The sequence below is a fragment of the Mangifera indica genome, chromosome 2 (genome assembly GCF_011075055.1).
Source record: "Mangifera indica cultivar Alphonso chromosome 2, CATAS_Mindica_2.1, whole genome shotgun sequence".
Lineage (NCBI taxonomy): Eukaryota > Viridiplantae > Streptophyta > Magnoliopsida > Sapindales > Anacardiaceae > Mangifera > Mangifera indica.
Genome location: NC_058138.1, coordinates 19,629,875 through 19,767,457, shown reverse-complemented (window position 1 = coordinate 19,767,457; position 137,583 = coordinate 19,629,875). Strand labels below are relative to the sequence as shown.

Sequence of the window (137,583 nt, the reverse complement as noted above, 5' to 3'; positions counted from 1 at the left end):
GTCAAAATACGTTTATGTATTCAAGGTTGTGAACTTTTTAAAGTCACACCGATGTTGGGTGCATATTCTAAATTTCGTTGTACAAGAGGGATTACTAGAGATTAAAGACTCTACTGCCAGAGAATGAAATGTGCCAGGTTAAATACATAAAAGCCTCTGCAAAACAAAAATTAGAATTTGCCAACATGCCGACAAAGAACATATTCTTAGAGCAAAAATGCTTGTTTTTGACGTTTGCAGGTGTTGGAATTCAACTTATAAGATGTTGAGTTTGGCCTTGCTTATATGAAAGCATATAACCGCTTGTAATTTTCACTAAGTCTTTTTATTTTTCTTCTTTTCTTTCATATATAGCGTTGATTGACAAAACTTCCACATGATAACCAGACTTCTTCGGTAACAAATAAGGTGATTAACATCATGTCTTTTTTAATAACTTAACCCTTACAGTGATCTTTTCTCTAAATATTAACATGATGAGTGTATTCTTTTAATTGAAAGAACCTTTATATTAGAAATTCAAGCTATCTGTGTAAACTTGATGAAGCTTCCACATGGTAATCATAATTTTTCTTTGCTTATTAGGTGATTCTGTGGACTTTGATCAATTCGAAGATTTTAAGAAAGGGTTTTGAAGCACGTCGTACGAAACCTTTATGCAAGCTTATCTTCTTTTTGCTGCCTCATTAATGGTTCATTTAACAAATATCTCACTTAATGTGTTTTCATGCTGTTGCCTTCGAAGCTCTTTTCTGTAATTAACTACGAACATGTTGTTACCTTTCAAAGCATATTATCTAGGAATGTCAAATATTGTGAGGTTTCTATTTATCTAAGAATGCCAAAATAGCGTGATGTTGATCTTCAAGGCAAACTTAAACATTGTGGTAGCAAATGTAGGTGACTCTTGCAGTGAGTTATAAATTCCTTCTCATGAACCATGTGATTCTAGAATAGGGAATGCGGTCCACTTTTATGAAGTTGATTTTATATTACTTTTTGATGATGATTTTCTGCATATTTAAACCCTGGTAATGTAATGTTTAACATACAACCATATCAAAAGGAGAGTTGTCTTCAGACTGTATTAATTACATAGTTCTTTGTAATTTGTGATTATCTCATATAAAACTCAGTTGATGATTACATAGAGATTTCATAAATCTTTGAAGTCAATAAAACTACAATTTCTTTTGTTAATATTTCGCCCGAGACTCTCCTCTCAAGGGGAAAGAAAGGGAAATAATTAACAATGGCTTATTATAAAGACACATAGTTAGAAAAAGCTAATTAAATTTGAGGGTACAAAACTGCCTAGGTATTGTAAATTGTTCTTCAACTCGAGCTTGATGGCCGACAAGAGTGAAACATGGCCTGCTTCATAAAGGGCATATGTTGAAATATATGCATTTATTGGATGAAAATCATGAGTTATGCATGTGGCTGTCAATATCTATATCAATTTATGTGTGCTTATAATAAAATTATAACAACATAAGTGAAATAAACATGTTTGTTCTTCTCGTTGGGTGCGATCCCATTCATTCTCTTTCTCTCAAGAAAGTGCAAGTTTCTTCTTCCAATTTATTAGCTTAATTAATACATAGAAAAGGGCAAGAAGTTGATAATTTGATTGAGAATGACTCTTTCCTGCCTGAACTTTGCCGAAACATCATTTAAATTTGAAAAGTTCAATTTTTGGCAAAAATGTTGTTTTACCTCAAAACTCTAAAAAGACATTCCTCTCAATTTTCTCACCGCAAACTCTATTTTCCCTCTGCCCACCATAAATTTTCCTCCCTTTCTCGTCCAAGAAACCTCCATTTTCTCTCATTTTCTTTCAAAACAATTACCCCAATTATACTCCCAAAATTACACAAACTCATAACATAATAGAGTGGGCAGCAACCAGTGCTCCAAACATCATCCCATCAGCAATAAACAAGAGTACTGATAATACAAACTCTGTCAACTTTCACATTTTAAGTTTTAGATATCAATCTTGGTGTTGTAGTGATGTATAGCAATTAATGAATGGTTAGCCAATCAATTTGAGAGAGTGTCGGAGAGATGATGGAAGAAGAAACAGAGACATCGCCTGAAGAGCAGAAGAGCTATCGGGGCAGTTGACTGGGCTGGAGAGAGAGTGTTGAATAAGAAATGGTTGTGCGTTTGGGGTTGTGTGTACATGCTTGGGGTTGGAGAGAATGCTGGAGAAGGATGGCAGCATGCTTGGGGCTGGAGAGAGTTCTAGAGAAGAGACGGCAACGTTGGTGTGGTGTACTGAATGTGTTTAGCGATGTCTGTGTGGTTGACTAAACGTGCTTGGGGATGGAGAGACAGTGTTAGTAAAGAGATGGCGGTGCTTACGTGGTTGACAGAATGTGTTCGGGCCTGGTGAGCGTCGGAAAGTTGTGCACATGAGCAAAAAAAAAGTAAAAAATTTTAGGGGCAAACTTTTATTTGGCTTAGTATATTTTTGATTTTTTCGCCCATTTTAGAAAAAAAAATTAATAAATTTAATGTACGGGTGAACAAAAATAGAGTTTTCATGTTTAAAAATAAATTATTATATTTTGAGTTTAGTTCAAATAAAAAATAATGATTTGACCTTCTCTAAATTATTACATATATTGAGAGAATGTTAGAAAATAAAAAATCGCATTTTTAATAAAAGCAATATAAGCTCAAGTGAGAAATCAAAAAAGTTATCATCTATCTTAAAAGAATCTGAGTTTTCCTTCTTTTTCGTGAATCTATGCACATAATAAAGAAGGTTGAAGATTAAAGATGGGCACATGAAATAAAAATAATATAAATTCCAATGAAAAATAGTGATTTGGCCTTCTCTAAGTCATTACATATTTTGAAAGATTCATGAATCTTCTTTTTTTTTCGCAAACCTACACATATGATAGAGAATATTGAAAACAAAAAAGTCTCATATCAAATAAAAACAATATAAACTCAAGTGAAAAATAGTGATTTGGCATTTTCTAAGTCATTACATATCTTGAAAGAATCATAAGTTTTCTTTTTTTCTTGTGAACCTACACATATAATCGAGAAAGTTGGAGATAAAAGAGTTATATATCAAATAAAAGTAATATAACCGAGTTGGATATAAAGGTGGTAAATTAGACTTTAATATAAATTAATTAATTTTATGTAATATAAATTTTAATCTTCATACTTATAGATCTAATATTTTTTTTTTTGACGAGAGATAATGGTTGGGTAATAGTCATTTTAAGTGCATTTCTCATTCATTCCCCATCCACCTTCAGCACTTACAACACGTGATCAACTCAATTCACCACAACTATGTACGATCGAGGTAGGACCATGGCCACTTGAAAACACTCGTTCAAATTATGCATTAATTAGTGAATTTTAATTCCTGCAACGGTGTGTATGCGGCAGCAAGCACTGAGTTTTAGAGAGATGAAAATGGTCCATATTATTAAAAATTATAGCCATGAACGCGAATCAACCACATCTCTTCTTACTGAATATGTGGACTCGAAAGAGTTAAGTTTCCACATGAGAAACATATGCACACCTCTCATTTGTATATATCCATAGTTATCTTCACAGCCTTTGCATCCAAAGCTTTCTTAAGCTTTCCAAGCGTAATATTGCTTACCATGAATTGATTTAATGCACAACATAGAATATATATGTTTCCATCAGTCTTTTGTTAGATTAAATTACACATATTCATACCAAATAATCCATGCCGTCCATCAATCAATCTTTGGACATTACTAAATTTGATCCCAATAAACTCATAAAAAAATTACTAAATTATATATTAATTTGGGTTTTATTAAATTAAAATATGATTAATGTATGCCCATATCCAAGAAATTTCTAAACATTTCCTACTTTATATAAACATTAATTATTTTTATTTATTTTAAGAGAAGAAAACAAGTTTTGTTTTTAAGAAAACCAACATTTTATCATGATCACTATTTAAAGAAAACAATATAGCTCAAATATAATCCAATAGTTTGATTAATGACTAACAATGATAAACCAAAACGATCCATATATTTATAAGTTACAAAGGATGTTCATAATCAAAATTATCGATACCCATATCACATGAATCACTAATTTAGAAGTGTAACAGAAATAACATTCTTAGGTGATCATAAAAAATAGTATATTTTACGATAATTTCTAATTTCTTTCTCCAAAGTTTGCATTAATAGGATTTTTATTAGTGTTTGTATTAATGGATTATTTTGTTATTTTCATCCAATTATCCCACCATCCTGATATTTCATTTGTGCATATTTCCTTTTAATTTTCTTACGGAGTAGTTATGTTGAACGAATGAAAGCTATATAGTCCTTGTTAGTTATTTGTTATTGTCCCATTCACATGATCTAAAGCTTTTATCTATGTGCTGAAGAGTTGTTTCTCTTTTCTCTTACACAATGCATTATTTTCCATAATTTGTCAATTGTACATTTATATACAATTAAAATTTTCTTTAAAATAAAAATTTTTTCCTTCGTTTTTCTTTATGAAAGAGAAAGAACATTCTTCCATTGCATTTTCTTCTTTTACATATGCACTTACGTAATGCTATTCATGAAAAGTATATAATAAATTTTCCTGTGACAAATGACAAGTCATATGAGGGTTGGGTTTGAATTAAGCTGGCTGGGGTTCGAAAGTTGACTCAACTTAATTTAGTTTGGTTTGAATTTATTTACTTTGAATATAAACCGAATTCAAGTTAAGAGGTTTGTTTCATTTTAAAATCGAACCGAACTCAAGCTATAAAGAGTTCAACTCGGTTTGGCTTGAGAGCTGGATAGACGACTTGATTCGATTTAAACTTAGCTCATAGTTCGACTTGAATTATATTAAATAATTGTTAAACGCCATATTTTTGTCAAAAATTCACGAATTCAAACAACAAATTTAAACAACATATTTGAACCATAAATTCAAGTTAAACTTAAACTGAATATGAACTGAACTATTTTCATTTGAACCACCCTTAATATTGACTCGACGAATTCGAACTGAACTCGAAATAAACTGTTTTTCATTCACCCCAAACTCGTGCCAAGAGGTGTTCTGGATCAATTTAATTTGTATCCACCTTTAATGACACTAGCTCAGCTATTTAAAAAGATCATAGATTATAGTATAGTTCTACCTACTCTATATATAACTATATTGCAAAATTATATAATTTAAAGTGTGCTGCGAGGCAGCAGCTCAACAAATTCAATTTTCAATTGATTTTTTAATTATTGGTTCGTGAATCAAATTTAATATTTTGATTGATCATGTGAACTTGTACATACGAAAGAAAAATTTAATTGTAGAGTTAGAAAAAGAGAAAGAACTCAACAAAATTATTTAAAAGGCGAATATCAGTCAAATTTCAAACTATCTGCGCAGGACATATGTACAATGCATGTGATAAACGCCATTGTTACTCTCTCAGTCTAAGTCTCAGTCTCTTTGTTTAACTATTACAGGTAACCCACCTTTAACGGTGGCAGTCAAACCAGGGGCGAATCGCAGAGCCTGATTTGGCTCCAGAACCCGGATTTTGAACCGCCTCACCATAGCTAGAGCTACACTTTTCATCTCCACTAAGGCCATTTCCTTGCCCAAGCAAACCCTAGGCCCAGCCTGAAAAACGGGGTATTTGAACGGGTTTTCTGGCACAAATTTTCCATTTTCCAAGAATCTTTCTGGCTTAAATTCAAGACAATCGGGACCCCAAATCCGCTCCATACGACCCATTGCATAGGGATGATACGTAACCCTACTGCCTTTTCTAACAAATGTACCGTCAGGAAGTATGTCATCGTCTTTAGCGAATTTTGAATCATACTGCACCGGTGGAAACAATCGCATGCTTTCATGTATGGCGGCGTTTAAGTAATGCATATTTCGCATCTGCTCATAGCTGACCGAATCTTGTTTGGGTTCAATGAATCGGTCTGACTCTTCCCTGATCGCTGACTCGACTTCTGGATGTTGAGATAACAAAAGAAAGAAGCTGGTCAAGCCTGAGGCCACCGTGTCACGTCCAGCCAAAAGGAAGCTGACGACAATATCCCGGAGATATCTGTCATCGTTGATGGAACCCATGAATCTTGATAAAAGGTCGTTCTTGCCGGAGAACCCCAATTTGCGGCGTTCATTTATCATTTTCTCGGCAAGTTCATTCACCAATCCTACTGCTTGTTTAAGCTTCCTCTCGGTGCCTAAATTCAACAGCCGCCTCATCTTCCATATAATGGGTGACGAAGACAATCCCCTTTCGGCAGATATCTTCGACGCAAGATCGAAGGCTACTGCAAATTCTGGAAAAGGCATACTAAGCTGGAGACAACCGGGATCTAAACCGAAAGAGAATCGGCAAATACTATCGAAAGAAAATCGACGAAACACGTCTTGCAGATCTAACACCGTTTGTTTATCAGCAACAGAAGATAAGAGAGGAATCAGCCTGGATTGAATCTCAGAAGTCACAAGATCAAAAGCATAGTGTCTTATAGAGACACTACCAAGCTCTAAACTTGCCATTTTTCTTTGAAACCTCCAGGAATCACCATCAACGTTGAAGATGCCACGACCCAGAAGATCACCCAGGATAACAGAGAAAGGTTTCCCTTTAGGATAGTTATCGAACTTGGTTTTGAGGATGTGCTCAACGTTTTCAGGGTTGGCCGTGATGATATTTTCAAGAACATGAATATGTATAGTGCCAGTTAGTGATTTCTCAAGAAGATGGGTGTACCAATCACACAGATTAGCAAAGTCTTTCGACCAGCCGGCGGAGAGAAAACTCCGGCAAGCCTCACACTGACACCAGGGCTTCAGCTTCAGGAATAGAAAGATCAAGAAAGAAAACAAGGAGAATGAGGCAGTGAAAGTGAAGAACATGAAGCAGAAAGTTGCGCAGAAAGACTGCAACCATGAAGACGGATCAAAATCAGAACCCATTTGCTAAAATAAACAAAGAGAAAGAGAGCAAGATGAAGGTAGATAGTAGGTGAGGATTTATGTGGAGGAAATGGAGACTTTTATAGAATGATAATTGTTTGTAACAAACAAATGTAACGGCAGGGTCCAAAAGCCGATGGAGTTGAATTTACCGCTTGCGTCTTCCTTTTGTTTTTCTATTTTTTAATTTCTAAACAGTTGACATCCACCAATTTTAATGCTGCATAAATAACCCGTGCGCAAAATAACTATGGTGGCCCGTTTCTTCCCCGCTTGTAGACGTCATCGTCTTGCCTTCTTTAGTCCTTTCAAATTTTCCGTAACATGTGCTCTTCTCTCTCTTCTCTCTTTCTACCTGTAATGCTTATTGTTATCCGTGTTGTTGACAACTTGATGTCGGCTTTCCAGTCAGATGGCCGAACCACTGCCGTTTCGGCTTTCAACAATATTTGTCCACATATATCTAATTTCTTTTACAGTATAAACTGAAGTTGAGACTTGGACTTATTTATTAAAATGCCTTATATATGTTAATTAATCGGCCAAATTAATCTTTCCCACCCATGATAATTTTTATCATATAAAATGACAAATTTTTATTATTTAAATTTTAAAAAGTTAATTTTTTACCTTCTTATTAATATTAATAATTAGTTTTAACAGTAAAAAAATATTTGTATAATTTTTTTTAAATTATGGGTATTATAAAAGATGTATACCAGAAATTTTTTGCTGTCATCATCAATCTTGTGTTTTTTTTATCACTACAATCCCATATTATCTGTCACCCACCACGAGAACAGAACAGGGGGATGGGATCAATATTTATGACACCGGTAGGGCTGTACAATTTAAGGGAACAAGACCTATAGGAATCATAGCATCTTAAGCTAATTTGCATCCCATCACCATGTGGATCTTCAAGCGCATGAAATCTAATTGCCTTCTTCCTTGACAACCATACTAGTTTCCTCGCTCTGAAACTTTGATAATTAAAAAAGTCCTTAACTTGCAAAGAAATAACAATTATCGAGTCTGGGTAGCGGCTAAAGAAGTTGTCTGAGACGGTGGTCGAAAATGAAAGTTGCAGTGGAAAGAGTGAAGAAGTTAATTTGCTGGCGTCAAAAGTCAAAAAAATGCCCTGATAATCATAGTTTTTTGGTTCTTTATGTATATAGTGAAATGCCACTAGGTGATTGGCCTTCACTTGGATTAGTATGATTTCTTCAAATCATCGGCATGGATGCAAATTGGGCAAATGCAAGTGCTACAATTTGAATTTAGTTCAAATTTAATAAGTTAAAATTAAGAATAGTATAAATTTAGATTAAAATAAAAAATATTTAATTTAAATTTAGTTTGAATTTAAAATTTGACTATATGAGTCAAATTCATAACTCAATGACAAACTAATATAGTTTTATTTGATAATAGATAAAACGATATTATTTTAATAATTACTTGATATAATCTAAAATAAACCGCAAGATAAATTTGAAACTAAATCAAATAATCCCTCCATTCACGGGTTAGACTAAACCAAATTCTCTTTAACTTATATTTGACTTGATTTTAGAAATGAATTGACTTTCTCGATTTGAACTCAGTTCAAATTTAAAATAAACATATTTTAGCCAATTAAACAACACCTAGTCCACTTTCAGAACCGGGTAAGATTGATCAAATCCAAGCCTATAATCATTGCTAGCATGTCAACGGTTGTAACCACTTCACCCTGATGATGATGATAATGATGAGGATGTAAACTATTGTTTTTTAATCACTTTTTACATTATTGTTAGAGTGATTACAAACTAGTTAGGGGGTTTATATTGCAAGATTTCTTAACTGAACTATCGTGTGTTCTGAAAGAGGGTGGATTATGTCATCATCTTGTGCTCATGTTCGTCATTGGCAATGGATAGTGGTCAGCCATACAGTGTTTGATCATCGATAAGATAAGGCCTTGCACAAGTGATCTTCGTTTATCTCATGTCACTTCGAAGTAAAATATCCTATTTAAGAAAATCTAGAGTTAATGGAAGTTTCCCTGCTCAAGAATAGCTTTAGAAAGCTAATTTTAAATGAGGTACACTTAACATACTAATCATTTACGGTAAAACCAAACCATTTTTAATAACTAGATCAGATGAGGGGTGACAAATCAACTTTTTAAACTTTAAAGATGGAAGAGATCATTTCATGAAAGTTTACGTGGGGACTAGTTTGTAAGCCTAAATTATATCTCAAAATTTACTTCCTCAGTAATATGTTATCTCTTGGACACTACCATGGCAATTACCAAATTACCACTTCATCCTCAAAAACACGTAAAATTACACATTATTTAGGATAATTTTTGGGTAAACGTATTATTTGTTGTGACCTGAAGTCCCACATCACTCCCGTGCAGTCTACTGAGCTTGTATATAAACAGGGGCCAGAAGCCCTTAACTCATGAGACGCGTTTTCCCTAGTGGAGAAACAAAACCGTGCGGGCCTGAAGCCCAAAGTGGACAATATCGATTGGGCTGTTTATAACACGTTATCAGCACGATTCGCGATGGGGGGGTGTGTTGTGACCTGAAGTCCCACATCGCTCCCGTGCAGTCTACTGAGCTTGTATATAAACAGGGGCCAGAAGCCCTTAACTCATGAGACGCGTTTTCCCTAGTGGAGAAACAAAACCGTGCAGGCCTGAAGCCCAAAGCGGACAATATCGATTGGGCTGTTTATAACATTATTATAATTATTATTTTAATTTGTATTTCCTCATTTTTCAATAAAATAGTACGTACATTTAAGCAATTGAAAGACTAAAAAACACAAGTACCTAAGAATTATTCGTATAAAGAGCTAGGTGGGCAGGAATTGTTTTTCATGCCGCCATTGACCAACCTGAAACAGTCAGATTCACTGCTCGAGGTCATTCAGGGGAATCTGAATTAAAATTTTATCCTGTAATTTAAAACACATTATTTTTAATTAACTTGCATGCACCGCTTAGAAAAGTAGGATCATTTTGAAAACGACTATCATCCAATAGAACTTTCTTCATTGACTTGTCGGAAAGTTCAGCAAGCCAGCCGTATAAGACACTGATAAAATTAATCAATCAATTTAGCGGCTGCCCCGAATTCAAACGCTCTGATGTTGTAAAGTAAACTTCTTGTTTAAGTTATTACTGCTCTTTAGTGCGAAGTCAGCAAATATCGGCGTATGGCGGACGCATGGTTGTGAAAAGAGCAAGCAACGCAAAAATTTCAACCAAGATCTGGATTTATATGCTAATCCATTCACGCTTGCCATTTGTCATTCAAATGGAAAATCTTTTTCAGCACGTGTATAAATATAGCTAAAAAGAAACTGGAATTGTTTGATAAATTCCAAGAAAGAGAAAGTCTTGAGAGTAGAAAAATATAATTGATTTTAATATTAAACCAGTCAGGCCACTAAAAAAACCTATAATAAAGGGGAAAGGAATAATGAGTCAATAATATCTTAGTGTAAATAACATTTTCATGGTTTTATCAACTAAATTATTTATATTTTTATTAAAATTAAATAAATTTATGATTTTAATAAAAAAAATTTTATTTTTTATCATTAAAAAAATTTAATAATAAAAAAAATTTCATTATCGTTGTTATTATAATTTTCTTAAAAATATTAACGATGTGAATAAAATTATTTTTTCTTTTGTTATAATTTTTCTTTTAAATGGATAGGATACAAAAATTGGCAAATAAAAGTGAATAAATGACCAAATCTATCTAGTGGAAAACAAAAATCGGCCATTTTTAAATGAAAAAAAAAAAACCCAGATAAATGATTAATTAATTGGTATAAACTGAAGAAAGTGTCGAGGCAAGGAACACAAAGGGTCACATTCGGCTAATGGAGAGAGCAAAACGTGGGGCTTTAAGAAAGTGAACAGTGAAAGGGTATAAATCTAAAAGGGAGAGTTGTGGAATTGTTCATGGGAGGTGCCGACGTACGGCGATAGCGACAGCCACAGCAATAGAAGTATATTTTAAAATATGTGACGCACGTTTTAAATAAGAGAAAGAGTAGAACTTGCGGAAGGGTTTAAGCCCACTTTCTCCATGTTTAAATTACGAAATTAGGCATGTGCTATATTTGAATGCATGTTGGGTTGACAGACGTGGTCTACTTGATTTGGTTTAGTAGGAGTTGGATGATGTGCTTGTTTTGACCCCCTCGTCATTTTCAAAGGTTTGAGATAGAGTGAAAATTATGAAGAAATATTCTTATGCATAATCATTTTAATTTTCAAAATATTAAGAATTTATTTAAAGGATAATTTTAACAATAAAATCACATGATTTTTAATCAAGTTACCCCTAATAACGACCAAAAAAAAAAGGCTAAAACAAAATACAAATAAGGCCAAACGACTATTTCCCATCCAAGGTTTGATGTTTTCTCAAAAGTCCTCCTTTAACTATGGAAACATCAAATACCCACCCATGACTGGTTAGATTTAATAAAATCCTAATGTCTGAAAATTTTATCTCTTATTGCCCCCCTAAACTTTAAAAACTAAAAATTTTCTCTCAGCCTAAGTTTTAAAAAATGGCAGTTTCACCCTAGGGTTTGGTTTTGAAATCTCTGATGATCGTTCCGGCTCCATTGCCGAGGACCTCTCCCTCCCGAAGCAGCCTCTCCTTCCGGCAAATGCTTTTCTCTCATTTGGAGGCTCGATCAACATCAGAGACGCCTTGGGAGACGAAGACGAAGACGAAGTCGTCGTCTTCGTCTGGGAAGACGATAATCTTCCCAAAAGAAGACCTCTGGGAAGACGACCGTCTTCCCAGACGAAGACGACGGCTTCGTCTTCGTCTCCCAAGGCGAAGACAAAGCCGATCGAGCCTCCAAATGGGAGGAAAACATTCGTCGGAAGGAGAGGCTGCTTCGGGAGGGAGAGGTCGTCGGCAATGGAGCCGGAACGGTCGTCGGAGATTTCAAAATCAAACTCTAGGGTGAAACTGCCATTTTTTAAAACTTAGGCTGGGGGAAAATTTTAGTTTTTAAAGTTTAGGGGGGCAAAATTAGATTCTATTTTAGTTTATTTTTAATATTATAGCAAAAATGACAATTTTACCCTTACCACCGTTAGGGTTTTATTAAATCTAACCAGTCATAGGTGGGTGTTTGGTGTTTTCATAGTTAAAGGGTGAAAATTGAGAAAACATCAAACCTTGGGTGGGAAATAGTCGTTTCGCCTACAAATAAACACGTGTTTTACATGTGTATCGTATGCATTCGTTTTATTGGTTTAAGATTAGGTCTTTTAAGTAGATTTATTTTTAGACAAATTTGTAATGCAAAAGTGGGGCTGTTCTTAGTTTATAAATTCGAGCTAGAAAGTAGCTTGCATTTACTTTGATCCAGTTTCAGTCTTAATAAAAATCGTAATGCTACTCATTCTCCATTGGGAAGAGCCTTACTTCAATTGAAATAATTGGCCAAATTTATTCAATTACTTAGAATCTGACCTTATTGTATATTGATAACTGTAGTGGCTGATCAGAACGTATAAAGAGAAGAAAAAATTATCTATCTCTTGCAGACAACTCCACCGCCGTCGATTGGACTAGCGCAGTTCAAGTTCGCGTACTCAATATAAGTTTGGGAAGAATTGCTCAAGGCAAACTTAGCAGCAACAAATCGAGCAGCGCCGCAATCAGTACTAAAGAGACTTGACGATGCAAACTCCTTTTCACCGCCCAAGACAGGCATATCCACGCCCATTTTAGCTCTGCTCAAGTAATTACTCGCGTAAGTTTGCCCTAAAATGCCATTAACATCGCCACTCAAGGCGTAAAACTTGAAGCTTAAGTCAAGATGGGCGAAGCAATTCTCCTGAGTTATGCCGTAATTATGCACTCGTGAATCTTTCTGTGTTATTGGAACCACTGTTGCTTTGATCTTGAACAGGTTTTCCACTTCGATGTCTACATTATTAGTGTTGCGAGACCTCGTGATGGTTACGCTTGGAGATTCAGAGGACTGCCACTGGTTGCCTTCGCCGTCTGGGAGGAAAATGGGTTCTCCATTGAAGGCGAGTGATAGGCGGTCATTTGAATTGTCCCAAAAGGATGCTTCCTTGGCGCCAATGAAGAGCGTGTGAGTATCAAAGAGAATTCCTAGAGATTGGACCCAAGTGAAGTCCCTCTTCATGTTCTCATTGCGGCGACCAATGAAGTGTGCATTGATGTGTAGGTTAGAATCGGAGACCAGGCAAAAGTCTCGGTCTTTTTTGCCGTGGAAGTAGAACGTGATTCCATCTCCGCCGACGAATCGAGGGTCTTGGCAAACAGCTCCTGGTCGGTTGCAATCTGCTTATACATTTGAAAATTGAATTGATCAATGAAAATGAGAGTTCGCAGCTAGCTTAAAAGACATGAATATAATTTTCAATAGAATAGCTCTACACTTTCCGAATAATATTTCAAATGGTCCATCTCAATGTGTAGTTGAGACGGTCAATAATATATCTATACAGCATAAGACATCATAAAGGTTTAACTTAAGTGGCCAAGGGAAAAGACCCTCGTGAAAGGCCAGGGTTATTTCGCATATGTCTTTTAGGAATGGGAAGAAGGAGAACTTACTGCAAACAGGGCTACATGTGACACAATCAACGTCACATTGTTCAGGGCAGGAACTAGGACAGATAAGCTCCTGGAAGTAGCAATGAGGATAGTATTTGTTCTTGCACCTAACTCTTTTTGGTGCTGAATCTGATGAAGGCCCACTGGAGGCGGGTGGCGGAGGAGAGTGCCAAGTAGGAGGAGTGGGAATGCCTGGAGGAGAAGGGGTTCGAGGACGTGGGGGTGGGGGTGGCGTTGTGCAAACGGGCTGACATGAGACACAGTCCACAACGCAAGTTCTGAGGCAAGAATCTGGGCAGTAAAGGTTTTGATGATAACAGGCAGGGTAGTTCTTATCTTGGCACTTCACTTTCTTTGGCTTTTTGGCAGTTGCCTCCGCCACCGCCACCACCACCACAAACGCCATAAGTAGGATGAGAAAAAACACACGTAATCGCGCCATATTTCTACCACTTAATCTCAGATAGCAACCAGAGATATTCAAAGTAATTGTGTAGATCTTATTTGACAAGTCCTTACTCGTTATATAGTGGTTTGATTTTTCATTGTTAAGCAATTTAGCCTGAAATCCAGCGGTTAATCCTTTGTTTCTGAATTGAGTAATTATTAAGTGTGATCTTTGCTTAACTCTGCTGCTTTAATTTTCAAGAGGACATAGAAAAGTTTTGAGTCAACTTTCAAATAAGATTAAAATAAGAGTTCGTTGTTACATAAAAATGAAGCCACAGCTTTAGTTTTGTCGCGAGCGAGGCAAAACAGGCTTTATATCGTAGGTAACCGAGTCTATTCGTGATATTATTTTATTTTTAATTTTTAATTATTAATTATATAATAATATATTATTATTTATATATTCATTAAATTAACCAGTAGCACTGAAATATAGGGTAGCTCTCCCAACCTTCTCAGTTAGTACCTGCCCATTCGCCACCCTAATCAGCCAAAAAAAAGAGCCAAAATTATATACTCCACCCATACTTCGACGAAATATTTTCCTCCCCTTAAGTTTAAAAGATTCATTTTTCCACCCATCCAAAAACTTTTTTTTTAATATACAATAGACTTAATAAATATCATATTTATCTCTTATAATATAAACAAATTATATTTTTAATCTAATTACATTATATTTCTTTTTCTCCGCATCTTTCTTTTTATTTTTTTCTTCTCTTTTCTTAAATCATTACCCACTAGAAAGCACTTAGGAGACTTGAGATTTAACTCATGAAAATTATAATATTTTCACTACCATCAATTTCCCAAATGACAATATTCATGAAGAGATTCCAAAATGTGGCTTGGAGAAAAAATGTTGTAACTAGAATACTCCATAAAGGCTATTATCATGGCTGGAGTGAGGTAAATAAGCTTTTCAAATTTAAACAGTAAAAATTAGTATTCCATTAAAGTTTGGCTGGACAATTGTTATTTGGCTAAAAAAAAACGAAAATCGACTTCAAGAAATCAGCCAATTGACCTTCTCATCCTGCTATGAAAGTCTTTCCCTTCTAGCAGGCGCCACCATGGTCCTTTCGGTAACAGCTGTGATTGCCTACTGCAGTCACCAATCGGCTATAATAGTCAATCACCTAAATGCCATTTACTTTAAGTAGTCTCCAAGCCAACCGAAAGAAATGTTCATCTTCAAGTAACATACCTCAGATCGTTAAACTCTCGACTTCTCTAATGTACCTGTGCTTCAATCGTTTATTAAATGGGCTATGATTATTTTATAATTATTATTCATTTCTTATTTTCTTTTCATTTTGGAAAGAATATATACACATATTTTTTCATATATAAAATCATTTTATTTTCCCATCTACAAACTCCAAAATTTCCTCTTAATCCCCTATAGAAAATCACATTCAAGTGACTTCCTATACAAAATCACACAATTATGTTATTGTATGAAGCCTTTTTCTTTTGTAGCAAAACCTATGAATGGTGGTCAGGATGGAGATCTACTGTCATATTTACCAACTCTTTCCTAATACGGCGAAACATCAATAGGGAGCTAAATAAAGTTTGACAACTATTTAATGAGTGATATAAGTGATATTCATTGAGGATATCTTTGGGGATATTTTATCTACAATATATGAAGGATTATCGACCAAAATCACAATAATTCTTCCTAAATCAAGTTCTCATCAACATTGAGGATATCTTTGGTGATATTTTGTCAGATTCGTGGACTAAGTATAGTTATGTTTACTATAAAAACACTCTTAGGAGACGTTTGATTTGGATAATATTTTATTACCAAAACAAAGAGATTATTATTTAAAAAATTATTAAGTATAAATGATTACTATATTTGATAAATTTTGGTAGGTATAAATAATTATTTTGTTTGATTAAAGGTAATAAAAAAAACTAGTAAATTATTTTACTTAAATACCGTTAAATATAATTATTTTTAAATATTTTTATATTATTTATTATATTAATTAAAAATAAATTTATTTTTATCTCAAAAAAATAAAAAATAATAATATAATTATAATAAAATCAAATTTACCTTGGTAATCTTTTAATAACTAAGATGAAGGTGACAATCAGATTACCAATTTATAATTATAATAAAAGATTATGATAATCTTCTATTACTGACAAACCAAACAAAATAATAAAAGATAGATTACCAAGGTAATCTTTAAATTTTGGAATCAAACGACCCTTTATATATAGAGATAAAATCGTATAACATAACCCTATTATAACGATTCTATTCATATAATATTTAGAGTATTGAAGCATTGTCTTAAGAGGTCGTTTGGTTTATGTGTAATAAGAATTACTTTGGTAATCTATTTTTATTATTTGCATTACTTTGTTTATTTTATCAATAATAAAATATTATGGTAATCTTCTATTATTGATGGTGATCTAATAGGTAATATAAGTAGTAATCAGATTACAATTTTTGTCTTAGGTATTAAAAAAATTACCAAAGTAATCTTGATTTTATTGTAATTATATTTTTATTTATTAATTTTTTTGACAAAAATAGTCTTATTTTCAATTAATATAACAAGTAATATAAAAAATATTTTAAAATAATTATACCTTCAAGTAAAATAATTTACTAGTATTTTTTTATTCTCTTTAACTAAACACAATAATTACTTATACTTACCAAATTTTATTAAATATAATAATTATTTATATCCAGTAATCTTCTAAGTAATCTATCTTTAAGATAATCTTTTAATTTTAATAATAAAACATTTCCTAAACCAAATGCCCCTAAATATATAACCCACTAAAATGGTTAATTTATAATTATCCATATAATAATATAAAAATTTCCAAAAATCCCAATATTGTAGAGGTGGGCAAGCAGGCATCAAGCTGAGGCTCTCAAGGCTTGGTCCTATGAAGGGCTCAGGCCCTGACCCTATCTCCATATGCAAGGCCTAAGTCAACCTTGGTCTAGGCCCTATGCTGGGAATTGACAGGTTGATCCCAAGGCGGAGTTGGGTCGATTTATTATTTTAATATTATTTTTAAATGAATAAAAATAAATATTTTATAAAAAATTTATTGTTGGCGTAAGATTTTAACTTTTTATTATATTTTACTGTTGGGATTGATCTCAGGACCTGTTATCCATGGGTTTGGGCCAGGACCTGAGCCCTCTCCCTTGGACTAACCGGTCCAGGATTGGCCCTACTCTGGCCCGGCCTTTTTTGCCAAGCTCACAATATCGTATCAATAATATTTATTTTTAGAAATTTTTCTCCAAAGAAAATTGACAATGAGAGAGAAAAAAAAAAGCACAAAACTTATTCCAATGTGTGTGTATATATATATGTATATAAAATTTATGTATATAAATAATATATTATTTTATTTTTAATTTAAAATTTTTTATTATATAATAATATATTATTTATATATATAAATTTTGTATTAAAAATACATACATATAATTGGATTGATATAATTATAATTTGGAAACTAGTCAGTGTCAGTGCACTGACAGATCACAATCCACGTATGTCTGCTTTTTCTCCTTTAGCCGTTACTAAATCCACAACAGTAAAACCCCGCAATTTTCAATTTCATTTATTCAAATAATTCAAATTCACGCACGCTTCTCCTCTCCTCCACATGGCTTTGGCTTTACAGCGAAGTCTGTTTTACAACTTCGTTCAGTCAATGTTCGACGAGGTAAAACGTTCCTCTGGCTTCGTTTTCTTTATTCTATTTTATTTTATTTTTCATTTATTTTTTTATGGCCTGATTCTGAAAAATCGTCTCGATTTTGCTTACATTTGCTCATTTCCTTTTCATTTTAACTACTACACGTTTTTCTTCTTTCTCTGATATTGTTTATTCATCTTTCCAGAAATTGCTTGTTGGAATCGTTTCATATTTAATTTCTTTTTCTTGTTTCTCAAATTTCTTTACTTTGATTTTTGTTCTTGTTTCTCAGTTTTATTTTTGTTCCTGAAATTGGTTTTGAAAATTTTGGAGTTTCTTTCCGTTTGATTTTATTATTATTTTAGTTCATGACTTCATGTTTTATAATCTGCAAGATATACTATATTGCAAATTCTAAGTTAACAATCTAGAATGGAAATTTTTATATAATGATTGGTGATGCATTCGGGTGTGAGGAAATTTTCAGGGAATTGTTAATGACGAATTCTTTCAATTGCTAGCCATGAAGGATGCCATTAGACAAGATTATGTTGTGCGCGCAATTACTAGTTACTGCATATATGCCCAAAATTTATTCTCTTATTTGACTTATCACATGTAAATCTACAACCTTCAACTTTTCAATACGTGTATGGATTTTATTATTTGGTCTTACACATTTTTTTGTATCTGCAGCAGCCAACCTGAGGTTGATTATCATCAGGTTGACGCCTCTGCTTGTGATTTCTTTCTAAGAACCAGCAGGTAATTTTGCCGTTTATTCTTTTATAAGGAAATTGATAAGAAGTCTTGAATTATATACGCTTTTGGCATATTTGATGAGTATTATAGTACTATTATATGGTTAACAAAACCATTTTAGTCTTTTCCAAATATCTGTAGTTAGCAGAATGCCAGCTGTAGTTTTTAGTCTATTGTTGTCGTACAGGTGACCTCAGTTTGAATCCTCTCATACCACTGGGTGAATCCTGGTCATACCATTATAGATGTTATCAATAATTTCTGTGGAAACAATGGATAGTGGTAGAAATTTCTGAGAGTTGTGTGTTACCAATATCTTGTCATAGTTAACATCAATGATGATTTTTCATTTTATAACTGGTCAGTTGTGAATTTTCCAGTTGCACTACCATCACTTTTAGTTCTTGTCAATGATTTCTGTGGAAAGAATGATTAGTGGTAGAAATTTGGAGAGTCAGGTGTTACCAATATCTTGTATGTAATGTTGAAGTACTGAATATGGATCTAAAGAAACAAAGCACTAAGCATTGCCTTTAGTTTGATGGGTTAGGTGAAGTGAGGCCTTCAGTTCAAGTGTGTAGTGTATTGATGTTCTATGTTCTGGTCACACTATTTTTATGCTGCATTGTAACATCTTTTGTAAATAACTTATTTTCCTTACTTTTTTGTTCACATTACTAATTGTGAAGGTGATAGCATGCAATTAAAAATGCTTATATCTTAAACTAAGTTGATTATTTGTCTTTCCTTTCTATTGTCGTATCATTTTCTTTTTGTTTAGCTCATACCTTAGTTATGTTTAAACATGTCCTTTTGGAACAGCATTGGTGCAGAGCACGTTAAGCTTTCATGTGCAGAACTTATTCAGGCTTGTCAGGAGAATGACAAAGAATAGTAAGAATAAGTTTCTCTTATGCTTATAGCCTTAAATTATTTATATATCTGCTTACATATTGAAGTTCTGTTGCTATATCCATGATTATCAGTTTTGTAAGACTTGAGTAACTGTTATTTTTTCCTTTTTTTTTTGTGCTAAGGAAGTAAAGAAGCCATTATCATATATAGAAATACCATAATATAAGCACAAAAAATGTAATGTTAAAGGTTTATGAAAATCAATTATTTGTGACTTGTTGATAAATAATGTGATATATTAGTGCTTGGATTGATTTTTTTTTTTTTCACGTTATGTTGGATAATATGATGTGGATCAACATATCACAAACTTCAATAGTTGTAGTGAACTAAATATATATTTTCTATTTGACATAATGCCTTTATATTAAATTTTCTTAATTAAATTTATGTGCAGTTACATTTTCAAACTTTGCATGTTTCTTTTAAATGTATTTTTTCAGTTGCTCCTGTGCATTGTACTGGACTAAGAATGAATATTCCAAGCTGAGAAGAAAATTTGAGACCCTTTTGCAGGTATTATATGGTGTGTTTATGAATGAAAGACCTTGAATTAATGAATGAATATTAATCTTTCAGCATATATAATGAATTGTATATATTGTGGAGAAAATTCAGTGGATGCTTGATGAAAATATAGTTTGTGCCATTAAAGAATAGTGGTGATACAGAATATATATTGGGTATTCATGGAACTCTACATGGGATTAGCTTTTAAGAATTGGTAACAGGTTAATCAATTGGATTTAAGAGTAGAACCATCTGGTTTGATGAACATGTCAAATGTAACTGGGGATCTAAAATGTATCAGCAAAGGGGAGCTTGGTATTATAGCTGTGGATAGGATTTCAGTGCAGCACATTGCTTGTCTCTGCTGAGTTATTGCCTTAAATTCTCATGTGTTTATGGTTTAACTTCATAGTTTGCAAAAGAACAGTATGGTTGAGCGGATAATTATTTTAGCAATGTGAACAATAGCTTTGTGTTGTTAATGTACTGGCGCATGTTAGTAAGATGGTTCTCAAGGCATGATGTAGATGGCATATGGCTTAAAATGCTGTATATTTGTTATAATCTTTACAATGAATCCTGAAGCAGTTTTATTATGGAAAATTTAAACTAATGTACTACCAACAATGAGACCTAGCTTAATCATTATTAATGGTAGATATTTTTTCTATGATGCCATATTTGTTTGAAGCTGAAATCTATACACTTGACTGAAACACATTTTTTTGAAATTTAACTTGTGGTGAGATGAATCCAAAGTTAATTGTGAGGCCTCATGCTGAAGCCATCAAAGCTTATAAAATTTGGCGGTTTTAAGGGATTCACGAAAACACTTTCTAATTTTTCTCAATTGACTCCTTTTTTTTATTGCCTCCAAAAATGTAACTATTTTCTTATCTGGTAACTCTGAAGTGCAGATGGAAAGAAAGATTATTGACCTTGAAAATGGTCATTGAAAGGAAGCTGGAAGCAGTGATTTTCTTTTCAGATTAACACACTCAGCTGAAGTTGATCTGATTATATATCTCATACAATTTACAGATGTCCATTTCTAGCTTAGCTGCTGTAGTGTCAGGTTTGAGAAGAGGATGACGTGATATCTAGCTTTGATTATATTTGTGTATTCTGTATTTTGCATATGTTTGGAACACCAGTTATTGTCTGTGTTTGATGTTTGTCAAGCAGCTGACATGTGCAGATGTTGTTTTCTTTTGCTAGATAAACTTATTTCCAATCATAAAAAAAAAATAAGAAAAAGATTTTTTGTGATACTTATAATTAAGCTATTGAATTTGTTTAACTCTAGAATTTTCTTGAAGATACCAAGAATAGTAATGAATGCTTGTATTGACATTACAACTAATTACTAAATTGTATCTCTTGTTGTATTATGGTCACTGTTTGTTAATAAGAGCAAGGAAGATATGCTATTAAATTTTTAGAAGTTCTGTCAGTGGATTCAAAGAATATGACAGCACTTTAAATAACTGTATTAACCTAAATAAGGCATTCACCAATTTTTGTCAAATTTCAGGGAGTCAGTGTTCATCCATTGTTGAGATAATGAAAAACAGTTTTGAAATAGGTTTACATTTCTGTAGTGATAGATACAAATATAATCTAGGTTTCCTTAATTATTATGTTTACTCACCAGACATATCAAGATAACTTTCAGTGTCAATATTTTATTTTTCTTTTAATTTGTGTTCTGGTTCTATCAAAAGTAAAATTTTTGAGGTTGCCAAAATGTGCTTTTTTAAAGTTCTAATCTTCATTCTTTTTATGCTATTTTCTTCCCTTGGGACAGTGGATGTAAGTTCTTACCATTTCAATTTTAACGGTAGCCTTTGTTCTGCAAACATTGTCCTGCAGAGAAATGGGATGTATAGTGTTTTTTTTTTTTTATAAAGTTTTGACTATCTGCCAACAAAGATTATAGAGATATTAATATTTTCTTTGTGTTACTGAAAAATAAAAAATTATTATGTTGGAATCACACTAACATATCCAGTTAATTTTCACTCTTGTTACTCTATTTTTCTTTGTACCGAGTGTTGTTGTTCTATATTGCTTTCTTGTTTTCAAAATTAATTATTTCAATCTTACTTTAAAAATGCGCCTTTTTGAAATCTTGATCTTTGCTCTTGTTTTTTTTTTTTTTTTCCAGTTTTAAGTTTTGTCAGAGTGGAGGAAGCACTTCCTATTCAAGCTGTTTTGGTTATGTTGACTTTAGCCTTGCCACCCTCCCTTTCCTTCTTTTGGACCATGAGTAAAATTTAATTCAATCTGGGGTGCCATTGTAGGAAAGTCTTAACATTTTTGTTAGCATGTAAGTTATTAAATTAACACAGTAGCTTTTTTAACAATATATGAGAAGGATATGTAATTCTTCTTCCAAATGGAAAGTTTTATATCTAAAGCTTGTGATTTAACATCTTGTAACATTCATTTGGTTGTTAGGCTAGTTACAGAAGATGAAAACAACTGTAATTAAAATTTTCCTATTTTTCAGATATTGTGACTTTGTGACAGGTTTTTCTGTGGAATTAAGTCTAGTTCTTGACTCTTATGGCATAGGACTGTTTTGCAGTTCTGTCTTTCATTAATCTCAATTATTCTTTCTCTTATTTATTTGGAACCATTTTATAACTAGACTTTGGGCTTTGTTGTTAAATTGGTAAGTTAATAGAGCATGCAATGACACATCTTGTATTGAAGTAATGTTTATCAAGGTTTTGGTTTCTGTCGCTAAATTTGTAATTCTTTATACCACGTGACAACTCATCTTGTATTCAAGTTAATGTTTGTCATTAAACTCCTATATATCTAAATTTGATTTGTGCTCAAATTGGTTATCATATGTGAGGACTCATCTTGTATTCAATTTTTTGTTCATCATGGAAAAACATCACTGCAACTTACACCATTAATTAGGCTTTGCTAATGAAATCAAAGACAAACTCCTACCTTAACTTGTTTAAACTTAACTTCACCCTCATGCCTTATCCCAATGAAATTTGCTTAAAAGTTTTCTTTACTTCTGAATGCTCAAAGAGCTGAATAATAAAATTCCAAATGAGAAGCGAAGTGATGAGTGATAACGGTCGACTGAGAGTGAATTATTGGTCCAAGAGTAATGTTATAGGACTGATTATGCAAAAGTAAAAGCAAGGATCGATGGGTTATTGATTCCAATTCTTAAACTTTTCCAAACAAAGAAAAAAAGGCAAAAAGTAAAAGTATGGGGAAACAACACATTTAGTTATTATATTCTATTTGATTGGAGACATTGCTGATCCCACACTGGTTCTTTAAGATTATTTGTCTTCTCAGATTTTGCAAGCTAGAGCTTAAGGATAGGTGATGCTAGCACTTTTTCCTATTTTAGCCTTTACTTCTGCAGCAATTGGTTCTGTACATATTTTCTGATGAAGTTCTTTTTCCTTTTCAGGTAATTTGAAATCAACTCATTCGTTTCTCAATCTTTGGAGATGTAATGTCATTTTAATGGTACTTCCTACTAGTTATTTTAGCATTTGAGTCTGTTGTAGTTACTTTGTAATTTATTTTTAGTTGTAAAAGTTCATTCATTCGATATGTTAGTTCTTATTTTTGGTGATTCAGGCCATAGAAAATTTGTGAAAATAACATTTTACATAATTTTGGATATTAATTTGCACATTTTTAATGTGGAAGAGATGAGACTAATTTGCAAGCTTATCCTTGGAATACTAGAAGAAAATTTTGGAAGCATTTACAATTGAATTAGTATTATAATTTCAAAGAGTTGAATTTTATAGCTGAGATTATAGTAGAACTCTAATAAGGCAACAAACAATGCCAGAAGAGGTGGTAATTATGACATGGCAAAATAGGTTACTTTAAGACACTGTTGCCATTTATAGGAAAATATTATTCAAGCAGTTATGTGAATCTGAACAACTCCTCTTTCATACAACCCCAAGTCATTTAGTCATATTTTTAATTATTTCTAGATAAATCTCAATGAGATGTATCTGTCTTATTTAATGTCAACCCTAACAAAGCAAGTAGATAAATGGCCATAAAATAAAAAAGCAAATAAACCCTATATTGATGATAAAACAGGAAATAATTGTCCGTGTCAGAAGAAATTTCTTGATTAAAAAATTCATCAAAATTCATGTTAAAGTAGAGAATCTGTTAAAATGTTGGATCTTTTTCTGTTATCATAATAAATAAAAAGATTAATTCTTGCAAGCTGAATGCAGATATCATGTCTATGTTTGTTTCCTTGTACGATGAGATAGATAGAATTGAGATCTTTTATATCCTTATTAAAGAAATAAATATATTGTCCAATGTAATTCAATTTATTTTGCATGGTTCGCATCCATTGTTTGTCATAAAGGTTGTATAGGTACTATAAAAATTTTGATTTGTTTGTTCAAATGCATTGCTCTTTTCTATGATGTGTACACCACGTCTTTGCCCACTCATTTTTCTTCTTTATTTGTTTTCTTTTTGGACCACCGTTAAGAATCAAACTCTTAGTCTTTTAGCCATGCCAATGATGTGGCGTTATTACCATGGTCACTACATGTTTAGTGACATCTTCATCAATCATGGTAATACACTCAGTAATATTTGAATCCTCTGAGTCTTGTAGTATCACGTCACTAAAAGCTGAAACTTTAATTTCAATCACTGGAGTTGTTAGATAGTGTGAATAATCTGGAAACGGTTTCAGTACCACTATTTGATGTCTGTCTAGTAATATGGTTTGTTTGTTGCTTATATTATTGGTGGCTAAATTGAAAATTTAATGATGATTGATTGGAGTTGTATAAAGAAGTCAATACATGAATATGTGGAATGAAAAAAGCAGATAATGTGCAAATGGTATAAATTTTACTATTAGATGTCATGATTAGTTTTGTATGGACATCAATTTTTGAATAAATTGTCTTAGATAAATATAGAATAGAATATTAAATACGCAATAATTTCCTTATGTGCTATCAATGTTTAAATATTCAAAAGTTTTGTTGGTGAGGAAGCAATTGAATTAGGATGATTAATTTTGTGACTAATGAAGTGTAGAAAATTTAAAGTAGGTGCATTGATGTTCTCATATTATCTATAATTTTATTTGTTTAATTGGCATAATACTACTTCAACTTCACTGTATCATTTCCCGATTTGTGTTTAAGAAATGACAACTTGTAGTAATGGAATGGGGATTTACAAAAAAAAAAAATGATTAGATGTCCCTGTAAACTAGAATGACATGGGGCACAATGTGTGGTTCTAGAAAAAATAATGTATATACAATATTAAATGTCATAATTTATATATGTGACTTAATATTGTTAAAAACCAAACAACTGTTTTCTTACTTCTTGGTAGCTAATGCAATAAATATGAACATAGTTAAGTTAGTTGAGACAATATGTTAAAAGGATGAACAATATTTATGGAGTTGTTGGTCTATTTAGCTTGAGTCAGGAATTGGCATTGTGTGTTTTCCAAGTACCCAGTCATTCTTTTTTTTCATCATCACTTTTATCATCAGACGTCACAGTTTATTTTTCTATATCCTTTATGCATAATATAGATGCATTCATTACAAAAAATCAGGACATCTTCATTCGACAATATAAAATCGATCTTCTATTACTAACTTGGTTTACTCCCTTTGGGTTGGGAGTTGATCTATTTTTTATTACTCTTAAATCCACACATCTGTGGCTTAACGATCATGGTATAACCTTCTGAATATATCTTATTTGTTGGACTTGCATTTCTTTTCCTTGTGCCACTTCTCGTATGAGTTTCATTAGTCATTATTGTTTTTCTTTCTTTCCCACTAAGATGCTGATTTTTTACCATGGTATACTCTGAAGTCACCAAGCATAAAAGCTCTTCTGGAGGAAAGAGGCTCCAATCTGATCTGATCATGAGAAGGATGGAATTTGCTTTAAGTGTACTTGGAACACGCTAAAACTTGTGTCTTTACTTGTTTTGTGGTGATCGAACATGGAGTTCCAGTTGCAATTACATGCTCTGTCATTATCATTATTTATCTATTTTGTTTTAGTGATTAGTACCAAATAATGTGTTTCGATAAAAACTTAGTGTACTTATCTCAATCTCGTCTTTAATATAGTTTCTAATAAAAAAAACCTTTGACAAAACTTAAAACAGCATAGGTTTCAGTGTCAAAATTATAAACGGTAATGGTTTTATTTTAGGTTACTGAGATGTTTAACACAGCTACCATATATACTGCTTATATAATGATTAAACACAACTGTAATTACTGGGCAACTTTAATTGACAGCTGTGTTGCTAGATTAGCAAATAGGTTCTTCTTGACAGATCATCTAGTTTTGGAGTTAACCAACAAAGGAGATTGATGGGACCCACAGTGTGTGTTATGGTGTCGGGTAGGACCCACTTGAAAGAGCGTGTAGAATTAACAAAGCCATTACCTACCAAAAATGTTACCACTTCCATTAAATTATAAATCAGGTGATATAAATTTAGACATATCTTCAGTTTTTACTTCATGAACTGATAGCAATAGATTTTTTAAAATTGTTGTCTTCTAGTTTATTAGTTTACAATCTCTAAACTCTGAACACGGTACATTTGGTTGCAGCTGGCGGGGAATTGGCTTGATTCCTGCTAATTTTTTTCGCTTTTATTTTTGAATCCAGCCAAATAGTCTTCCATCAGCAAAGCTATTGTGTAAAGCTAAATATATTTTTGGTGGTTTCTTTTAAAACACACTGAGTAAACCATTTCACATTACATATGAGAGTGGTTTATTATCATGTGTATAATGTGTCAGTCTTTTGCTGTCCGTTAAAGATAAGGAATCTTAGTAGTCCAGCAGTGTAAATAAGCTATTTAATGACATTTGTGGAGCACTGTTTTTATCAATCATATGATCAATCATTTATACGATTAAATTTGTGGTTAGAAGGGGAAATTGTTTTATCATTTTTAATTGATAATGGCATTGATGTTATTTTGCAAATGATAGGTGTTCAAACTATAAGGTGTCATGCTGAACTTGTGGTGCCTCGGCCACGTAGTTTGTCTTCAACATATGTTGCCTACGAAAGTTGCACTGAAGTGGATGCATCACATGCAAAGTCATTTCTCCTCAAAGTAGCTTTAAGCTTGCTCCTAATCTAGTAGTTCAGATTTCTCTTTTCCATTTTTTTTTTAATTTCAGAAATGGCTTTGTCAATTGTAAAAGAACTTCTTCAACACTATGTTGATTCATTGGTTGATGAGGTGAAAGATTATGAGTTTGGATTTAATTTTGCTTAGTTATTTGTTCACCTAAGCCTGCATTTGACCCTTTTTTTTTTGGGGGGGGGGGGGGGGGGGGGGGGGGGTGTTGCGTTGCCACTTTTGCTAGAGTTTATGCCATTGGTTCTTTTCAGAGCTGTATGAAACTTGTTAGATTTATGTTCATGTATTGTATTTTACCTTTTAATTTTATGTCATGTATTATAATCGGTTTTGGATGGTAGTTTTCATAATGCAGAATTTTTCATGCTCAAGCATGTTTTGTATCTTGAGTTATAATTAAATGTTGAATGATATGGAACACTATTTCTTGTTACAAAGGGAATGCTAATATGATGATTTACATTTCATTCCTTACAGGGTGTCTTAAATGAACAGTTTTCTCACATTCAGACTTTAAGAACTGAGGAACCTGATTTTATCGAGGGGCTGATTAATACCTACTGTATGAGTGTGGAAGCAATCTTATCAGAACTTACAAGCTGCATGTACCTTCACTGTCTAAATTTATCTAATTTATTGTTTATTTTATTTTGTATTAACTTTAATTGCATTTGTGCAGCAATGTTTCTCATGTTGATTACTCTCGGTTGGCTGTACTGGCCCGGCAAGTAGAGAATAGAAGCCAAGGGTAAAGCGTGCTCTAAATTATTTTATTGGATATTAATTAGAAAACTAATGTTTACTAATGTCTAATAATGAAAAAATGAGGGAAGGTTTGGTGGGTTTTGCATGTTTCTGTGACTTGTACAAGTACATACGTAGTCAGGCTGCTGTTGATTGTATGGACTTTAGATCTGATTTAAGATGGGCATACTATGAAAAGTTGTTTAATTTCTTGTTTCAAGCCAGTTATTACAATGCTTATTGCCATGAGACAATGTGCCCTCGATCTTGGCGAAGGGACAATTCATATTTTCCTTAAGGAATAAGTGCACCGTGTAAACACGTGGCTTTAATAAATTTAGTTTTCCTTTTGTGCCTTGTCCTTTTATGCTTAGCTATTTAAATTTGTTTCAATATTATTTTTATTCCCGCTTTATATACACCTTTTTGATGGGAAAGATAATAAATTATCTGTATAACATAGATTTATTGTTGTTTTCTCCTTCAAATATGTCTTACTGCTGTCTTGATTATTTCTTCTTGGGTCTGTTTGTCTGCCATTTAACTGTAGATTATTATGAGCATGGAGAGTGTTGATATTGGAAGTGTTTACATCAAAGTAACATATAAATAACATTAGAGCTCAGCTTGCAACGTCTGTCAGGCTTGCCCAACTCTTTGAGTGGGCCCTTAGATGCCTTTGTATTCATTACCTCCTCAATTGGGCATTGGGACTCAATACCTCTGTACATTGTCTTTAGGTTGTTCTTTTGAACTAGCTTAATGTATGTTTTTCCTTTGTAATGACGCTTTTTATACTTTTAACTTTTTCCTTTAGTTTTTATTTTTCGGTCGCTTTGTTATTAGTGTATCCTCAGACAAGAGTGCTCCCTATCTTCTCTACATTGATTTGATGAGAAAGATCTTCTCACAGGTTCCAGAACATATTAAATCTTTATGCTGGACACTATTTTGAACACACTTATTGCCCATTCATCTTCCCTTGCTTCAGTTATCTGCTGTTGTTTTCTTTCTTTCATGAAGCTTGTTCTGTATACTATACTCATACACTAGTGTCTCTTTTTTAATGGAATCCGAAGTAATTTCTGGCAAGCATGCATCTGCCTTTATGGCAGGTACTTACCCACACATTTCTCAAGCTACGGAATTTATTTTTGTTCCTGTATTCTTAATGTTTTTTTAATTTTATTTATTGCCTATTTTCAATTTTATATTGTAATTGATGCAGTATCTTCTCTTTAGTCTTTGGTTGTTTCATTGTACATACATACTATATTCTTTTTTGGCTAGTTTGTCTTTATGAATTTAACATCTCTATATGAGAGTCAATGATATAGAATGAAAGATTTATGTTTGATATGACAGATGATGCAAACTTATGAATTATATGTATATTGCATCTGCTCTTCTTTTGTGTATATACCCACTGATTGTTTTTTGTACTGCTTTTATATTCTTGGAACTTTTGTGTTCTGTGAAGTTCCGTTTGAGATATAGCATCCTCATTTTTACCTTTTGAGAGTGAAGAATTAAATTGAACACATGAAGAACTTAGATTTTTCCTTGCATTTCATACGCTTTAGGGCTTAGATTCTTCCATGTGATGATTTATCAACAAAAAGTTTGAAATTATGGATATAAGATAATTTTTGTGCTACAGTCTGCATTGTTTGCATATCACACATATGGAAGTAGATAATTCAGCATGTTATATGTTCTTCGTACATGTTGATAATAGATGCTGAACTCTTTTAACTTTTTATTTAAAATAATAATGGACTAAATCAGTTAACTGTATGACTGAACATCTTTCTTGTTATGGAATTGTTTTCAAAATTTTAAGATGTTCCACATTATATGTGCACAGAAATTTAGAAATAGTGCCATGTGCTTCCATTGTAATTGCTGTTGTTTAATGCTTATGCCAGTCTGTTATCTGTTTCATTTTTCTCATAATTCTAGTGGAAATATTTTTCTCTAGGCATTTGACAATACAGTTCAGACCTTTTGTATTTGGCAGTATTGGTGCTGAGCATGTGAGACTTGCATGTGCTGATCTTATTCGGGCTTGTGATCAAAAGCACACAAAAAAGTAAGAAGTCCTAATCTGATGATCAGCTTTTGGATTGAAACTCATATATTTTGACAAATAAAAGAAATCAGGTTCTGTTTTGTCTGTCTTTATTTTTTAATGCATTATTAGTGATTGGATGATGAGAGATTAAGGTATTAGCTCTTAGAATTCTAGGATATGTGACCTCTTTGTTATTCATTGACCCTCATCCACATTTACTTTCGCCACATTTATTATCTTAAAAATTTTGTACATGGGGAACTGAACCTACTATCCATACTTTTCTTAACCATAATGACAAGAGATATTTCAAGGATATAGTGGAGAGTAAAGTAGGAAAAAGTTGCAATGAGAGGTTTTTCTTAGAAGACCATCAAATCTAGGTCATTTTTATTTTGACACCTGAAAAGGGGTATATAAGTAATTATTTCTAATTTTTTTTCTTCTTTCTATTTCAAACATAAACTTGTATAACTGATATTTGAATTATTGACCTTCATTTTTCCTCGATATTTGATTTATTGACCCTCTTGTTTCCTCTGTTATGCTGTATATATCTGCATTTCAGTTTCTCTCAAGCCTTGAATTGGATAAACTATGAATTTGCTGTTACTCGGAACAAATTGCAGGCTATTGCTCAGGTATTTCTTTGTTTACTTGAATCTTCGGAAAGTGCTCTTTGGTGAGAATATGGTGTAAGCTTGATTTGTTTGTAAGACTAGGTGTAAGCTTGATTTGTTTGTCAGACTAGGTGAATACATGATGTGTGAATTGTTTTGCTTAGATTTCTTTTGGCCTACATAGGGAAAATTGGAATTAAGAGAATCACAGAAAGATATGACTAAACTAGGGTTTATCATTGCATCTTTACTGGGGCATCTAAAAAAAATGTAGAGGGATTAAGGGAATTTTAGACTAGATACCATTTTTTGTTGTAGAAATAGGATTGGTAGGTGTGACCGGAAGCATTTTTTTGTATCCCCGTAACAAACAGTATTGACAATTATTTGTCTATTTCATAACGAAATATATTATAAAAGAAGTTATTAATTGTTGAAGTGAACTCCATTCCGCTCAAAAGAATATCAAGGGAAAAGAAAATGGAAAAATAGAAAAAAAATCCTATTATTTCCAATCCTTCTTTTAAGACAAAGTATCTTGTGATATTGTTTTTTAATGCAGCCCACGAAGTAAAAATATGAGATTGAGAATACTAGTTTATCCCATGTATTATAGATACCTCTTCCATTAAATCTTCAAAAATCCTATTATTTCCTTCATGCAAAATAAGCCTTTCAACATTTGAAATGCAATATCTCCATTAAACCAAACCTATCTCCTCCTTCGAATGTATCATGATGTTTAAAAATAGTGCAATACAGATTCTGGAATCCTCAAAGCTTTTTTAACACTGTTAAAGATCTTAAACATAGATAAAGCATTTGAGCTATGAGGAACCAGCAACATTTCTATGCAGAACACAATTTTGGTAAGCTTCCAGCCACCTTTTCTAAATAACAAGCAGCTATATCAGCCTTTCCTCATCCTTTCTACATATAATCACAAAACATCAAACTCCTACCTTCTAAAACTTATTTAAATAGGCTGAGCATTTTATAAATTTTAATGATATAATAAAGTGCCTGTGTGTTTTGTTACTGTAGATCTCATCCATTTGTTCTAATTCATTCCTGTTTTGGGTTACATTGACATGTAGATGCAGCGCAGGATAGTGAGACTAGTGAACAAACAGCAGCAACAATAAAAGTTTGGCTGCTTTGCTATCAACTTTTGCTTGCATTTCTGTGAAGAATCCCTCAGGAGTCTCGCAATCTCCTGGTGTGGAAGCTGTGAATTGAATGCATAAAGGGTTTCTATCTTAGACTTGTACTGCTTGGTGCACCTTGATGTCCTGTTTGCAATTGAAACATCGTATATGTATGGGAGTAAATTAAGTAAATCTCTAATGCTTTTGCAGCTACATAATTTTATATAGAAAATGGAGAAATTAGATGACTATGATTATATATAATGATTTAAAACTGAAAACAGGCATCTATAGATAGTAATACAGTTTGGAGTTCTGTAAGAAATATAAAATTATATATATATTTTTCAAAAATGAAAACATTACCTTTTCATATTGATGTCTAAAAATGTAAATTTAAAAATTGCAAGTCATGACACGTAATACGAAAAATGTGACGGACAGAAACATTTGAAGGGTGGGGGCATAAATGTCTTTCGGATCACTTTACAGGACGCCAACAAAAACCTTATCCATCCTATTGTGCCCTCTTCCCAGACAATTCGATAACAATGGCGATGACAGTACACAATGTTCTCCCCCATTTCACCGCTGCCTTTAAATCCAAGTCTAAAACGACGCCTCGCCAAGACTCAAAAAGACTCAATGTCAACTCGGTCAGGTGCTGCCAGCTGGCAACCTTCGACAAGCGCCTAATTACAGTGAGCAACGGCAACGATTCGCTCGACATATGCAGAGTACTGAATGGCATGTGGCAGACTAGCGGCGGATGGGGTCGCATTGACCGAGACGACGCTGTTGATGCCATGCTCCGTTACGCCGATGCCGGCCTCACCACCTTCGACATGGCCGATCACTGTGTGTTACAAAACCCTAAATCTTTTTATGGTGACGACGTGGTGGTTATCTACTGGACAGTGATAAATGCTTTTCTGAAGACAAAGTTGTTTTTATCTATGCGTGTCGCGTTCTTAGTTTATCCACGTATTATGTTTGAATAACCACATAAAAACTTTTATTTTTGTTTGGAGACCCTTTGTTTTTGCTTATTTGTAACTTTGGAAGTTTTAGGAATTAACGGTGGATAGCGAATATGACAAAGCTACTTGGTGAAGAATTATCGTTTCATATATTCTTTTTCTTTTATAACTGCAGGCTTTGTGAAGTAGAGGAATACCCTCTACATGTTTTCATTGGCTTTGCATATTTGACTTGACCAATTTGAAAATGGCACATTTAGTACAATCCTCATTTTGCAATCTCACCTTTAATATAGGAAAGTTGAGAGCGAAAGGAGGTGCCAAAATCCAAAAAGTCAGATTGAGATCATTTTGCTGTGAGCTAACTGAGGATAAACGGATAAGTGTGGTTAAGAAAGGGAAGGATGTGCTAGATATATGTAAGGTTGTGAATGGGATGTGGCAGGTAAGTGGGGGATGGGGTAGAATTGATGTGGAAAATGCAGTTGATGCTATGCTTTTTTATGCAAATGCTGGACTCACCACTTTTGACATGGCCGATATATGTAAAGTCCTTGCATCACATAAATTTTAAGTTTTCTATGATGCATGTGTTTGTGCCATTGTATGACTGCACCATGAGTTCCGTTTTAATCTGTTTTCAAGCTTATTGGAAAAGCATGGGATGTAGGATGGATGGTAGTGACATCAGCATCATTAATTTTATATTATTTTATTTTTGATGAGGAAGGGCATTGATTTAAAAGTTTGTCTCGAAGAGCCATTAGATAGTTTAATGGTGATCATTCCTCATTCTAGTTGGATTCTCCTTCATTTAACATGGATTATATCAGCTACTTATTCCTCTCAGATAAAAGTTTATTGTCATTATTTGCTCCTTTGGTTTTGTAGATGGGCCTGCTGAAGATCTTTATGGAATCTTTATCAATCGAATTCGTCGAGAGGGTCCACCAGAATTACTGGATAAGGTCAGAGGGTGAGTTGTAGCAACTTCTAGATGTTGGATTTTTATTTCTTAACCTGTTATTAATAGGCTTTGATTACTCTGTACTTCATGGGTTGCTACTTCTGTGTACATTTTTGTCTATGATGTTTAGTTACTGAACAACCTTTAAGAACTATAATATAGTATTTACTGAACAATTAATAGTCTTATAGTTTTGCTTACCTGTATATGATGCAGTCTCACTAAATGGGTGCCTCCACCAGTTAAGATGACAAGTAGTTATGTCAGAGAGAGCATCAATGTATCAAGAAGGAGAATGGATGTGCCTAGCTTGGACATGCTTCAGTTTCACTGGTACTAATTTTTGGCTCACCATATTTTACACTCTGGCTATTGTATTAGTTTCTGGGCATTTAATGCGTAACCATGATCAAATTTCTAGTGCTATACAATTTTATCTTGCTCATTGTATTTCTCTACACCTTTGCTTGAAATAGGTGGGATTACTCTAATCCAGGTTATCTTGATGCTCTAAAGCACCTTACAGATCTGAAAGAAGAAGGTTATTATTATCTCTTTACTTTCCCGCTTTGCCATGGGCATCTGAACCTACTTTTCTTGAATTGATTGGATTATTTTAGCGAGGGGTGTACAGGTAAGATAAAGACTGTTGCTTTGACAAATTTTGATACGGAAAGACTACGTATAATTCTGGAGAATGGAATTCCTGTTGTTAGTAATCAGGTATTTTTAATTAAGTTTATTCTTAATAACAATTTAGTTTTTTTCCCCCTTGTTTTATGTTCTATTGATGGTGAAAATCTGTATTATGTTGACATTAGGTGCAACATTCAATTGTTGATATGCGTCCTCAACAGAGAATGGCGGAGCTCTGTGAGCTTACAGGAGTCAAACTTATAACGTCACTCTCTCTCTCTCTCTCTCTCTCTCTCTCTTTCTCATGCAGACAATCACATGCATGCATGCATACATTTAGACACAAACTCATGGACAGCACATGCTTGTGCACTTTTTCTGAGTGGTTTTATGATTTTATCTGATGCTTTGGCTATAGCATAGGTAGAATGACAATTTTCTAACAGTGATATAATCAACATAATTCTGTCTTTTATCTGTATTATGTTTAGGTTCATAATGCTAAGTAATTGAAAACGAGATTTTGAGTTCTCTTGGTTCTTGAATTTCCTACTATAATAAAAAATATAATAATAGAATGAGGCTGGAAAAGCTATTATTGCATTTGAATGAGCAAATTCATAGTTCATAGTCTTTGCACATTCTAACCTTGGTAGGGATCAAATAATTCTTACTTTTTTGGGTTCTATATGCAGGTATGGCACAGTAATGGGTGGTTTGTTATCTGAGAAGTTCCTTGATACCAACTTAGTCATTCCTTTTGCTGGTCCCCCATTAAACACTCCCTCCCTTCAAAAGTACAAAAGGGTACAAAGTCCTTGGACCTTTTTACTAATAAATTAGTTTAAAATGGGCATGTTAGTGAGAAAGTACATTCTTGAGAACAATTCACTATGTTAGTGAGAAAAAAATTGCACATAAGCAATAGATTTTAAAATCCTTTCATGTAATAAATGAAAAAATAATGACAGATGGTTGATGCCTGGGGAGGATGGAGTCAGTTCCAAGTTTTGCTTCAGACACTAAAAAGAATAGCTACAAAACATGGGGTGTCTATCCCAGTTGTTGCTGTGAGATATGTACTAGACCAGGTGAAGTCACTTCATTTCATCCTCCCAATACTTAAGTTTTTCTTCTGAATCCCTATTTTTCCTTATGGCAAAAAATGTATTTATGGTTTTGGTTTTATTTGTGGAAGCTCAGCCTGCAGTAGCAGGGTCAATGGTAGGAGTTAGACTTGGGTTGTCAGAACATATACAAGACACAAATGCCATATTTTCACTTGCCCTCGATGAAGACGATGTGAATAGTATACAGGAAATTTCCAAAAAGGGAAAGGATTTGCTCAAAGTGATAGGTGACTGTGGAGATGAGTACAGGCGATGATCGTCAACTCATCCTATTCCTCTCATCTTGTATCCATTAATGAATATTGTGTATCTGTCGTACATGAGATTTTAATCAAATCTTGTTCTCTTCATACAGAATTTGTTTCGTGCTCATATTTTAGCTTAACCATAATTTATTTGTTTGCTGCCCTGAAAAAATAATAATAATAAAATGAGAACCATTTAAATAAATTTGTAGTTGTATATTTTGTTGTATTTTATCTTGGTATTTGCACAAAAAATAGCTGCAAATATACAGTTGAAATGGGTTACCAAATATCTCTGCAGCTGCACTTGCCATAGATGAAGTGGTGAAAATTGCTGGGATCCTTGACAACTAACTCTGTCAATAAAAGTTGACATTAACTTGCAAGCATGGTGACAATGCCCACACATTCTAACACTCTTCATTACCCTTATGGGCATTCCATGGGGTAATAATATAAGCCCCAAAGCCACTGCCTTCATTTCACTGTGATGAAAACCTTCACCACCATATTCTTCCTCCTCTATTATGGGCATTAAACGATTCCTCTTCACTACATATCCCAATTCCTTCATCTTCTCTTCCATTTCTGCTAATTTATCAGAAACTTCATCACTTGGTTTCTGGTCTGACACAAATTCATAGACTTTATTCCTTATTTCTATCCAACCAGAATTTTTTCTCTCGATTCTGTTTTCGACTTTGATTTTAGATGCATTGTCCCATCGACCTAACATCAAGAAGACCTGCTTAAGTAGTGTCTGTGTTGAGCAGTCACTTGGATTTAATTCTACTAGTTTCTCTAGAGCATATTTTGCCACTTTCATATTACCATGTATATGGCAGGACCAAAGAAGAGTTCTCCAAATCAAGGCACCTAATTTGACTGGGATGATCCCACTGATAAAGTTCTGCACTTCTTCAAACATTCCAGCTCGACTAAGAGCCTCAACCATGCAGGAATAATGCTCTTCTGATGGTTCAATTGCATAAACCTCCTTCATTGATGCAAACAAACGATATGCTTCATCTACCATTCCCATTTGGGCACATGCCTTCAAGGCTGACTTAAATGTGCTTGGGTCCATGGAATTATTCTTCCGTTGCATATCTTTAATCATATACAGAGCTTCGGATGGTTGTTCATGACTCACTTTAGCAGAGATGATAGATCTGTACAAGAGAAATTTTTTCTCAGGCATGGATTTGAATGCCAAATCTGCATCATCAATTTTACCGCATTCTGAATACATGTTAAAGAGACAATTGCAGGTTGTAGGGTGTGAGATGACACCCCTCTTGGTCATATAGGCCTGAGCTTGTTTTCCCACATTCAGAAGCACTGGATTTGCACAGGAGTTTAAAATGTCACAAGCAGAGTAAGGATCAACAAACCCATAACACATCTGAATCCTCCTGAGAATTTGATGAACCATTTCATCGTCCTTGGCCTTTATGCAGGCTTTAAGAAGTAAATTCCATGAGACGTCAAACATCCGAAATCAGGTTACAGAGTTTAAAAGCTTGTTTATGATGCCATAGTTCTGCATAAAGGTTAATAAGCATGTTTACAACTGAAGTATTTGACCCATAACCAGCTCTCAGTATCTTACAGTGTAATTCTCTTCCCTTTCTGAGATCTTGCAAACTTAGACAAGCTAGAAGAACAGAAGTGAAAGTAAACTCATTAGCTTCAATATAATCAAACTGCATTTTCTGGAAAAGTTCCAGGGCCTCAACATAATACTCGTTCAAACAAAATCCAGAAATGAGAGCTGACCATGTTGCTATCCATGGATCTTTCACTCTGATAAAAACCCTTCGAGCAGCTTCCGAAATACCACATTTGCAATACATATCAATTAGAGAGCTTATGACATATGGATCAGAATTCAGATCAAGTTTTATAATCAAGGAGTGGAACATTGTCCCTGTTTCAAGATTGGACAGTAAAGAGCACCACTTTATCATGCTTGCAATAAAATGTCCATTAATTTTCTCTCCATTAAAATAGCTGTATAACCTCAGAGGAAGGTCTACCCCTGTATCAAAGATCTCATGGTTAACACATTCAATATACATATCTAAAAGAGAACCAACCACATACTGATTTGATTCTAAACCAACTCTTATAATATGCCCGTGAACCTCTCTGCCAAGATCCAATTTGCCTAAACTTGTAATTGCCTTAAGGCTGCTAGCTATAGTGAAGTCATCACATTCAGAAACTTCTTCCATTAAAATTCTAAAAACGTTAAGACCTTCAAGGTGAAGCGAGTTATGAACATAACCCATGATTAATGTGTTCCAAGAAACCAAATCTTTTTCCAAAATTCCATCAAAAGCCCGTCTCATCCCCTCTGAATCGCCACATCTTGCATAAAAATCCATTAAACTGTTCTCTAAAAACAAGGTCCCAAAACCCTTCTTAATCATTCAGCAATGAACCTGTTTTCCAAACTCCAACTCCTCCAAATTGGCACACCCCTTGATCACCATTGACAAAACAAAACAATCCAACTCAACACCACGACAAATCATCTCAAGAAAAATCCTCAACCCCTCTTCTTCAAGCTCCTTTTTCATATACCCACTTAAAATGGAACTCCAAGCAACCAAATCCGGCCTCTCAAGTCCTTCAAAAACTACAATAGCATCATCAAGACGCCCACAACCGGCATACATATTCACCAATGCATTATCCACAAAAGCATCAACCACACCCCGTCTTTTTAAAACATGTGCCACACCCGAATCTCAAGTCCTCAACTTTAGAACACGCGTGCAAAACAATAGGGTAAATAAAAGCATCAGGCGACACCGACCCATGAGTCAACATACAAATAAACATTAAGATTGTTTCAAAGACGGGGCCTTGTTTAGTGTACCCGGACATGAGGATTGTCCAAGAAATGAGAGTTCTCTGAGAGCAAGGCACTTGATCAAATAGGTTCCTTGCTTGTTGCATTGAGCCAGCATTTACATAAAGCTGAAGATAAAGGTTGAAGTAAAAAAGCGTAGCCTTGGAAGCTGGTGAATAAGTTTGAAGAGTGAGATGTATTGTGTTAATACTGAGATGAGTACTGGTTTTAAGATGGGTTTTGAGAGAGTAACAATTTAGGAGGGACAGTGGAGGAGGCAAATAGGAGATGGTGGCAAGTGGTAGCAGAGATTTCATGAATACTAAATTGTTCTATATTTATTTATTTAAGTTTAAACTTTAGAAGTGAAAACATAAGCAAGTTATATGAGGAAAACGAAGGCAAAAATAGAAGAGGAGCTTCAGAATGAGATGGTGGGATGACAGATAAATGAGGCTGTGTGAACCATGTAGCGAGGACGACGACAAGGCTTTAAAATCATCTTCTTCTTTACAGATTTTTTCAAAAAAATAAAAAAGGAGAAATGAAGTATTTCCCACCCATTTTTTAGCCTATCTCAAAAGCATATCTACGTCACATAAAAAACTCAAACACTTATTTATCTCTAAATTACTGTTAAATTCTCCGTTAAATAGAAAGGTAAAACCATCATTTTATTATTTACATTCCAGTAATATAATTTTATCACATTTTTCCCTCCGATTTTAAAAGTGAAACTTTCCCCCCATTCCTAAACTTTGAAAAGTGACTTTCACCCCCTCAAATCCTTAATTTTTTTTTCATTTTTACTTCGGCCACTGACGACGACGTGGCTGGAGAGAGAGTGACAAGTGCTCGTCCCTTCTCTGGACGACAGAGCGTCGTCCATTCTTTGGACGACGCTCGTCATCCAGATCTGGACAACGATCGTCGTCCAGAGGTGGTCGATCGCTGGATGAAAACTTTTCCACCATCATCAGAAAAAGTGGTTGCATTTCAAGGAAAAAAAGTGAATTTTTTAAAACTTAATTTATGGGACAAATGTTAGTTTTTCAAATTAACAAGGAAAAAATGAGATAAAATTTTAATTATTTAATATTATTAATAAAATAACGAATTTACCCATTCATCTAACAGAAAATATATAAGTGAATATAAACAGATTAAATTTTGGATAAATATTTAAATTTTTTACCTGATATAAGTATGCTTTTGAGATGTGGTAAAAAAGTGGGTGGGACATAGTCTTTTTCCCAATAAAAAAATACACGGACATCTTATCACATGGGGATAATATGGTTATCCTTTGCGGGATAACGTATTCAATAAAACCATGTGCAACTTTGCTTGTTATACTTACAAAATTCAAACACCAAATAAATTAAATGACTTAAAATAATTTCTTTTAGAAATTTTATTTAGTATAGATTAATTTTTATTACTTTAAAGTTTAAACTTAATAAAGTTTTATTGTCAAAGATCTTAGAAATTAATTTAAGTAGTTGCAAGAAAGAGTTTTCTTGTGAAAACCTAGAGTTTAAGTAACTGGTTTACTTATATTATAAAACAAAACTTTGATTTATATGATTATTGTGTCTTAGACTTTACCTATCTAGTAAAGTTACACAAAATTTCTAGTTACCTTGATATACTCGATACCATAGGTATTGATTCAATTATTGTATCTTAAATTTTATTTATTTAATAAAATTAGGCATAATTCTTCAATTATTAAAAGAAAAAATTTTGTCATCAATTATTATACTATACTATTTATTATTATATAATTTACATATTATTATATAATATTATATACATAATTTTATATATAAATTATAATATATTATCATATGATTAATATTATTTTATTTATAATTTTAAATTATTTAATTATATAATAATATGTTATTATAGTATTACTTTATCCACTGATCGCTCATCAATTTGAGCCATTGTAATAGATTTTTATGTCAAAATAAAATTTTAGTAAATTAAATGAAAAATTTTTCACACTTTTAGGCAAGATTATTGGTAATTTTTACAATTAGTTGTTTCGTTTAAATTAAGGCCAAATGACTATTTCCCACCTAAGGTTTGATGTTTTCTTAAGTTTCCACTCTTTAACTATGGAAACACCAAATACCCACCCATGACCGGTTAGATTTAACAAAACTCTAACAGTGACAAAGGTAAAATCGTTATTTTCTCTATAATATTAAAAATAAACTAAAATAGAATCTATTTTGCCCCCCTAAACTTTAAAAACTAAAATTTTCCCCCAACCTAAGTTTTAAAAAATCGCAGTTTTACCTTAGGGTTTCTTTTTGAAATCTCCGGCGACATCTCCGGCTCCATTGCCGACGGTCTCTCCCTCCCGAAGCATCATCTCCTTCCGACGATCTCTTTCCTCCCATTTGGACGCTCCATCAGAGTCAGAGAAGTCGTGGAAGACGAAGATCGTCCCCCCGTCGTCGTCATCTTCATCTTTCAACTGCGACCGGGCTTAATCTTCGTCTTCATCTTCCAACTACGATGAAGACAACTGCGATCGTCATCGTCTTCATCTTCATCTGGGAAGACGATCGTCTTCCCAGACGACTTCTCTCTGTGTCGGATGAGTAGTGCAAGAGTTTAGGGCGACCGTCGGTGGAAGAGAAATCGTCGGGAGGGGAAGACGGCCAGTGATGGCGTCGGAGAAAGTGAAAGGGTTTGGAAATAAACCCTAGGGGGGGAAATGTGATATTTTCAAACTTAGCTTAGGGAAAAAATGTTAGTTTTTAAACTTTTAGGGGAGAAAATGAGATTAAATTTACCACCGTTAGAGTTTTGTTAAATCTAACCGGTCATAGGTGGGTGTTTGGTGTTTCCATAGTTAAAGGGTGGAAACTTGAGAAATCATCAAACCTTGGGTGGGGAATAGTCGTTTGGCCTTAAATTAATTATATTTTCGTCAAAATTTGAAATGGCGTAGTGGAGCAAAAGAGGAACGACCTTAACCGTGTCCGGGATTTAGATATCGGTGTAACCAAACATTAGAAAAGAGGACAATGCGGAAACATAAATGAACGGCCACGATTTCATCAAACTCGACCATCGCTGACAAATCAAAAACCCTAGCTCTATATATAATAGTTGCTTCGTGCGAGAACTTTACCTAGACTAGAGCAAACTCAGGCACTAGCCGTCGACGCCAATCTACTCAACTAGCTTCTCCAATCATAAGTAATGTCGTCACTCTTTAACTCATACTTCTGTATATTTGCGCGATTTATTAACATTTAATTCTGATTTTATCTCGTTTTGCGTCGTTTTGCAGAAATGAAGGTCGTCGCCGCATATTTGCTTGCTGTTTTGGGAGGCAACACGAGCCCATCAACTAGTGATTTGAAGAATATTCTCGGATCAGGTACTCTCTATAATACTCCGTACAATTATCCATGTGGAAATGAAACGTCTTTATTATGTGACTGATTCTTTTTAGCTAATAGTTTATGATTCAATTAATTTGATTTATAAGTTCTAGTAATATGGTTGAACTGTATTCGATTATTTGTGTAAACGAAGTAGAGTGCGCCAGTTTATAGTTTCTGAAATTTTCACTTTTGAATGAATTTTTTTATAATTGGATATAGTGTTGATTGGATTGAAAATGCGGTTGGTAGTTTTTCTGAAGAGTATTTGACCATGGAAGAAGCTTGAAAGGATGATTTTTTTTCCATTACGCTTGTGATAACACTAGAAACTCAGATGTCACATCTTATTTACTAAATTTTTGCAAATCTTAATACTAAACAGTTTACCAACATTAAAAGACTGAAGCAACCTAGATTTTTTGACTTGGTAATTTAAAAGTTGAAAATCTATTCTGCCTTTGGACAAAGTTTCCATGGACATGTCAGGTCAACATGAATTGCGGTGCTTATCATCTTAGGAACTAAATTGGTATCCAATTTCTTTTCCTTGTGATGGTTATGTGGATGTTATATTAATCTATTGGGTTTTTCTGTTTGGCAGTTGGAGCTGATGCTGATGACGACAGGATAGAGTTGCTATTGTCTGAAGTCAAGGGCAAGGATATCACTGAGCTAATTGCCAGCGGAAGGGAGAAGTTGGCATCAGTGCCTTCTGGTGGTGGTGTTGCCGTTGCTGCCTCAACAGGTGCTGTGGGAGGTGGTGCTGCTGCAGCTCCTGCTGCTGAGGCAAAGAAAGAAGAGAAGGTGGAAGAGAAAGAAGAGTCCGATGATGTAAGTTGTACTTGAATAAATTTCAGTTTTAGTTTGACTTTAATCAAATAATTAGCTTATGATTTATAACTCAATTAGCTTTTAGGGGCACTTGTATATTTTGCCTGAACTTTACTTTTCACCTTGTGCAGGATATGGGTTTCAGCCTCTTTGACTAAGATCAGAATATTACTATTTTCTGTATGAAGGCTTTTTATCTTTGGTCATTGGTGCTTTTATTTAAATATTTTAAGTTTTTGGTTTGTAGTTGGATATGGTTTTGCTATTTTAGAGTTTGTTGGAACTCTTGGAAATTTTGTTTAGCTAATGAATTGAGGTCAAACATTCCATTTATGATTGTTAGTTTTTAGCTTATTCAAATGATGATGGAATTATCTTAAAACCAGCCAATTTGATAAATTATAGTGTTCTTGAATTGCTTGTTCAACTTATTTTTCAGTCCAGTTGATATGGTGGTCTCCATGGTTTGTTTTGAGATGGACCATTTATCTGATGCCTTGTTTGGATAAAAATATTTTTATTGTCCTGCATTGCACTGTGCTTAGGTTGTGTTGGTACTGAACTTAGATAGACGTAATTGTGATCATTCTTGGATGTTTACATTTACATTCATTCAGCATATACTGGTGATGTGATGTCTTAAGTTTCTTAAAATTCCCAGTATTTCAGGCTGAAATTTGGCAATATATCGAACTTTTTAAGTTGTTTTAGTTTATTAACATATTTAAGTAGAATTTTCACCAATGCAAAATTGTATTAATGTGGAGTATGAGATGTATCTTGTTATCATTGGTGGAAACCGAATAAATGATCTATATCTTATAAATAATGTGTATATATGTTGTAGTGAGCTCACCTATGTTCCCATCAAATAAATCTAAATTGCTTGATTATTAAGGTATAACATCAGCCTTCGGTCATGAACAATTGGGAAAATATTAGGCTTCGGAAAGATGAATGGATGGATGATGCTACCATGACTGATAAGTTCCCTCACCTTTTATTGGCAAACTCATCTATCGACTCTTGTATGGTTTCTCTTCAATTTAAAAGGACTTGAAGCAAAAGATGAAGAGGGGATTTCTGAGTTTGTGATGTTGGTGGAAAATCTCGACATCAGGAGACAAAAAAGTAGGTAGGAAACTAGAAATTTGGAGTCTCGGGCTATTACTCTAGTAAATAAATCCTTCTATGACGATTTACCAAGTGAGTCCCTCTATGGAAGACTTGAAACCTTTCAAGATAATATTGAAGACTAAAGTCCCTCCCAAAGTTGGTGTCTTTTTGTGGGCTTTATCCCTAGGCAAAGTCATCACCGGAGATATCCATCAATGCGTATGGCCTCATCTTGGTATTTAATGTGTTAAAAAAGTGCAGACACTACAAACCACCTCCTCCTTCATTGTTCTATGACTTCAAAATTATGGGCTAGTGTTTGAAAAGAATCTAGGATATTATGGACTATCCCAAGGCTCTAGTGAGGCTTTATTCAGAGAGAAGGCAGAAAGAAGGCCATATAACTCGGGAAATTTATATTTTCAACTCTTCATTGGGTTATTGATAAGAAAGAAATAATGTCATTTTGGAGAGAAATGTGATGATATTATGATAATAGGAGGTCTTGTCCTGTGAGATAGAATTAGAGATTTTGCTTTTATTTGGGCCTCAGTTTCAAAAGAATGGCAAAGTTTGTATAGTCTGCCTGTTTTCACATCGGAAAGGGAATATTAGTCACTATCTTGTATAATTTCATCACCCTCATTCTCTTTTGGTTTATAGTTTCCTGACTGCATTAAGAGGTTAAAAAAAGATAAAATAGTACTTAAAATTCCTTCAAGTGAAACATTGCCTGCTTCAAATAACATGCTTTAATAGGTTCAAACACATTGCCTAACAAAAGCAGTATTGATGTTCAGAGTTCACACACAAATATGAATGATGAAACAAACACACCAAATGAAACATCCTCAAATCTACCAAACAAGTTGTCCTCAAACAAGTTCCATGTTTACTTCTATTTAACTTAATTTATTCATATAAACATAACCTAATTAAGCAGGCATTTAGGTCCCCTTTCATGGGCAGCTCTCTATGGTTGACGCCTTCGATTCTCATATTCTATGATTGATCTCTGTATCTGTATTGATTGCTCAAACATTAAAAAAGAAATTGTAAGACTAAGATATATATTTGGCTCATGTAGTCAAAACTCTTGTTGAGTTTTACAAAATTTGCAATGGAATCTGATTATTGATGAGGAGAGAAACAAATGATTAGATGGATACTTCATGTTTATACCCAAAAGAAGATAAAACATTATACCTGCAAAATACTATCAAAGCAAGCGCGAAGATCCCGATACTCATGTCTAATCCCATGAAAACCGTTTATGCACCTAATAGCACACACACAACATTTATCACAAAAAATTTATCAAAGAAAGAGTAAATACTCATATTATCTCAATATAGAATAATCAAGTTTAACAAAGTAATAAAAAATAAAGAAAAAATTAATAAATATAACATAAAAACCCTTTTTTATCATCATAAAAATGTCTATAAATAGTCAAGTCAAAAAATAAAAGAAATGTAAAAATGTTATATTTTCATGAACAAAACCCTATGCAATGATATGAAAAATTTATCGAATAGCAATTTGACACTTGCATGTATGCGCAAAGAGTAAAAGCAAAACTTGTAGAACTAAGACAATGCATTACATATGGTAACACCTTAATAAGGATAAGAATTCATGCGCTTAGTTGATATCATTAAAATGCATGGAATACGGATGCCCACTTTATCATCTCATGTAATTAATCAGTCCTTCAATATGCAAACCAATATAAACTGTCGTAATCATAATAGCATTGCTTGAATAAGTACATAAGAATGTTAAAAAACTACATGAATTTTTGTAGGCATGGTTTCTGTTCAAGGAAATGAATCTAATATAGTTTGGTTTCAAGGAAATGTAGAGACTGCTATGCATGAAATAAAGCCGCCACCAGCCATGACATTATTTGCATCACAACCATGAGCGAACAAGGTCAGCTCCACAAAAAGTGAGAGAAAGCAAAAGATTGAAATAAAAAGGCTAAACACCACAAGCACACACTACTGTATACACACAAGAGAGGACCAAACAGATGTTTTTCTAATGTGAGGAACTTGCTAATGAAAGAAGAGTCACTTCTTACCTTTCCTTGTCCCTGGCATCAACAGCTTGGCGAAATTCACGACAAGCATTAGCCATCCGGCAACCGCCAATGCTGTAGTTACAAATCCAAAAATTATGTGTGGAGATTCAATGTGATACAGATAGAATAATTGAATTAAACAGTGAAGAATCATGCTACGCAAGCAAAATTGCAGAGGACCCAAACTAGATATATACATCTAATCAATGCATCAAAATTTAATGGAAATCATATCATTGGTTATATCAATATGACATTAATTTCTATATAGAGAATGTGTTTTACTAGCTTCAACCATATGTTGTATCACAACTTGTCTGTGTATTCAAAGCTTAGCTCTTTTAGGATATAAGATAAATTATAATGAACAAATCACTTTGTGACATCCACATTGCATCGACATGGAATTTCAACTTACTTAAGCCACAAGAAAGAGTTTACATCAAGTATTAGTAACCAACCAATATTGAACACGAAATACATATAAATCATTTCTCAAACATTGTCACGAATGAAAAAAATTACATTGTAAGCATCGTAAGGACAATATAAACTAAAAAAAGCATAACATATTTGCTAAAAGGATATTATAATTTTTAACACCTGAATTTATAGAGTATGTTCGAATAAAGTTAAGCAAGCTAAGATCTTGAACAGTTGATTGAAAGTAGTTGTCATAATTAAATTTCAAAATTAATTTAAAGTGAAAGGATTTGAACTTTTTTTTAAAAGAGTACTAGTTATAAATGATTGCCCCCAATCATTTGTGAATGCATACAACACACTACATTTACTGCATGCTTATAATATTTGTGTATGTAAACCACACGCAACATCCAACATATGCTTTCAGTATTTTGTGAATGTATATCACGCTCTACATTCATCATGTGCATTCTAAAACTACATATCTTGGCAAAAATTAGATCGATTGTCGTTATGCACAAAATATTATGTGTAATCAGTAGTAATTCATTCATGCAAATGCATACAAATAAGAGATTTTTCCTTGGCTAATTAATTTAATATGTGTTCCAACATGTTTAGAAACCTTTAGCACATGCTGTGGAAACACACAACTAAGATTTCTTATATTTGAATGCTTTTGCTCAGTTCGGATACGCATCAAATGCAATGCACATAAAGATAAGATAGAAATTTCTCAGTTAATTGCATTCAAACAAGACATAGTAGCCAATCGGATTCTTATCAAAGTTTCATCTTTCAGATTGTAATTTGGAAATATTACCTCGCGCTACTCCCCCTCAGCTGATGGAGATACTGACCTAAAGTTTCGTAGTCCAGTTCAGGTTGATTGCTGATGATAGATGAATATATACAGCAATCAATATGAGAAAATCAGCAGAAATATTTACTTAAAATGAATTAAAACACCAACAAGAAGATGCAAAATTTTAGAAGTACATGAGTCTGGTTATTTCTCCCATGGAACCATCAGCATCATTGACGAACATAGTGATCACTTCGGTGAGAAAATGCGGATTCCCGTGAGCCTGCAATCTCCTGACATTCTCAAAATGATGATCCAGAATACCCTGCAAGTAAGAAGAAAAGCTCAATCAAAATAAAAATCCCTTAACATTATATGGAAAGAATGCTGTCATGTTTATATATATTGCACATATATCCGGGCTCCTGATATAGAGAAATGAAAGTTACATAATATCAATCACATTCTTTTATGGTTAACAGGATTTAAGTGAGTTGATTTTATGGTGTTTTCTTAACACTCAAGACAACAACCGAAACAACCAAACAGAGCAGCGTCCAGAGAAATTAAATCATGAAAATGAAGCAATAATAAGTAGAATAAGTTGAAATATAGCCGTGATTCCCTCATAAAATGAACATGCATTAGTGCAAAACTCTATCTTGAACAACAAAATTCATCAAAAACAGGCAAAAAAGCAAGCCACTGTACAACTGTTTGATAAAAACGAGTTTCTCACACACATACATTCTACATGTCATAACATATACATGACCATCTAACATCAAAAAGCAAAAACCCAAATGAGAAAACCCATAAAAAAAAAAAAAAGATTACAACGAAGGCAAACACAAACATAATCTTATAAGACAAAGAAAAAGATTAGAGAAGAGGTGGTATATATATATATATATAAAAGGTAGGATGAAGGTGATGCTGAAAGTGATAACCACCTGGTCATGCATGGAGCGAAGGAGGTTTCTGAGCTGTTGTTCAAAGGTAGGTCCCACCATTTTTCTTTGTTGAAACGGGGAAGATGAGAAGAAAGGACGATGAAATGAACACAGAGTGAATAAAAATGGAGAAAGAACTGGCTACTATATATATAGCAGAATGGGAGTGAGAATAAGAAACGGATGGGCAGAGAATCAAAATAAAGTGAAGAATGAAAAACAAATGAAGAATTTGTCATTATGTAGAAGAAGATTGAGTTTAAAGAGTGAGTAAGTAATCATTTTCTAAACGGCCAGTTTGGTCTTGATTTGGCACAGGCAGCTATATGTGGTAACAGTATTACTCAGACAGGTAAGACTATAACTGTTTGCCTCAATCTATCCCACGCGCTGTCATTTTTAAGACTTGACATGCTGGAGTCTGCTGGGTCCCATGTACTCTTCAATGTTTTTAGGGACAACATGTGTAACATCAGAACGGAGCCAACAAGGTTACTCTGGGTGGGGGCTCATGCCCCCCTCCTGCACTTATAAGTTAAAAATCTCTTTTAACTTTCTTCTTTCCAACAAACCGGTCTTTGGGTCACCAATTTTTTCTTGTTCTATTGTTTTTGTTAACTTATGATATTCAATAATGTTGTTAGAAATTTATCTTAAGAAATTACGAAAAATAATTGAGATCATCCTACTATTCTCTCGACAATAAAATTTTACATACTCATTTTAAATACATAAATATATACATATTTGATATGTATTATTATATGAGTTTATTATTTTAAATTAAAAATAAAATAATATTCAATTAAATAATAATATACATAAATATATACTTATTTATGTGTTCAAAATAAATACACACTTATATGTATCATTACACAATTAAATAATTTTGAATTAAAGATAAAATAATATATAATCACATGATGACACACATAAATACGTACATATTTGTGTATCCAAAATAAATATACATAATATTAATCTATCATTATATAATTAGAAATTATTTTGTTTTCAATTCAAAATCTTTGAATTACACAATAATTCTTCATCAATTGCACATCATTTTATTACATCACATAATGTTAATAATTTGATAAATTTTAATTTTTTAAATTAATTATGGTATTGATATACGTATAAGTACACTCTTGGTGTGGGTAAATAATTGAACATAAAATTTTGTGAATTAAAGAATAGGTTGAAATTTGAGAATTTTAAAATCTCCAATGAGAGGAATACAATTAAGAGTAATTCCAGAATTAATTTTAATTTATTTTAAATGAATTGCTATTGGAATTTGGAAAAAATTTGCTGAAACAATCCGAGAGGTGCCGCTGCAGCGAAGAGAAGTTTGACATCTAAAATCTTGCCTCTCCGGCCGAAAAAGAACTATTGTTAAGATTTCTTCCTCAACTATTTTGGGAACTACTTCCCTCAAAGGCAGGGTCTCAATTATCTTGAAATCACCACTGCATTTTTTCTTTTTTCTTTTTTTCAAATTTCCTTCTTGCTTCATTGTTGCTCCACTAGGATGTATATCCCGAAACTTCTTAATCTTCTGAAATAATGGAAGCATGATTGTGGGCTGAGACATCCTGGCTTGAGAAAAGAAACAAAAAACTTGCCTGGAAAATGTTTTAGTTTTGGCAGCCAATACTTGTTAATGTGGACCTTCAACCATGTATAAACAGGCTGTAAACAACACATACGACTTGGAGACAGTTATGTTTATGATCTTTACATCTTGATATGCCTTGTCTGTTTTACTTTCTCAACAGCCTGACAACAGTAAAAAGAATCTCAAACGTTGGTTATTTGAAGAGACAACATTATATTATGAAGGGGCAGCTCTGCCTGCCGTTGTTCTAGACTTGCAGGCCCATTACCCAAAATATTCATCAGCATAAAACCTCTCCAGTTTAGTTTAGATAACAATATGTCAGATAATTTTCTTGAAGGTAGCACATACATGGCCCAATAACGTCAATCAGTGAAACATGCATTAGAACCGCCGGGCAAGTCTATCTCTAAGAGAAGATACACTAGGGCAAGTGCACAAATTTTACCTGTATAACATCCATGCCCATTATAAGTACTACCAAAAACAGTGTGCTTATTGTCCAGCCAAGGTGTAGCCTCTGTGGTGATGAAGAACTGAGAGCCATTTGTATTTGGCCCCGCATTTGCCATTGAAACCATGAAAGGTCTGTCATGTCGTAAGCTGCAGATACAGAAGTGTTTCATCTACTTAGTAATTGTACAGAAAGACAATATACTATATACAACATCCAGCAAACAATAATAGAAATATGACTGACATGATAAGACATGCAACTAGTAAGAAATAGAATGTCAGTAGTTGAGCTGTAAAGATACTCTAGAGCTACTTCCACTTCTGATGCATAGAATCTGGAGATGAAGACTTTAAATATTTAATTAAACATTTCAACAAACTAAAACTATTTAGTAATTATGAAATAGTAGTCTTGCAAAAAATAATTGAAATGTTAACAGGGACCTCCTGAATTTATGATTTCTCATGGAAAGTTGTTAAAAGACAATAAATTATTTTCTTCGACTTCCTGCCACATAAAAAGGACCTAACCGACCTGGCTCTTTCTTAAAAACTTGCATTGAGATTTCTTATTAGCCAGTTTCATGGTTATTGTTTCAAGAACATTAATTAATGTTGTATACTCTTTTAAACTGCTTAAAAGGAGATGGATTCACACAACATGATCGATTTTATCATCTTTTAGTCTAATCACGTGCACGTGCATGTGCATGTGTGAAACTAGCTAGATGCATGTAAGCACACAGATCCACAGGATTTCCTTTGTATCCCTACTTATATTATAATGCGGAAATAAAGAAGGGTTGACACGTATAAATAACCGGGGCAAGACAAATCTTTTGTTTCAAGACTTGAATTTGACCTTTAGTATATAAGTATAAAAGGAGATTTGAGTTATTAAACTTCAAAATTATTAAAAAGAAGACAAAAAAGGGACAAGGGCCACCATTTTGAGGCAAAATAACATCGAATTCATGAAAAGAAGTATTTTAAATACGACAGAAAATGAGGGCAACTCTTGAGTTACTCACATTTTAACTTATATTGAATCATAAGTTGAATTTAAATTTAAATAATTTGAGTAAAACTAGTTCGTTGTTGTTTGGCTTAATAAACTCATCAGTTTATAATTCAGTTAGAATAAAATATTAATGAATACCTAAATTATAAAATTTTACACTTACATCTATACAATTTTATTATTTGACTTGGAATTAGAAGAATAATTATAAATATATTTAAGTTATGAAATTTATATATAATCTCACAAATTGAGTTTGAATCAACAATTTTTATTTTTCAAACTTGAACTTACCTTACAAGTTCTTACCTTGTTGAACTCGAGTTTTATATATAAGTAATTATGGCAAGCTCAAACTCAAGAGTGCACAACTCTATTCAATTAAAACCGGGTGCCCCAACTTTTGTAATGCTTTTTGTTCATTAATGGAAACACACCCGTGCAAAAAAAAAAAAAAAGAATGGGATAGATAACCTTGCTCTTGCTACACCAGTCTCTTAAAATTCCAACTTCAGTAAAACTGTCGGTTAAGAACAATCGATCCTAGCTAAATTTGTTTGACCCACAGTAAAAAATGTTCATTAATTTTAAAAATTAATTAAACTTAAAAGTTGAGAAGAACTTTAATAATAAACCATGATGATAACACGTGTTACTGCATTTTAACTTGATTTTATAGTGAACTCATGAGTCATTCCCTGGTTCTTTTTCTAGATCAACTAGAGATTTGACTAGTTTAAACTTTAAAGAGAAACACTACCACCGCATTAATCTTCTTCTACAACAACATTATTTTTGATAATATTCAAGAACAACTTTATCATACCCACCCCATGGAAATAGTTTCATCCATCCCTCATAATCTTAGTTGAACAAAAAGGGAAAGAACATCATTCCATCCTCTCAATCATCAATAATGATACTGACACATTATAATATATATGTACAGTGTTAACACAACTTGAAATATAAATTCATATCTCCTAAAATCTATTATCTTCATCTGTATCTGTAAACAAATTAATATATGGTTTTATTAAAGCCATGAACCACTCACCTACCTACCCCCTAATTGAACACATTGAATGATTGTTTCATTAGAGACTGCCAATTATCAATGTACAGCTTAAGCTCCTCCTTCTGCAGTGGAGTTCCAGAGTAGCAGGCTTCCTAATATTTTTATCACCGTCCACCCATCTACTCTACTCTAGTCTACACACACATTAACATTTTATAATGGCAATAATGTAAATTTTCTAGGTGTTCGTTCACGTGCCTTTCTTTATTGCCCACAAATATGAGAGTAAGTTTTATTTGTTTCGGCCGAGCTTGGGGCATATTTCATGTGAATTCCAATTGTTAATGGCATATATTTTGGTATGACCATTTTGAAAGCTAGGAATTAGGACGACGAAATAAAATTTCCCCAGAAAGTCAACATCGATCAGAGGTTGAGCAATTTGCGTGAGCTCGCCCACACCCGATAATTGTTCAGCACATCACGCAATGCAGTTGGCCAAAATCTACCATGACGGAAATGATCCGGTGTACGTTAAACTAACAAAAAAAGCACACACCGTAAATCATGTGCACTCAGACAACGACCAGTCAGTGATCCTCCAACGGACGCTCCCCCTGCCTCCGCCATCACCGTCGTTACTCTCTACTTAACTCTCTTCGTTTAATATGTATGTAAATTAATTAATTTATTTAAAGAATGTGGCATGCGTACCTTACGGCAGTTTCTTCGAAGCGTTTGTTAGGCTGGCGTTGTCGGAGCACGTGGAGGTCACCACCGGGGCAAAACTCCGTTAACAAACAGAGCCATTTCTGCGAGTCTATACAAGCATAAAGCGTTGGCAAGAAAGGATGGTCCAACTGTTCAAGTATTCCCCTCTCAGTCTTAGCTCGTCCTTCTTTGCTTCTAGAAGTAAGTTCTTTCTTGTCCATCACTTTAGCGGCCAAGAGGCCGTTGTTGTTATTGGTACTGATAGTGGTACCATCATTGTTCTTCTTCAGCTCCGCTAAGTAGACGGAGCCGATGTCTCCGTAGCCAAGAAGGAGAGAAAACCGGATGTCGGAGAGGGAGAGGGAGAGGGAGTGGTTGGATTTGGATTTTGAAGAGAAGGAGATGTGAGTGGCGGGAACTGGCGTCAGTGCTGTGGCGTCGTAGGAGCCGGAGCTGGTGCTGCGGTTGATTGTAGTAGCGGTTGTGTTAGTAGAGTTGAAGCTAACGCTTTGGAGATCATCGGCTAAGTCGTCGGGCCATGGCTCCATCTTCATTAAGAGAAAGCTTTTGAGAGGGACAGGCAGAGTGTTTGTTTTTGAAGGAAACGAGATGGGCCGGGAATGGATCAGTGGGCTTTGTGAAGTGTTTGATTGTTGTCGACATTTGGTGAGGTGGTGGGCCGCATATGATTTATCTCTTCTTCTGTTATTATTTTATAAAATTTAAAGTTTATTTCTATTTTGTCTATGGAATCCCCCCTACCCATATACTTGTTTTTTTCCAAACAGCTTATTATGTTTGTTAACGTTTGAAGGAAAAATAATTGGTGCTTTAAAATGCTTCCCTTTATAAGCAAAACAAAATAAGATTAATTAGGAGAGGCCTTTACTTGCAAACCAAGAGTCGTAATTTGGTTAAAACAATTGCCACCAATCCTTTTCGAGAAATTGTTTTTTGATTTTAAAAAAGATTATATATACATAAATAATATATTAATATTATGAATACAAATAAGCCATACAAATTTATCTGAATAGATAATAGCATTCGATTTTGTGATTTTAAACTCAAAGAAAAAATAAATAATTATATCACTTAATCACATATTATCACTTTAGATTATACAATTTGATTGTACAAATAGTTTTATTTTAGATAATAATGATAAGTTGATAAATATGGTTTGTGGTTACTATGTAAAAAAAAATAGTATTGGATTCGAATCGAGTTTATTTGAACTAGAGTTCAAGCACAACTCAAACAAGCCTGAAATGAGTGTAGTTTAAGCAAGTTCGAGCTTGAATTCAAGTTTGAGAGTATAATATCTTCAAGTTTAAATTTGAGTTTTAGAGATATTTGATTTGTAAAACTTGCGAATTTGAAATTTTTGATATAAATTAACTAAAACGACGTTGTTTTGATCATATATATTGAAATAGTATCGTTTTAGTATTAAACTGAATTTGAAAACTTTTGAAGTAAGTTTGACAAACTTAGTTTGATTTGAATCTAATCCTAAAAAATGTTTGGATTGAAACTAGCGAAAAGTACGCTTCGGATGTTGTTGGGCTGACTAAGCCCATGGGTTGAGAATTGGAGAAGTTAATTTGAAGAAAGGAAATAAAGAAGTTGGCTCCCATTCAAACCCAAAAACTAATGGTCAAAGATCCCATAATAAATATAATGATAATAATGGTTAAAACAAGAAGTAAAAGTAACAAAACAAACTTCACCCATAAAAGCAAGCCTCTTTCTTCGTTGTTCTTGATTAATTATAATAATTACAAAGAAAATCAAAGTGTCTTTCTCGTTAAGGTATCATGAATTTTGTCTAGATAGCAACATATTCAAGTGGGTGGGATATGAGGGACATTATGCTATTTCTCTCGTTTCTTGCCACCTTTTTTTTATTCATATCATATCACATAAAAAAAGAAATTTTAATGCTTTATACTTTCCCACTTACATTTTTTAACTGTAGATACAACTACTTCAAATGTAACACGTAATCACATATTTCGAAAAATTATACTGATAATATTTATTCTTCGTAAAACATCCATTATAATAAATCTATTTTTCGAATATCTTGTAATAACATATTAAAATACAATACAAGTAAATAATATATAAATATAAAATATTTGATTTTAATACAAACTAATTAATTTTGTGTAATATGATTTTCAATCTTTATATTTATAAGTTTAATATATATTTTAATATAATTATTAAATTTAAAATTTATCTTATTTAATATGACTGATTCAATTCCAACAAACCGATTCTACTCAAATGAGATTTTTCTTATGTAAGTTGAAATTCCTCCAAGCCCAAAATAAAGTTGATTTAATCATAACTAAGTTGTCTTGTTGTGCTGTAATAAACACCCCACCTCTTCTTCTGGTAATGAAATGTGGAAACTTCCGAGCCTTGATCTTAATTTGAGTTTAATTATGCGCGTGTACTTCAATTCGATTAAGCAATTAACATAATGTAACATTTTCAATATTGACTTCAGAATTAGTAAATGAAACTACTTATTATTTTTTAAAATTGCATTCAAATGGAGATTCGAGGGCTTCATTATATATTTTTGATTTGTATATCGACCGAGGGTTGTATTTTACTTCAATGGTTGATGCTAGAAATAGGGTTGTAATCAAATCGAGAAAAGTATTATTAGACTCGAGTTTGATCTAATTAGGTTTATGCAAGATTTGAGTTTAAAAAACTCGAGCGTGACAATATAATTTTATATTCTTATTAATTCCTATTCTCGTAGGCAAAAAAATATTTTACAAAACTCTTAACATCATTAATTAAAGTAACAATATATATTTTGAAAAATTATACATTAATATGGTTCCCCGGGAAAAAAGGGTCTATCATGTGGCCCCTGCTTCTTCTTTTTCATCCATTGGAGAAGCTACAGATTTGGTGGGCTTTTTTATGGTCTCAACTCAATAACACAATGTTTTTCTTCTTAGATTAGATATTCTTCAAAGTAGGGCCACCAGCCGGTACATCAAAAGAAAACACCGCAAATAGAAAATAAATAAATAAATAAATAAAAAGGCTTTGAAGGAAAATAATTAAGGTTGCACAATTTGTATTGATTTTGTGTCGATTTCACTTTAACAATACAGTACACGACAGCCCCAAGGGTTATTTTTGGAGGAGCAATTTTATGTATATTTATTTTAAATATATAAATTGATATATATTTATATATATTATTATATAATTAAATATTATTTTATATTTAATTTAAAATTATATAATTATATAATAATATATATCAAATATATATCTATTTATATACTCAAAATAAATATACATAATATTATTATATTTTGAGTTAAAATAGAGAAGATACTATGTAAAAGAAGTTATGGGTTTAAATTTCTTTCGATAATATTTACGATGTGTTTAGTTTAAATAATATCTTATTATACAGTAAAAATAAATTATTTAAAAGATTAATAGATATAAATTATCATTATGTTTAATAAAATTAATAGATATAAATAATTATTGTATTTGATTTGAGATAATAAAAAACATTAGTATATTATTTTAAAATATTTTTATATTACTTGATATATTAATTAAAAATCAGATTATTTTTATCTTTAAAAATTAATGAATTATAATAAAATCAAGATTATTAGAGAATGATAATAAGAATATCTCTTATATTAGATGTCACATTATCATTAATAATAAAAAATTATTAAAATCTTTTATTACATGTAAACTAAATATAATAATAAAAGTATTATTATATGTAAACTAAACATAATAATATAAATAATAAAAAATAAATTATCAAAATAATTTTTATCTATCTTCAATTAAATATTTTCTTAAAGATTAAACGAGTTAGGGTTTAAATTAAATAGCTTAATTTGGATAAGATTTTTTTTTTCTGTTAAAAAGACACATCAAAATTATTCAATTATTCTTCAAAAAAAAAATTGTTCATATTTGTAAAGGCCAAAAATGTTGGGTTTTATACAACTATTTTGTTGTAGTGAGGAAATAACTTTGGAGTAAAGGGAAAACAGTCATGCCGTACATCGTGATGCGGAGGAGGATAAGAATAGGAATGGTTTGACGGGAAGGAGCAGCAGTATTACGTATACACATCATTGAATGTATAATGGGGGCATAATTTTTCCGCCATTTCAGAGAAAACACGGAACAGAACAGTTATTGCTGCTATTCATGGTGTAGCTTTAGCTGGACAAAACACTACTCTACCTTATACTTCTCGTGATTTGCATTTGCATTTCTTACTTTTTTTTCTCTTCTTCTCTTTCTTCATTCACTCCTCAACCTCTCTCTCGTGCCCTAACCCTAAAGAACTTTATCTTTTTGTTTTTTTTTTTTTTTCAATCTTCCTCTTCATAAACAATAGCGGCCTTATGTTTGTGTTCTCGGCTTCTGATTGATTATCATCTTTGTTTCGCTGTTTCCAACGGTCCTGCTCCTTTTCAGGTACCCTTTTCCCTTCTCTTTCCCTTATTGTTGCTGTTGCTGTTACTGTTTCTCCTTTTGATTAAAATTTCCACTTTTGAGGTTGCTTGTTTTGTTTCTGTTCTTTCTTTCTTTCTTCACTTATAGTTTTTTTTTTTCATTTATATGATTCTTCATAACTATGTTAAGTTCTAAATTTTTTGAAATTTTTTCTTGACTTCTGAAGAATTTTTTTTGTCTTCGTTTAATTCATGATCAGTCGAGTTCCCAGAATTTATAAATTTAAAATGAAAAAAAATAGTACGTTTTTTATATGTATAAATATATTTTAAACTCAGTGTTGTATCATAAATAAACGATAATAACTATTCAAGTTGATACAAAAATAAAAAAGGTTCTTGGATTGTCTTTGCATTTTTAGCTGATTTCAGATAAAAAGTAATTTTTTTTTCATTTTAGCATTTCTTAGATTGTTTTAAAAGATCTGGATGATTTTATATTTACATCGGCTCGGTATCAGGCATGTGTACCTGCAAAATCTTGAAGGGATGACGGAATTTTTATGCGTATGTTTTCGAACTTAAATATATTTGTTATTAAATTTGGAATCTTTTTGAAGGTTCTTAGTGTGCAGAACTTTAGAAATTAACTTTTCGAGGAGCTTTTAAGATGGGCTCCAACCGAATTTACTCAGCTGTTTTCTGAGCTGTAAATTTATTTTTAAGTTTGAAGCTTTAGTCGTTGTTACGAGTCCAAGCATTTGTTGTACACTGTTTATATAGAAATCACATGACCAGATATTTTATTTGGAAGGCATTTCGGATGTTGTTTGGGTGGATCCGTGATAACTTTTTTTCTTAAAAAAAAATTAAGTGAGCAGTTGTGTCTTTTATCATATCTGCTTGTTCAACTTAGTTGTTCTGAATATGTGATTGTAGTTGATGAATTAAATAATTTCCATCATTTTTGTATACAAGTTTGGATTTGTAACCAAGTTTAACCTCAAATAGTGTACTTTGGAATGTGTAAAAGTACTTGTGTTACAATGAAAGCGTGAGCTTAATTTATTCAATCATTTTAATTTTGGTTATCATGGCAGGACTGTAATGCTTCATTTTGAAAGTAGTGAAAGAATATTAATCGGTCGTTCAAATCTGGGAATCAGTATGATAGAAGTGAACTTTGCTGGATATATGACATTCTCTTTGTACTCTGTGCACCTTTATCTCCGAAATGCTTCTTTGGAGATGGGTTAGTGTGAATTTGTGCAGGTTTTTTTTCTCTTTACTAGTGTTTGATTGAATCCAACAAAGATGGATACATTCTCCAGTACCTGTGAAATTGTTGAGTCAACTGAAGGATTAGATATTAATTCGAGTATAGATGAGAAAGTAAAAAAAAATTGTCTGCCAAAATCAGGAAATAAGTATTCTATAGAGGATGATATTAATCGTCTTTTTGAGGCCATCGATGTTAGGACTTCAGCTAGGGGTCTGGAAGCTTTAAGGAAGAGTGCTTTGAAAAGACCAATTAGAGTTGGTTCATCTCAAACATCAGGAATTGGAATTTCAGAGCCTGTGAGTTTGAAGCAGGCTCTTAGAGGCTTATGCATTTCTCAGGCTGCAGAGATGGCTGCTGTGAAACGATTGTCAAAACCATCAGGTTCTTCGAGGCCCTCAGAAGCTGGAACTATCAAGCGTTTGTACAGGGCTGTGGTAGTCGAGGCCAATGAATCTGGCCTAACTCTGAATGAAGGTAAAGGAAATTTAGTTGAAATCTCTCTTGTACCCGAAAAAATCACATCAAATTTTTCTGAGAAGATGCCTGAAGCACCCAAATCAGAGTCTTCTAACCAAGCTACTCACCCATCTACCGCCTTGGATATGCCAATGACATCAAAGGCAGTGATGAACAAAGTACCATCAGTGGATCCAGTTGTTCCTTTTGTAACTAAGAATGAGAAGGAAATATCAAGGCCAGAGCTTCAAACACAAACTTCTACAGGTTCTTCATGCATCACTGTTGCCAGCAAGGAAGTGCAGGAGGTGGAAAATGTAGCTTCTGCGCCACTTGAGGTTCCAGTCAACACTGCTGTGCCAGATAAGGAGCTAAAAGGCAAATTGAATCCTGGATCTTTTCTATCTAGTTCCAGCGCTGGTAATATTGTGAACAAATGTGTTAGCAATAGTCCACGTCTAATCAAACCAGTCTTCCGGAACAAGAGCTTTATAAAGAAAAAAGGAAAGCAGGATTCAGCTTCTGCATCCAGCAGTTCAAATCTATGTGATGGAAGTGCTAACAATGATCTAAGTCCTAGTACAAGTTGTATGGACAGCCATGCACATAACTCTACTGTGGACAATGAAAGGAAAGAAAATGTGAAAGATTCTCTGGTTTCTAGCAGTACTAATATGAGCATTGAAGTAATCTCAAATGTAACAGATACAAGTACAAGCAAACCGGTATCCAGTTTGAATAGTGGTAACAGAACTAAAGCTGTAGTGACAAAAGCAGATGAAACATCAAGGTCAAGAGAAAAGGGTGAATTCTCCCAAAGCTCAAAAAGTAGCATTGGTGAGTACAGTAGTAGCACAAGCATTAGCGAGGATAGCACTCTTAGTGGATCTAGTCGTGGTGGCAGTAGGCCTCACATGTCAAAAGACTTGAGGTGGGAAGCCATTCGCCATGCTCAGAAGCAGCATGGATGCTTGGGTTTAAGGCACTTTAAGCTTATCAAGAAGCTTGGGTGTGGTGACATTGGGACTGTTTATCTTGCTGAGCTAACTAGTACGAGCTGCTTATTTGCATTAAAAGTGATGGACAATGACTTTTTGATGGGCCGGAAGAAAATGCCTAGGGCCCAAACTGAAAGAGAGATAATGGAAATGTTGGATCATCCATTCCTTCCTACACTCTTTTCTCATTTCACAACAGAGAAATTCTCATGCTTGGTTATGGAGTATTGTCCAGGTGGAGATTTGCATGTTTTACGGCAAAAGCAGCCCAGCCGATGCTTCTCTGAACAATCAGCCAGGTTTGAAACTTTAATGCATCTTATTTTTGTTATTTTATAAATTGTGAACATATTTTATAAATCAGCCGGGTTCACAATATGGTAATATTGTGAACATATTTTCGTGCTTCTTCAAAAGTGTTTTTTTTCTTTTTTTGTGTTCTAGGCGACATATTTATCTTTAATGTTTTTGTAATGTCAGTAATAACTCAGAATCTGTTGAAGGACTGAATAGCCTTACCTTAAGGCAGACATTTAAGGGATTTTTCTGGGAGATCATTTACTTATTCATGGGTTGTTGCCCATTAAAATGGATGGAAAGTGCTTGACACCGAGGGGAAGAACCAGAGGGGAGGCTCCCCAGGGCTCCAGCCCTGGTGAAATTTTTAGAAAAAGAAGTTTATGTTATTAATTTTACCTAAATTCTTATTTCCATATATTGTTTTTTATAATTATATTAAAAATGTCTCATGATTACACTTTTCTAATTTCTCCAATTTTTTTTAAAAGAAAATTTATCATACACTCATTTCTCTTAATCCACACCACTTTTTGTCTATTTTATTTTCTTTAAGTATACTTTTTTAATCTTTTTCCTTCAGTAATGTTATCCTCATATCTAAAAAGTTATAATTTTTCATTTGTATTTTAATTTTTTTAGTCGTCCTGAAAATAGTTCTATTTTGTCTTTGAATTGTCAGATAGATGAAGTGGTTCTATTTGGTCATTCAGAATATAGATGGAGTTGAACATAGTTGTGGAACTATTTTTTATTAGGTTTTCTTCTGTCGATCAAACTACCGCTGGTCAAACAAGATACCACTGGAATAAATGGAGGCTAAACCTCATCAACTTACAGTAAAAAAATTAGGAGCCAGTACATGATTGAGGATCCAGTATTTTATCTCACGAACAATTGATCTTGTCAGGTGTAATTTGGGTTTGTCATCTCTGCAGGTTTTATGTTGCTGAAGTGCTTCTTGCATTGGAGTACCTTCACATGCTTGGAGTTGTGTATCGAGATTTAAAACCAGAAAATATCCTGGTTAGAGAAGATGGGCACATCATGCTCTCGGACTTTGATTTGTCTCTCAGATGTACTGTTAATCCTATGTTGCTTAAATCATCTTCTCCTGTTGCGGAACCCACAAAAAAGGCATCAAGTCCATGCACTGAATCTAGCTGCATCGACCCTTTTTGCCTCCATCCATCCTGGCAAGTCTCATGCTTCACTCCTAGACTTCTGTCTGTTGCTGCTGCAAAATCTCGTAAGATAAAATCAGATTTAGCTGCTCAGGTTAGTCCACTTCCACAGCTTGTAGTGGAACCAACCAGTGCCCGATCAAACTCCTTTGTTGGAACACATGAATACTTGGCTCCAGAAATCATCAAGGGGGAGGGTCATGGGAGTGCTGTTGACTGGTGGACATTTGGAATATTTCTATATGAGCTATTATATGGAAGGACCCCTTTCAAGGGATCAGCAAATGATGAGACACTATCAAATGTGGTATCACAGAGCCTTAGGTTCCCTGGTTACCCGGTTGTTAGCTTTCATGCAAGGGACTTGATTAGAGGGCTACTAGTAAAGGAACCTGATAACCGACTAGGATCTGTGAAAGGTGCTGCAGAAATAAAACAACATCCTTTTTTTGAAGGCCTTAATTGGGCTCTCATACGGTGTGCAACACCCCCTGAGCTGCCTAAGTCATGTGATACTGCTATTGCATCGCAGGCCATGGCTTCACAGAAAAAGGAAAATATCAAGTGTGAGGAGTTGCAGGTTGCAGGAGAGAATGTGGAGTTTGACATGTTTTAGCCAAAACTTGCACAATCTGGTAGGGGCAGAGGATTGCTTTTCTTTTTGGGGAACTGAGATTTGTCATTGTTGTAACTGATACATACATAGCATATAGTGTAAAGCCGCAAGTTAATCGAGCATGATATAATATAATATATATACTAGAGTAGTAGTATAAACTCTCAAAATTTAGTGTCCATTCTGTTTTGGTTCACATTCATGATTCTTTGGGAATTGCGAATTTTGCTTTGCTTTTAGCAGGTTTTGAGTGGGAGTTTTCTTTTGTAAATATTTCAATGTCGGTGCCTGACGGACAATGTTTGCCTACCGAAACGGGAAGATTATGAGACATGAAATTTGGGATAAGTTTCTATGGCTGTGACATTTGGATCATTGTTTGAGATGAGAAATCTGGGACTTACAAGCTTCTTTCGTTTTATTTCATAAGATAATTGTCTTTTTTTTTTTGTATTTATATGTTTATTTATTGGGTTGGATTTGAGTTGATTCGATCTTAAATTTGGTTTGACTTGAGCGAGCCAAGCTTCGGTTTGTCTTAAAAATGTTTGAGTTCGATTCATTAGAAAAGAATTAAGTTTAAATTTGAATTGAGTTTTAATACCATCCTTGTTTATTCGTATTAAATTTTTTTAAAATTATTGGGTTTAGTGAGTTGAATATTTCAAAAAATTGAGTTAAAAAGTTTTTAATTTTCAGATTAGAGCTTAAATTTGAATTAGCTTAAGCTGAATTTATTTCAGGTTTTTTCAAACTGAATTCATTTTCGAATTCGAAAAAGCTTGACCAAAATCTAAGCCTTAACTTATTCGCATCTTTCCTGATCCCAACAAAATCAGAGGCCTGTAATTATTCATTCAAATCCAACCCACTAACTATTATGATTCAATCAAATCAGCGGCCCCATTCAGAACTTTTGCCAATTCATCCTTACTTTTGCGGGGCCTTATGATTAGTAGTGAGGCTTTCGTCGCTTTCATTCCATATTACTCCCACTCCCACCACACTTCAGAGTTTCTGCGTTTTCTAGTTTACGAATTTGCCATCCTTTCTGTTTATCGTCATCGTTTCTCACTCTTCTTCTGCCAACGCAACGCTGCACCGATATTTTCATCAAAGTTGATCAAATTCTTAAACCCACTACTGTTTCCTTATCTGGGTCTTCAACAAAAGCGTCAATGGCTTCTTCAGCCACCAAACCCTTCTCTGTTTTGTTTGGGTGCTTGGGTAACAGCTGTAGAAGTCCTGCTGCAGAGGGTGTGTTTAGAGATATTGTCAAAAAAAGGGGCCTTGATTCTAACTTCAACATTGACTCTGCTGGCACGATTGGTTACCATGAGGTATTTCTGCTAATTCTATACTGTTTTTCTATGAGTATAAAGTGCATTGATATAATCATCCTTTAATTACATGCTACTTTACTCTTATTGAAGGGTGATTTGGCTGACCCAAGAATGAGAGCGGCTGCAAAACGGCGTGGGATTGAGATAACATCCATTTCAAGACCAATCAAGCCTTCTGATTTCAAAGATTTTGATCTGATTCTTGCAATGGACAAGCAAAACAGAGGTATAATGGTATTAAGATGCTGTTTTCATTTAAAAAAAAAAATCATTTCGGCTTGAATTGATGGTTTGGATGGTCCTCTATGTTGTGTGAAGAGGATATATTGAGTGCTTTTAATAGGTGGAAATTTAAGGAACCACTCCCGTAGGATGGACACAAAAAGGTTAGCTTTTCAATTTGTAAAGTGTGGTTGGGATTGTTGTGTCATCTTTTATGTTAGTCGACGTTGCAGGTTAGGTTAATGTGCTCTTATTGTAAGAAACATGATGAAACAGAAGTGCCTGATCCGTACGACGGCGGACCCCAAGGTTTTGAGAAGGTAATATATGTGTATTTCAATATACATCAGTTACATTATGAAAAGTGATATGCAAGAGCAGATACCTCAGTTCTTTTTGTGCATGTTTAGGAGATGAAAACTTGCTGGAATAAATGATATGCAGCCATGCCATTTATTATGATGATATATTAATTGAGACATGTTATGAATTAGTTGTGGCACTTGTGATTTATAATGACAACTGCTTGTTTATTCTAGTAGCTTAACAAAAATTTTTCCTGTCAGACATGTTTTGAGGGTTTATTTATGTGGGTATTATGATCGCCCATTGGAGGCATATTAGTTCTGGTTATTATAAGTCGTTGCTGAGAATGATATTTTGGTTGTGGTGGTGATGAAAGCATAACTAGCTATGGCATGATAACAGAACTCAGAAGAGCGATGGTTGCTGGTATAGAATTCCCTCAGACAAAGGAGTAGCTAATCTAGCTGATCCAATCCATATTTATCTCCTATCTTGAATCGTTATCCTGTGAATAACTTTTTGCCTAAGCTCTGCCTGGATTAAGATTTTACATTACCTGGTCTAGAAATTAAAAGATGGATAGGTCTTCACTTTAGCAATACTGGCTTCTGTATGGATGTGCTTACCTGGTATAAAAATGATCAGTTACATCATGATATATTTGGCTTCCCTTAAACAAAGGATGTTGCCTTAAATCGTCCACAATGCATTGACCTCTAATTTATATATCCAAGACACCACTTGGACATTCTTTATTTAAATGAAGTATGCATCATCCTGTAACAATTTTTGGGTGTTTTCAGCATTTTGTACCATGTTAATGTGCGCAATGTAATATGGTCTTCAAATTATAAGTTTCTGAAATTGAGCTGAAAAAAAATTTAGTTACACTCTAAAGATTCTGCTAGTATTTGAGTATTGCGGGCTCTCATAGGTTCTATTTAATTTAGAATGACCCCCAACTTGGTATTTTTTGTTATGGCAGGTTTTAGATTTACTTGAAGATAGTTGTGAGTCATTGTTGGACAGCATTGTGGCCGAGAACAATCCTGTTTAAATTCTGAAACTCCTGGTTGGAAGTTGCTATATGCTGTTGGGGTTAATCTTGGTGAGCATTTATTCTTTTACTGCATAATGTTTTAGTAGTGATCTGAACAAGTTACATTCATCCACAGTCATCATCATGTAATATAAAAGACCTCAGTTGACATTGTATTCCCTATATTTACATCAAGTCATCCTTTAGCCTATGAAAGTAAAAAAATTGTTCATGGTTGCAAAGCCAGAAGGAAAAAGATCAAGTACTGTGAAATTATATCATATTTACATTAAATTGTTACGAGCTAATGAATATTTATATAATTATTTTCAAATAATTTATTTCTACACTCAAACTTAAATGGAAAATATAATCTTCAAGAATTTCTCATTGACTCTTAATTTAATAATGCCCATGTTGTTATTACTATCAAGGTTATTGAGACCAAAGTGATTGGTTACACTCATTTGTCCACTGTTCATCCAAGAATTTCAATTCTAAGATACTTGGAAATTTTTGCAAAGTTAAAGCCACTGATTATTTAATTTTGCTAAATTCAAGAAATAAAGCTATGTCTGTGTTATCACTAGAACTGGAAGTTTGACTAGTTAAAAACAATTCAGCTGACAATATAAGCAGATACATGTGATAACCCTTAACACTTACAACATGATTTGGCCAAAATTTGTAATTTAAATACATCAGTCCCTCAAATACTGAAACCAAATGTTGCTAAGATTGACCAAAACAATCTATCAAAAAGGAAACAATGAGTGTTTTGCTCTAGTTTACCCAACCTCCATGTGATCATTATCATTGTCTCCTTCATAAAATTCATCATCACGTTGGATTTGCTTGTCTTGAGTGTGCTCTACAAACACATTGTTTACCGGAAGAAAAAATTAGCCATAATAGAAAGGAAATTTCACAAATCAAATGGATATATATTCAAGCGCAAGAACCCAGGAGTAGAGATGCAAAAAATTTTGAGGATTTCACTTACGATCCACTCGTTCATCAGGGTTCTGCTCATCCTCATCAAAATCAGGAATATAGAAGTCAGGTGGAACCTTGCAACACAAATTAATGCCATTAGAACAACAAAATTATAAACTAAATACCATAGCATTAGCTGCAGACAGCAAATAAGTTGTCATCCAAATCAATAGCAATTCAAAGTTTTAGGTCAACCTGAAAGAGTCTGTCTTACAAAAGATTTACACAGAAACATATTTGTTAATTGGAAATGACTGCAGTCTTGACATGAGCTCCATATTTGGATCATCAGGAATATGTAAAGAATGGATCAAAATTTCAGATGCAGTGAAATATTAAAAACTATTTTGATGGTATCCACCATGGCAACTAGATGGATAGATCAGGCCAATGTTTGGGTCAAAGCTATTCTAAGGGAAAACGAGTGTGCAAAGTTGATGAATGATGTATTAATGAAGTATCAATGTAAAAGTGCATGTAACACAAGATTTTGTCACTTGCCTAGTTCAAGAGTAAATAAGAACTTTCCAAAAGATGTAAACCCAAGCACAAGTGGCAATACTTAAGATGGTACAAATACATTGGCTTTAACAATTAGTGGATTTGTTCAGCAGCTATTGAAATACTGCTCACCTCCTGCATTTGAACACTTGGAGCATGTTGGATGCACCGAAGATTTTCCAATACTTGCATTTTTATTGTGCTAAGATATGATTTGCTATTCAAATTCTCCTGCTTGATCAATGAAAATAAAGAAAGATAATCAGGAAGCTGTTCAGAGGTTACTGTTGAACACAAACATCATAATGATCTTTGTAATTTCACAAACTTGCTCCCACTAATCTGCTCTTGTTAAAGTCAACTTATACCATTACATGTACTCAAAACGCTCATTATATAAATTCATCAATAAGGAGAAGAGCTTGATAAGTGAAGTAATATAAAACATGCCAATTACTTAGAAATTACATACTATATGCCCTGTTGGAATCCTCAATGAACATTCAGGGGCAAAATACTTGATGTATTCATTCTCTGGGATCTCTGCAAAAACATCAAATTAGTAGCAGTTTCAGAATACAAAAAAACTAAATTCTTAAAACAAAAAGGGGATATGCCATCAAGATAAGGCCATTTTCAGTAAAGCAATCAAGCAGTATGAATATGTCAAACATCAATTGAAAGCAATTGAAAATCATAATACACATCGCCTTTTAAACATGCAGAACAGAAATAATCCTAAATTGCTCTAAATCTCAATATGAGAACTTATTTCCACCTAAGCTCCCGGCAATTAGCCCTTTTATTTTATTTTTCAATTGTAAACAATTACATGTGAAGAATGAGTTCTCTTCAGTAAAAAGCGCATGCACCACCAGCAACATGGAGAGACCAATAAGAATCTGGACACTTTCTACAGCTTTAAAAGTTTACCACATGGTTTAAAATTTACTAAAAAGTTCCTACTAGTTGATCCAAGATATTTCAATAGTACAACTTAACCTTCTAAACTAAATTCTAATACCCCAAAGCGACTCAGGTTTCCCACCTTCTTAAACAGCCAAGTGGAACCAGATCAAATATATTACATTTTGACTACCATTATAATGCAGCCCTGTCTGATCATTTCATGTAAATTATATGTAAATCTTGTTCATCATACAAAAAACAAAATCTTTCAACATTGTTTAAATCTTGCAAAGGCATCAACAAAATAAAAGAAATTTATAGTGCCTACTCAATTTATTAACCAAAATTTGCTATTAAAGACTGTAAATTATATCCGACAAAATAACATATCATAACACATTGACATTAAAAGAATAAAATTAAATTGCACCATAGCATGGCCTGCAAAAGAAGCATTAAATTGAAAGAACAGATCAAGTCATCTTAGCTTACCATTGGGAAGCTCTGTATCCAAAAGTACTCCTGTTTCAACAGTCCAACATCGAGCAACATTTTCTTTTGTGTATCCCCCACCTCCTGTAACCTGCAGGATAGAGGTTCCTCTTTATATTAAGTTTACAATACTAATAAACTGATGCTATCACTCAATCAAATAAGAACATACCAGCAAGGGCAAATTGAATTTCTTCACAAACCGAACACATTCAGCATGCCCTGCAAAAAGTGTTGCCACAAAGGAAAAGTTGACAACAACAAAATCGATTGAACCATTGCCAACTAGCTTAAGACCAAGGAACATTTTAAGACTTTGACAGAAGAAAAAGGGAAAAAAATGCTCGAAATTTTAACAATGAATTGAGAAGAATTTAAAAAATATATATATATATTACAAAGATATATGCACCATCAATGGAGAGATTGAAACAGCCTAAGCGATCTCCAGCAAGAGAATCTGCCCCACATTGAAGAACTATGACACCCGGTACATATGTCTCAACAACCTTGGAGATAATCTAAAAAAAAGGTATACGCAAACAAAAGTTACTCTAACACAATCGACCCAAAACTAACTATCATTGAGTGATTAATAGCTTGGAGTTAGAACTTACTGTCTTGAAAAGCCGAGTGAAGCTAGTGTCATCAATTCCATCCTTGAGTGGGACATTTATAGCATAATATTTGCCTTCTCTTTCTCCTATTTCCTTCATGTAAATGATTTCTATTTATCAATTCAATATAATGGATTAGAAAATAGAAACGCCACAAAAAAAAAAAAAATGAAAGGCATTGAAAGTACCTTAACATCCCCAGTTCCAGGAAAGAACATATCCCCAAACTTGTGAAAACTAACAGTCATCACCCTGTCACGGTGAACTTTTCCAAATTAAAAACAGAAGAAAGGAATTACAACAAGCACATGAGAATATTAATGCCTTTCTTTCACGTAATCACCTTCAGAATTAAAGTTTTGCTTCTTTAGTGCACTCAGTCAGCACTATTTAATGATCAATTAACTTACATTCAGAACCATAAAGATGAGATTTCTAACTACAAAGTAAAAGCAAAAAAGCAACCACACAAATTTTTGTTCCATTAAAAAAACCTTCTCAATCAAGATGGCAGAGTCTCTGAGATACCTAATGATGTCAATTACCTAGATCATCTTCACATACATGTCATTATAAACTTCAAAAAGATGACAAAGAGTTGAATCATGCATGCAAAAGATTCCTTGCAGCAACTTAGAAGCTACAAAAGGTGCATAAAATAACTTTAAAAAATGGGCAACCATGTAAATTTATCTAAAATACATTACATTTGTCATAAAAAAATACTGTTGTCACAGCTATCTACAACTGCTTAAAAGTTTAAACTTTCTCACAGATTTACCATTGATTTCTAATCAAGATCATGTTCAAATCAGAAGTTCCTTACCTGTCTGTGAAATAAAAAGCTTCTTCAACACCATCTCCATGATGGACATCTATATCAATATACAACACACGGGCATGGTATTTCAAAAGCTCCAAGATCCCCAAGACCAAGTCATTAATGTAACAGAAACCAGAAGCTTCACACTTCTTCGCATGGTGTAACCCCCCCGCCCAATTTATGGCAATGTCACAGAGCTGATTGTTTAATCTACGTGCAGCATCTATGAGAAAGTGACAATATGTAGTTAGCTCTTGAGATAAAAGGTAAATGTATCTTTTACCTAAAATTATATAAAAAGATGGTGACTAAGTTTAACAGCAACAACATAAGTTCAAATTACCTATTGTCCCACCAGCATAAATTTGACAAAATTCGAACAAGTTTTCAAAGACAGGGCAATCTTCTCCAAGATTATCTGAGAATAGTAGAAACAAACTACTTAAATTTGCAACAAAAAGACCTAAAAATTAATCCCAAAATCTAATAAAAAAGGTCATACATTTAGCTAATTCATGTGAGAACAAATGTTGAGTGTCAGGGGTAATCCGGTGTAAGAATTCAACATACTCAGCAGAATGGAACTGTGCAAGCTCCACAGGGTAGGCCTTGTGGGGACGCTACAAAAAAAAAAAAAAAAGACAGTTAAATAAACTACATGTTCCTGTACAAGAAATTAACCCAGCATGCAGAAATTGAAGAAGTCACTAACATAAACTTCCATCTTCTTGTGAAGCTCATATGATAGAACGAGATGGTGTGCCATACAAAGCCGATGTGGCTTCATAGGATGGTTAGGCCCAAAGTACACACTACCCACATCTCCTGCAATAACCGTCAACCCTCACATAATCAATAACATATTTAACTCCACATACACAAAAAAAAAAAAAAATTGATATATGACTAGTTGCGACACTTAAATCAATCTGATTAAGAAAAACATAAAATATAAATCATGAGTCTCTATAAAACTGTAATTGCCCATGCGCGCTAGTTACTAACGTTTAAATTGGAACTAATTAATTGATTTTGGCTTCAGAACATGCGAGGCATATAAACAGTAAAGCAAAATGCTGGGTAAGGCGAACTAAAGTATGGCTAGGGTTTAGTTTCAATGAAATTGACAAAGAGAAAATGCGAGGAAAGAACTTTACCGTCATAGAAGTAGGCGATTTTGTCTTTGAGCGCATGTTAGCGGTACAGAGGACGAGTTTGATGGCTAGCTGAGACTATAATGACAATTGCATCATTGATACTATTTGGATTCTGGAAAAGGGACGTCACGGACGTGAGTATAAAAGCGTCGGAACTCGGGATCAGTTAAAACGATGCCGTATAGTTCTCCTCTCCAACCAGATTCCTATGAATAACGTGCTAGTGCCCAGCTAGTTTTGTGATTCAAACGATGTCGTATCGTGCGCTACTCAGCCAGTTTAACCCAACCCAGCAGTTGTCCTATTTTTTGAGCATTTGATCGAAAAATATTTTATTATTAAAATAAAAAAATTATTTAAAGAGTAGCTGAAAAATTATTAAATAAAAAAATTATTATATTTAATAAAATTTAATAAATATAAATAATTATTATTTGATTAAAGATAATAAAAAATACTAATAAATTATTTTATTTAATTATTTTTAAATTATTTATTATATTAATTAAAAATAAAATTATTTTTATTTTAAAAAATTAATAAATAATAATATAATTATAATAAAATTCAAAATACCGTAATAATTTTTTAATATGTAAAATAAAAATGATAATTAAATTACTATTTTATATTAGTTATTATATCAATATTAATAATAAAATATTATTAATCATTAATAAATTAAATAAAATAATAAAAGATAAATTATTAAAATAATATTTAAATTCGAACTAAATGACTTTTAAAATGTTTTTTAAACCCAAATTTGAGCCCATACTATTCAAATGCGATAGGACTTGTATGACCCGATCCGTCTCCTTACCCGCAGAATTCTGCATCTTGACAGTTGAGAGCTCACTGTGTCAGCTGCTACCTACCTCGAGGAGCATGAAACTCTTAACGAATTTGGTAGACCTAAATCAATGCAACTAGAAAACCGGAAAAAGATAAAACGACGCTTGAGTATTCTTCTTCTTTGTTAAATAAATGGAGATATTGGAAGAATCTGTTGTGAATTCAAAGATTTCTCCGCCAAATTCATACGAAGCCGTTGTTCTTGGCGGCACCTTTGACCGGTTACATGACGGACATCGCCTCTTTCTCAAGGTATTTCTTTCTCTTTTTTACATGTTCATTATTGTGATCACCATAGTCTTTACTTCAAGAAGTATTTTATTTGAAATAAAACCAGGCAGCGGCGGAGCTGGCCAAGGATCGTATCGTTGTCGGAGTTTGTGACGGTCCACTGTTGGCTAACAAACAGGTCATATTTAAATTTAGTTCTGAGCATTAATTTTTTCTCTTTCTTTTTAGGGGTTGACTTAAAATATGTTGTGTTAACTCACCTTTGAACTGATTGCATGTAATTCAGTTTCTAATTTCGATAAATTCATTTCTGATTCATTTTTAAAGGACTTAGCTGGTTGATAGCATCGGTCACGTTTTGAAATTTTCCTTTCGTTTTTATCTTGATTCTAAAAGTTCCAGATAAAAGCTGGGACGACCAGTGGCAATGAGGTTGTTTTGCTTATGTAAATTTTATTGAATTAAATGATTTTTATTATAACTGCATTGTTATTTACTTATTATTAGAAACTTGCATTACTTAACCAAAAAAAAAAAAAACTTGCATTCAATAACAGTTTATCTTGTTGCAATAGCCAATCAGAATGGCTATTAGAACTATTTCCTTAAATTAGTTAGTCAAGGCACATAATTATTATTATTTTTAATATTCAGGTCAAGCAGCTGCTAGTATTGGCTTGTCTAAAACTTCTTTAATAATGACTTCTGGTTACATTTTAATTTGTTGAAATAAATTCCCATGTGAACTCTTATGATTATTGCCTTTCAATTTCATCTGTTAATTTGTGAGAGAAACAATTTTTTGATACAAGTCTATTTCTGCTGTCTTCTAATATGTCAAGCTTTGGTTCTTTGTTCCCATATATGCAGTTCCCTGAGTTAATACAGTCCATTGAGGAAAGGATGCATAATGTTGAAAATTACATCAAGGTATCCAGTACAAGGAAGTATGTTCTGTGCTCCAGTTCTCAATTTTAACGAGAAAAAAACATACTGGGTTCTTGTGTTTTGTGATTTTATGCTAGTACTCCAAACTGGCAAATGATTTATTTATGTCAGACTTGCCTTGTGGGCTTGGCTGGTGGTGAAACGCATAGACTTAGGCCCTGCGATTTTAAATGAAATATTTATGTGGTGTTCTTATTTGATTTCCTTTGGCATGGTCAATGTGTATGAACCTTTCCCCTTGTATGTGCTCTAGAATTGATCCTTTTAATTTTCTTTTTCCTGAAAAAATTTTAGTCTATTAAACCAGAGCTTAAAGTGCAAGCTGAACCCATTACCGATCCTTATGGCCCTTCAATTATTGATGAAAATTTAGAAGCAATTATTGTCAGGTATGTTATTGCTTACTCTTTCTCTTTGACATCTTACTTTTAGGTTGTGTAGCAGATCTTTTTTTTTTTTTCTTTCAAATTTCTTAAACAGTTGTCGTATTCACTTGTATATGAAAAATGAGTCCCCAATATCTTGTTTTCTTAAGCTTTTGACATGTATGGGTATTTGAATTCATTTAAATGTATGAATACTTGTAAATAATTTATTACTTGCGTTAATGTTCAAAATCCCTGAATCAATTTAGTGAGTCTTATTTGTCTTCAGTTTTTTGTTGTCTGATGTCTATTCATCTTGATTTGGGAGTTCCAGTAATAATAGATATAGAATAAAATGAAAGATTTATCTGGTTGCCCCAAATTCCGTAAGTATGATAATCTTTTATCTCAGAAGAAAGTTGTAGTTGAAATATTCTTGACTATTGTGTTTGATATTCTGGCAGCAAAGAGACATTACCTGGTGGCATGTCAGTTAATAAGAAGAGAGCTGATAAAATTCTCTCACAGCTTAAGGTTTTAGTTTCAGTTTGTGTCAATAATTTTATCTACATGTCCTTAGCAGCTTTTTTGAAGAATAAACTTTAGCATTGAGAATGATGTACAGATTGAAGTTGTGGATCTAGTTTCTGAAGGATCCACTGGGGATAAACTAAGTTCAACAACCTTAAGGAAGCTTGAGTCTGAGAAGGCCAAAAAGGAACAGCTTACTGAGGTGGCCAAAAAAGAACCGCTTGAGGCTGAGAAGGCCAAAAGAGAACAACTTAGGGATGAGAAGGCTGAAAAAGAACTGCTCAAGGCTGAGAACAACAGCCTACAGAATAAATTTGGGACACAGAAGGATTGAAGGAATTCTGCATATAAGCTGAGTTGTGAAGTACAGGATGGAACAGCTAAAGGAGTATCTGTTTGGATTCAGGAGTTGTCATTGTAAAAATGCAGCATGAGTTAATGGTTTTTATCTAGAACAACTTTCTTTTTTTTTATGCCGGAGAATCCTGTCCAACTTCGTTAGACAAGCAATCTCTGATGCACAATCATTAGACCAATAACCACTAGAGCAGGTAATTTAGGTGTAAAACTTTCATATATTTGTTATAAAGGGACACGCCTCTTTCCTTTTTCCTTCTGTGACTCTAGCGTGACTTATTTATTCAACTTTAATCACGGGTTTAAGACTTTTAAGTACCTAAAATATTAGAGTTAGGTTGATAAAGTGATTCACATCACGTGATAAAGCCGTTAATAAATTCCACCGAGGCTTTAATTACAATTACACTGCCCACAAAATGCAAGCATAATGAAGAACATGATTCTTCTAATACATGAACGATGGAAAAGAGAAAGCAAAAAGAAGCAAAGGGCCCCAAATTAAACGTTATTGTAGGCAGACTTGACCACATTCCGCTTTGGAACGCCACAATATACATTAATACTAATTTTACGTACTTTTAAAACGTGAAATTTACTCTTGCTTCCTTGAACTGCCCAGATCCCACAACCAAAAAGCCATATTCAACCTGGGAATCGGAATATAATTTACTATTTGAATGCAGAGATACTCATTTCAGATTGAGTTTTATACAAGCATGGGCAAATTTTGGTTTCAAAAGATTTCCACGAGTGTGGGATCCAAGTGGGGTTAGTGACATATCTGTCAATGTAATATGGTCCACTTACACTTTGAATTAAGATACAAAAGGGTGAAAAGTTAGTTTATTTTATTTATTAATTGAATATAGCTGTATGATTTATGATTGGAGAAGAGAGAACAAGCAAACCCACCCTCTAACAAACTAAATGTATATAATTGCCACTTGAGGCTTCAAGACAACCCACATTAAGTTCTAATCAAATTCTTCACTATTCTTAACGTTTTTGTTATTTTTAAGCAAAATGAATGGAGAAAATTATTAAGAAAAAGACGAGTTAGAGATCCAAATGGGAAATCTTCCAATAGTAAAATGTGATTAGAAAAGGGGGAAAAGGTCAAAGCAACGATTCTATGTTACAAATCCAAGCTGGAAGGCTAATAAAAAGGAAGATTTATGTCTTGCCCACTAAGGTTGTGATTCATTTGTTGTGTAGGTGAGGCCTTACCATCCACTCCACAATCAAAACTTGCGGGCAAAGCACCACTCTTCTCTTCTTGAAAGGGAAGACTTGCCAAAAATACTTTCAACCATTAAATATCACCATAAATCATGTCATCATAATCAAACAAAATTATATTATACACAAATTTCATATTTGTAATGGGCTTATTGATTGAGTAACATTTCGTATACAAACTTATTTATTTAACTTAATATAGTAATATTTAATTTGATTGTTTTAAAATAAAAGAAAAAAGAAATAATGAGGTTGCCCAATCACAAACTAACATTTCAGATGATATAAATAAGTTAATATGATTTGCTTATATTTATAATTTTATTAAACAAGTAATACCAAATTGTGAAGTTAAATGACTTATGAAGAAGCTACCTAACAAATGAGGTCCATTTGGATATCCTTTTAACATAGGGGAATGAGTTACAAATAACTTGTCTCTCCAAACTAGAAAAATTAAATTTCAATACACCCAAAAAAAGAAAGTATAATGAAGAAGGATGTTAAAGTAAAGTTAAAAAGATGATTGAGGTGAAATTCTTCTCCTAACTTTCATTATTATAAAGCAGCAAAGGCATTTTGGTCATTTCTGATGAATGTTAATATAATTTTGGTCAGAGTAAGGAATTTAGCTTCCATTTCTTTAAAGCCAGTCTGGTTTACATTCACCTACTACCAGAACAGAAAGAGAGCCATCATTCTAAAGAGAAAAGATCTACCAGAAACAAAAGAAGAGATTGCACAAAAGGTCTCTGTCCATACAACAATGGCTACACCGAAGGAGCAGCAACAGTCTCAGATTCAACGGATTAAGAACTCTGGACTAATCAGTTCCAATGGAAGTCCTGGTAGAGATGACAAAGAGGAGGAGATGTCAAGATCCGCATTGGCTTTGTTTCGAGCTAAAGAAGAAGAGATTGAGAAGAAGAAGATGGAAGTGAGAGATAAAGTCCAAGCTCAACTGGGAAAAGCTGAAGAAGCAACTAGACGCTTAGCTGAGATTCGAGAAGTGAGTTGTTCAGTAAATTCTATGTTTGTTTCTTGCTAATGAGATAATCTTTGCTGATGAATTTTAACAGGAGCTTGAAGCTTTGACAGATCCGGTGATGAAGGAAGTTTCAGTTGTACGTAAGAAAATTGATACAGTTAACAGGGACTTGAAGCCTCTGGGCCAAAGCTGCCAGAAGAAGGTAATTTCTAGCTTTCATACGAATCATCTAAGTGTCTCTTAAATTCAGAACATAAATTTACTGTGATTATAGGAGAGGGAATACAGAGAGGCCCTTGAAGCTTTTAACGAGAAGAACAAGGAAAAGGCTCAACTTGTCAGCAAGCTGATGGAAGTAAGTAAAGTAAATACCCATCTTTGTCTCTGGATCACTTAAGCATATATGTACATATAGACAGTTTCTGATCCATGTTGATTTTCTTTTTCTCCCAGTTGGTGAGCGACAGTGAGAAACTGAGAATGAAGAAGCTTGAAGAGCTGAGCAAAAGCGTTGAACTCCTTAAATAAACTGTGCTAACTGCCAACTGGGTTCCATGTTATGTAATTAGAATCATCATCATCATCATCATCTTCTTATATCTGTTACATTAATTTGTAAGGATTTCTGTTTTTGAGTATTGATTTTTCCTTCTGATTGTGGTCCAATGGTGGAGTCTTGCTGATTTAGGAAAGAAACATCCAACAGGTTTGACAGTACCAGAGACACATCTTGTTAGTCTTGAAAGTAAAGTTGCACTGGAAGCCATTAATACTTTCTATTATTTGTTACAAACCAACCCATCAATCTGCATCTTAAAATTGATGTCCCAACCTAATTGCATCATTGTTTTGACCAATTGAAGTTGGAAAAGCAATTCCATCATTGTTTTGTTTATCCACAACACAACTGTTAATATTAATTATGTTACACTAGTTGGGTAGCTGTTCTATTCTCTGTTCCTCTAATTATCAGTGAGGAAATAATTAGAATATACAAAAGAAAAAAAAAATATTATACATATTTATTTTGAGTACATAAATCGGTACATACTTATATGTATTATCATATGATTACGTGTTACTTTATTCTTAATTAAAATCATCCAATCATATAATAACATATATTAAGTGTATACCCAGTTATGTAGTCAGGATGAGTATGTATAATTTTATTGAAACTAAAACATATTTATAGATTTTCAACACTATTGATTATTTTAGCATATAATTTTTAAATCTATAGAGAAATTAATCAAAATGACCTAAATTTGTGACCAAAATGTCTAACCCTAAAATTTGTGATGAAGATTATGCCTGCTGAATAGTTAAGCATGATAAACAATGATTAAGCGCCATCATAACAACTAGTTTTTCATACCTAACCTTTTTATTGACAAAAATTTTGTTATTCTTTAGTAAAATAATTTTTTTTTTTTTTACATATAAATCATATTTTATAATTTTCATCCACTGACAATTATATTTTTTGTAATTTATAATTGGTTTCTACTGAATTTTAGATAAAATGTTAAATGAAAAAAATGTGTGGGGGGATAGGATTCTTAAGATCAGATATTAAGATAAAATAGATATTATATTAGATATATCTGTATAATTCATATAAATTTGGTTAAAATTGTTTAGGCACCATTAAAAATAGAATTCTAATTAATTTCCTAAATTAATATCATTTTTAATTATTTATTATATATATAAAAGAATTTATCTTCATTTTTTAATACAAATAAAACTATGTTGTTTGAGTTCACAAGTAGGCAAGGACTGTTTTGATTTAAGGCTCAACCAAGCACATCACAAAGGATTATTTTTTGTCCAAATTTTAGTACAAAGATAAATATATATATTTATAAAGTTTTAAAATTTTAAATATTCATTTATAATCAAATTTTTGTTGAAAATTTCAGTCAAAATTAATAATGAAATTATCATTTAAAAAAAAATTAAAATTTCATCACATAAGACCTCACAATTTTTTTTACCCAAAGTTTTTAAATTTTGAAAAGTAATTATTTTACTCTCAAATCTTTAGATTTTTTTTGCTCTCTTCAGTGATAACGACGATGATGACGACAACATCTAAAGACGAGATGAAAGGTCGACAACTATCTCTAACAGTCAAAGGAGACATTTCATTGATAGAGACATCTCTTCGACTATTAAATATGATTGTTGACTTTTCATTTTGTCTTCAAATAATCGTCGTTATTGAAGAGAAAAAAAAAACCTTAAGAATTTAAGGATGAGATGCTCATTTTTCAAAACTTGAAAATTTTGGATGAAAAAAAATTTTTTAATTAAAAATTAATAAAATTTTAATTTTTTAATAAATAATAATTTTATTTTAATTAAAAATTTTTAATCAAAATTAAGTCTTAAATGAGTATTTGTTTTTTAAAACAAAATTAGGGGGAGAAATGGTGCTTTGGCCCGTCAAAATATATCATGTAGCTAAAATCAAATAAGGAGGCGTATCATTTCTTTAAACCAGAAGAGAGGCAGGGATGGACAGCGGAAGTAGGCAACAGAGATCCCTAAACCCTAGCAATGGAAAAACAATAGAGAAGCCAAAGGTGGTGGTAATAATGGGTCCAACAGGTTCGGGAAAATCAAAGCTAGCCATTGATTTGGCTTCCCACTTTCCGGTGGAAGTCATCAACGCTGATTCCATGCAGGTCTACCAAGGCCTTGATGTTCTCACCAACAAAGTCCCACCACATGAACAAAAGGGTCAGCAATCTCTCTCTTCTCTTGGTAAATATACATATTTGTTCATTTCCCTGATATTTTTATCCAGTAGGTTATTTGCTATGATATGTTATTGTGTAGGAGTGCCACATCATCTTCTGGGTACTGTGAGTCCGAACATTGAGTTTACTGCTAAAGAGTTTCGAGATTCAGCCATTCCTGTAAGCTTATTTTGCCTTTCACCTTCGTGATTCAAACGGGTTTTTTTTTTTTTTAAATACAACTGAATATATTTACATATTTGCTGGCTACTGATTTAATTTACATGGTATTGAACGAATTTGATTCCTTACTGGGAAGTGGGAGAAGTGATACTTGTTCTTGAGACCATTGAAGATGGAGAAATTGGAAAATTGATCAACTGCTATATTATAGATTGACTTGATATAAGAAACCTGGAAAAGTAATACACCAAGAAACTTGAAGTTAACATATTTTTGGTGTCTTTATCAAATTGTATTAACTGAAAATGATGTTCATGGTCCGCAATTTTTTCCTTATCATTTGGCTTGGTTTAGTTGAAGAAGTTCATTCCACATAATTGACTGTATTGATTGATTATACATTTTTGTTGGTTTAGTTTTTGAATGTGTGATGTGAAAGGTTGTGACTTTACATTCTTGGTGATGCTGTGTTTTTTTTTACATATAGATATTTGAAATAATTGAAAACTTGGATTTTCAGCTCATCACTGACATACTATCTCGCAACCAAATACCTGTCATTGTTGGAGGTACAAATTATTATATCCAGGTATGAAACTTTTACATTCTATTGATCTGTGTAATATCTGCTGGATTCATATTCTTGGATAAGTCTTCTCTGTTATGTCAAAATTGTTTTCACCATTCATTAAACTTCTAAAGGATGACCAGTGCTTCAGCAACTGTTGAACACTCTATAATAATTTACCTCGTTTTGGGTGTATATTTCCCTTGTGCCTGCTGTATTTTTTGCTTTGTGCTCATTTTGTATATTGTCAATGTTGTCTCTAGGCATGGCATCTATATGTAAAATTCTGTATCTTCTATAATGCAATCTCTGTTTTTATTTATCCCTTTGGTAGCTTGAAGGATTTGTCTCCTACTTTTTCTCTTGAAGAATTTAGTTATTGCTTTCTTAATTTGATCTCCATGTTCAGGCTCTTGTGAGTCCATTCCTTCTAGATGATTCAACAGAAGATGTGGATGAAAGCTGTTATACTGGCCTTTCAGGTATGGAGCAACTCATTTACTTCATACGTCTAGATGCAATTGGAATGTAATGTTTATCCTCCCTATGTCACAGGAGATGAGCAGGCAGACCTTGAGTTCGACTCTGGAAGAGACGATTCCAATTACAGATACGAGGATCTCCAAGACCTTGATCCTGTTGCTGCAAACAGAATTCATCCAAATAACCAGAGAAAAGTAGGGTTTCATGGAATTCTTTAGGACGTAGAATATATATAAACCGTGCTTATGTTATCTGCACTTCTTGTTTTGCTCCTGAGATTTTTTTGGTTTCTAATTTTATGATGATGTGACAAGCTATTTCACTATGATTTGTATACTTTTCTGTCCCCTTGCATTTTTGACTGATGTTTTTTGAAGAAATGAATTAATTTTAATGGAGGAAAACTGGGAAGTACAATAATCTATCACTCATTGTTCTGCCTCTACCAACTAGTGTTTTGCAAAAGCTGCAACTGATCTTATTGGCAGTAAATTTATTATCAACCATCTTTCAGTTTATATTATATTTCTTTATGTATATGTATACATTTATGTATGTGATTGCATATATGCATTTCCATACTTGGAGGCATGCCCACATATGCTAGTTCTAAATTCAATGAATATGTGGAATTAATAAATGTATATGGGAATATGATCTACACCTAATATGCATTCTTAACTAACAAGGAAAGTAGTTCCTCTGAATGTTTAATTATCTTAAATATAATCATACTGATTATATTAGTTATTTATATAATTTATAGTTGTTAAACATTGAACTCATTATTGTTGTTTTGATGGAATTGACATCAAATATTTTTACCTGGAGGTAAGGGAGTTGCTGAATGCATTTCTGTAATTTTTAGTTGTCTTTTGAATTTCCTGTATGCATTTGCTGGAAAAGGGGACCCTTTAACGCTCTAAAGTGTTTTTCAATGAAAGACAATTCTGGATTCTGATGATCCAACATTGCTGTCGGGGTCTGAGTTTCTTAGTTTTGTTTTGTTTGTGGTTCTTAATATGTGTCATGTGTGAAATCTTTATTAGCTACTTTAAAGTTCTGAAGCTTTTCTCTGTCACAAGATTGAAATTCTTATTTATTTTCTTCCCTTTCATACTAATGTGGAGATTCAGAGAAACTTTTTACTAATTAATCTATGTACTGATATCCTGAAACTTCTGTAGCAGAAGTATATTTAAAGATGATATATTTGGATTTTATTGATATTTTGCAGATTAATCAATACATCAGTTTGTATGCTCGCTCTGGTGTTCTCCCTAGTAAACTTTTTCAAGGAAAGGCTGCAGAGGTTGGTTGTCCTTTTTCGTCCCTGTCTATGTTATTATGTTTTTGTCACTATAAATTTGTACCATTATTTTAGATGTTATTATGAAACTGTTACAAAATGGCTGGGAATACAAATATAATGTTTAGTAGCAATCTTCTTTTAATGGCCTATAATTAGAACTTATTTTATGTGTGGTGTCATTTTTATTTAGTAATTTTTCTGTTTCACTTGATAGCTATGCCTTTCACGTTTATAGAAAGTTATTCTATCACTTTTATTTTCTCAATTCTTTCTCTATTGCTTTCTTTTATCTGTCTTTTTGTTGTTTCGCATTTTCTTTATTGGATGCTTATATGTATTCATGCTCAGTAATGTTTGAAGCACAATTTATTTAGCTAGAAGTTGCTGCAATGTCTCCTGAATCCCTTAACTGATCTGAATGTGCATACTTTTTCCAGTTTTAATTTGAAAGTGAACCTTGAAGTAGCATTTTGTGACTGCCATGATTCTTTTTTGACAAAGAGAGATGATATGACTTATATGCTTGTATTTTTGAAATTGCATGTGCCAGGGCAGAACTGGGGTCGAGTAGATAAGTCTAGATTCAATTGCTGCTTTATTTGTGTTGATGCTGCTACCCCTGTGCTGGACAGATATGTAGAACAAAGAGTAGATTGCATGATAGATGCTGGATTGCTAGATGAGGTGTATGACATTTACAATGTGAATGGTGATTATACTAGAGGTTTGCGGCAGGCCATTGGTGTTCGGGAGTTTGAGGAGTTTCTGAAAATGTACCTTTCCACTATAAGGAACAATGGAGCAACTGAATCTATTGATGCATTTCTTAACCCTGTGTCAACAAATACTCATGATGAGACACTGAAAGAGCATATGAGGGCAATACTAAAATCCTCTGGTAACAATCAACTCAAAATACTGCTAGAAGGAGCCATTGACAAGGTGAAGTTAAACACTAGGAGACTTATTCGTATTCAAGTAAGTATTTACAGCTGTCTAATGGTATTTGATTTTATAGTAGATGGTGTACTCCTTTATATTTTCTCTTATATTTTGTATCAATCACAAAGAGTCCTCGATTAATCTTTGAACTATGCAATTACTTCTGAAATTCTAAAGTGAGTTTTCGGTTTCCCACCTATCCTTATAATGCAATGATGCCTTTATCTTCTCACATCAGTTTGAAAATTTTGTTCAATGTTCTGAATATTAAGGCATATGGAGATGAACATAATCATCTGGTATTTTCAAATAAGTACATATTTTTTATGATTGATCTGTTTTCTCTTTGACGGAAGATCCATGTAATATGTATTGTAACTTGCCATTTTAAGTGGTAGTTCTTGTTGACTGTAAAATCTGACAAATACAAGAATCAAGAATCCTATGGGTCTGATCAACTCCGTACTATATAAGAATGAAAGCAATATGACAACTTTTAGTAATAAAGACAATATTCCTTTTACAGAAGAGGAGGCTGAATCGGCTTCAAACATTGTATGAATGGAACATTCACTATGTTGATTCAATGGAAGCCATCTCATGTATGCCTTCTGAAACCCTTTTTTAATTCTAGTGATAACAGTTTTCTTTTTGCAGGGAAAAGATATATCTTTAAGGTAGTGGCTTACTCATTCATTTTTCTATATCCAGGTAAATCAGATGAATCATGGGCAGCAGATGTGGTTGGACCTGCTGTGAACATTATTACAACTTTCCTTAGTGATAAAGAAAGAATGGTGCCTAAGCTGGAGGATCCAAAGAGCACATCAAAGGAACCAATCCAAAGGGACTTGTGGACTCAGTACACTTGCAAGGTGTGCAACGGTTTTAGATTATACAAATTTAAATGTTTCTTTTCTTTTGGCGATGTTGGTTAATTAGATGAAGGTATTAGCTTCTAAATCGTAGTGTTTTTGTTACATCTATTGATAGGCTTGTGGAGACAAGGTACTTAGAGGGGCACATGAATGGGAACAACACCAACAGGGCCGTAGACATAGAAAAAGGATATCTCAGCTCAGGAAGTCACAGGCGTTTTGCTTGGCAGAGCAGCGGCAACCACACAGTTCTTTCAAAAGTTAGAGAGCATAATTCAGTGGCATACAAATTCAGATATAAATCTTGAAGATGCTCATGGGTAATTGGAAGACTTGGGGTGGGTTCTAGTATGAATTTAGTTTTTTTTTTCTTCTTTGAGAATTTTGAAAAATATAAAAAATGAAAACACATTCGACATTGTTGACGCATTCTACGCAACCCACTCAAAGTATCACTTATTTTGTTAGTATGGAAAAAGCTTGTTTTAAATTATGTTAATTTACAGCCTTGTTTGTAATTGTGTTAAAAATCTTAATTTAAATGAAAATAACTGGTTTAGAAGAGAGAAGTCAGAAGAGTTTGGATGTCACAGAAAAGTGTACATGATATTTTTGTTTAGAATATTAGTTGTAATTGAAGAGATGAAGCCTTGTCTTGTTGGCATTTCTTTCTTTTTCGTGGTACAAAATTGGCCATGAATGACTTTAGATATAATTATCATAAAATTTTATTTAAATATTTTTAGATTTAATTATTTTAAAATATTATTTGTTTTTTAAATTAATAAATAAAGATAAAATTATGAAAAAATTAAGAGTATTTTGATAATATTTTAATATCTATTATAAAGGTGGTAATTAGATTACTTTAAAACTGTTTTTTTTCTTTTAGACAACTGTATTTTAAATATAAAAAAATTATTATGGTTATTTTAATTCTATTATAATTATGTTTTTATTTATTAATTTTTAAAAGTAAAAATACTTTTATTTTTAATCAAATATAATATAATAATTATATTTAACAAAAAGTAAGAATATTATCGAATAATTATACCAAAAGATATTTAAATAAAATAATATTTTATTTTATTTTATTTTATTATATCAAACTAATTATAATAATTATTTATATTTATTAAATTTGATATAGTTATACAATTTTATTAAATATAGTAATAATTTATCAATAAAATTATATATATTCACTTTAGATACATAAATGTGTATATATTTATGTGTTATCATGTGATTGATTGATCAATATTTAATCATGTGATAATATATATAAGTATATATGTATATATTTGTATATTTAAAATAAATACGTATGATATTGCTCATAATTTATACGTAATACTCTTTTATCTAGCCATACAAACCCCACCTTAGAGTAAGTGGATGTTATGGCAATTTTCTAGAAGTAATCCCAATGCATACATGATGAATATTCTTGCCCAATATAACATTATGTTTTTGGATGATAATAAGATATATTGTTATGTGTATCTATTTTTTGTATATAATTTTTATATATATAGATGATATATCATCATGTGATTGAATATTATTTTATTTTTAATTTAAAATGATATAATCACATAATAATATATCAATTATCTATATAAATTATATTTAAAAAATAATACACATAATTTTATTTGTGAGATATTTAGAGTAGCTCCTATTGTATTTTGAATTAGTGTTTACAATGTAGATGATGGTACGTGCATTGGATAACACATTGGATAAAACATTAATTGAACCTGCTCATGGACAATTGCCAAGATAGTCAATCAAATTGAAAGGTTTCTGGGCCCTCAAGGACGATTATTTGGCTCATACGGTGCTCATACCAAAGGATAAACTGTATCCTTCAAAAGTAAACGATGCAATATGATTGTTGAAATAAACACAAAATGGAAACAGAAAGGAATGTCCTCTGCAATCAAGATGGTGAAAATGGAGGAAAACCTCATCATGTTATCGGAGTCATGGAAGACGAGAGAGAATGGTTAGCATCAATGGAAGCAAAACTTAATCAAAATCCTCAGTTATTAAGCAAATCAGCTGGAAAGAAGTCTTGCTGCATCTTCAGAGTCCCTCAGAGCTTGGTTGAAATCAACAAGAAGGCTTATCAACCCCATATTGTATCCATGGGACCTTATCACCATGGCAAAGAGCACCTGAAGATGATCCAAGAACACAAATGGAAATACCTTGCTGCAATGCTCAACCGCACAAGAAACCATGGAGTCGAATTCAAGGACTTGTATGCAGCCACAAAATCAATGGAGCACCAGATAAGAGAGTGTTATTCAGAGACAATTCAATTCAGGAGCGGTGAACTTATCGAAATGATGGTTCTTGATGGATGTTTTGTTATTGAGCTTTTCTCCATAGTCGGGAAGTTGGTACAAGGTGATCTTGATGATCCAATTTTTACTATGTCATGGGTTTTTCCTTTTTTCACTAGGGATTTTCTCAGGCTTGAGAATCAAATTCCTTATTTTGTTCTTGAAACTTTGTTCGAGCTTACAGTATTGGGTTCAATTAACATTGACAATCCTCCGACTGTAGCTAAACTTGCCCTGGAATTTTTCAATTATATGGTGCAAAGAGATGTTGAAGTCCTGGAGCAATACCACAATCTTTCAGCAAAACATTTGTTAGATTTATATCGTTTGAGCTTTATCCCTTCGTCCCAAGAAGAAACAAGAGACATTAGTCCCTTCCTTCATTTGATCCCATCTGCAAAAAGGCTTCATTTAGCTGGCATTGAGTTCAAGCCAAGGAAGGCTAGCAGTTTCCTGGACATTGACTTCAGAAATGGAGTCCTGGAAATTCCACCATTAACAATAGATGATTTCTCCAGCTCTGTTTTCCTCAATTGTGTTGCTTATGAACAGTGTTACTGCTACTGCACAAAGCACATCACAACTTATGCAACCTTGATGGGCTGTCTCATTAACACAGCGGGTGATGCAGGGTTTTTGAGTGATCAGAAGATCATCGAAAACTACTTCGGGACAGACGAAGAAGTGGCTCGATTCTTCAGCAATGTGGGGAAGGATGTGGCATTTGACATTCAGAGAAACTACCTGTCAGAATTATTTGAGGGAGTGAATGAGCATTACAGGAACCATTGGCAGGTTGGATGGGCAAGTTTTAAGCATACTTATTTCGACACTCGGTGGTCATTCATGTCAGCCCTGGCAGCCCTCATTCTCCTTTTACTCACTGTGGTTCAGGCTTTTTTCGCCATCTACGGTTATGTCCGTCCGGCTAAGTGATGGACCAAATTCGATTCAATCCCATATTCTATCAGAGACAAATTCGAAGATTGATACTTCCATTCTCATCTTTTTTTGTTGTATATTTTTGGTTAGAATAGTTTCTAAGGAGGTTTTTGGATTTTGTGATTGGATTATAGAAAAACCCCTCTTCTTCACTAGGAAAGGATTAAACAACTCTCGAATGAAGTTCAAGGTCAGGTTCCTTTCAGTTGAACAACTTCCTACTAGCAATGCATTATCAGACCACAACCTATATATCTTTATTATATAAAAATGTAGAGTTACTATCTGTTGCTTTTTCTCTCTATATTTATTATGTTCCTTCGAAAGAAATTCGATCATTAAAAAAATCAAATGTTTTAATTTTGAAATATTTTTAATGGGACTTAAAGTCTTACTTTTATATTTAGGGTTTTAATTCTTTTACCCTAATGTTTAAAATCTATCTCAAGCAATCCTCTGAAATCCTCCAGAGATATCCGTCTTCTAAGTTTCCTTCCTTTCATAAACCCAGTCTCTCTCACAAAAGTTACAGCTGTAGCACCCTGAACTTTCACGTTACACTTCAGAAGAAGAGACTCAGAGCGCTCCGAATGTCTACCTTCCCAAATCAGAGGGAATCAGCCGGCAACCGCCATGTGACATTTCCCAATTGGTGCCTCGGGGTGATAGTTATATCTTGTTCTACGGCTCGAAAACACAGCTTCTTTGAAACAACTTTTTTCTTAAGACGCCAAAAGAAAGTCTCAGTTCATCAACATGGGGGAGGACAAGGACGGCCTACGAGAGATAACCGCACAGAAACTCAAGCTGACTCGTTCGAGAATTACATTCCGGCGAAGAAACGGAATTCAGGTCCCGTTATAAGGAGTGTCAACAGAACATGTTCTTCCAGACCTCTACTTGAAAACAAATCAAGTTCCCAATTTGCTAGTTCTTCTTCATATTGTGTACGGGTTTCAGACAGTGAGACTAAGAATGAACTTTTCAAGATCAAAACTTTGGACTTAAGAGGAGGAGCGACTACAACCCAAGATGGAAAGGGAACGGCCGCTCAAAGGGGAAAGCGATAACCCAAACATCGCCGTCCAAGTCCAACTACGGTAGGCTGGCTACAAAGAATAATTATAAAAAGAAAGCATAGCAAAATAAAATAGGATTATAATAAATGTGCTCTTGTGGGCTTGGACACATGTTAGCTTTTAAGCCAAGGCCCAAAACAAAAGAAAATTATTGCAAGAGAGCGACTGAGCAGAGTGGAAAAAAAAAAGTGAGGCAGGCTCTAGAAGCTCAAGTGTGATGATGATCCAAGCTTCACATTCAACAGTGAGGATTGTCAATCCCTCCCTCAATTTCCCTTGTTGTTGAGAGAGTCTTAGTTAATGTCTAAAGGCTAAAGCTAATACAGAGTGAATCCCTTAAAATGCAAATTCCTAAATATCATATGGCTTTTTAATTCGGCGAGAATGTAGACAAATATTTTGAACTGACTCTACCCAAACACTATTGGACAAAACTCAAATATAATCAGCTACAAAGTTGCAGAAATTACACATGCAATTTCAAAAAGAAAACTACACTTTAGTATAAATTGATAAGACATATTACCTAATTCAAAACGTTACCTCAGCTTATTGTTTCATTTTTATTTTTTCTTCTGGTAAAGGCCTATTCAAGATTCCGAAAAGTAAGTGGTGATTGACATGTCATCCATGAAACTTATCTCCAATAATAGAAAGGCCAAAAGACTATGTCCCACCCAAGTTTAGATGCAATCTTAAAGTCACACCTATAAAGTTTGAAAAATTTAAAATTTCACTTGTTGATTAACTGGAATTAAAATTTTCTATGAGAAGCAAAGGTAAAATCGTTATTTTATTAATAATATTTAAAAAATAAAATTTATTATATTTTTTTCTCCTAAATTTTAAAAACTAATATTTGTTTAACTTTGAAAAGTCATATTTTTTCTTCAAAAACCTTAGAATTTTTTTTTTCTCTGGCCACTTTCTCTAGTGATCTGGAAAGGACGACAACGAAGAGATCTGGATCTCTTTGACAACGAAGAGATCTGGATCTCTTTGACAACGAAGAGATCTGGATCTCTTTATCAACGATCCAAATCTCTACGAAGAGATCTGGACCAGATCTCTTCGTCAACAAAGAGATCTAGTTCTTTTCCTTGACAAAAAGACCTAGGCTCTGGATGATCTCATAAGATCTCATCTTTGAAAAAGAGATCCGTTTTAGATTTGTTTATGTATGTCGATCGACGGTTTAGAGTGGAGAGGGGAGGTTGTTGACGTTAGAGATGGCGGCTGGAGAGGTGAAAAAAATTGAAGAAAAAATATGACTTTTTAAAATTAAAAAACTTTAGGTAGATGTAAAGTGGTTAGTTTTTAAAAGTTATGAGAGAAAATATAATGAATTTTATATTTTTTAATATTATTAATAAAATAATAATTTTATCTTTACTTTTAATAAAAAAATTTAACAGTAATTATGTTATGAGTGAAATTTTAAATTTTTCGAACTTTGTTAACGTGACTTTGTGTTCGTATCTAAACTTAGGTGGGAAATAGTCCTTTGGCCTGATAGAAATTTGGGAACCGTGGAGCACATGGGAAGGGCATAGAGAAAAGTCCATAAAATAAAATTTTCTTCTTCGGGATTTAAGTTCAATTAGAGCAAAAGTACTTTTATTTAAATCCCATAAGAAAAAAAGAAAGAAAAGGTATGTCATGTGATGATAATGTCTGAAATAGAATTCATTCATTCATTTCAGAAATCAAATTTCAAGAAGAAAAAAGGCTCCAAGGACCCCATTCATGTGCAAAAGCTGAGGTACGACAATAATGCTAGACAACTGAACTGTGCGGTGGAGCAAGGATAATGCTGACTGGTGGGTCTCTACCCCATGCACCTCTGTACTTTTTCATAATATTGAGTTGCAGATGCTGTCGAACAATGAATAGACTTGGGTGATTAACTGGTTATTACGTGTGACAGTAGCTAGACATATAGGACTGTGGAGGTTGACACGCAAAAATTATTACACTGAGTGTATAAATAGAGGGCTCCTGGAGGACATTATTTTCCGGGTTCATATTAAGTGTAGAAGCAATGGCGGAATTCAAGCACTTGGTCATCGTTAAGTTTAGGGAAGGTGTGGTGGTGGAGGAGATGGTAAAAGGGATGGAGAAGCTTGTTTCAGAGATTGATGCTGTCAAGTCCTTTGAATGGTGAGTCTTTCTTTTGGCTGGTTTTTTGTGCTTTTTGGGTCTCTCTTTCTTGTGCCCGGATTGTTCAAACAAGTAAATTCATTGCACCAGATAATTCAGTATTTCACTAATTATAGAGTTTGTGCAGTTCGAATCTAAGTTTCTGCCAAAGAATCTTGCAGCTCTATCATTTTTGCTAATCGTTTTTCGGTCTCTTCTAATTTTCTATTGTATTTTTTCTTTCTTATTTGATCAGGGGGCAGGATGTGGAAGGGCAAGAGATGCTTACACAAGGTTTTACTCATGTATTCGTGATGACATTCAGCAAAAAGGAAGACTACGCCACATTCGTCGCCCATCCAAGCCATGTGGAATTCTCTGGCCCCTTTTCAACAGCCATTGAGAAGATTGTGGTGCTGGATTTCCCAAGTGTGGCTGTGAAGCCATCAGCATGACACAGAAAATAAGAAGCTGCTGCAGCCTGCAAAGATTGTATTTGTATGTCTGTCTGTTTAGCATATCAACCTATGTTAATTTGCATGTATTATTATTATGGTTTGTCACTTTTTACCACTCTAAATGCAATTTCAACTGCTACTTTTAAGTTACTATTTTGCTGAAGTAGACTCAATATAAGAGGCATATTCAGTAGATTTAAGATCAGTCAGTGAGAAAAATGAAGAACAGTATAGTAGACATAATCATAGGCGATCATGTGGACTGATATTTTAGGAGGGAACGGGCTGATTCTAAGCGAAAGGCTGTGGGGACAGTTAAGATTCTACTGCAGAAGGAAATTACTATAAGCCCTTCTGAACATGCCAAATTCTGTCAGAATTAAAATGAAAAAAACATGAGAAAGAGAGAACCATTCAGTGTTTCCAGCTGCTTTCAACTTTTTCATTTAGTTGCTCAGAAGATGCTTCCAAATCCAACAGGGTTTACAAAAGAAGACTAGTCAGAAGTAACATCATTTAACAGGTAAAAAAGTAGATTCCTTGTTCTAAACTTTTTCATACAATATTTCCTGGTCCTTTCATCATCAGAAATAGACCATTTAGCATTTTCCCATCTTCTCCATTGGAAAGACAAAACAACCCAGCTGCCAAGAAGGAAATAAATTGCAGAAATTGGAGACAATGCCTGGCCTGCATACTTTTCTTTTCTTAATCACTGTCCAAATCACCGCCTCTATGACACAACATGTACCCACAAGCTTTTGTGGAAAGATTCAAATCAAAACTGTTGTGTTTTTGGGGGAGAGGATGTAGAGAACAGGGAAAATATTCTGTTGTAAATTTCTTGATATAATTTTATTCATAGGAAGAGGTTTATGGATCATACCAAACATAACAATAGCCAATGCAGATTTATTATCACAAAACTTCAGTAGCTTTTTGTTGTGCAACTCCCAAATCTGAAAGAATTTTCTTAACAAAATAGCTTGATTTCCACATCCTGCATCAGCCAAATACTCTGCTTCAACAGTAGATTAAGCTACAATCTCTTGTTTTTTTAAACTCCATGAAAACACACTTGAACCAAGTGAAAAACAGTAACCTGAATTACTCTTCATATCATCAGCTGCACCTGCCCAATCATTATCTGTGAAGGCAACTAATTTAACTTATGAATTTTGCTTGAATCAAATTCTAAAATCAGATGAACCCCTAAGGTATCTTAAAACCCTTTTTGCAACACCAAAATGAGCTTAACTTGGAGCTTGCATAAACCTTGATAACAGACTGGCTGCAAAAGTTATGGAATAGTTGCAGTTAAGTACATGAAACCGCCAACCAAGCTTCAAAACATTCTTCCATCAACTGGTTTCTTATCATCATCTTTTGAAAGTAATTTCTCATTATGAACTAATGGTACAGATGCAGGCTTGCATCTTTCCGTGGAAACTTTTTTTGAAAGCATCTTGTGCATATTTTTTTCCTTTGCCCTCCAAAAACTTTCAGTAGGAAAAGTTAGTTCATGTTACTTCCCTAACTTGCAAGGTTCACATACATGATCATAATGCTTGTATCTTTTGTGCCACAAATTAGAATCATCTACTTTACTTTTGAATTATGTGTTACGAGGTAATGAAATAATTTTGAATTAAATATAAAATAATCAGTAATACTACATATATAAACAAATTATTCAAACTTATCGATATAAATTAAAGTTTTACATAACATAATTAAATTGTCACCGTAATCTCTATAAATGATTTTATATAATCTGTATAAATGATTTTGTATAATTTATTTATATGTATCATTTTATTTTACAATAATATTCAGTGGTAATGATTATCTTAAACAATCTTGACACAGTTAATTAGATATTTGTAAAATGGAAGGTGGAGAAAGAAAATGGGCTGGCCGACAAGATTGGTTCATGGGCATGGCCCAGATGGGAAATTTTGGACATAACCAAGTGTGAATTATAATTTGACATAATTCAATTGAAACGGACACCTATGTCTGATTATAATAATAATTGAGGGATTTCAAAATGACATGATGGTTCTACCAAGATTACAAAGGTAATCTGAATTTTATTTTGAACAAGCTTATGCATATAACAACACAATTTTTAATCGAAGCCTTCAATCAAAAGATGAAAATCTTCAATTACATGTGACACTTTAAACCTGGACAAGTTGGAAAATAATTAAATTCATAGTCATAATTATATATTATTTTATCTTTAATTTAAAATCACCTAATAACATGATGACATATCATCTGTATACTCATTTATATACATATAGTTCATATCTAATTAAGCTAGGAACATGGTTGATTTCTTATTATTATTATTATTATTAGAGATGAGAAACAAACATTGATGAAACAACATAAATGATCAATCAAGGCTACTTGGAAACTTATTCTATATTTATAGTAAATTTATGACGTTTTCTAGGAAACTATAGGTAATTTCTATAAAATATATAATTTTTTCAAAATGGTTTGAAATTTAGCTTTCAAGAAAACAAACACTTGTTGCCTATGTGGTGTCATTTGTTAAGTTGTGAGTCTTTTGTGTTCATATGTATAGTATGGTATAAGTATAGATGTTCATGCTCGGTCGAGACGAGCCAAATTTGAGTTGGGGTAACCTCCCCCAACTCAAGCTTGAATCAATAGAGTTGTCAAAGAGATGTTGAGAGATTTATCCTTTTTAACAAATTTTGTTTTTTTATTTGGGTTTATTTTTAAATTTTTTTTTTACTGACAAAGATTTCTCCGATAAACTCATCATTAACTTAAACATGTCAAATTCAAGTTTAAGCTAACCTTTTAGATTAAAACTGAACTTGTCTTGACCTAAATCCACCTTTAATCGGATGTATGCATGCAAGGTGAGGATGTAAGGCCTATTTGCTTCGGTTGAATTAGAGCTTTTATTAGAAAATTTAACATAATTGGTAGTAACGGTTAGGCCCAAATTAATATGGGTGATAGTGCGGAAAATTTTCTCCGGTTGGTTAATGTCTAATCGCAATGTATGAAATAAAAACTATGAATTATTTGTGATTTAAAGTCAGTCAAAATTCTTGATTATTGGATGTGGGATTTGTCAGTCATCAACTGGGGATCCAATCATATGAGTTGGCAAACACCATTTAAGAAATTCAACTAGAAAATGGACTTTAAACAAATACATGTGATGGTAATCACAAACCCAATAAATGGTTGGTTCAATATCACAATCAAAAATGGAATACCAGAGTTGCAAATATTGATAAAAAACAATTTAATTACAAGACTTTGGAAAAGCAAGAGAAATTATGAGCTTTGAAACCAGGGAAGAATCAAGACAATGGAGATCTGCCTACTCTCTAACCCAAAAGAAAAAGAATGCAAAAAAACAAAACCAACTTTCTAGGTCTAAATACTTTAATACTTTGAGCTAGCATAAATAGTCAAGTCAAAGAAAGAACTGAAAGGCAGGCTGCATTATTTGGGTTACAATTTGAGCTCATTATAAATGCAGATTTTAGGTATGTTTCAACTAAATAGCATGGACAATTAAACTTTCTGTAATTTGGGATACTTGATTTAAATGAAACCTAAAAGACCAAGTTTCTTCTCCAGAAATAAACACCAGAAACAAAAGGTTAAGGGAAGTTGAAACATAAAGAGAAAGGATAATAAATGAGTGCAGCAATTTCTGATCACCCATCATCCATCCAATCCAACTACATGTCTCACTTTCACAAATTTTGCAACCCACCAAAACTTTCGGATTGAGCTATATCCATGTGTACTTCCAAAGTCATTTACACTGAATAGACCCAGCCAATTAATGTTATCCTTAGAAGATGCTGATAATTTCTGGTTTCCCCCACATGAGTCTACTTGTTAGAAGTAACTAGAGAATTTCTAAAGGAACCCAAAAGCAATTTTGCTGCAAATAGACATCTTAGAAGCTAGTTATTAAAATTATAAAACTCAAAGTCATTTAAATCTTACATTAAAAGTTTATACTTTCTAATATGAGATTCAATTCTCATATCTTACACTTCGAATCCTAACAAAATTTCACGAAGTTAGTTCTTAAAATAATTATTGGAGATTGGCTATGTGTTCAGGGAATATGTAATGTAGCAATCAAGTTCGGTGTTTGTTTCTGATTAGGGACCAAAAAATTAATGGAAAGACAAGGGGGACCATGGACTTGACATGGTTGATCAGGGAGGACAAAGAAAGAAGAGATATCTTTTTATACAAGATCATATCAATCATCCAACCTCAGCATTTAAGAAAACAAAATTGAGTAATCTTGTAGAACACATTAAAAGAAATCATAGTTTATACGGTCAAAATACTGATTATTGTCAGGAGATGCTCAACCTTTTTTCCCTGTTGAAACATCTGCCAGTGTCCTTTCTGAAAATCTTCATAGCCAACTGAATGTTTTAAATCTTAAATTCACATTTCTGCAGCATCTTAACAACTAAAATTTTCCACTCCAAGTTATTTCTATTCATCAAAGAATCAAGTATCTAGACCTTTCAACCAAAAAAAAAAAGTATACTCTAAAAAAATAAAAAGAAAACATCAAGAACAAGTCAGTTTTTTTAAGGGCTCTTACAGGCATAGATCAACAAAGAGAACTCAATTCTGTCTTGTTCTTTCTCCAGCAATTTCTCTTCCAACCAAAGCCGGCTATCAAATCCACTTCTTGTTCTGAACATGAACACAGCATAACCGGACGCAGGATTGAAGAACCAATCATGGACATCCCACATCAGATCAACAAGTAATCCATCAATAAAAATTGTTTGATTTCCTCTAAAATTCCATTGCAGCCTCTTTACACGAATCACCATCTTTTTATCTATACAAACAGATAAAACTGGATGCTTCAACCCTTCATTTTCTCCACTACATCTTATCACTATATCATGTGAAGTGCCACTGTCACAAAATTTAGCTTTGGTTGTATAAAGGGTATTGCCTGAACAATGTTCTTGTCTTGTAATGAGAGAGACTTTAGCAACTGGAGAGCTATTCTTCAACTTCTTGGTGACAATTTCTTCTCCCGAATTGCCTAAAATAAGGCCTATTTCTGAGTCAACCATCACCACAATATAAAACCCTTCAACAGGTTCCGGTCCAGTTTCATATTTAGCAGCTGACAGGTCCCAGAAAACTTCGATCTTTGAAGTGGTGTATTCAATCACTTTGTTGCCTTTCTTCTTCCTGAAGAAGCGTGAATTGGTGTTGAGTTTGAAAGATGCAGAAGTCTCATCTCCAAACTTTATGCTCAAACCTTGACCTGCAATGGGGCTTTTACACCAAGTTACAGTAATGAAGAGTTGGCTTGTTGTTGACAGAATGATTCTGTAAAGACAAGTGACTGCATCTTGAACAGAAGGAACAAGACTGGGGGAAAAACAAGCGTTGCTGGAGTAGCTAGAACAAGAAGAATGGGAGACATGTACTGCACTTTCACTAAAACAAGAAACCAAGTCTCTCATTGCATAAAAAACAAAACTTCAAACAATTTCTGAGAAAATTTGAAAAAACTACAACTGGGTTATACGAATGAAGAGAGAAAGAAACAGAGATCTTGAGTTGAGTAAGGAAAATTAATTAAATCATTATAGTCTTGACTTGCAATAAGAGGATATTATATGAAGAGGTTAAAGGCAGGACAAGGTGAGTATTCCTGAGAGAAATACTACAACACACAAAAAAATATGGAGAAATTACAACGAAAGTTCACTGACAAGGCCATCTGTATTTAATATGATTCTCTCTCACCTTAAAATCTGCATCTCACAGGAAAGGAAGGAATGGAAGATTGAAGGAGAAACCTCCAAGCTTTCTTTCTTTAATCTGCTAATGCCAGTTCACATACCATATTTAAATATAAAGAGAAAAATTAAATAAAAGGCATAATAAAAAAAAGTTAGAGGCGTTCTGAATACTGGCACTAATTGTGACATGATAATGGCTGCCTTTTAATTCTCTTCCTTTGGCTTTTGTGATCAGAATAATATATACTATAATATACAAGAAATTCAAAGGGAAAACTCATCAAGACTTTCTAAATTTTGATGGGTTTTATTTTATTTTATTTTTTCATATCTTCAAGGTATTAGATTCAATCAAAGTATTATTGGTTAAAAATTAAAAAAGGAAGGAGGGAGGGCAGAAAATCTGTAAAGAAATCTTTGTGAAAATAGAAATGAGTTTATTTTTATATTTTTTGGTCCCCACAATATAAATATTTAATCTTAAGACCCACCAACTGCTTCTCCCAACACAGTTATGATTAAAGCTTTGATTTGTTTCCCTTTTTTTTAATCCCTTTTATCACTCTGAATAAATTCTCAATAAAAAAACCCAAATTATAAAAAAAATAAATTAATAAATAAAAAAATAGTGTGAGTATTATAATTAGAGCTGATGTACTTGTCACACCCTTTGATACAAAATATCACGTGGTCGCAGATGGGAAGAATGAACAGTAAAAATCTCAGGGCCCATGACCTTTTGAAGATGGACCAATTAGCCCCGAGGGTCAGTGAGAGGAAGAGCATGGCTTAAATGTCTTCGATGATATTTTAAGAGGGTGTTTGATTTGGATAATATTTTATTATCAAAATAAAAAATTACCTTGAAGATAGATTACTTAGAAGATTACTGGGTATAAATTATTACTATATTTGATAAAATTTAGTAGGTATAAATAATTATTGTGTTTGGTTAAAAGTAATAAAATATTACTAGTATATTATTTTACTTAAATACCCTTAAATAGAATTATTTTTAAATATTTTTTATATTATTTCTCATATTAATTAAAAATAAATTTATTTTTATCTCAAAAAATTAATAAATAATAATATAATTATAATAAACTCAAGATTACCTAAGTAATCTTTAAATACTTAAAGTAAAGGTGGTAATCAGATTACCACTTATATTATCTGTCACGTCAGTATTAGTAATAGAATATTACTGTAATTTTTTATTACTAACAAACCAAACAAGGGAATAAAAGATAGATTACCAATGTAATCTTAAAAAACTCCAACCAAACGCCTCTTAAAAGTGATTTATTTATTTATCCCAAGACGAAACAAATCTAATTAGAGGGCAATCAACTACATCTGGGTAAAATTACTAGGAAAAATGATTAAATTATGCAAGAAACCTTATAATTGGTTATTAATAAATAGAGAGGAGTTACATGTCAACTCTAATAAATAATATAGTTGTTGCTAGCACTTGCTTAAAGACATAAGGAAAATAAAACAAAAACATTAAATATGAGTAAAGATGATAATTTTAATCTGAATTTAGAATCTTAAACCATAACGGAGAGAAAAATTTTTATAGAAACAAAAAATATCTTTATAATCGAGATGGGAATACATGTGTCCCCACCTCGCCATTATTTTTATCTTTTTATATTAATATTTTTTATTTAAAATACTAACATATTTCTCTAATTTTATATTATTAATATTTTTCAAATTTATTTATATTTTTGTTTTGTATATAAAGATGATTAATATATAATATTTATGACATTTGAAATAACAGGTTAATTTTAATTTTAGTTAATTTTATCATTTAATATATTTATGTTGTATTTAGAAAGTATAAAGAGAAGATTTTTTCTCATGGAAAAGGTAAAAGGAGGGGATGAGAAATCCTTATCTTTCCCATAACAGAGACAAAAATTAATATCTCCTCCCCACCCTTCTTCGATGTCATCCCTAAATATGATTAATGACTTTTTTATTTTTCTATAAATTTGATAACAAGAAGAAGAAAACTATTTAAGATTTACAGTCTCTACATTGTGATTAAATTTTATTTGAAGTAAAATTAATTTTAGATAAACATAAGCTTCTTATAAGATCTACTTATTTAAAATCTACTAAACTTATAAGAGTCCCATGCCATTCATGTTGTTTTTTTTCTTTTTCCTTCCTTTATTAGATTTCTTTTATTAAATTATTTTGGTGGAGATTTTTTTTTCCCTTTATTAGATTTGTTTTTATTATCTTATATTTGGTAAAGACCTTTCTTCCTTTATCTTCCTTTTTTATTCATAATTACTGGTAAGAGGCATTTAAAATTGAATCTGTTTGTTATGTCAGAAAAACACATCATCTATAAATCAAGGATTAGGAAAGTTGAGATGAAATAAAAAAAGGGTGAAAACGTGAAAGAGGTGTTATTATAAGAAGCATGAGTATTGTCATAATTAGAAATTAATGCAGCAAAATCATGAGGCAATGTGAAAATTAAGAGAGGAATAGAATCTCTTAAAAGAAAAGAGTATAATTATGTGTCTATATATAATTTAGATATATAAATAATATGTCAATATATAATTGAATGTTAATTTATCTTTAATTTAAAATTATTTAATTAAATAATAATATATAATTTATATATTTTAATTACGTAAATATGTATATATATATATATATATATATATATATATATATATATATATATATATATATATATATATATATAAAAACATGAAAAACAAACAAACCAACCAAATTATTACTTTACCTTGGGTACAAAGTCACAGTATGGAACCATGTTATTTTTGAGTTTGGATTGGACCCATCAAAGTTTGGGGCATGTGGCCCCCGTATGTTCCCAACTACATGCTTCTACTCAATTTCAAACGAGTGGTTAACATTCATTCTCTACAAGTTTGGGATTCAGACTCTGAAACGATACATATCAAAACTGCTACCCAATCCTGTGAATTTTTTTATAACATTCGTTTCATGGGAAATTTTCTCGTGAAAGAAAAGGGTTTTCAAAGTGTGAAAATACTTGGACAACAACTTTGCTTTAACAAAGCTGTCTTGTAGACATCTAGGAAGTTTCAGGGGTAAAAGGATATGCTTCATCCTTGCTTTACAATGACAACTTTTTCATTCTAGAATGCTTTCAGCTTTTAATCTTATTTCTTAACTAAACTCTAAATCTAATTTACTTTAAAAATCCAACCTAAACCACCGACCTTAATCTCAATAAAGATATATGTAAGTACCATAGCCTTGCACCTTCTGATGTCAATCATTAACTTATAATTTATTGTTGCAGCTAATCCTCCACATTTTTTTGGAATGGTCCAAGAAAAAAGTTTATTCCCCGTTTGGTTTCCAAGAAAATGGATTCCTAACTTTTTATTCCTTTTTATTTTCTATTATTATTAGATTAGTTGAAGATAAAGGTTTGTGTGTTCGAAAGGGCAACTGTCACCAGGAAACGTGAGTTCAATAATTAAAAAGAAAATGGAATCCCACCACAATGGAATTGTTACCTTTTGGCTTTACATTATTCCAAGAAATTCTCACCAGCCCAGTTGAACCTGAAGCATCTTTTATTCGCAAAAATTCACACCCATATGAAAAGGAACTCTGTCACTTACCCTGCATGTTTTCAACTTTCAAGCTTTACTGAAAACCAAGCCAAATTAATTAACTTTGGCAGAGAGGCCACTCTCTTGCAGGAGTAGCCAGCTCATGAATTGCTTTGATTCACCTGTAAGGTTATTAGTTAATGAATCCATACACTATTTTAGATTATGTTAAACATGTTACCACTTGCCAGTCAGAAAAATTTAAAAAAAAAAAAACAAAATAAACGGGATAACTCTCTCAGCCAACCAACCGTCTTTCTTTAAGCACAATGTTATATGCATCCACTTTTGAATATTTAATTAGATACCCAGATAATATATCATCATGTAATTGAGTGTTACTATATCTTTAATTAATAATCATTCAATCACATGATACCATATCATTTGAATATCAAAACTAGTGCATATAGTTTTATTGTTTCTTTAAAAAAAGCTAATATAAAATATTAGCAAGAGGAAGAAAATAATAATTATCATACAGAAAACTAGTTTATTATTAAAGTTTGAATTGAAGAGTTCAAGAGAATAAAAGAAAAGGTATAGAAATGTCCCTGTGTTTGTTTATATCTTCAAACCTCTGCTGATCTTAATGAATGTCGTCACTCGCTCCCTTCCACCATACCTAAAACATTTTTTGGACAGGTCTACAGAAACCAATAATCAAATAATCAATTCACTTGATTGCACACAAGATCTTTTATGTAAGATTGTCGGGCATGCTAAAAACATTACAAGATAATGAAGAGAATAGTTTAGGTGTGCGATCTTAATCAGTTCCATCTCAAGATTTTCAACTGAAAAAACTAGCTTTTCCTGCAATGGCAAACAATTGTATAAGATATCCAGGGAGAGCAGACTTTCACCTGTTTGGTTGTTAGGAATGCTGAGCATATTTACTAATAGAATCACAGAGATCTAGAAATTAATAAATGGATTCAGAGCTAACAATCATGGAGTTCTTAGTAAAACAACTATTTAAGTATTAAATCATTCTGGTTGTATATTAAACTGTAGCATCAACACCAAACCATTCCCAGAAACTAAGGCACATAACTGCAAAATTAAGGTTGACTTACACGCAATCAACTTTATGATCATGACAAGAAGCTAATATAAAATTATAAATAGTAGAGTCAGCCTCCAAGTTATCATATATTTATCAAAAGCACATCACCCAAACAGTACAAAAACAAGAAGTATCAATGACTAAAACACAATTTCCCACCTTCCCCTCCATAGGCTACATCAAACCCAATTGCTGTATAGATTATTTAAAAAAAAAAAAAACACGTTAATCAAATGTAACATGACATCTCATCTACCAATAGCATGTGCAATTCTAGTTTTCCAAGCCCAGATGCATAAAAAATGACATTAAAATAATACAATGACCTAAGTAACAATAAACAAATCTAACAAGTCAAAGATATTACATATAATCCAGCAACTGAAAGTATTTCTCTGTCGCTTCTAGGAAGTTGTTAAAGGTCTGTTTTCTGTTTAACAGAAATTATTCAATGGACTTGACAATATAATGTCCCTAACTATTTTTTGCATCAGATTCTTGCACCATTTCAAGCTAACGTAACAGGGTTAAAAAAAAAAAAACTACTTAGAAATATGGAACGACATACATTTTCAGATAGTCCCCATTCTTTTAAACTGTTACATTTATATGGTTCATCATAATGAAACCTAAAGCAACAACAGCAATGTTCTTGGTGAAAAAGTTGTGGAATGATGCGGTTACAAATAGCTAGTGCAATGTTAACAAAAGCTATGCCTTCAAAGCATACAAAAATTATGGCAACCTTGTTTCCAGAAAGAAAATTTGAACATTATGGATCAAAAACCATGAACTGTAAACTGCAATTAAAAGGGAAACCTTGTGCCCAACTGTGAGATACTGGCAACATGTCTTTATAAATGCAAATTTTTTGGTTGACATAAACAATCTTGAACTTTTGTCTGCCTTATTTCTAGAAGGAACGTTGCTTCAACAAATAATTTGTCATAAAACCTAATTCCAAAATGTTGTTCAATGTCTGTCCAAATCTGTTTACACTATACCCTCAATATGATTCAACAAATAGAATTCAGTTCCACTTAGTTGCCGCAAGAGGTTGACATATAGAAGAAGTGTTAGTAACTCCATGATAACAGCTGGCCAATCATTATAGAGTTTTGTATTCCTCAGATTTTCTCTTGGGAAAACATTGCATGTTCTAGAAAGGATATAACTTCAGTCAAAGAGTGTGTGCGTGCCTATGTGTGTGTGAGTGAGAGAAAAGAGTGAGATTTATGTAATTGAGACACAAAACAAATGCATAGATAACTATCTTTTATGATTATTTCAACAATTGATTTCTTTAAGAACTCTTCCCATTCCTTAAAACAAAATGAAAGATCTAGACAGAAATAAGTATCTCAATCGTAACACTGATAATAACAACATGCCTCAATTAAATCCAGAAAGCCAGTAGGCTTCTTTCATTTTTTATCATAACAGCCACCATCTTATAAAGTAAATATAGATGCATCATTTCGTAGAAGTGCAGAAACTAGGTCTTCAAACAACTTTTAAGAGCTACTTGTGGACAAACATTCTGCAATACAGAGCATCGGTGCTGCGAGGTTGGTTGTATACAATGTCTCTCTAACATCAACATGAATTCTTATATTGATGGTACAAGCACAATGAAAACATACTCTCACAGAGCTCTTTCTATCAAAGTACCACTTTATATCAAAATACCAGCACCTTGACCTACACATATTAAAAATTGCAAAACATGAACATACACTTTTCTACAAGTTTATGTCAATACATAAACTGAACTTAAAGAGAAATTCCACAAAATAGGTAGCTTGTGGATATATCTTATAGATTTCAGGTTTACCTATCATTAGTAATACAAGAACTGATAGGAACAGAAAGCACCTACAGCTAAAACAAGATTCTCCTTTCATCTTGGACAACTGATAAGCCCCTAAAAGCCCACTGAAGAGAATTATTATGACAAAAACAATAACACTTCCTCCTTCTAGTTCCAACTTGGATTAAGCCTCTATTTCAAATAGAGACAGGCCTGGATTCCATCTCTAATTTCTCAATAAGAGACAATTGGTTACAGTGTTTAAAATAGCCAAGCATTCATTCATTCAAAAGCTTGCATAATTTTTGACCTTACATTACCTTCCACCATGACAAGTAATACACAGAAATCAGTACTTCTAAAGTAATTCAAAAGTGGCAAATCACTCAAGATCCGAAGTGACTATTATAAGCTTGAGCCACTACCTGGCAAGCAACAACAGCAACAGTGGAAAAAAAAGGAAAAGAAGAGTATACACCTTACAAGTTCCAAGCAAATTAAAATTTATAATATGATGTACAAATATAGTGTTCTATGCTACTTCCACAATTACACAATTCAAATTCCAAATATGACCAAATATTACAAGCAAAATCTAGTTTTCAATTCCCTTCTTGACTAACCAAAGTTATCATAACACTGTTATGCAGGCTATCAAAATTGCAAGGCAAAAAATATGAGTTACAAAGCAAAATTCATGTAAAGACATAAAATGTATGATTTACATTTTTTTGTTGATAATCCATAAACCCCCCGACCTTGAGCTCCAGCCAAACCCTACAATAATAAGAAGTGGAAAACAATGGTCTTTGACCATGTTGGTGCCCATGAAGGGAGTCGAGTTGGGGATGTTTCAAATCTAGGATTAGTCAACATTTAATAGCCACAAATTATGAAACATAACTGTGAAACCAGGTTTACAAAATTATTTCCCAAGAAATGGTTCTAAAATATATCAAAAGGTGATGGAAATAGTTTCCAATACCAAAACTAAAATAACAGCGGATAATACTCCATGTATTTATGAACTAATATGATATAATCATCATCATCACAACCAGGGTACATCAAACCATTCATTAGTCCTGAAATCTAATCTATAAAGATACAAATGATATTATTAGAAAATTATTAAGACACAATTTTATCATCTGAGTCAAATCCATTTATCACATAGCAACTAGAACATAAGTAACCAAGATTTCCACCTCAATTAATGATGAGTAAACAAACATTGGTAAGCAATTGACATCCGAAAGCCTAAATTTCTATTTCAGAAAAGAACTAAACAGCATTATAAAATTGAAAAGAGGAAGAGTTTTAATCTTTGCAAGCACTTGCTCCTAGATGGGACTGAGGTAATTCGCAAATCTACCTGTCATTAAGCAAAGGAAAAGGAAATTAATCAGTATTATCAACTCATTTTTCCCAGTAAAAAAATATTAAATTTGTGAACTAATCAGAAAACCAGAAAAGAACACTACATATAAAGCAAATAGCCCCTCTTTTCATTTTAAGAATCCACTTGCATGACTAAATCATACATTATGTTACCAGCAATTAAACTTCAAACCAGATACAAAAAATCAAAACTTCAGCTTTAAACCGTTGAAACTTGACATGCAACTTAATTGTGTTCAATGCAACTTCAAGTCAGTTATCTATAGCTTGTAGAAATTGAATAGTGTCATACTAATTGCAAAAAGTCTTTTTATTCCATAATCATTTTATTTCCACTCCTAAGCACCTGAGTTGCATCTATCATTTGCAGAAGACGGAGAGCTACATAGATCTACCCAGTGGTTTGAACAAGAAATTATATAAAGATTAGAAGAACAATCGATGCTCCTTAATTATCATTTTCCCTTTAATTTCAATAAACACTACTGAAGTTCAGCACAAGTAGACTTCAAAGGTTTCCAATTTTTTTAAAAATGTTTATGAATATCAACATAAACCTTTCCCTACATCGTCCTCCGATTCTTCTCTATACGGTCACACAACATGCAATTAAATGAAAAAATTTCTGCCTATTTTCCAAACCAAACGGGTTAAATTATTTCAAAAGATAAATTAAGTCTAAGAACCTTGGATTGAAGCACTAGCTTCGCTAGGAAGCTTGGAGACAAGACAAGCAGCTGAAATGGCGCTGTGGATGGGAACAAGCGTGCTTAATTCTCGTCGCAACAACCTACAAGGAGAAGGCGGAGAGAAAACTCGGCTCTGCGAATGGAGATTAGAACTGGAGGGAAAGGAACCATTTGAGACCGAGACTTGAGAGAATCTTGTTCTTGGTGGTGTTGATCTCGGGAGAGTGCGCGCGAAAATTGATGTGGATCTTCCAGCAACTGTGGCTGCTGCCATTTTTGTCCAACCCTAAACCTCTGTAAAACCTCCCAATGTCCCTGCGTTTGATTGCAGTGGCCGTGTTAGACGTGACAAAACGGGCCGAACTGAAGCGACCCGAACCGTTAAAATACTACATAGCCCAAGACAGGTTGTCTATTGGACTTGATCAGGATCTTATGCTGAATTCAAATTAGCATAGTGAAATCCCTCTCCCACCATCAACTTTCAAAAACCCAAATACTTGTCTATACCAAAATTTTTGTTAAAAATCTTAGTTAGAATTAGAGATAAAACTATTATTTACTACAAAATTTTAAAAATTAAAGTTTTATCACATTTTCCTTTTTAGGTTTATAAATCTTACAATTTATCTCTTATTCTAAAATTTGAAAACTGACAAATACCCACTAAGGTTTGTTTCTCTTTTCTCTGGTACTGATTCACCATTTTCGATCATCAATCATCCTCCCTCCCACTTTATCTCTCCCTTCAATCACTCTCCCTTCTCTCTTCGATCGTCTTCAATCGAGACGAAGACAAAATTATCTTCATCTCAGACAAAGACGATCAGTCTTTGTCTGGCACTCGTCTTTGTCTAATTATCCTCCTCTAGGTTAAAGATGATCAGAAAGAGAAGGGAGAGTAATCGAAAGAGAGATAAGATAGGAGGGAGGATGCCCAACTGCCAAAGATGGTGAATCAGCACAAGAGAAAAGATGAACAAACTTTAAAGGGTATTTGTTAGTTTTCAAACTTTGATTGTGAAAAAATTATAAGTTATTTAACCTTGAAGAGAAAAATGTGATAAAATTTTTTAATAAATGACGATTTTACTTTCACTCTTAATTAAGATTTTTAATAGAAATTTAATTATATATAAGTGTTTAAATTTTTGAAAGTTAGAGATAAAAGTTTAAGATTTCATTATACCTTGAGTGGGACAAAGTTTTTCGGCCTTTTTCTTGTTCTCTTTTCTCACTTTTTTGCAATTTGCAACAAATTGATTTCAAAAAAAAACACGAAATTTTAGACAAACTCTGTGATATAATTTTAAAAGGTAATTTGGGATGAAGAAGTGATTATTTCGCATTTTTCTTTTTTCAGTCTTATATTGTCAAATAAACATGTAAAAAGCATTTTATTTTTCAGATGCCATTTTCAAACAAATATATCAAACACGTTTTATTTGTTTTTTAGTATTTAAATAATAATAATAACACAAAATTCATAAAGGAACATACCTCAGATATTTTTTATTGGAAGATATAAATTACATGTAAACTGCACATTTCATTTTGAGATACACATGAAGATCATTGTCCCTCTCCAATTGCAATGGTAAAGTGCCATTTTCCAGAAAAACTTTACAACTATAAATATTCCAGTTAAAATTCTTCATCATCTACAGTTGATCTTGTAATGGGAATTGACCATCTACCCAAATGGGCAGTGTAGTTTATGCACCGGATAACTCCCCTTCCAGTAGGTCCATCAGGGAAGTCGATAACACAGATGCTACCTGCGTCAAGATGAAAAGATCCCATCCATTCTTTTGTCAGATTTAGGCAGTGCCCCATCAATGATATGTGAACCGCCGGATGACCGACTACAACTACAGTTTTTTCTGCCTCGGATTCATCAGATAGTTCACCCAACAGTGATTCCCATGCTTTCCCAGACTGACTCCATAATTTTAGCACCACTTCATCCTCAAATTCTCTTAGCCAACCGGGTTGAAGAGAAGGAAACTCTAGTGCATCCTGTGGAAAGGCAGATAAAACATCCAAAAGACTCTTACAAAATTTTCTATTAGTGAGGAAGAAAAATGTAATCATATGACTTTCAATACTGAAAGTGTATTTAGATGTCTCACCTTTGATTGTTGAAGAATGTCTTCAATATCAAGGTCATCCAGTTGCTTCATATCTACGTAACGTGGCACACAATCAGCACCCAAGCAATCTGCAGCTTCCTGGACCTGCAATGATACCAGAAGGAAAAAAAGAATCGATCATCTGCAATTAAAAAGGACCTCAGAAACTCTATGGGACAAAAGATTAGATTCAAGGAGAATACTACATGTAGCCCCTGAATAAAGAACATAAACAATGAGCTTACTCTGGATATTGCGTTGGCTGTCTCAACACAAGCATTCTTTGGGCTGCTGACTATAGAGCTCACTTTCAAATCAAGAAGCAGCTCTGCAGTTTTCTGAGACTGTCAAGCATCCACAGAAGAATTACAAAATATGATTTTTTGACTTAACAATCTCATGCAGAATATACCAATCCTGTACCTGTATTATCCCAAGCATGTTCAGTGGCCGATCTGCAGAATAAGGAAAGCTGGCCTGTGGAACAAGGAAGATAAACACCCCTCAGATTTATTAAATGTAGTCATCCCAACAAACACAGTTAATCAACAGAAACAATGCAACTAATTAGGTGCTCCTCAATCATTCCCTCACTTTCCCCAACTCAAATCTGCAATGCTTCTCAAAAAATGGATTGGAACTTCAGATTCATTCAGAATCGAGCTTATTCAATATTTTATATTGTACATTATTTCTGCTATACACAGAGTCACAAGAAAATTTGGGAAATCAGTTCAGAATTTCTGCCTATGTAACAAGAAAAGTTTACTTCCTTATTACAAGATAACAATTAAAAGATGAACAATGTCCTCCTACCCTCATATTTTAATTTCAAATAGCTTAGAAGTGATAGACTAATCATTTAGTGGGTCACAACTTTTACCAAGCTCAGATGGAGATGAAAGAAATCTGTAAATCATTGGCACTATTTTTTTATCTGGTTACCAGTTCATTGGCAAAAGCAAATAACAGATTTTCAAGTTACTGCTTTATACCTGTGTCTCACCCTGTGTGGAACCATAACAGACAAGTACAATCCGCTTACTGGTTTTTCTGCCTACAGAGCTTCCAGTGGCAACAGGTGAATTTGGAGTCTGCAACAATATTTCAATACTGTTTAAGGAACAGGATAACCTGCTGTTGCACAACCTATGTTATAAAGAACTTTGTGAAACCACATAAGCAACTCAATGGAAGATGTCAATTGTTATGTCAAAAGAATTAAAATTTCAGGTCAGTACAACTGAAACCCCAGTCTCAAGGCATATGTTAGAGAGTTATCATGACATATAACTGGGTAACTTCCAGCAGTTGAAAAAACAGCAACTCTCAAAAATTGTGTTTTGAAGCTAGTCATTCAAAATACAACATCTGAAGAGCTTGTAAAGAAACAAGAATATTTTTCTACAATATCTTATTTAAAATGACAGCCATTCAACAGTTCCAAGTAAACATGGACTAAATATCACTTGGCTTAAGAGGGAAGAGTGACCTCAATTACATCATGGCAGGAAAAAATTCCGAAATAATGAGCAGACAAACAGCATATCTACTTTAATGTTCAAATTGAAATTTGAACACATTAGGCAGCCTTCTTCCCAGTGCTGCTAATTCATTAGTTATCACGAGCAAGAAATATCTTATAAAAGATTCACCAATTGATTTATCTTTTTACACCATTCATATATTTATTGACTCTGGCTAGTAAACATTCAATCTACCTGATTTAGACGATTGAGACAAATCTGTGGAGAACCACCCTCAGCTCGTGGAGTGAAATCCAAAACACTAACACCACAATTGCTCTGAAGCAAAATTCTGAAATACTCTGTTCCTAATCCTGATTATATTGGGAAGAACAAAAGTAGGGACAGAAAGAAAAGTACATCCTGGATGAGTAACCATATCTTCATATTGAAGATAAATGACAAAGAGAAAAGGAGATAGTACCAATTGCTGTGGCAACAAGCGCCTGATTAACAGCATTGTGAGCTACCACAAGAACAGAGCGACTGTCATGAGCTAGGATTTTACTCCAACAGCTTCTGGCTCGTGTCCACAACTCTCTAACTGGGTAGTGACCATCAATGTTGAAATTAGCAGCATCTACTTGCCATTGACGGTAAGCTGGACCAAACTTCGCTTTTCCCTCATGCTTTAGAAGACCCTAAAGTCCACAGTACACCAAAAACTCAGATACAATCATTGCTTCGCTTTCTTGTGTGTCATTATAATTAATAATTAAATTATTGCAATAATAACAAACCTGAAATGAATAGAGGTCAATTTCTCGCAAGTCACTGTCCGTTAGTATCTCCTCCTCGCGATTGCCCCATATGATTTCAGCTGTTCTCTTTGACCGAATCAAGGGGCTGAAAAAAATATTAAGTTAACTCCAGAAAGAAATTGTACAAAGCCTTATGGGGACTCAAACTTTAATAAAGTATTTATAACAACAGCTCATACCTCATACTATAGCATGAGTGAGTTATGATAATAATTTCTATAAAGTCTTATGCGTCTCGTATTTTTGCAAATTTGACAATAAAAAACTTTGAAGTTTACAATCCTTTCGGAGCACTATTTGCAATCTATACTCACAGATACACAAATTAAAATTTTATGAGTCTCCTATTTTTAAAAGTTTGGCATTAAAACTTTGAAGTTTCATGTCAAGAGTCACTGCCCTTCCACAGCATTCTATACTCACAGACACTTATGCTATTGCAAATTAGTATATAGCCTATTTCATAGTTTTAGTGCTTAATTTGGCTGTCGGGAGTACTTAATATCTTTAAGAAACTGATTTTCTTATTAAAGCTAAACTAAAATACTTAATTGCATAGCAGTGCAGTAAAATTTAACTACTGTTAATGACTACGGTTCAATTTCAAAAGCAAAAGCTCAAGTCAGCTTCCAAAAACAGCAAAAACACTTCCAATCTCCTGCACAGAAAATGACAACAGAAACCAAACCTGGAGAAGCAGACATCGAATGAGTCATCTATGAGCATCTGTCTGGAGGTCTCAGCCTGAGACTCGCCTTTCTTCGTCAAAACAGAGAAATCGGAGCTCCCTTGAATTCTTCCTTCCTCGTTCCACGTGCTCTGCCCATGCCTCACCAACACCACCCGCTTCGCCGCCCGAATCTGTGGAAACGGAACCGCACTGTACAGTTCCGAGCTTAACTCTCTCTCAGCGGTCGATTTCGATGCCTTGTACTCTTCCACTTGCGGGATGCTTGACAAGGACGATCGAACGGCGAATGGAGCTTGAATAAGAAGACGATTGTGATAAACGAGAGACGGGAGGACCGAAAATGAGAGCATTTTTATTATTTTAAACTGAACTTTTTTATTCGGAGTGCTTTTTGTGTCATTTTTATTTCGCGCTAATTTGCTAACTTTTATGATTTTTTGTGCGGTTTGAATGGTTGCAAATTACTTAGGTTTTAATCGATCTGAAACTCAGCGTGAGAAGAATAGAGAAGTGACACGTGGTAATGATAATTATACAGCTTTAAAGCTACTACTTAATTGTTATTAATTTTTGGGCAAATGACTTATTCCAACCCGGGCATGCTGTTTTTTAAAATTCTTATTTTTTAATTTTAAAAATTTTATTTAGTTATTTATAGGCTATTAAGTCTACCAATTTTTTTTAAAAAAATTATTATTTTATTTATAATATTAAAAATAAATAAAAATTTTATCTCTTTTTCTTTTCTTAAATTTTAAAAAGTAACAATTTTTTTCTTAAAGATTAATTTCAATATTTTGTTACTTTCTCCAATATCATCTCCGAAGATTTCCCCCTTATAACGGTTTCTCTCACTCTAATGTTTTTCTAATTGTCTACCTCAGCGTCTCTTTTCTCAAACGACTGGTTTTCTCAATTTAAATAAGCAACTAAAGGAGGAAGACATGATGAGAGAGACATTCTTGGAGGAAAAGAAAGTGTCAGGAGAGAGAGATTATCAGTAATAACACTGAAAATTAAAAACTAAACTCTAAAGGGAAAATGTTTTTTTTTTAATTTAGTTTAAAAGAAAATTGTTAATTTTTAAGGTTTATAAAAGAAAAAAGAGATAAAATTTTAAAGAGTTAAAATTTTATTAACTTTAACTGTCCAAAAGTGAGTAAATAAAATTTTTCAAAATTAAAGAGTAAAAACTTTAAAAATCAATAATCTTTAAATGGGAATAATAATTTATTAATAATATTATTTATTAATACTTATAATTAGTAACCATCCTTATTAGGCACCTAATTTTAGTAGGATTTATCAAAATAACTAACAAATCTAATATTTTATCACCTTTAAACCTTATTTAATATAAAACTTGTTTTTGTATAACCTAAAATCAAACAAAAATTATCATTGGAAGATGAATTTAAACTTTAAATTGTGTAATCTCTATCGCTATCATATAATGATTTTGTGTTGTTGTTACATTAGTTTATTGTTAATGTACAAATTATTGGAGATTTAAGGGTGTTATAGGATGTATAATCTAAGATTTGGAAAACCAAAAAAAAAAAACACTACAAACGTTGCACCATTTTTTCACAAGGGGTAACTGTGATTTATGTGCACGACAATTACAGTACAAAATTTGGGCAAGTAATCGCCATAATGGGTGCTTTATTCTCTTAAAGTAAGATGATTGTTTCAATAGTTGTTGGCCAAATGACTATTTCCCTCCAACTAAAAGTATCTTTTTTATCTCAGGTTTTATTATTTAATTTTAAAAATTTTATTTACCAATTTATAAGTGATTAAAGTTAAAAAAATTTTAATTGTTTAAAATTTTATTTACTTTTTTTCCTCTAAATTTTAAAAACTAATAATTTTTTTTATAAACCAAATTTTAAAAAAGACATTTCCCTTCTTAAGATTTAGTTTTCAAACTCCAACGACATTTATATTCTCTTCTTTTGATAGTCACTCTCTTACTATCTTTCTCTTTAGCTGGTGATCCTAAACTTAGTAAAAACAATGTTTCATTGAGAAAGATGAAACATCATCTCTCAAACAAAAATGAGATATTTTGTTATCATTTTTCCGATAAAGCTAGGAGTTATTTTTGGTATTAATTGATACTGTTCAAGCTTCTAAACAAAAGAAACTTAGTTGTCGAAGGGAGAGAAAACATCAAAAGATATTCGTCACTAGCGATGACATCGAATTTGTATCAAAAATCCATAAATTAAATCTTATAAGGGAATAACATTTTTTTAAACTTGAATTAGAAGAAAACTTTTAATTTTTAAAATTTAGAAAAGAAAATAAAATTAAATTTTTGTTTAATTTTAATATTATAAATAAAATAATAATTTTACTCTTAAAATTATTCATTTTAATTATTCCTACGTTAGCATTTAATATTTTCAAAGGTAAATAATAAAAATATGAGAAAACAAAATACTTTAAATGGGAATAATTTCTTTGGCCATAATTGTTCTACATGACTAAAAACGGAATCGACATTCCAACCTTGCAACTTCTACCGTCATGATTGCACAAGCAAAACAACTTCTTTTTTGTCTATCAATCGTTGGTCTATCTTATTTTGTCAATTTCATATTTGCCTCTCCATTTCCACTCCACCTTCAAACCATACAATTACTCTTTTGTACAAAAATCATTTTGCACAAACACTATTGTTCTAATCTGCCGAAAGGGAATGTTGGCCAAATGGTGCTAGTATATTTTTTTTTTTTTATATAACCAAAGATATTATTCATATTTATTAGACAGATAAATCTAAAATATAATGATCGGATTTATAATTACTGTATTAGGTAAGTTAAAATTTTATATAATCAGAAATTTATTTGTATTTATTAGATAAATAAATTCAAAGTACAATAATCAAATTTATAATTATTATATCAAGTAAGTCAATGTGTCATGTTTTAAAAGTTTTAATACTTTATCAATTTTTTAACTTTTGAAATCCAGAAATTTTAGTGAGGCTAATATTTGCTTAAATAATTATAAAAATTTAATCAAAATCTTATGAGTCAACTAATTTCTCCTTTTGGCCAACCTTCTTTTAGTGAATACATCTTAAACACCAGTCAAACCATAAATATAATAGGATTATGTGTAATTTACACAAACTGATCAACGACAGTTAACATATTGCTTTAAATGGAAAAACACGATAATGTGAAGATGGAAAGGAGTGAACATGAGAAGATGAAAAAGGTTTATATAATTAAGGGAAAGTTTACACAATTATTACTATTTAAAAGGGTATAATTGAGGGCGTCACTACTTAATACAAGAGTTAAAACACTACATAACATAATTTCTCTTATTATTTTCATTTTTAAATACTATTTTTATAAAACGTAATGATCTTAAAAATACATAATCAAACTTATTAATTTTATTATTATTGACTTTATTTCAAAAATATAGGTTTAAGACACCTCAATCATTTTGAAATTTATTTACATAGCTCGCGTAGATTTTCTTTTTTTCTTTAAAATCATGTAACTTTTTTTAAAGATCTAGAGACAAAATCCGGTTCCGGGTGGGTATTCCTTGGACCAGGGGTTAGTCCCTCCCTCCCTATACGTCTGAGGCCGGATCCAGCCAGGTATAGACTGCAATGACTACGCTGACCCGGGTGCCTAGCTTCACTCAATGCTCATACCCTCAACGTTCCCCGGATTTAATTCATTACATTTCTCAGATCATACGGACACAAAACTGTCAAAGTCGTTTGTATTTGTGAACATTTAGGAGACTTATATGTTGTTTAATGCATTTGTCAGGTGCGTCACTTCAGATTTGAGTGAGAATCGAGAGAGAAAGTCGAACAGAACAAGCTGTGATTGCTGCAATTTTGGCTTTGAATTCAGAAACGAAGTGTGGAGCAGCTTTAAAATGCAACGAAACTATAGATCAAATACAGGCGAGGATGTTTTACGATTAGGGGCTTTTTATGCTTTTAATTTGGTAATTTAGTGCTTTAATTAATCGTGAGGATTGAAGAAGGTAAAATCTATAGAGTATAGTTGGTGGAGATGGGTTGGGGATGGGCTATTTGCGAAGGAGCGGTGGTGGTGGGATCTTTGTGTCTACTGGGATGGGCTGGACTTTGGTTCTTGAACATTAGACTTTACAAAGAGTATGAAGAGAAGAGAGCTTTGGTTCAGATCATTTTCAGTGTCGTTTTTGCATTCTCTTGCAATCTTCTACAGCTCGTTCTCTTTGAGATCATCCCTATTCTTTCCAAAGAGTAACCACCAACTCTAACTGTTCTTTTTTATGTTATTTTTATATTAACTACTGTAATTTTATTGATATGAGTTAGTTGGATTTTGTTTTGGCTCTAGGGCAAGAGTGATCAACTGGAAGGTCGATTTGTTTTGTTTGATATTGCTTCTGGTTTTTATGCTGCCTTACTATCATTGTTACTTGATGTTTTGCAACAGTGGTACGTCCCCTTCTAATTTTCTCTTTAAACATCTGTGCTCGTCATTTATGTTGTATGGCTAAACTGAGTGATCTTAAACACTTCTAGTAAGTTGGACCCATCTCATCAATGAAACAGATTACTTGGGATGAGAATTTGGAGTACCTATATGGAATGGGTAGCATCACTTAATTGCCTCCTGAGATCTCTTGAAATTGATAATATCTGTGTAATTTCTTGGGTCAGAGTATCCATATGAAATGACAGTTAAATTGTGAGAGAATTCTTTCTAACTCTGTTTAGTAATCATAACTATAATGTTGGACAATTGGTAATGGGGGGAAGGGAACAAATATATGAATTTACTCTATTTTAGTTGGACCGAAGCTGAGAGCTTATATAGGGCCTCATTTTTAGGGTGAGCATATGATGAAAACTTGAGGGTTTTTCTCTTTAATTTTTGTTTTCTTGTTGAAATTTGATTTATTTCAGGTGTAAGGAAGGAGCGGGCTGCACTTGGAGCCATCTTGTTTTTGCTAGCATTTCTTTATGCTTTTTGGCGCATGGGCATTCACTTCCCAATGCCATCACCTGATAAAGGTTTTTGATACATTTACATATTTCTGTTCAGATAATTGTTGCTTCCTCTTACTCTCTCTTTTCTTGTGCCCTCGCATACCTTTATAATTTTTTTTATCATTTTATATTCATTGAATTTGCATTTCATGTTCTCCCTTTTCCTTTATTATTATCATTGTTATATTATTATTATTTTATAATCTGCTGGGTTTCTGAATGATTTATGTTTGTGTCAGTGGTTACTAATTTCTTTGATTAGAATAGTCAGTATACTTGCAATGGTTGTGCAATAAGAAGGAAGTGAAATGCATCAGCTGTTGCAGCTTGAAAGAAAATGAAATAAAGCTGATTCAAAATGCAGTTACTAGTAATCACTACCATTGAGATTGAATTAGTGAGGGAAGTTAGTGATATCAATCAGTTTTGAGGATTTTGTAACTACTTCACATTTGAAGGAATTACATACAAATATTCATGTAGTGGACGGTTATAAGGGCTAAAAGAAATCACCATGATGCTGGGGCTAGGGCATTTTTCTTTCTCCTTCCTTTTGTCGGGGTGGATGGGGCTAGCTACTGCAGTGTTGTGCAGCATATTAGTACTATGTTGTCCTAATTTATTTCTTATTTGTTTTTCTTTCTTAGAGATTAATCTTTTGGCTCAAGGTCTGCTAAAATCCTGGAAAAAGACTGGCAAATCTGTACATTGAGGGCTTTTGACAAATTTTAGGAAACTTTTGTGGGAGGTTTTTTATGATAATATAGGAAGCTTATGGTGATTTTTAGATTTTCAAGGGGATGAATCTTGGTTCATTTGGTCTACCAATATTAGCAAAATGTCAAGATATATCAATGGAATTTTCCTATAATATATCTTATGAATATAGGAGTTTGATTTGCTCAGATTTTAGATTAATGGTTATTAGGTTCTTATTTTCTTACCATACCAACTATGTGCTGAATTACAGGCTGCTGCCTAACCTCTATTAGGAGTAAACAGATATTCAAGTTAAATCAAATAGTTCATTTATTTGTTGTCTCTTCAAGTTGTTGCATCATGAACCATAGCTTCTGTACAAAAGAAGAGTATATATTTCTTTCTGTGGTGTATTCCCAATTTTCATGCATTTTTCCTCTTTTCCCCCTCTTTTTTTTTTTTTTTTCACTTGTAACATTTGAAAGAGTGATTTTTTGTTCAATTGTCTCAAAATGTGTTTTAGCTCCTCATGATTTTGCTTCTCAGGTTTCTTTACAATGCCTCAGTTGGTTAGTAGAATTGGGGTCATTGGTGTGACTGTCATGGCCGTCCTATCTGGTTTTGGAGCTGTAAATTTGCCCTACAGTTATTTGTCACTTTTCATCAGGTAACGACATAATATTATTTATTTAATTTTGTTGCTTAGATTTTATAGATTTTCTTGTATTATTTTTCATTTGATTCTACCAGTGGTTTCATGATTGATTGTAAATGACTTTGTTTGATCATTAATTGTTAGTCATGCCTCTGTCCCTGACTCCCTGTTTGATCACTATGCATGATGCATATTAACTTGTAGCATCATAGGCCCCTTTGAATGAATGTTGAAAGCTAGCATTCAGATCATGTTACAATATTTGCTGAGTTGGTACTGTGTTGAGAAGTTTTTTGCATCAATAGGGGGATGGCATGTTACATGTTAGTAGTAAATTTCACAACCTACCCCTGAGTTTTAGGGTATAGAATGGTTTGTGAATAGATTGTGGAGGTAATGGATTTAATCAGGCCCTAAGTTGGAGGCAGATTAGTTTAGGACTTTTTTTTTTCTTAATTTCTGGTTGTTTTGGATCATTTTTTTTTATCATGAGTTTTTTGGTGGTGAGTTGGATTAAATTGAGGTGTTTTAAATGTGGTGGTAGGTTCTGATTTTGTGGTACTGGCAATGAAATGGCTGCATTTTTTTGTCTGTGTTAGTGGCTGGAATGGTCATGATCATGGTGGCAGTATTTTATGTATTGTGATTGTATTGAGAACAAGAAATTACCTTGTTACTCCTGCACCATTATTTCAAATTGAACCGAGTTAGGGAAAATGGTGGTTTGTGAATATTTCCAAAATAGTAAGGGGGTGCTGTGTAACATCCCAAAACCTAGCATGCATCCATCAGATTTGTGAAACCCAGGGATACTTTGTGAAATTTACTCTACATGTTACCACTTAATTTGTATTTGTCTTTGCCTGATTTGTATTTTAGTTGCTTACCTTCCTTTTCTTTTTTTCTCTATTGTTCCTGAAGCAAGATTATCTATTTTCAAGAGAAATATCTTCAAATCGTTTGCATTAAATTACTCAGACAAAGATTAATTTGTAGAGGTGGAGTTTATAATTTCAATGTATTTACTATTCTGTTACAATTTAAGAATGCCAATGTATGGTTACTATTCAAATTTCTGTGTTTGCTTTTCAGTTTTTTCCTTGATTTTAATATCCTAACATTTGAACATTTAAACTTGGTAGAGAGATTGATGAAGCAGAAATCAAGGCCTTGGAAAGACAACTGATGCAATCAATTGAGACTTGTATTTCCAAGAAAAAGAAAATTATTTTTTGTCAAATGGAGATGGAACGGGTTAAAGGATCTGAAGAGGTATAATTATCATATATTTTGTTGTTTTCTAGCTCAAATTGCTTTTCTTCTTAATTGTCATTAGGAGACTTTATTGTGTTGGAGGTTGGTAGCTTTTATTATGCAGTTTTGTTTGTGTAATTGTGTAAGCAATGTGGTGGAGCGTTCAAAGTCTACTGAAAATTTTCTCAAACTTGAAAAATGGGACGAGCAACTAAATTTAGTAATTTCAAGATCAAAGAACGCATATGATGGCAACTGGAAGGGAAATTTTTATTTATCACTCATGAGGTTTGCCGTTGTTGTAGGCATGTAAAAATTTTGAAGATTTCCTTGGAGATTACATGAATTTTACTAGAAACCTCAATTTTGCTTCCTATTTTCTAAACCACTTTGTTTTGCTTTAATTAGACTAAACTTTATCAAGTTGTCCTAAAGCAGTGAAAACAAGATATATGATATATGAATACGAGTAAGACAACAGATATGTATCGACAAGAATGTTTCTGAAAAACTGTTATGAACAGTTGCTATTTTTTCATTCTTTAAATAAAAGGATAAACTATAAAATAAGAATATAATGATACGCATGGTTACCGACATGGCCAAAAGCCACTGTTTCCGGGCTCCAAAAGATTTTAGGGTTTGACAGAGGCTCCAACTTTTATTTTGGGTTCACAACGCTAGATTTGGGGATTTTTGGGCTAACAAGCTAAAAAAAAGTAACATTTTATTTAATGATATCCATTCTTATTCATTTATTATAGAAGATAGTTTTTCTTCATTCGTACAAAAAATGGAGTACTGAGTGTTCTTATATTGTTCTTTCTGTGATCTTTCTTTTTTCTTTCTAAGAATTTAATTTTTCTTTCTAATCATACCTGTGAGGGTGTTTTGTGACGAAAAAAATCTAAGTTGTTGCATCGTTCCATTTGTCTTTTTGATACAGACAGAAAATACTTATATTTTCTTAATAAAATTGTTAGTCATGGTCCTGCTATGGCAGATTATCTGTTTCAACATTTTTACGTAAATCCATTCCTTTTTATCTCAAACTTTTGGATAGCATCCAATGCCTGAATCCAACTGGAGGGTGTTATTTGGACACATAGAGAGTGGGAAATTTGTTGCATGCAGCAGTGACTAGAAGAGTGAGATATGAGGGGAGATGAATTAAGTGCATGAGGTTATTTAAGAGTTTTGAGTTTCAGCTGAGATTTATTATAGAGTATAGATATAATTTAGAATCCGTATTTCCATTAATTGGTAAATTATCTGGATACATTTTTAAGATTTCCATTGTAAAATTGAAGAATGCTTCCTCTGTTTTTCAATTCAGTCTCATGGAAATATATATCAAATGCTTTTTGCTACTGTTTCTGAATCTAAAAGCTGAACACAACTGAAATACAGTACCAAATGGCACCTAAGTTGTCAGCTCATGGTGTGTTCATTTTGCTTTAGTGTTTAGTATTTGGTATAAATTATTTTTATTTTTTTAAATCAACAACCAAATATAATTATGTTATGTTTACTTAAATTATTTTATGGTTACATCTGCTCATTGAAAGCTATATTTTTCAGAATTTAAAGGCTAGATCATTTTTTAAGCGGATAGTTGGCACAGTTGTACGATCTGTCCAAGATGACCAAAAGGAGCAAGGTTTATTTTTTTTGTTTCCTTGCACTTTTGATCTGTTCTTGTCCTTGTTAATGATTGATTCTTTTTTTTAAGTATACAGTTCACTTTTTGGCTAATGCTCAATGGTTATTTCATTTTGTTGTTGTGGTAATTATTCTATTTCTCTGTTTGTTTTTATGCATGCAAATAAGCCTTTGTTGCTTTTTGTCCAATTTAGACCCATCATTGTCTCTTGTGAATATTAAATTGCAAACTTATCTGTGGTTAAAAGTTGTCCGTGAATTATATTAAAGGAGCATATGCAGGAGAAACCAGTTATAAAAGTATAACCGAATAAGTTCACAATCTTTTGGAAGACGACTAATTAAATTTCTGAAAACATGATTTACAAGAATAACATAAAGTTTGTCTCTTTCTTTCAGCTAATCAACTACTGGTACCAACCACTTTAATTGTCTTTCTGTTGATCGATCACTGCAAAGTGAATCATGAAACTTTTCACAAACTTTTATGCTTGGGATGACCATGCTATCTCTGAATTTGAACTAACTTGTTCCCTATAATATTGTGTTTCACAGCAATTTGAATAAACCATCTATGCAGTACACTAAGTGTGACATCTCCATTTTTTGTAGATTCCAGGTTCTTTTTCTCATCATTTGGCATTTGCTAACTGTCTATGAGTTCCTTTTGTTTGGTTTAACAATCAAGATATAGTAAGAAATTTGTGTGTGTTTTCTTTAATTTTTTTCATGTGGTTCTGGGAAAAAAAAAAGTTCAATGAAAAAACCACATTGACCAAAACTTGTTGGAATTGGATAAATTAAAATTCCTTTTTTTTTTGTTATAAACATTCAGGTTAGCAATTTGTTTCTTTCAATTGCTGTGCTGTTTTTCATGTGAATCAATACCATTCTGGTTCTGCCTTTGTGCTCATCTGAAATTACCTGTTTTATTGTATATCAAAAGGTTGATTATTTTAATTTTAATGCTTCATTTTCTGATTGTTTGGGTGCCTATCTCAGATGATTGGAAGTTTAAGAGTTAATTATTAAGATCTAAATGTTTGTTTTTTGAAAGTCCATTGGTTTATTCATATTTTTAGTCTTTGCAACCCTCAGATAATTTTGCTAAATATTTTATTTATTTGTTTTCTGTTTGTGAAGATATTAAAAACATAGAAGCAGAGGTGCAAGCTTTAGAGGAGCTATCGAAGCAGTTATTTCTTGAAATCTATGAGCTTCGGCAAGCTAAGGTTCGTTCTTTCCTATGTATTTTTTCTTTGCAAATTAATCTCTTTGAAAACTTTTAGATATATTATTATTTTGCAATTTGTTGGCCCTATGGATATGTTGTTGCCACTTATTTTCTCTTTAGCTGAAATATCTTTTTCTGTGTTGTGAAATTAATATAGCATGGTATGGTATGGTTTTGTTGAGTGGTTTGATATTTTGTGGATATTGTAAATTGATATGCCATAAGGTAGTTTTTTCAATTACAATCTGAGATAAGCATTATGAACAGAGGTTTAAATGATTAGCAAACTCACATGTTGAATGGATGGGTAAATCATATCTTCTTCCCAACAATGAATTTGGGGTGTCTTGACCATGTCCCTACGTGGATTATTATCTCTGAAAAGCTAGATCTGTGAGAGACATTGATCATAGTTTCTCTTGCTATCTCATTTACAAACTTGCAATGATAAATTTTTGTGCATTTGCAAGTTTGCTTTGCCAGTGAAAGACCCAATCTCTTCTCTTAGAAAAATAGAAAGTTGTTAAAAGGGCTAGTAACCTTGTATTTCTTTGTTTTCTACTTATTGTTAGGTCAGCTAACATTCTGCATTTATGTTGCATCGTCATGTATCTGACCTCCTCTAGGAGTGTGATATCTTCTTGCTGGTGGCTTCCAAACATTGAGGAAATGTGATGTGCTAAATAGCTGTTTTTTTTATTTTTTATGATAAAAGATGTTGGAGACCAGAAATAAGTCCCTAAAGTTTAGAGATACAATTTCAAATTAATTTGGTATATATTTTGTATTTTATTCTTTCCTAGTTTAGCCTAATTTTTTAGGATCTCACTTATTGCAAACCACTTATGTTTGCCTACTCTGTATGAATAAAATTAAGCAAAAGTTCTTCAAATGTCCATTCTCATTTCATGATATCAAAGCCAAGCGTTCCTATTAGCATTTCCATACAATTTCAAATTAATTACTGTATATAATTTGTATTTTATTCTTTTCTATTTTAGCTTTATTTTTTCTTAGTTTAGCCTAATTTTCTAGAACCTAATTTATTGCAAACTATGTATATATTTGTCTATTCTCTATGAATAAAATTAAGCAAGGATTCTTCAAATCTTCATTCTTGTTTCATGGTATAAGAGTGGGTTAAAAACCTAGGGGGACTCATGGGCTAGCCAAGAAGAGCTAAACTTTGTTTCGGACTGAGCCAAGAAGAATTAGACCCAAGTTTTAGATAGACCACCCCATGTATGACAAGTGCCAACTAGTAGTCCAATTACACTTGAGAGAGAGTGTTGGAATACACAAGTCCCACTTTGGTAAGAAAAATAAAAATGAAAGGGTATACAATTCAATAGGTATCCAAGTTAAACTGGCTTTGGTCATTCTAACAATTGGAACCCAAAACATGTTAAAGTCTATAAGTAATAAAGATGTTGATCCACACTCTAAGTTTAAAGGCCTAAGATTTCTAACAAAAGGAGTTACATATAATAGGTGCGAGGCACCTCATATCAATCTGAATGCGCTTCCTTGTCATTATATGTTTATTCTGAATTTGTCTCCATAGTGACAACATCTACTGATCACACCTGTATATATCTGTGATTACACTATATTGATGTCATTTTACTACCTTGGTGGTCCACAAAATGTTGTTTACTCTATCAGCATTGTTTATACTGTACCTGTTGACCAGTCTAGTATATACATCCCATTTATTGCATTTTTTTAACATTTTATGTACAACTATTATTATTTGCTATTTTATTGTTTGGGTATTCGTTGCAGTATTTTTCTTTTAAATATAATTCATACGCAATTGCAGTCCTCAGTCTTGGTCTTATTTCGCAGGAGGCTGCTGCTTATTCTCGAACCTGGAGAGGCCACATGCAGAATCTTCTTGGCTATGCATTGTCTATCTATTGTGTTTATAAAATGATTAAGGTGTGGCAATATTTATTTTTATGTGGTTGTAAAGATTAAGGTTTTCTTTCTCTGTTAGCTTTGTAGTACAACTCATGCTTTTAAATGATGTTCCTTCCTTATCTAGTTTAATGTATGAAAAGTAAGATATCTGATTGATGCAATTGATCTGTGCAGTCTTTGCAAAGTGTTGTTTTCAAGGAGGTACCTTTTCTCAGCTGATGATCCTTTTCATTGATATGTTTAAGTTCTCTATATTAATTTGGGGCTTCAAATTCTGGAACCACTTTGTCTTGCGTTGTTTTCTTAAGCCACAATCTCTTCCTTTGGCAGGCTGGTTCAGTCGATCCTGTTACAATGACTATTAGCATATTTTTGCAGTTCTTTGATATAGGAATTAATGCTGCATTATTGTCACAGGTTAGTCATTAATCTGCTTATTATTTCATACCAGAATTGATTGGGAGTTGTACATTGCAATCAGATGAGAGATCCCAATCATACTGCTTCAAGTGACCAACCTTTTCCATGATAAATAAGTTCACTATTAATTTTTCCTGTGTTTAGTAAAGTGGATATTTTCTTATTAATTATCATGCTATTTTTACCATTTCTTTAATTTTGTGTTCGGATCATTTATCTTCTTCTTCTTTGTTTTTTTAAAATCATCTAATAATAATTATGCAAAGCACAAGCTGAATAGAAAGCTTGTGAGGCATATCATTATCTTTTCATTCTTCTTATAAGATACCAAAAAATGTATATTAATTTTAGAATAATCTATGTTCATTCTGAAAAAGTGATATGTACTGTACATTTCGTCTAGCAGTACTTCAATTATGTAAGTTGAGTGGAATATTGAGAAAGTGGTACATCCTTTTGTCAAGTCTTTTGCATGGTGTGATTGTTTCTTTCTAATGTTTTTTCTATGGGTTGTTTTGTAGTATATCTCCCTGATATTTATTGGGATGTTGATCCTTATTTCGGTTCGTGGTTTTTTGATGAATGTGATGAAGGTAATTTATGCTCTCTTAATGCTGTACAAGTGTACATTCAATTTATTATGCTAGGTAGGTATTGTTTTTCATCTTCTCTTTATGATAGTCCGGGGTTTAGAATTTTGATTCCTTGAAAAGAAATCCATTAGTAGCACGATTTTGTACACTAGGTTGTGAAAGCAAAAGATTTACTCATTCAACTGGAAGCTAAAAAGTTCTAGGAAGGATGCAAATTTTTTAGTGCTTTATCTGCTGGAAATATAGGCATGCAATGGTTGGAATTGATACAGGTTAGAACCATGGTCCATGTTCATATCATTTCGAGTCAACAATATATGGACTTATCCACTTCATTTTATTGGGTAACTACCGGTAAAAACTCCTGTGATTCTTTCCTCTTTCTTTCTTAGATTGTTGCAGCATCAGCACAGCATGCTGGTTGATATGTCCCATGCCTTAGGTAGTAGCATAGTAATCTATTGATATATTCCGTGTTGCATCGAAGCAAACATTCCTATGGAAGAAAATGCTAAAAGCTTGGGCGAAGATATAATCTTCACCCTTATCATGCAACTTGACTTGTTTTTGTATGTGTGCAGTTCTTCTTTGCCGTTTCCAGAGTAGGGAGTGGATCTTCAAGCAACGTTGTACTCTTTTTGACTGAAATTATGGGAATGTATTTTGTGTCTTCAATTCTTTTGATAAGAAAAAGCTTGGCAAATGAATACAGGTATGCTCATTATTGACGCAAGATATTTCTTGTTATGTTAGTTATTGGTACAGTATATTCTATGATCTATTTGTATGAAAGAACTATTGAAATTATTAAGAAACTCTATGGAAAAGTAAGATCCCATCAACAAAGGAAAGAGAGTTGATGGTTGCAGTGTTAATTTGGAAGACTAAATGTGACTAATATTGGCTACACAGCTTGAAGCCATTCCAATTCCTGATTTAGCACAAGTTTTCACTGGTTATAGTTATGCATACAAAATTCAGCTGCACCATGTAGTCCTATCTTGCTTAAGCACTTAATTTTTTCTTGCTTAAGGTATCAGAATTCAGTTAGATGGAAACATGCTATTCTTGGAATGGCTTTGCTGAGCTGAAACTTCTTTGCAGGATCATCATAACAGAGGTGTTGGGTGGGGAAATTCAGTTTGACTTTTACCACCGGTGGTTTGATGCAATCTTTGTAGCCAGTGCTTTTCTTTCTCTCCTTTTACTTTCTGCTCATTATACGTCACGGCAGGCAGACAAACATCCTATTGATTAAACGAATTCACTGTAAGTCTGTTTTAAGTTGATTAGTTTATTTTTCAAATCAATGAAAATAGAAATTTGCTTTTTCTGTGTAGCACTGTAATAAACAGTATGATCTTGATAATCCATTCGGTATATGTCCTGGTATGAGCCTGATGTTGCTTAAATGTTCACCTCATGATACCCCATTAACTCAAAATCGAAAACTATAATATTTAGATTTTTGTTCTTGGAAACAATCGACTGCTTGTTCTCTTATTTTATCCCTCATTGTGTTTATGTTCTACATCTATGCATGAAAAGTTCTATCCTAGATTATAAGAATTGAGTCCTGAAACCAAACTTATTATAATTTTGTTTTTGTTATTTGGATGACATGAAATGGCACTGCAAGCATTGTTTATTTATATTTGCTAGTTTTCTCTATCTGCCTCAAGAGAATGAGTATTCCTGATTGCAGGTTCAAAATTGTTACTCAAGTTTGTAGAAAGACAATTCAACAACACCTCAGGACGAGGTATCGTTTATTTGATCCGTCAAAGAATTGCTTATGCCCAGGGGTTCTTCAGAGACCACTGTTTTCCAGAATACTTGGGACAACATGTTTTATTGTGCTTACTTCTATAGACTAAAGAAATATGCGTCACACTTTGATGACAATGTGGTTTATGTAAGATTTAATTGATCAAGCAAAATTCCAATTCTTTATCATGTATTAATCGCATCATTGATTGACGAAATTGCTCTTTGAACTTGTATGTTGAGTAGACTGCTGAATTCAATTTTACTGGTCACCAACTTGAGGGAGAGATGAGAAACCTCTCTAGCCTCATAATACTGTCACATAATTGGCTTTCTTCAACCCAAACCAAAACCGGCCGTTGCTTTACCAATTGGAGTTGTGACAGCTCCCATCCCGCTGTGGCTTCCAGCTGTGCCATTTTTGTAATGTAATTTATTTTTCATGTTCAAGAAAAATGGTATCAAACTTTCAAAGTGGCCGTTGTTTGTTTGTTTTGTTTTTCCATCTTATAAAACAAAGAAAAGACAAAGTGCTATAATATAGAGTAGGCATTGGGATGATGCATCAATTGCCTGTATAAATTATGTTATACCTTTACCTTTTAGAGGAAAATGGTTCCCATCACATCATTTCTCTCTTCCATCTTCCTGTGTGCCCAACTTGCCTTCCACTGTAATTCTTCTGTTTCTTTGATAATGGGAAACTCTCATATTATAGTACTTGTATGTCGGCCAATGAATATTGAATAATATTCAGAGAACTGCAAATAATTAAGGATTGAAATATATTTGTGCACGAGAAGAGAAGACAAAGAACATGTGGGATTTTTTTATGACAGGCTACTTTAACAAAAGTTTCTTCTCTTTTTCTTGGTTGCTAGTCTTCCTTCAACTATTCAGTCATGCCCATGAAAGTTGAAACACTCATTATTAACAAATCAGAAAACATTGCTGTCCATTCAACACTGCTGCTTTCAAGGGGGGAAAAAAAAGAATGCAAAAAATTTGTGTAGAGGAAAAACCGATTTTGTGAATTTAATATGTATACTTTAACCTGAAACAAACAGAATATCAATATTTAAGCCATCAATTTCATTATTTTTGGTTTTAAGTAATACCAAAGGAGTGAAAAGAACAGAGCATGTCCTCTGGAAAATTATATTTTGCCTGTCTTACCTCGAACCCAGTTGAGGATAATGACAGTTTCGTCCCTGAAATTTGGTATTATAACTAATTTCAGAATGTTTGGTCCCTGCAGTATGTTATATATTTTCAGTGTTAATGCAATTTTTTGCCACTAATTGATATACCTAAATGAAAGTCTTTTGATAATTGCTGAAAACTTTTTATAAATTCGAAAATGTCGAGTCACCGGTCTTGAGGGTTTCAAGCTGGACAGACAATTAGTGGCTATGTCCTCCATTCACATGTATTCAAGGGGTTTGGCTTTTTACTATATATTTTTTCCGCATTACACTTAGGTACCAAAACGTTATTAAAAAATTGTATAAGACTAAAGGCTGCAGTCAAGCCTAACCTTAGGGATGAAATTTTTAAATGTTTTCAGTTGGGAATTTAGTGGGATGCAAGAGGACTGAATGATGGAGGAATTAAATGTGATTTATGTGAATGTTGTGAACTGGGTAGAAATTAGTTGTCAGTCTTTTCAGGCTGTATTAAAATACTAATGAAGCCCAACAGTACATAAATGCGTGATTTGGTTCTGGTATTAATTTCAAGTCCAAGGCCACCAATCTAAGTATAACTCTACACTTAATTTATATACAAAACTCAACTTGCAATGCCACTTTTACGGCAGCATAGAGACCAAAAAAGGTTAGGGAAGATACAAAATGAGATGGATGGGTGATAGCCGGACTGTAACAGGGAAGCTGGGCTAGATTGCATGACACAAGATGATCCTTTCTTTGAGATTGAATCAATCATATTAAATATGTCAAATCCCTAATTTACCTTTACTCTTATATTCGAAATCTCATCACTCAGATTACCCATTGGAATGACCAGACATTAGACAAACATGATTGTATGGAGATGGGATAGAAAATGGAGAAAGATGATGACAGAGCGACAGTGGGGCTGCTGGGATGTACAGATTGGAAATTCCAGACAAAATTGACTGTTTTGTCTTTTTAATTTTAAATTTTCCCTTAGGAATATTATATTTCAGATTTAAAAAATATATGATTTTTGGATTTAAAGGTAAACAACTGTTTTTGACCAACCGTTGGTGAGAAAATGTTAATCCGTCTTATAAAATCATTTAAATTCTTTTTAATTTTGGGACAGAATCTAAATGGAAATAATCCCGTTATTTCGGACGACAGATTTGAAAGAAGAAAAAAATAACGCAGTTTTGGCCACTCTACTTCCCTTCTTACTTGTCTTTCTTCTCTCATCCACCTCACTCGCTTCCCTTCACTTCACTCAACTCACTTCCCTTAACTCTCAAAACCCTCACAAATTCTTAATTTCTTCAAAACCCTGAACAAATACGCTTCAGATCTACTTGTTAGTTTCTATCTTTCTGTTGTTATGACTCACTGATTCCAATAATCGTCCTCAATGTCAAGTTCCAACCCCAAAAATGGACCAAAACCCGGACCCTGGCCACCCGCACCTGATTCTGCACCTGTTCCTCCTTCTTCTTGGGCTAAACGCACTGGTTTCCGCCCAAAGTTTTCCGGGGAGACTAATGCCAGTGATTCGGGGCAAATCACCTTGACGCCCAAGCTGAAGGAGACCGAAACACAACCGGTTACTGAAGCTGGTCGGGTTAGGATCACTCCGGGACCAACGGCGGCGCCAGCTTCTGCGTCGGCACAGCCGGTAGTTAATGGCAACAGTGAGAGGGTGCAAGCGGCGCCTTTGAATAAGGATCAGACCGTTAAGAGAAGGAGGGAGTCGGACAAGGGTTTGAGTGTGAATGGGAATGGGAACGGGGTGGCTCCAGCGGTGCAAACGGAGACAAATCAGCAGCAGCCGAGGCGAGCGCCGAGGAATGATGACGTAGTGGTGGTTGATGGTATGGATGATAACAGTTTTGCCCCTAGACAGCACACGCATATGAAGTATGAACTTAGAGACACTCCTGGCCTTGGTGAGAGTTTTTGCTTTATAGGATGTTTTGTTTCTTCCCTTTGATTTTGTGATTTATGTTAAGTTGGATTGTTTAAATGGGTTAAGTTGTACTTGTTTATTGGTGCTAATTATGTAATTTATTAATTGATAATAATTTAAGATGGGTTATTTTTGTTTATTTGTATGACGTGGGAGGGTTTTGGTTAGTTATAGGTGATAATTGGGAGGATTAATGACCAGGTGTTTTCGTTTTCTATTGAATTATTGGTCAATCGAAGTGGCTCTTTGTTATGTTTAACAAGCTAACTAAACAATCTTTTCTGTATAAAATTTGATACGGTATAAATATTATGAAAGAGTAAAACTTAAGAATGAATTAGATAAATAGTACCAATCAGTTGTATTACTTGTTTTGAGTATTATTGTTCTAACTATATTATTGGTGGTAATCATGTATTTTGAGATTTATTTTATTGATTTCAGTAATGATTTGAAATGGGTTTTGTGTTTTTGGACAATGTTACAGTGCCTATTGGTCTATATGGGTTTCAACATTATCTTTCAATCTTGGGTTCATTGATTCTTATTCCGCTTGTCATAGTTCCTGCAATGGGTGGCACACACGTGAGTAACTTTTCACAATTTTTTTTAGATTTCAATGAAATTGATATATCCTGTAGCCTTTGTATGCCTAGTTTTGAATTATTTCAATGGAACTGACTGTGATGGGTTTATATAGGAGGATACTTCAATGGTTGTATCAACAGTGCTTTTTTTATCTGGAGTGACCACACTTTTACATACATCTTTCGGGTCAAGGTTGCCTTTGATACAAGGTCCATCATTTGTTTACCTTGCACCAGCATTAGCAATAATCAACTCGCCAGAGTTTCAAGGACTGAATGGCAATGTATGCATCTACTTTCATGTTTTCGTACAGTTATAATACAAGTTAGCTGATTTTGCTCTTCCTTACATTTCGCCATTTCTTCTATGTTGAGATATGCAATGTGCAATCGCCTGATGAGATAATTCATATTTACATACCATACTGATTGATAGTATGTATTTATAAAGAATTTTAAACTTTTAGTTGAATCATATACAAACTATTAATTTGTATTTGTCACTTTTCTGTATCTCTCATTGTATCTCATTGGTCTCTTAAAGTTATTATGTATCTCCTCTTTATGTGTAGCCATAGAGTAAACAGTTTTACTGAAAGCAATATGAAGATCAGCGGGCTAGTGTTGGGGGTGGATTTTATAGTTGTGGGTATGGATTATGGGAGAAGCAATATTGGAATTTATAGCTTGTTTTTTATGCTTATATAGATGAAAATGTCATGTGCTCTAAAAGAATTTTTTATTGAATTTAGAAAAAGTGATTGATGGTTGCACCTTATATTTATTTATAGATTTTAGCACGTTCGGAAAGGAAGTAATATTATACGTTATATTATGTTGTATTCTTGAAGTTAAAATAATGAATGCATTTCGTTTTCCTATCTATAAAGACAGTTAAGAGAAATCAGTTAGCATAACATGTAGAAATCACTTTACAGAACTTCAAGCATATCATGAAGGAGTTACAGGGAGCTATTATCATAGCCTCAACTTTTCAAGCTATACTTGGATACAGTGGGCTGATGTCCTTGTTTTTAGGGTATGCATTTAACGTCTTACCGCTTTTCATGTTTAGTATCTTTTACTTATCATACTTGCTTTTCTTTCCATTACCAACTTTTAGTGACAAACTTTTATGAGTTTGATTGAACTAATAAAGGAGTCAGAGTTATTTTGCTTAAACGGGATTATTCTTCTTGGTGGTTATGCTGTTAGCAATGAGAAATATACATATTCATTATTTTTATTTTCAAACTTATATGTTTTAGCTAACATACATTGCCTGAAATTCAATGATGAGGCTGGCAACTTTTGAAGACAGTTGAATATTGAACCTAATAATTTCCAATCTATAACTGTTAGTTTATGGGTATTAGTAGAATGCTGAAGGGGATTTTTTGCTTGCGAGTAGTTTCTCAAAGGATACTTCCTCATGTAGCCCATGCGCCGTGGCAAGCCATTTTCAATTCTTGAAATCTGGTACTGATCCATGGTGCAACCTTTGTAACTAGGAAATTATTGGGAGACAATATCCCAGATGGGTGACTCCAAGGGAATGTATGGCCTTTTATATCTTAGTTCAGACCAAGGGATCTTACACTAAACAAGGCTTTAATTGATTAGCTTTCATTGCCTAGCCTTCTGAGTTAGTTAATTAGCTTATGTGCTCAGTTTGGAGTTTTGCAATAAGTATACTGCCCCAAGTTTAAACTGCATATGTTGTTGAAGTTTGCATACGTTTTGATTTTATTAAGCTGATTTAATGAACTTATGTTTTGACCTGTTAAATGGACTCATTCGACATTAATATTATTCTGATTTTCTTATCAAGAAATTTCCTCATATGCTTGATTTTATGTGGCTTGCAAAAGTTTTCTTTTGTGTAAGCTGAAGCAACAGTAGGGAAATCTGCTGGGTTTTCTAATATCAATAAGGTCATTGCTCAAAACCTTTATCTTTCATGACTAACTTTATGGGTCTGCTCTGTTGTTTGCTTTGGTCTACATGGGTTTCAAATTATTATAAGACTAGATTAAACTCCTGATCAATGGGTTACCTGGGTGATGTAAGATTTCCATACAGGGTATAACTAAATTAAGTTGGACTTTATTATTTTATTTAATGGATGGCTTAGCCTGAGTATAGAATAGGAGGTTAACTGTTGGTTGTCTGTGTCAAATACTGTTGTTATCTTCAACTGAAGGTTTGCCTTGCCTTATGGTTGTGAATTGGTGAGGTCTTTTTGGTAAACTTTCTTATGATGATTACTCTGCATTGCTTTTTATTGACCGTTATAGAGTTCTGGCCTAGAGCTAAAGAATTGATTGCATAACATTTTCCTTGAGATGTCAATTTATGGGTCGTAAACTCTTTGGTTTGTCGTTAATATACTGTTGTCTTGCTGCGGGGACCAACATTTGATTTATGTATTTACAGGTGGGGATGGGGGAAACTTTTATTCTGTAATGTTTCATTGTATTGTAATGACTTGAGTTTGGAGTGATATGTTTCTAACCATTTGGGATTTTCCATTCTAATATGCCTTGTTGAAAATTTGAGATGAAAGGGCCTTATATTTGAAGCAATGTAGTATTTCTAAAGCCTGAAACAGGAACTTGCTATTTACTTTAAGATTCTGATTTCCTCTTTGGAGAATATAATTTTTGAAATTGGTCATAATTTTTCTTTTGGCTTAATAATGCAAATTATAGGAATAAAAAAAGGAATTTGTAGTCAATTTTTTACTTTTAGCATATACATCTTTATTTAATTTTCCCTCAAAATAACTTTGGCTATAAGTTTTCTAAGGTCTAAATATTTAAAACTTCAAATATTGGTTCTAATGTTATGAAAAATCCATAGCTCAATTGGTCTGCCTTTTCTTTGCAGGTTGATCAATCCAGTGGTTGTTGCCCCAACTATTGCTGCTGTAGGTCTTTCCTTCTACAGTTATGGTTTCCCACTTGTTGGTACCTGCATTGAAATTGGTGTAGTACAAATATTGCTGGTGATCCTTTTTTCTCTGGTAAGTGCAGTGTGTCCACTAATTTATAGTTTTCACATGGTGTCTATTGTTGTACTCTGTTTTACTGTTTATTTTACTTTAATTAAAGATTTTATTCTGTAATATTTTTCATACCGGATTATGTTCTGATATTTGAAACCATGTTTTCATACTTAATGCAGTACCTCCGTAAGATTTCTGTTCTTGGTCATCGCATATTTCTAATTTATGCGGTAAGTTTGTGGTTGTAGATTATGTATCTTATCATTTGTTTCTTATAGTTCATTTTCCAAAATATTTTCAGTATATTCATTGCTACAGGGTTTTTCTCATGATTCTAATGTGGCTCCCTTCATTGTATTGCCAGGTTCCCTTGGGTCTAGCAATCACTTGGGCAGCTGCTTTTCTTTTGACTGAAGCAGGAGCTTATAATTACAAAGACTGTGATGTGAATATTCCTGCATCAAATATAATATCCAACCACTGCAGAAAGCATGTTTCCCGGATGAAGCATTGTCGAGTTGATACTTCTCATGCATTGAAATCTTCCCCGTGGTTTAGATTCCCTTATCCATTGCAGTGGGGAACTCCTGTGTTCAACTGGAAAATGGCAGTCGTTATGTGTGTGGTCTCCATAATTGCATCAGTTGATTCGGTTAGTTTTCTTGATCTATTATTTCTATTTTATATATATTCCTGACAGTTTGAATTCCTATTTAATTTCTTTGTAAGTCAGATATTCTGAGGGTGACTCATGTTATATATGACACACAAATTATTTTATGTTATTTGGAAGTCTCAATGCTTTCATTAGTGTGAGAGTGCTAATTACTATTGGGTTCATACTGGTAGTTAAACGTTGCTGACCTGCAAAAAGGAATTAAGAAAATTCCAAACTCTGTATAATTGCCTTAATGAAAGGTCAAAGAGTTTATATGAGATATTCATGTCTGCTCATTTTATCTTTACCTTATTACAGTTGTATTTTCAATTTAATTGCAAGACAGGAAAGCAAAGCTTACATGAGAACCATTGGCTTACACAAGTTTTCTTTGGGATTGCGTTTTTGACATCAGTTAATAATTAAAAAAAATCTAATCATTAGGTGGATGGACAATGAACAACAGACTGTAGTAAATACATGTTTCCAAATTTCCTTTTTGCAACTTTCTTGGAATTTTATGAATGTGTGGAGTCTAACTAGTTTGGAATCTTTTAGGAAGAGGCTGAATCCTTGATTGGTCCAACAGTTCATGTGTTGTCATTCTAGAACCACAAAAACAACAAATTTAGGTTCATGATTACTATGCATTAATTTTTTTTTTTATTTCTTAGATTTCACCGTGTGCCTGATTTCCCTGTTAATTTGAAATTCCTAGGTTGGTTCATATCATGCATCATCGCTACTAGTGGCATCCAGACCTCCAACCCCAGGTGTTCTTAGTCGAGGGATTGGTCTTGAAGGCCTTTCTAGTGTCTTGGCTGGTCTCTGGGGCACAGGAACTGGGTCCACAACTCTAACTGAAAATGTGCATACAATTGCTGTGACTAAAATGGGAAGCCGCAGAGCAGTTGAGTTTGGTGCCTGCATTTTGATAGTCTTATCTCTTGTAGGTAAGTTCAACCAAACTCATATTTTCATAGTTTACTGATGACTATAAACCTGAAGCATGGAATCTTTCTTTGTCTTGTTTTAGAATATTGATTTTTCTTGTAGGCATAGGTTAAATAACCACGGTTCTACATAACTTAATCGAGTTTGTTTTTAAAGGGCTTGAGTTAAGAATCAAATGTCACTGGAAACGGGCCCTCTTATTTAGTCTGTCTATTTTTTGAAATAAGCTGAGTAACACCTTTTTTTTATGTGAATGATAGTTTACAAGGAGAATCAATTGAAGTTATGTAGCAACAGAACTTATATTTAAAATTGTAACAGGAAAGAAAAATATTGTGTGGGATAAAAGCAAGGCGCTCAACTATTTATGTGGCAAAATTTTTGTAAATTTTGTGTCATCACACTTTATGTGTATTGCAACTCACATGGCCTTGGTTCTGTGCCATTTTTTGTTACATAATGCTGATTATTCGTAAAATAACAGTTCATATTAAGTTAGGATTGGCATTATTATTTTGCCCTGACTCTGGCAGATTTCTCAGCTTGGCAGTAATTAAATAAATGGTGTCTTAAATACAATTAGTGCTTATCTTTCTGTTATAGAAATAACTAGTGGCTAACAAGAAGCAAAACTTTGTGCCATGGGTTGAGTTGGAATTTTTGTCACTTGTGGTAAAAGCTTTAGCTATTAATTGTCCAATATTAGTACTAAAGCATAATGAGATCTTGAAAGGGTTGGTTTACAATTTCTTGTGTATATGGTGAACCGGACAAGATAACTTTAGAGCCAAGTTCATTGACCAGAACAGATAACAAATGAGTCAAACAATACACAAATAGGGAGACAAAGATTCAAATGCAAATGTGTTATATGAAGTTAGGCCTTTAGCTCTAATACCATGTTTAGTAACCATTTGACCCCAAAACTTAAGCTATTGGGTACAACCCCAGCATTAATATTTGAGTCTAGCAGAAGCAATTAATATAATCTATATTCCCTTTGAGGATGTAAAATGGTGGTGGTGCATGAGATCTAATGTTTGAATCTTCTAGTGCATGTATATGTTGAAAAAAAATAGAAAAAGAAAAAAATTTCTGTGATATTATACTTCTCAAATGGAAAACATTGTAGTTAGCTATACCTGTTCTTTTTGCTAGCAGTCCACGGTCTACACCAACTTTTGTCTCTGCTAACATATAAATTACTCTGTTTCTTTCACTTGTGTGTACATATTTTGTGTTGGATAGACTGGTTGAGATGCCCGATGCAGGTTCAATTTTATCAGGCCACTGTATAGAAATTTCTTCTACGGCAATTTTCCTGTGCAATGTTCACAACAGTATAACTGTGAAGGATTTGGTTGCCTGCCAATTGCTTGATCACATTTCTAAATCTTTGCAGGCAAAGTTGGAGGTTTTATTGCTTCAATTCCTGAAGTCATGGTTGCTGCACTCCTCTGTTTCATGTGGGGGATGCTTGCAGCACTAGGATTGTCTAATTTACGATATAGTGAAGCTGGAAGCTCTCGCAATATTATCATAGTTGGGTTATCTTTATTTTTCTCTCTATCAATACCATCCTACTTCCAGCAATATGGCATCTCTTCAAATACCAACTTATCTGTCCCAGGATACTTTCAGCCATATATTGTTGCTTCTCATGGTCCAATCAGCAGCAAATATGGAGGCGTATGCATCTCGTTTACCCTTTTGTCTTTTGAAATATGCTTCATAGATGTTATCAATTTGTCATGCATGCTTAACATGTGGTATTGTTAGTATTAAATAATAATAATAATAAGAGTAGTGCTATGTGCACAAACAATGACGTGTTACCATGAAATTGGGTAGTTTTAAATTATAGATAAAACAACATCCAATCACATGGATGGTAACGTGTCATTGTTTATGCATAAAGTTGTGCATATAGTTTTATTGAAATAATAATTAATAATATTGATTAAGATAATAATTTAGTTGGATAATATTTAATTAGGATAATATGTAAGTGAAATAAATGTAATTGAAGAGTTATGAAATATCTATGATATGTATGGCAATTATGAAGGATTGAGGATAATGATTAATTAGGATAATGTTAGGATAAATTTAGGTGAAATAAATGGGATTGAGAGTTATGAAACACTTATAGTATGTACGGGCAATTTTGAATGATTGGGAAATTATGAAACATGTATGGATAGTTAAAAAATAACCAAGCATAAAATAGAGATAAGGAGGAGAGAAAGAGAGGGAAACAATATTATCCAAGGTTCTGGGAGGCTATGGCTCTGGGAGGAGTTAACACTCGTCAACATTGATATTCTGTGTAACGTAACAAATTTTACAAAATGTTGCAGGTGAACTATGTCATGAACACATTATTGTCAATGAATATGGTGGTTGCGTTCCTTTTTGCTGTTATCCTGGACAACACTGTGCCTGGCAGTCGGCAAGAACGGGGTGTGTATGAATGGTCTGAAGCTGAGGCTGCAAGGAGGGAGCCGGCTGTTACCAAGGACTATGAGTTGCCCCTCAGAGTTGGTAGGGTTTTCCGATGGGTAAAATGGGTCGGGCTTTGAGAGGGGATTTCTTTTTTCAGTTATTATTGCAACAACCTTCACATTGTGAAGCTCTGAAATAGCAATTCCTGGGGGATGATCTTGCGATGTGATTCTAAATGTAAGTCCCTTAGGCTCGCTTCGTAAATAGCTTTCTAGAAACTTTGTTCATTTTTCTCACACGATGGGAGTTCTTCGACTATAGGTCTTATAGAGATGAGTTATTCGTGTGCATTGAGGATCCAGAGGGATCTGTTGTTGGAATTTGAAATATGTAATTTTGAGTCATTGAAATTGCCTAGACTGGCATTACACTTGTGTCCAAGAGAAACATTGACAAATAACCTTTTGCCATGTATATTTTTTCAATCAGCATCTTAAGTGAGTGCTGGATTCGATTCTATTTTCATTGTGAGAGAGATCTGCCTGGTCAAATGTCAGTCATTTGTATTTCAATCTTCCAATTTCATTAGGGTATATATATTTTTCAGCAGTGTACTTATCATGTTTCATTTATTAATAAGTCGAAATTTTATATACAGATAATATATGGTTATAATTGATCTCTTAATACTTTGAGATTATTTACGTTTACATCATCCACATTCAGATATTTGGTTCATGTTACTATGGATGAAGATTTGGTTGAGATTCAGAATTACTTTGTTGTGCTTTGAATGATGGCAATATATAGAATTAATTAATGGACAATAATTTTCTTACTGTTGTGACCTGAAGTCCCACATCGCTCCCGTGCAGTCTACTGAGCTTGCATATAAACAGGGGTTAGAAGCCCTTTACCCAAGAGACGTGTTTTAGGAACAAAACGACAATATCTGTTGGGCTGTTTATAACACGTTATCAGCACGATTCGCGATGGGGGGGTGTGTTGTGACCTGAAGTTCCACATCGCTTTCGTGCAGTCTACTGAGCTTGTATATAAACAGGGGCCAGAAACCTTTTACCCAAGAGACGCATTTTAGGAACAAAATTATGCACGCTTGAAGCCCAAAACGGACAATATCTGTTAGGCTGTTTATAACACTTACAATATTTTCAGTGACTTGATATTTTTCATACTAAAAAAATCAACTTCAAATCACCCATATCGAGTCAAGAAAATCCAACAATCTTTTTTAAATGTGTGTTCAACTATTTTACTTTGTCTTATTTGAAAAAATATATATATAATAAATGTTTTTTATATGTGCCTTGGTTGAACAAGAAGCCCTAGGGTGTTGACTTGACTCGGTTACCAGTTGCTTTGTACTGATTTTTAACAAACAAAAAGACAGAAGAAAAAATCCACTCATCTCATATTTAATGCAATTTATAGGCCAGGCATGCTTGTTGAAAATGTCAGAAAATGGTCAGTTGCCGGCGGCTAGGCAATTGCCTATTCCACGGGCTGACAAAAACACACAGTAAGACTACACAAACACATTCTTATTATACAATTTAAGTATACAAATAACGTATTATCATGTGATTGAATAATTTTGAATTAAAGATAAAATAACATATTATCTATGTACCAAACACGTACTCCATAAACAC

General features: G+C 33.2%; 20 protein-coding genes, 1 long non-coding RNA gene and 1 pseudogene across 43 annotated transcripts; 12 read left to right on the top strand and 10 right to left on the bottom strand.

Moving 5' to 3' along the window:
• Positions 1 to 5,384: 5,384 nt before the first annotated feature.
• On the bottom strand, positions 5,385 to 7,070 carry LOC123206298 (cytochrome P450 94C1). The gene has a single exon (XM_044623466.1). The coding sequence runs from the start codon at positions 6,988 to 6,990 to the stop codon at positions 5,485 to 5,487; it is 1,506 nt and encodes a 501-aa protein (XP_044479401.1). The 5' UTR covers positions 6,991 to 7,070; the 3' UTR covers positions 5,385 to 5,484.
• Positions 7,071 to 12,570: 5,500 nt separating this feature from the next.
• On the bottom strand, positions 12,571 to 14,070 carry LOC123208656. Its single transcript, XM_044626176.1, has 2 exons — positions 13,629 to 14,070; positions 12,571 to 13,352 (listed from the first exon to the last, which is right to left on the bottom strand). The coding sequence occupies exons 1-2, from the start codon at positions 14,068 to 14,070 to the stop codon at positions 12,571 to 12,573; spliced, it is 1,224 nt and encodes a 407-aa protein (XP_044482111.1).
• Positions 14,071 to 17,637: 3,567 nt separating this feature from the next.
• On the top strand, positions 17,638 to 31,992 carry LOC123209047 (histidine-containing phosphotransfer protein 2-like). Of its 11 annotated transcripts, none has more exons than XM_044626766.1 (12): positions 17,638 to 17,807; positions 18,302 to 18,398; positions 18,477 to 18,545; positions 19,365 to 19,436; positions 19,901 to 19,973; positions 20,885 to 21,042; positions 23,419 to 23,477; positions 27,633 to 27,760; positions 27,835 to 27,903; positions 29,920 to 29,991; positions 30,542 to 30,614; positions 31,691 to 31,992. In XM_044626766.1, exons 6-12 carry the CDS (start codon positions 21,009 to 21,011, stop codon positions 31,736 to 31,738), a joined length of 483 nt encoding a protein of 160 aa, XP_044482701.1. In that variant the 5' UTR covers positions 17,638 to 17,807; positions 18,302 to 18,398; positions 18,477 to 18,545; positions 19,365 to 19,436; positions 19,901 to 19,973; positions 20,885 to 21,008; the 3' UTR covers positions 31,739 to 31,992. The 11 variants fall into 11 exon arrangements, 8 of the variants coding, with proteins under 8 accessions (XP_044482701.1, XP_044482702.1, XP_044482700.1 ...); XM_044626767.1 differs by having other exon boundaries at positions 18,268 to 18,398; positions 18,480 to 18,545; XM_044626765.1 differs by having other exon boundaries at positions 18,268 to 18,398.
• Positions 31,295 to 32,242, bottom strand: LOC123209049. Its single transcript, XR_006500933.1, has 2 exons — positions 32,108 to 32,242; positions 31,295 to 31,885 (listed from the first exon to the last, which is right to left on the bottom strand). It is a non-coding gene; the product is annotated as an uncharacterized LOC123209049 (long non-coding RNA).
• On the top strand, positions 32,147 to 35,811 carry LOC123209046 (flagellar radial spoke protein 5). Of its 2 annotated transcripts, none has more exons than XM_044626762.1 (9): positions 32,147 to 32,599; positions 33,613 to 33,697; positions 33,905 to 34,021; positions 34,165 to 34,229; positions 34,323 to 34,411; positions 34,510 to 34,589; positions 35,020 to 35,131; positions 35,296 to 35,415; positions 35,528 to 35,811. In XM_044626762.1, exons 1-9 carry the CDS (start codon positions 32,293 to 32,295, stop codon positions 35,708 to 35,710), a joined length of 1,158 nt encoding a protein of 385 aa, XP_044482697.1. In that variant the 5' UTR covers positions 32,147 to 32,292; the 3' UTR covers positions 35,711 to 35,811. The 2 variants fall into 2 exon arrangements, with proteins under 2 accessions (XP_044482697.1, XP_044482698.1); XM_044626763.1 differs by lacking the exon at positions 32,147 to 32,599 and adding an exon at positions 32,615 to 33,266.
• An 87-nt stretch (positions 35,812 to 35,898) lies between these two features.
• Positions 35,899 to 38,876, bottom strand: LOC123208655 (annotated as a pseudogene).
• Positions 38,877 to 41,629: 2,753 nt separating this feature from the next.
• LOC123200583 (60S acidic ribosomal protein P2-like) lies at positions 41,630 to 43,136 on the top strand. The gene is made up of 4 exons (XM_044615848.1): positions 41,630 to 41,781; positions 41,876 to 41,965; positions 42,574 to 42,803; positions 42,935 to 43,136. The coding sequence occupies exons 2-4, from the start codon at positions 41,878 to 41,880 to the stop codon at positions 42,959 to 42,961; spliced, it is 345 nt and encodes a 114-aa protein (XP_044471783.1). The 5' UTR covers positions 41,630 to 41,781; positions 41,876 to 41,877; the 3' UTR covers positions 42,962 to 43,136.
• A 1,495-nt stretch (positions 43,137 to 44,631) lies between these two features.
• On the bottom strand, positions 44,632 to 48,479 carry LOC123209730 (histidine-containing phosphotransfer protein 2-like). The gene is made up of 6 exons (XM_044627860.1): positions 48,190 to 48,479; positions 47,431 to 47,561; positions 47,255 to 47,323; positions 46,006 to 46,077; positions 45,126 to 45,198; positions 44,632 to 44,940 (listed from the first exon to the last, which is right to left on the bottom strand). Exons 1-6 carry the CDS (start codon positions 48,247 to 48,249, stop codon positions 44,893 to 44,895), a joined length of 453 nt encoding a protein of 150 aa, XP_044483795.1. The 5' UTR covers positions 48,250 to 48,479; the 3' UTR covers positions 44,632 to 44,892.
• A 1,699-nt stretch (positions 48,480 to 50,178) lies between these two features.
• Positions 50,179 to 53,567, bottom strand: LOC123208654 (serine/threonine-protein kinase RHS3-like). Its single transcript, XM_044626175.1, has 2 exons — positions 53,023 to 53,567; positions 50,179 to 50,416 (listed from the first exon to the last, which is right to left on the bottom strand). Exons 1-2 carry the CDS (start codon positions 53,565 to 53,567, stop codon positions 50,179 to 50,181), a joined length of 783 nt encoding a protein of 260 aa, XP_044482110.1.
• A 3,540-nt stretch (positions 53,568 to 57,107) lies between these two features.
• LOC123201891 (serine/threonine-protein kinase D6PKL1-like) lies at positions 57,108 to 62,680 on the top strand. The gene is made up of 3 exons (XM_044617470.1): positions 57,108 to 57,522; positions 58,601 to 60,535; positions 61,472 to 62,680. Exons 2-3 carry the CDS (start codon positions 58,815 to 58,817, stop codon positions 62,331 to 62,333), a joined length of 2,583 nt encoding a protein of 860 aa, XP_044473405.1. The 5' UTR covers positions 57,108 to 57,522; positions 58,601 to 58,814; the 3' UTR covers positions 62,334 to 62,680.
• Positions 62,681 to 63,170: 490 nt separating this feature from the next.
• Positions 63,171 to 65,534, top strand: LOC123204435. 2 transcript variants are annotated; one of them, XR_006499561.1, is made up of 5 exons: positions 63,176 to 63,673; positions 63,767 to 63,902; positions 63,995 to 64,062; positions 64,120 to 64,218; positions 65,190 to 65,531. XR_006499561.1 is itself a non-coding variant. In XM_044621089.1 (4 exons), the coding sequence occupies exons 1-3, from the start codon at positions 63,282 to 63,284 to the stop codon at positions 64,045 to 64,047; spliced, it is 597 nt and encodes a 198-aa protein (XP_044477024.1). In that variant the 5' UTR covers positions 63,171 to 63,281; the 3' UTR covers positions 64,048 to 64,218; positions 65,190 to 65,534. The 2 variants fall into 2 exon arrangements, 1 of the variants encoding a protein (XP_044477024.1); XM_044621089.1 differs by having other exon boundaries at positions 63,171 to 63,673; positions 63,751 to 63,902; positions 63,995 to 64,218; positions 65,190 to 65,534.
• Positions 65,535 to 65,798: 264 nt separating this feature from the next.
• LOC123209725 (histone deacetylase 9) lies at positions 65,799 to 70,895 on the bottom strand. Of its 2 annotated transcripts, none has more exons than XM_044627853.1 (14): positions 70,739 to 70,895; positions 70,294 to 70,406; positions 70,084 to 70,201; positions 69,925 to 69,999; positions 69,585 to 69,804; positions 68,947 to 69,010; positions 68,759 to 68,851; positions 68,540 to 68,662; positions 68,314 to 68,430; positions 68,142 to 68,232; positions 67,213 to 67,283; positions 66,873 to 66,971; positions 66,247 to 66,313; positions 65,799 to 66,114 (listed from the first exon to the last, which is right to left on the bottom strand). In XM_044627853.1, exons 2-14 carry the CDS (start codon positions 70,366 to 70,368, stop codon positions 66,032 to 66,034), a joined length of 1,296 nt encoding a protein of 431 aa, XP_044483788.1. In that variant the 5' UTR covers positions 70,369 to 70,406; positions 70,739 to 70,895; the 3' UTR covers positions 65,799 to 66,031. The 2 variants fall into 2 exon arrangements, with proteins under 2 accessions (XP_044483788.1, XP_044483789.1); XM_044627854.1 differs by having other exon boundaries at positions 68,314 to 68,363; positions 68,554 to 68,662.
• Positions 70,896 to 71,522: 627 nt separating this feature from the next.
• Positions 71,523 to 74,280, top strand: LOC123201968 (phosphopantetheine adenylyltransferase-like). 2 transcript variants are annotated; one of them, XM_044617656.1, is made up of 6 exons: positions 71,523 to 71,845; positions 71,931 to 72,002; positions 72,695 to 72,754; positions 73,067 to 73,161; positions 73,602 to 73,671; positions 73,763 to 74,280. In XM_044617656.1, exons 1-6 carry the CDS (start codon positions 71,726 to 71,728, stop codon positions 74,000 to 74,002), a joined length of 657 nt encoding a protein of 218 aa, XP_044473591.1. In that variant the 5' UTR covers positions 71,523 to 71,725; the 3' UTR covers positions 74,003 to 74,280. The 2 variants fall into 2 exon arrangements, with proteins under 2 accessions (XP_044473591.1, XP_044473598.1); XM_044617663.1 differs by lacking the exon at positions 73,067 to 73,161 and having other exon boundaries at positions 72,695 to 72,771.
• Positions 74,281 to 75,869: 1,589 nt separating this feature from the next.
• Positions 75,870 to 76,921, top strand: LOC123208556. 2 transcript variants are annotated; one of them, XM_044626089.1, is made up of 4 exons: positions 75,870 to 76,276; positions 76,347 to 76,457; positions 76,530 to 76,619; positions 76,709 to 76,921. In XM_044626089.1, the coding sequence occupies exons 1-4, from the start codon at positions 76,034 to 76,036 to the stop codon at positions 76,781 to 76,783; spliced, it is 519 nt and encodes a 172-aa protein (XP_044482024.1). In that variant the 5' UTR covers positions 75,870 to 76,033; the 3' UTR covers positions 76,784 to 76,921. The 2 variants fall into 2 exon arrangements, with proteins under 2 accessions (XP_044482024.1, XP_044482025.1); XM_044626090.1 differs by having other exon boundaries at positions 75,872 to 76,276; positions 76,530 to 76,610.
• A 1,787-nt stretch (positions 76,922 to 78,708) lies between these two features.
• Positions 78,709 to 85,211, top strand: LOC123208554 (tRNA dimethylallyltransferase 2). Of its 3 annotated transcripts, XR_006500798.1 has the most exons (11): positions 78,709 to 79,027; positions 79,103 to 79,182; positions 79,706 to 79,774; positions 80,163 to 80,235; positions 80,309 to 80,430; positions 81,474 to 81,548; positions 82,104 to 82,526; positions 83,017 to 83,092; positions 83,202 to 83,365; positions 83,484 to 83,706; positions 85,086 to 85,211. XR_006500798.1 is itself a non-coding variant. In XM_044626086.1 (10 exons), the coding sequence occupies exons 1-10, from the start codon at positions 78,778 to 78,780 to the stop codon at positions 83,631 to 83,633; spliced, it is 1,482 nt and encodes a 493-aa protein (XP_044482021.1). In that variant the 5' UTR covers positions 78,709 to 78,777; the 3' UTR covers positions 83,634 to 84,041. The 3 variants fall into 3 exon arrangements, 2 of the variants coding, with proteins under 2 accessions (XP_044482021.1, XP_044482022.1); XM_044626086.1 differs by lacking the exon at positions 85,086 to 85,211 and having other exon boundaries at positions 83,484 to 84,041; XM_044626087.1 differs by lacking the exon at positions 85,086 to 85,211 and having other exon boundaries at positions 78,711 to 79,003; positions 83,484 to 84,041.
• On the top strand, positions 85,208 to 86,953 carry LOC123208555 (UPF0481 protein At3g47200-like). The gene has a single exon (XM_044626088.1). The coding sequence runs from the start codon at positions 85,288 to 85,290 to the stop codon at positions 86,659 to 86,661; it is 1,374 nt and encodes a 457-aa protein (XP_044482023.1). The 5' UTR covers positions 85,208 to 85,287; the 3' UTR covers positions 86,662 to 86,953.
• Positions 86,954 to 89,577: 2,624 nt separating this feature from the next.
• On the top strand, positions 89,578 to 90,493 carry LOC123200066 (stress-response A/B barrel domain-containing protein At5g22580). Its single transcript, XM_044615172.1, has 2 exons — positions 89,578 to 89,906; positions 90,142 to 90,493. Exons 1-2 carry the CDS (start codon positions 89,788 to 89,790, stop codon positions 90,338 to 90,340), a joined length of 318 nt encoding a protein of 105 aa, XP_044471107.1. The 5' UTR covers positions 89,578 to 89,787; the 3' UTR covers positions 90,341 to 90,493.
• Positions 90,494 to 94,592: 4,099 nt separating this feature from the next.
• Positions 94,593 to 96,969, bottom strand: LOC123205893. Its single transcript, XM_044622954.1, has one exon. It carries the CDS (start codon positions 95,869 to 95,871, stop codon positions 94,969 to 94,971), a length of 903 nt encoding a protein of 300 aa, XP_044478889.1. The 5' UTR covers positions 95,872 to 96,969; the 3' UTR covers positions 94,593 to 94,968.
• A 3,268-nt stretch (positions 96,970 to 100,237) lies between these two features.
• On the bottom strand, positions 100,238 to 105,193 carry LOC123204239. 4 transcript variants are annotated; one of them, XR_006499481.1, is made up of 4 exons: positions 104,770 to 105,189; positions 103,408 to 104,057; positions 100,539 to 100,619; positions 100,296 to 100,450 (listed from the first exon to the last, which is right to left on the bottom strand). XR_006499481.1 is itself a non-coding variant. In XM_044620839.1 (2 exons), the coding sequence occupies exons 1-2, from the start codon at positions 105,044 to 105,046 to the stop codon at positions 100,368 to 100,370; spliced, it is 360 nt and encodes a 119-aa protein (XP_044476774.1). In that variant the 5' UTR covers positions 105,047 to 105,189; the 3' UTR covers positions 100,255 to 100,367. The 4 variants fall into 4 exon arrangements, 1 of the variants encoding a protein (XP_044476774.1); XR_006499485.1 differs by lacking the exon at positions 103,408 to 104,057 and having other exon boundaries at positions 100,238 to 100,450; positions 104,770 to 105,193; XR_006499483.1 differs by lacking the exons at positions 100,296 to 100,450; positions 100,539 to 100,619 and adding an exon at positions 102,559 to 102,573.
• A 1,066-nt stretch (positions 105,194 to 106,259) lies between these two features.
• Positions 106,260 to 110,312, bottom strand: LOC123198758 (probable 2-carboxy-D-arabinitol-1-phosphatase). The gene is made up of 9 exons (XM_044613522.1): positions 109,880 to 110,312; positions 109,171 to 109,276; positions 108,855 to 109,071; positions 108,626 to 108,744; positions 107,900 to 107,998; positions 107,328 to 107,381; positions 107,150 to 107,248; positions 106,905 to 107,009; positions 106,260 to 106,791 (listed from the first exon to the last, which is right to left on the bottom strand). The coding sequence occupies exons 1-9, from the start codon at positions 110,230 to 110,232 to the stop codon at positions 106,417 to 106,419; spliced, it is 1,527 nt and encodes a 508-aa protein (XP_044469457.1). The 5' UTR covers positions 110,233 to 110,312; the 3' UTR covers positions 106,260 to 106,416.
• A 3,129-nt stretch (positions 110,313 to 113,441) lies between these two features.
• LOC123209380 (GPCR-type G protein 1-like) lies at positions 113,442 to 125,348 on the top strand. Of its 3 annotated transcripts, XM_044627408.1 has the most exons (15): positions 113,442 to 113,513; positions 113,692 to 114,158; positions 114,256 to 114,356; positions 114,828 to 114,935; positions 116,157 to 116,277; positions 117,408 to 117,537; positions 119,101 to 119,179; positions 120,325 to 120,413; positions 122,264 to 122,356; positions 122,513 to 122,539; positions 122,669 to 122,755; positions 123,280 to 123,351; positions 123,933 to 124,063; positions 124,456 to 124,620; positions 125,057 to 125,348. In XM_044627408.1, exons 2-14 carry the CDS (start codon positions 113,944 to 113,946, stop codon positions 124,607 to 124,609), a joined length of 1,407 nt encoding a protein of 468 aa, XP_044483343.1. In that variant the 5' UTR covers positions 113,442 to 113,513; positions 113,692 to 113,943; the 3' UTR covers positions 124,610 to 124,620; positions 125,057 to 125,348. The 3 variants fall into 3 exon arrangements, with proteins under 3 accessions (XP_044483343.1, XP_044483342.1, XP_044483344.1); XM_044627407.1 differs by lacking the exon at positions 113,442 to 113,513 and having other exon boundaries at positions 113,531 to 114,158; XM_044627409.1 differs by lacking the exon at positions 113,442 to 113,513 and having other exon boundaries at positions 113,536 to 114,158; positions 125,077 to 125,348.
• Positions 125,349 to 127,422: 2,074 nt separating this feature from the next.
• LOC123209733 (nucleobase-ascorbate transporter 12-like) lies at positions 127,423 to 136,509 on the top strand. Its single transcript, XM_044627864.1, has 10 exons — positions 127,423 to 128,239; positions 128,747 to 128,844; positions 128,960 to 129,130; positions 129,785 to 129,885; positions 131,736 to 131,871; positions 132,033 to 132,083; positions 132,218 to 132,505; positions 133,230 to 133,464; positions 134,868 to 135,154; positions 135,826 to 136,509. Exons 1-10 carry the CDS (start codon positions 127,705 to 127,707, stop codon positions 136,045 to 136,047), a joined length of 2,124 nt encoding a protein of 707 aa, XP_044483799.1. The 5' UTR covers positions 127,423 to 127,704; the 3' UTR covers positions 136,048 to 136,509.
• The last annotated feature ends 1,074 nt before the right edge of the window (positions 136,510 to 137,583 follow it).

Excerpts from the sequence above, each read along its gene's own strand:
- LOC123209047 (XM_044626764.1), top strand. The coding sequence starts at position 17,748 with ATGGCTTTGGCTTTACAGCGAAGTCTGTTTTACAACTTCGTTCAGTCA. Across the intron at positions 19,437-19,900 it reads CAGGAGAATGACAAAGAATA|TTGCTCCTGTGCATTGTACT; the intron begins GTAAGAATAAGT and ends GTATTTTTTCAG. Across the intron at positions 19,974-20,879 it reads AATTTGAGACCCTTTTGCAG|TGCAGATGGAAAGAAAGATT; the intron begins GTATTATATGGT and ends GTAACTCTGAAG.
- LOC123209046 (XM_044626762.1), top strand. The coding sequence starts at position 32,293 with ATGGCGATGACAGTACACAATGTTCTCCCCCATTTCACCGCTGCCTTT. Across the intron at positions 32,600-33,612 it reads CTTCGACATGGCCGATCACT|ATGGGCCTGCTGAAGATCTT; the intron begins GTGTGTTACAAA and ends TTGGTTTTGTAG. Across the intron at positions 33,698-33,904 it reads TTACTGGATAAGGTCAGAGG|TCTCACTAAATGGGTGCCTC; the intron begins GTGAGTTGTAGC and ends TATATGATGCAG.
- LOC123208554 (XM_044626086.1), top strand. The coding sequence starts at position 78,778 with ATGGACAGCGGAAGTAGGCAACAGAGATCCCTAAACCCTAGCAATGGA. Across the intron at positions 79,028-79,102 it reads GCAATCTCTCTCTTCTCTTG|GAGTGCCACATCATCTTCTG; the intron begins GTAAATATACAT and ends GTTATTGTGTAG. Across the intron at positions 82,527-83,016 it reads GGAGACTTATTCGTATTCAA|AAGAGGAGGCTGAATCGGCT; the intron begins GTAAGTATTTAC and ends TTCCTTTTACAG.
- LOC123200583 (XM_044615848.1), top strand. The coding sequence starts at position 41,878 with ATGAAGGTCGTCGCCGCATATTTGCTTGCTGTTTTGGGAGGCAACACG. Across the intron at positions 41,966-42,573 it reads GAAGAATATTCTCGGATCAG|TTGGAGCTGATGCTGATGAC; the intron begins GTACTCTCTATA and ends TCTGTTTGGCAG. Across the intron at positions 42,804-42,934 it reads AGAAAGAAGAGTCCGATGAT|GATATGGGTTTCAGCCTCTT; the intron begins GTAAGTTGTACT and ends CACCTTGTGCAG.
- LOC123206298 (XM_044623466.1), bottom strand. The coding sequence starts at position 6,990 with ATGGGTTCTGATTTTGATCCGTCTTCATGGTTGCAGTCTTTCTGCGCA.
- LOC123200066 (XM_044615172.1), top strand. The coding sequence starts at position 89,788 with ATGGCGGAATTCAAGCACTTGGTCATCGTTAAGTTTAGGGAAGGTGTG. Across the intron at positions 89,907-90,141 it reads GCTGTCAAGTCCTTTGAATG|GGGGCAGGATGTGGAAGGGC; the intron begins GTGAGTCTTTCT and ends TTATTTGATCAG.
- LOC123208656 (XM_044626176.1), bottom strand. The coding sequence starts at position 14,070 with ATGGCGCGATTACGTGTGTTTTTTCTCATCCTACTTATGGCGTTTGTG. Across the intron at positions 13,353-13,628 it reads CACATGTAGCCCTGTTTGCA|ATTGCAACCGACCAGGAGCT; the intron begins GTAAGTTCTCCT and ends ATGTATAAGCAG.
- LOC123201968 (XM_044617656.1), top strand. The coding sequence starts at position 71,726 with ATGGAGATATTGGAAGAATCTGTTGTGAATTCAAAGATTTCTCCGCCA. Across the intron at positions 73,162-73,601 it reads TTAGAAGCAATTATTGTCAG|CAAAGAGACATTACCTGGTG; the intron begins GTATGTTATTGC and ends ATATTCTGGCAG. Across the intron at positions 73,672-73,762 it reads AAATTCTCTCACAGCTTAAG|ATTGAAGTTGTGGATCTAGT; the intron begins GTTTTAGTTTCA and ends AATGATGTACAG.
- LOC123198758 (XM_044613522.1), bottom strand. The coding sequence starts at position 110,232 with ATGCTCTCATTTTCGGTCCTCCCGTCTCTCGTTTATCACAATCGTCTT. Across the intron at positions 107,010-107,149 it reads CAGCCAACGCAATATCCAGA|GTCCAGGAAGCTGCAGATTG; the intron begins GTAAGCTCATTG and ends GTATCATTGCAG. Across the intron at positions 106,792-106,904 it reads ACATTCTTCAACAATCAAAG|GATGCACTAGAGTTTCCTTC; the intron begins GTGAGACATCTA and ends GCCTTTCCACAG.
- LOC123205893 (XM_044622954.1), bottom strand. The coding sequence starts at position 95,871 with ATGAGAGACTTGGTTTCTTGTTTTAGTGAAAGTGCAGTACATGTCTCC.
- LOC123204239 (XM_044620839.1), bottom strand. The coding sequence starts at position 105,046 with ATGGCAGCAGCCACAGTTGCTGGAAGATCCACATCAATTTTCGCGCGC. Across the intron at positions 100,451-104,769 it reads AGCTAGTGCTTCAATCCAAG|ACCTGTCCAAAAAATGTTTT; the intron begins GTTCTTAGACTT and ends TGGTTTCTGTAG.
- LOC123208654 (XM_044626175.1), bottom strand. The coding sequence starts at position 53,567 with ATGGAGCCATGGCCCGACGACTTAGCCGATGATCTCCAAAGCGTTAGC. Across the intron at positions 50,417-53,022 it reads TTCGAAGAAACTGCCGTAAG|CTTACGACATGACAGACCTT; the intron begins GTACGCATGCCA and ends CTGTATCTGCAG.
- LOC123209730 (XM_044627860.1), bottom strand. The coding sequence starts at position 48,249 with ATGGTGGGACCTACCTTTGAACAACAGCTCAGAAACCTCCTTCGCTCC. Across the intron at positions 46,078-47,254 it reads CTGAGGGGGAGTAGCGCGAG|CATTGGCGGTTGCCGGATGG; the intron begins GTAATATTTCCA and ends TTGTAACTACAG. Across the intron at positions 44,941-45,125 it reads GCTTTGATAGTATTTTGCAG|ATACAGAGATCAATCATAGA; the intron begins GTATAATGTTTT and ends CAATCAATACAG.
- LOC123209380 (XM_044627408.1), top strand. The coding sequence starts at position 113,944 with ATGGGTTGGGGATGGGCTATTTGCGAAGGAGCGGTGGTGGTGGGATCT. Across the intron at positions 114,159-114,255 it reads ATCCCTATTCTTTCCAAAGA|GGCAAGAGTGATCAACTGGA; the intron begins GTAACCACCAAC and ends TTTTGGCTCTAG. Across the intron at positions 122,357-122,512 it reads GTGTTTATAAAATGATTAAG|TCTTTGCAAAGTGTTGTTTT; the intron begins GTGTGGCAATAT and ends TGATCTGTGCAG.
- LOC123208556 (XM_044626089.1), top strand. The coding sequence starts at position 76,034 with ATGGCTACACCGAAGGAGCAGCAACAGTCTCAGATTCAACGGATTAAG. Across the intron at positions 76,277-76,346 it reads GCTTAGCTGAGATTCGAGAA|GAGCTTGAAGCTTTGACAGA; the intron begins GTGAGTTGTTCA and ends GAATTTTAACAG. Across the intron at positions 76,458-76,529 it reads GCCAAAGCTGCCAGAAGAAG|GAGAGGGAATACAGAGAGGC; the intron begins GTAATTTCTAGC and ends CTGTGATTATAG.
- LOC123204435 (XM_044621089.1), top strand. The coding sequence starts at position 63,282 with ATGATTAGTAGTGAGGCTTTCGTCGCTTTCATTCCATATTACTCCCAC. Across the intron at positions 63,674-63,750 it reads GCACGATTGGTTACCATGAG|TTTACTCTTATTGAAGGGTG; the intron begins GTATTTCTGCTA and ends ATTACATGCTAC. Across the intron at positions 63,903-63,994 it reads AATGGACAAGCAAAACAGAG|AGGATATATTGAGTGCTTTT; the intron begins GTATAATGGTAT and ends TGTTGTGTGAAG.
- LOC123208555 (XM_044626088.1), top strand. The coding sequence starts at position 85,288 with ATGGAAACAGAAAGGAATGTCCTCTGCAATCAAGATGGTGAAAATGGA.
- LOC123209733 (XM_044627864.1), top strand. The coding sequence starts at position 127,705 with ATGTCAAGTTCCAACCCCAAAAATGGACCAAAACCCGGACCCTGGCCA. Across the intron at positions 129,131-129,784 it reads TTCAAGGACTGAATGGCAAT|AACTTCAAGCATATCATGAA; the intron begins GTATGCATCTAC and ends ATCACTTTACAG. Across the intron at positions 131,872-132,032 it reads TGGTGATCCTTTTTTCTCTG|TACCTCCGTAAGATTTCTGT; the intron begins GTAAGTGCAGTG and ends TACTTAATGCAG.
- LOC123209725 (XM_044627853.1), bottom strand. The coding sequence starts at position 70,368 with ATGAAGCCACATCGGCTTTGTATGGCACACCATCTCGTTCTATCATAT. Across the intron at positions 68,233-68,313 it reads AATTCAATTTGCCCTTGCTG|GTTACAGGAGGTGGGGGATA; the intron begins GTATGTTCTTAT and ends TCTATCCTGCAG. Across the intron at positions 66,972-67,212 it reads GGATTCCAACAGGGCATATA|GAGAATTTGAATAGCAAATC; the intron begins GTATGTAATTTC and ends TTGATCAAGCAG.
- LOC123201891 (XM_044617470.1), top strand. The coding sequence starts at position 58,815 with ATGGATACATTCTCCAGTACCTGTGAAATTGTTGAGTCAACTGAAGGA. Across the intron at positions 60,536-61,471 it reads TTCTCTGAACAATCAGCCAG|GTTTTATGTTGCTGAAGTGC; the intron begins GTTTGAAACTTT and ends TCATCTCTGCAG.